Source organism: Nomascus leucogenys, unplaced genomic scaffold (assembly GCF_006542625.1).
Source record: "Nomascus leucogenys isolate Asia unplaced genomic scaffold, Asia_NLE_v1 000711F_103125_qpd_obj, whole genome shotgun sequence".
Lineage (NCBI taxonomy): Eukaryota > Metazoa > Chordata > Mammalia > Primates > Hylobatidae > Nomascus > Nomascus leucogenys.
In genome coordinates this window covers 1-101878 of record NW_022096293.1, presented here as the reverse complement: position 1 = coordinate 101878, position 101878 = coordinate 1, and the positions used below count along the sequence as shown (strand labels likewise).

The window sequence follows — 101878 nt, the reverse complement described above, 5'->3', positions numbered from 1 at the left end:
TATCTCTGTAACTGCAGTGTCTTCAAGACTACAGCATTCCAGATAAAATGTTCTCGCAAGAATACATGCCTAGCAATGGCTGTCTCCACCAATAAGCTAACACCAACTCCTGCAGTCAGCTTCTGTGACCACTAAACTTTGTTTTAAACTAGTTTCTGTGGACTTCTTTTTGCCTTTAAAAGTTTCCCCTTACCCAACCTCTCAGGATGCACCAACGACTTGTTATACCTGGTGCATTCTTGTTTGCAATCCTTCGTTTAAATAAACTCATTATCTTTTGAGAGCTAATCTCTGCTGTTTTTTGAGGTTGCCATAATAAGTCTAGTTCAATAGATAACATGTAAATTAACTCAACTCTGAGCAACTACTTCTGATCTCTTTTTTTCTCCTACTAGTGAACATGGTTTGGTGCCACTACCAAGGATTGTGAAAACTGTTTCGCTTGTTTCTCCTTGAAAACATCATTAGGTTTATCACCTGATGTTCTCAATGTTCATACCAATGAACATTTTAAACTTAATAAAATTTTCACTATGAAAGATCCCTTTTCTTCCGTGTAATTCATAAGGTTTAAACAAAAGCATGTCGCTTAGTGGCTTGAAATCCATCCCCCAAACAGAAATAAGAATATACTTTTAATTTACATTTTTTATTTCATTTAATTTGATGACCTATTATTTGAGCAGATAATTCCAAATTTTACAATAACGTGTAGTTCATTATCCAACTTGGATTGTACCTATTAAAGTCAGCATTAGTAAAAAAGATACAATCTGTGTGTAAAAACATTTATGTGTTCAAACATGTGATATCATACTCTTATTAAAGAAGAACAACATTGAAGTTAATATACCACACTCCGTTGGTCTCAACTAACTCAAAAAATTTAAAAATTAAAAAATAAACACCCAAATTGAGAAAAGGAAGTTTGTTGAAAAGGTGCTTATCTATACAATGTTATTTATCTACTGAATACCCTTAAACAAATCATTTTTCCAGCAGTCCATTATCGGCTCGGTGTGCTCATCTGGAAAATGCAGTCATGGTGGGATAGCTTCCTTGTAGAATGGTATAAGCATTAAATTAGTTATCCTATGTAATGCACCTAGAACAATGCCAAGCAGTTTTCAGTGCTTTTAAAACTGTCCGTCCTTCTCATTTCCCATAAAATAGTTTCTTGGTGATAGTCTCTTTCCAAGCGATATGTACAAAAGTAATACAAACAGCACTCAGTGGAAGGTCTTTGCAGATGCTTCTCACAAGAAATCTGGACTAAAGTCCCGTGCCTAAGTTCTTACTGAGGAAGGGGACAAAGCCAGCCCAGATCTTCAGTAGAAGCAGACGGTGTGAAGAAAGCTTTTTCCTGCCTTCTCCTCCATTTGCAACAGCAGCTCCTCCAGATTGTCTTCCATGTCGTCTGACTGCTGCAGGCACTGGCAAATCTCACAGATGAGGAAAGCTCCCAGGGTGGCATCTTCCAGGGTATCTTCGATGTCCATGTTGATCACGTGCACAGGCTGAAAGGTCTGCTGTTCTCTGGAACACAGATCTTCCACCACTGTGTCATAGACACTCTCCTCACAGGTGAAGATGACATCAAAGAAATCCGTGCACTCCTGAAATCTTTCTGGACCGGGCTTGATTCTCTCATTTCTTCCCAAGATGTGTAAGATTCCGTTGTGGGTGTAGCATTCTCTATCTTTCCTGAGGAGGTCATTGTACATCTCCTTATATGTTGTTGCAAAATCATAAACTACAGGACGATTGGGTCTTGGTCCCGGTAGCCTCACATGAGATTCAGTTCCGAAAGACCGGACACTTAGCCCTTTTCTGCTGAGGATGCTGTGGGCCTCCATGCTCCTGTTGACGTTGCTCACGCACACCACAGCCACCCTGAGTGGGGAGGAGAGCATGATGGCGGCCACCGGCAACCAGAGAGACACAGGCACCTCAGCTGCTGCAGGGACTCTGAGCCGAGGAGACAACCGCCTATACCCAGGTCTTCCAAATGAGCGAATGTGGAGGCACAGGAGTCAGGTTTATATTGAGTCGCCTTAATTAGTGGGTGGAGACTTCATGACTTCTGGATTGATTAGGTTGTGATAATGGTCTCCTAAGTCATCACAAGAACAATCAAGATGATCAAATTACCTAAACCAGTAACTCTCAACAAAGGTGGCACCACCCAGTCCGGATTCATTTAAAATCTGGAGTCTGCTCTGGTGGTTCTCCTAATGACTGGGGGCTGCTATTGACAATGGCCAGGACAGTTAAGCTACCCGCAAGCATGTCATAGGACTCTCCAGTGACCTTCAGACACGAAATCGGATGATAAACATGTTGACAATTTCCAAGGCTGTACCCTATTTAATTATAAATTACGAGTGTTGTTGCTTGTTTTAATTTTCATAACGTTCGAGAAATGCAACTGCATAAATCACGGGACCATTGTGTATAGTTCTGTCCAGAAATTCACAAAACTTTACACCAATACAAAAAAATCCCATTCTCAACAACATATCTGCCTATGGTATTTTAAGAGTTATGCAACACAACATTTTCTGCATTTGATATTATTGAAATCATAATGATTCTTCAGGGAATGCCGGAATTGATGCAATCCTCTGCCTCCAAGTACAGCTGAGTTCGAGCTTTTCTATAATTAAATGCAATGTTTAGAATTTTTTTAGTAGTTGTATAATTTATCAAGAAAATAGAAGAGATTTTAAAATTATGAGTGGGGTTTCAAAAAATAAGATAATCATGTCACTTTTGGATTGATTAGATTACGATAGTGGACTGCTAAGTAATGGCAAGAACAATCAAAACGATTAAATCCCTAATTCAGTAACGCTCCACAAAGGTGGCCCCACCCAGTCACGACTGGTTTATAGGTGAGCTCTGTTTGCTGTCGCTCACTGATTTACCAAATATTGGGTAAATAATAATCTTTTTTTTTTGAGGAGTCTCGCTCTGTCACCTAGGCTGGAGTGCCATGGCACAATATCGACTCACTGCAACCTCTACCTCCGAGGTTCAAGGGATTCACCTGGCTCAGCCTCTCAAGTAGCTGAAGACTACAGGCACGCGTCACCACACCCGGTTAATGTTTGTATTTTTAGTAGAGATGGGGTTTCACCACGTTGGTCAGGCTGGTTTTGTACTTCTGACCTCAGGTGATCTGCCCGCCTCAGCCTCCCAAGGTGCTGAGATTACTGGCATGAGCCACCTCACCCGGCCCAATTTTACTTGTTTTTATTAATCTTTCTTAAATGTATGTATAGCTCACATTTATTTCAATATAAATCAGACCAGAGACATCAGTTTTGTCCTTGATGCAGGGATAAAATCCATCTATAAAGCAACATATTTAATCTTTCTATGTCCCTCTTAAGGTGATTCTTACATGGCAAATACAGCAGGTTCTCAAATAACATCTTTTTTTTTTTTTTTTTTTTTTTTCTTTTTTGAGACGCAGTTTTGCTCTGTCACCCTGGCTGGAGTGCAGTGCTACCATCATGGCTCACTGCAGCCTCAAACTCCTGGGCCCAATCATTCCTCTCATCTCAGCCTCCTGAGTAGCTTGGACTACAGGTGTTTACCACCATGCCTGAATAACTTCTGTATTTTTTGTAGAGGATGGAATTTTACCATGTTACCCAGGCTGGTCTCAAAAGCCCAGGGGCTCAAGTGATCCACCCGCTTCAGCCTCCCAAAGTGCTGGGATTACAGGCATGAGCCACTGTGCCCAGCCTGAAATAATATGATTTATTATAACATTAATTTAAAAAATGGACTTCTGGCAGGCCAATGTCTGCGTGGGGTTTGCATACTCTCCCCATGTCTGTGTGAGTTTTCTCTGGGTACTCTTGTTTCCTCCCACATCCCAAAGAAGTGCACATTAGATGAACTGACATCTCTATGGTCCCAGTATGGGGGTGTGCCCTGAGCCCTGGATGGGGTCCTGTGGAGCGTTGGTTCCTGCCTCACACCTTGAGCTGCCGAGGTAGGTTCCAGCCACCTGCCACTCTGAACTGGAATCAGCGGGTTGGAAAATGAATGAATACAAATTATTGAAAGGTAAAAATTCACAAAACATGTGGTAATCATACAAATGCAAGACAATAACGACGAGAGTACAAAATAGATCAGCCTGCCGTGTCTGTCATTATTGATTTTTTAACGGTGTAGTAGTAGCAGGAGGTGCTCCTTACAATTTTTTCTTTGCAAACATTTATTCCTTGATTTAACTTACCACAACTACGACCGCCATCACTCACTGATTCACCAAAAATTGGGTGAATAATAATCTTACTAGGTTTTATTAGGCTTTCTTAATTGTATGTACAGCTCGCATTTATTTCTATGTTTAATATTCTGTGTTGAATCTTTATTTAGAAGTTTGGCGATGTCTTTGTGACTCTTGTTCATATGAATTAGCCTATGATAAAATTAATTTTATTATACAGCATTTCACTTGAAGTCATCGTTTTGGGCGCGGTGGCTCATGCCTGTAATCCCAGCACTTTGGGAGGCTGAGGCGGGTGGATCACCTGAGGTCCAGAGTTCGAGACCAGCCTGGCCAACACGGTGAAACCTTGTCTCTACTAAAGAAATACAAAAAATGTGCCAGGCATGGCTTCAGGTGCCCGTAATTCCGGCTACTCCGGTGACTGAGGCAGGAGAATTGCTTGAACCCGGGAGGTGGAGGTTGCAGTGAGCAGAGATCATGCCATTGCACTTCAGCCTGGGCGAGAAGAGTGAAACTCTGTCTCAAAACAAACAAACAAAGAAACAAACGAACAAACTAGTAAACACCTTAAAGTTTCTCAAAGTATGTTCTCAGACTAGCAGCATTAGCATTAATTGGGAACTTGTAAAAAATGAAAATTTAGATCTCAAACCACTGAATCACAAACTCCAGTGGTGAAGCCCAGAGATTTGTGTTCTTTCCTTCACATTCCCATCAATCGTTGTTCAGGTTCACATGAGAGAAAATGTTTGGAACGTCTTCTCTCAAGTAGGTTTCTCTGTTGGGGGACACAGGAGACAAACTGTCTGAATTGCCGTGCATCTTTCCTACACCCTGGCAGAGGGGCCACATCCCGGCTGGGTACAGGATTGTTGGGCTGTAGTCCTGTCTCTCAGTAGTCCTTAACTGCTGGGCCACTGTCCGTTCCAGCATTGGAGATAAAAAGTCTAATCCCAGCATCTTTCTTCTTCTGTAGATAATATGTTCTCTCTCTCTATATATTTGTTATACTTTAAGTTCCAGGGTACAACGTGCAGGTTTCTTACACATGTATACGTGTGCCATGTTGGTGTGCTGCACCAGTTAACTCATCATTTACATTAGGTATATCACCTAATGCTATCCCTCCCCCCTCCCCCAACCCCACGACAGGCCCCGGTGTGTGATGTTCCCCTTCCTGTGTCCAAGTGTTCTCATTGTCCAATTCCCACCTGTGAGTGGGAACATGTGGTGTTTGGTTTTCTGTTCTTGCGATAGTTCGCATGACAGAACTAGAAATACTATTTGACCCAGCCATCCCATTACTGGGTATATACCCAAAGGCTTATAAATCATGCTGCTGTAAAGGCATATGCACATGTATGTTTACTGTGGCACTATTCACAATAGCAAAGACTTTGAACCAACCCAAATGTCCATCAGTTTTAGACTGGATTAAGAAAATGTGGCGCATATACACCAGGGAATACTACGCAGCCACAAAAAAGGATGAGTTCCTGTCCTTTGTAGGGACATTGATAAAGCTGGAAATATGTTCTTTTTAACTGGATGTTTGTAAGATTTTTCTCTTTCTCCTTAGAGTTCAAAATTTTTACCAGCAGATGCCTCAGTGTTTCTTATTTCTCTTCACTCTAGTCCAGTATTTCTCCATTTTTTTCATCAATCCCCACTTATTGAGCCTTTTAAGACACTTTTTCCTAATCGCCGTCTCATAAAATTTTTTTTTTTTTTAGTTTTTTTTTTATTATACTTTAGGTTTTAGGATACCTGTGCACAATGTGCAAGTTTTTTTCATATGTATCTGTGTGCCATGTTGAATTCCTGCACCCATTAACTCGTCATTTAGCATTAAGTATATCTCCTAATGCTGTCCCTCCCCCCTCCCCCAACCCCACAACAGTCCTCAGAGTGTGATGTTCCCCTTCTTGTGTCCATGAGTTCTCATTGTTCAATTCCCACCTGTGAGTGAGAACATGTGGTGTTTGGTTTTTTTTTTTTTTTAAGCAATAGAAATTTATTTTCTAAGTGTCCTGAAGGCTAAAATGCAAGATCAGGGTGCCAGAATGGCCTGATTCTGATGAGAGGTTTCATCCTGGCTTGCAGATGGCTGCATTCTCACTGCATCTTCACGTTGCAGAGAGAGTCAGCAAGAGAGGCAGAGAAAGGGATCTCTTATAAGGGCACTAATCTCATGATGGAAGTCCCATCCTTATGACCTCATCTAATCCTAATTACCTCCCAAAGATCCCACCTCCAAATATGAATACATTGAGGTTCAGGGCTTCAACATATAAACTTTGGGAGGTCACAAACACTCAGTCCATGACCTAAGCCATCCAGGTAGTGGTAATTGTTATGAGAAAAATAAAGCAGAGCAACTGGCAGAGTATGACAAGGCGCAATCAATGGAACCTTTTTAGGAAGTGATACCTGAATTGTTTTCACATGTCAGTCCCTTAAATCTCACCACTGTTTTCAGGGTTTCATGTCTTCTTTTGTGGCACCTCACTCTATACACTTGGATTGGATCTTAGGGGTGAGCAAGTCCCTGTTTTACAGTGTGTCACTAAAAGTGATTCAAAAGATGGCATCTGGGGTTGGGGTGCAAAACCCAGTTCCAAAGTCCAGCTGACAGTTATCCTAAGGGTCCAAGCAGAAAAGCAGAATTCAGGGATAAGGCAACAGTTCAGAATCCAGGGTCATCTACTGTAATATGAACGGTGCTCCTGACAGATGTGCAACATAGTGGCCCTGAAACATCCTAGAAGCTGGAGCAGAGTTACAGGTTCACAGCAGACACTGGGAAGTAAGGCCTGAGAAAGTCCCTGAACCACCTGCAAAAACTCTCCAGCAACCAAACTCTCTTACTGCCCCTGTGGCTCCTCCCTCTCTTGTCTACAGATGAGGCCCACAGGTAAAGCCTCTTTACTATTAACTGCAAATATCGAGGGTTTGGATGTAATTCAGGTTGACCCTCCCCTGTTCACAACCTGTGACTTGGGCTTGGGTAATCACGTTTCACACTTCACAGCTGTGGGCTCAGCGTATCCTGCAGCTCCCCGTGGAGCCCCTCTTACTGAGAAGGGCCTCTCCACATTGCCTTCTGGAGACCATGGTTCTGGAAGCTCCTGTTTCTCCTGGTTCCCTGGAGTATGGGGAACAGTGGGCATGGTGTCCTGGTGCCCGACCCTCCCCTCCAGGTGGGCCAACAAGCATTTCTGTCCAGTTCACAAAGACAGGGCCTGATATTCTCCCACTTCATGGCTAACACCTTCTGGTGGTGGCTGTGCAGCAGCTGATAGTAATGATGATGTTTAGTATTAACCTATGCACAGGTGCTGCCTGTAGCACACTGTAAAGTGCTGTCTTTAAATGGAGACCTAATCTTTCAAACCAGGCGCAGTGCTCAAAACCAGCTCTGGCGGCGAACAGGAAGGGCATTGTGGTACAGAGCAGGTAAGGAGAGGATCCCCATTCTTTCTGTCCATTTTCTCCGTCCTCTTGAAGGCATGTTCAGCATCTTTCGCCTTAGAATTCTCAGAGGCTCCACCTGCTCGCTCCCCAGGTTGGCCTCAGCAGCTGTCCGAGGGGGTAGGTGGGCACAAAGCCCTCGGGATGGAGAGTCTGCTGACCATTCACTGATATATATATATATATATATTTTTTTTTTAGTTTTTTTTTGTTATACTTTAGGTTTTAGGCTACATGTGCACAATGTGCACGTTTGTTACATATGTATCCATGTGCCATGTTGATTTCCTGCACCCATTAACTCGTCATTTAGCATTAGGTATATCTCCTAATGCTGTCCCTCCCCCCCTCCCCCAACCCCACAACAGTCCTTGGAGTGTGATGTTCCCCTTCCTGTGTCCATGAGTTCTCATTGTTCAATTCCCACCTATGAGTGAGAACATGTGGTGTTTGGTTTTTTGTCCTTGCGATAGTTTACTGAGAATGATGGTTTCCAGTTTCATCCATGTCCCTACAAAGGACATGAACTCATCATTTTTTATGGCTGCATAGTATTCCATGATGTATATGTGCCACATTTTCTTAATCCAGTCTATCGTTGGACATTTGGGTTGGTTCCAACTCTTTGCTATTGTGAATAGTGCCGCAATAAACATACGTGTGCATGTGTCTTTATAGCAGCATGATTTATAGTCCTTTTGGGTATATACCCAGTAATGGGATGGCTGGGTCAAATGGTATTTCTAGCTCTAGATCCCTGAGGAATCGCCACACTGACTTCCACAATGGTTGAACTAGTTTACAGTCCCACCAACAGTGTAAAAGTGTTCCTATTTCTCCACATCCTCTCCAGCACCTGTTGTTTCCTGATTTTTTAATGATCGCCATTCTAACTGGTGTGAGATGGTATCTCACTGTGGTTTTGATTTGCATTTCTCTGATGGCCAGTGATGATGAGCATTTCTTCATGTGTTTTTTGGCTGCATATATGTCTTCTTTTCAGAAGTGTCTGTTCATGTCCTTTGCCCACTTTTTGATGGGGTTGTTTGTTTTTTTCTTGTAAATTTGTTTGAGTTCATTGTAGATTCTGGACATTAGCCCTTTGTCAGATGAGTAGGTTGCAAAAATTTTCTCCCATTGTGTAGGTTGCCTGTTCACTCTGATGGTAGTTTCTTTTGCTGTGCAGAAGCTCTTTAGTTTAATTAGATCCCATTTGTCAATTTTGGCTTTTGTTGCCATTGCTTTTGGTGTTTTAGACATGAAGTCCTTGCCCACACCTATGTCCTGAATGGTATTGCCTAGGTTTTCTTGTAGGGTTTTAATAGTTTTAGGTCTAACATTTAAGTCTTTAATCCATCTTGAGTTAATTTTTGTATAAGGTGTAAGGAAGGGATCCAGTTTCAGCTTTCTACATATGGCTAGCCAGTTTTCCCAGCACCATTTATTAAATAGGGAATCCTTTCCCCATTGCTTGTTTTTGTCAGGTTTGTCAAAGATCAGATAGGTGTAGATATGCAGCATCATTTCTGAGGGCTCTGTTCTGTTCTGTTGATCTATGTCTCTGTTTTGGTACCAGTACCATGCTGTTCTGGTTACTGTAGCCTTGTAGTATAGGTTGAAGTCAGGTAGCGTGATGCCTCCAGCTTTGTTCTTTTGGCTTAGGATTGACTTGGCGATGCGGGCTCTTTTTTGGTTCCATGTGAACTTTAAAGTAGTTTTTTCCAATTCTGTGAAGAAAGTCATTGTTAGCTTGATGGGGATTGCTTTGAATCTATAAATTACCTTGGGCAGTATGGCCATTTTCACGATATTGATTCTTCCAACCCATGAGCATGGAATGTTCTTCCATTTGTTTGTATCCTCTTTTATTTCATTGAGCAGTGGTTTGTAGTTCTCCTTGAAGAGGTCCTTCACATCCCTCGTAAGTTGGATTCCTAGGTATTTTATTCTCTTTGAAGCAATTGTGAATGGGAGTTCACTCATGATTTGGCTCTCTGTTTGTCTGTGATTGGTGTACAAGAATGCTTGTGATTTTTGTACATTGATTTTGTGTCCTGAGACTTTGCTGAAGTTGCTAATCAGCTTAAGGAGATTTTGGACTGAGACAATGGGGTTTTCTAGATATACAATCATGTCATCTGCAAACAGGGACAATTTGACTTCCTCTTTTCCTAATTGAATACCCTTTATTTCCTTCTCCTGCCTGATTTCCCTGGCCAGAACTTCCAGCACTATGTTGAATAGGAGCAGTGAGAGAGGGAATCCCTGTCTTGTGCCAGTTTTCAGAGGGAATGCTTCCAGTTTTTGCCCATTCAGTATGATATTGGCTGTGGGTTTGTCGTAGATAGCTCTTATTATTTTGAGATACGTCCCATCAATACCTAATTTATTGAGAGGTTTTAGCATGAAGCGTTGTTGAATTTTGTCAAAGGCCTTTTCTGCATCTATTGAGATAATCATGTGGTTTTTGTCTTTGGTTCTGTTTATATGCTGGATTACATTTATTGATTTGCATATGTTGAACCAGCCTTGCACCCCAGGGATGAAGCCCACTAGATTATGGTGGATAAGCTTTTTGATGTGCTGCTGGATTCGGTTTGCCAGTATTTTATTGAGGATTTTTACATCAATGTTCATCAAGGATATTGGTCTGAAATTCTCTTTTTTGGTTATGTCTCTGCCAGGCTTTGGTATCAGGATGATGCTGACTTCATAAAATGTGTTAGGGAGGATTCCCTCTTTTTCTATTGATTGGAATAGTTTCGGAAGGAATGGTACCAGTTCCTCCTTGTACCTCTGGTAGAATTCAGCTGTGAATCCATCAGGTCCTGGACTCTTTTTGGTTGGTAAGCTATTGATTATTGCCACCATTTCAGAACCTGTTATTGGTCTATTCAGAGATTCAACTTCTTCCTGATTTAGTCTTGGGAGGGTGTATTTGTCGAGGAATTTATCCATTTCTTCTAGATTTTCTAGTTTATTTGCACAGAGGTGTTTGTAGTATTCTCTGATGGTAGATTGTATTTCTGTGGGATCGGTGGTGATATCCCCTTTTTCATTTTTTATTGTATCTATTTGATTCTTCTCTCTTTTCTTCTTTATTAGTCTTGCTAGTGGTCTATCAATTTTGTTGATCTTTTCAAAAAACCAGCTCCTGGATTCATTAATTTTTTGAAGGGTTTTTTGTGTCTCTATTTCCTTCAGTTCTGCTCTGATTTTAGTTATTTCTAGCCTTCTGCTAGCTTTTGAATGTGTTTGCTCTTGCTTTTCTAGTTCTTTTAATTGTGATGTTAGGGTGTCAATTTTGGATCTTTCCTGCTTTCTCTTGTGGGCATTTAGTGCTATAAATTTCCCTCGACACACTGCTTTGAACGTGTCCCAGATATTCTGGTATGTTGTGTCTTTGTTCTCATTGGTTTCAAAGAACATCTTTATTTCTGCCTTCATTTCATCATGTACCCAATAGTCATTCAGGAGCAGGTTGTTCAGTTTCCATGTAGTTGAGCGGTTTTGAGTGAGTTTCTTAATCCTGATTTCTAGTTTGATTGCACTGTGGTCTGAGAGACAGTTTGTTATAATTTCTGTTCTTTTCCATTTGCTGAGGAGAGCTTTACTTCCAACTATGTGGTCAATTTTGGAATAGGTGTGGTGTGGTCCTGAAAAAAATGTATATTCTGTTGATTTGGGGTGGAGAGTTCTGTAGATGTCTGTTAGGTCCACTTTATGTAGAGCTGAGTTCAATTCCTGGATATCCTTATTAACTTTCTGTCTCGTTGATCTGTCTAATGTTGACAGTGGGGTGTTAAAATCTCCCATTATTATTGTGTGGGAGTTTAAGTCCCTTTGTAGGTCACTCAGGACTTGCTTTACGAATCTGGGTGCTCCTGTGTTGGGTGCATATATATTTAGGATAGTTAGCTCTTCTTGTTGAATTGATCCCTTTACCATTATGTAATGGCCTTCTTTGTCTCTTTTGATCTTTGTTGGTTTAAAGTCTATTTTATCAGAGACTAGGATTGCAACCCCTGCCTTTTTTTGTTTTCCATTTGCTTGATAGATCTTCCTCCATCCCTTTATTTTGAGTCTATGTGTGTCTCTGCATGTGAGATGGGTTTCCTGAATACAGCACACTGATGGGTCCTGACTCCTTATCCAGTTTGCCAGTCTGTCTTTTAATTGGAGCATTTAGCCCATTTACATTTAACATTAATATTGTTATGTATGAATCTGTTCCTGTCATTATGATGTTAGTTGGTTATTTTGCTCGTTAGTTGCTGCAGTTTCTTCCTAGGCTCGATGGTCTTTACAATTTGGCGTGTTTTTGCAGTGGCTGGTATCGGTTGTTCCTTTCCATGTTTAGTGCTTCCTTCAGGATCTCTTTTAGGGCAGGCCTGATGGTGACAAAATCACTCAGCATTTGCTTGTCTGTAAAGTATTTTATTTCTCCTTCACTTATGAAGCTTAGTTTGGCTGGATATGAAATTCTGGGTTGAAAATTCTTTTCTTTAAGAATGTTGAATATTGGCCCCCACTCTCTTCTGGCTTGTAGAGTTTCTGTTGAGAGATCAGCTTTTAGTCTGATGGGCTTCCCTTTGTGGGTAACCCGACCTTTCTCTCTGGCCGCTCTTAACATTTTTTCCTTCATTTCAACTTTGGTGAATCTGACAATTATGTGTCTTGGAGTTGCTCTTCTCGAGGAGTATCTTTGTGGCGTTCTCTGTATTTCCTGAATCTGAATGTTGGCCTGCCTTGCTAGATTGGGGAAGTTCTCCTGGATAATATCTTGCAGAGTGTTTTCCAACTTGGTTCCATTCTCCCCGTCATTTTCAGGTACACCAATCAGACATAGGTTTGGTCTTTTCACATAGTCCCAAATTTCTTTGAGGTTTTGTTCATTTCTTTTTATTCTCTTTTCTCTAAACTTCCCTTCTTGCTTCATTTCATTCATTTCATCTTCCATCAGTGATACTGTTTCTTCCAGTTGATCACATCTGCTACTGAGGCTTCTGCAATCTTCAGGTAGTTCTCGAAACTTGGCTTTCAGCTCCATCAGCTCCTTTAAGCCCTTCTCTCCATTGGTTATTCTAGTTATCCATTCTTCTAATTTTTTTTCAAAGTTTTTAACTTCTTTGCTGTTGTTTTGAATTTCCTCCCATAGCTCAGAGTAGTTTGATCGTCTGAAGCCTTCTTCTCTCAACTCATCAAAGTCATCCTCCATCGAGCTTTGTTCCGTTGCTGGTGAGGAACTGCATTCCTTTGGAGGAGGAGAGGTGCTCTGCTTTTTAGAGTTTCCGGTTTTTCTGCTCTGTTTTTTCCCCATCTTTGTGGTTTTGTCTACTTTTGGTCTTTGATGATGGTGATGTACAGATGGGTTTTTGGTGTGGATGTCCTTTCTGTTTGTTAGTTTTCCTTCTACCAGACAGGACCCTCAGCTGCAGGTCTGTTGGAGTTTACTAGAGGTCCACTCCAGACCCTGTTTGGCTGGGTGTCAGCAGCGGTGGCTGCAGAACAGTGGATTTTCATGAGACCACAAATTCAGCTGTGTGATAGTTCCTCTGGAAGTTTTGTCTCAGAGGATTACCCGGCCGAGTGAGGTGTCAGTCTGTCCCTACTGGGGAGGTGCCTCCCAGTTAGGCTGTTCAGGGGTGAGGGACCCACTTTAGGAGGCATTCTGTCCGTTCTCAGATCTCCAGCTGCGTGCTGGGAGAACCACTACTCTCTTCAAAGCTGTCAGTCAGACAGGGACATTTAAGTCTGTGGAGGTTCCTGCTGACTTTTTGTTTGTCTGTGCCCTGCCCCCAGAGGTGGAGCCTACAGAGGCAGGCAGGCCTCCTTGATCTGTGGTGGGCTCCACCCAGTTCGAGCTTCCTGGCTGCTTTGTTTACCTAAGCAAGCCTGGGCAATGGCTGGCGCCCCTCCCCCAGCCTCGCTGCCGCCTTGCAGTTTGATCTCAGACTGCTGTGCTAGCAATCAGTGAGACTCTGTGGGCATAGGATCCTCTGAGTCAGTGCAGGACAGAATCTCCTAGTGTGCCGTTTTCCAGGCCCATTGGAAAAGCGCAGTATTAGGATGGGACTGACCCGATTTTCCAGGTGCTGTCTGTTACCCCTTTCTTTGACTAGGAAAGGGAACTCCCTGACCCCTTGCACTTCCCGAGTGAGGCAACGCCTCACCCTGCTTCGGCTCGCGCACAGTGCGCTTCACTGACTGTCCTGCACCCACTGTTTGGCACTCCCTAGTGAGATGAAACCGGTACCTCAAACAGAAATGCAGAAATCACCCGTCTTCTGTGTTGCTCAGGCTGGGAGCTGTAGACCGGAGCTGTTCCTATTCGGCCATCTTGGCTCCCATAAAATTTTAATAGTAATCCCAGCTACTTTGGAGGCTGATGCATGAGAATCGCTTCAGCCTGGGGGGTGGAGTTTGCAGTGCGTCAAGATCATGCCACTGCACTCCAGCCTGGATGACAGAGGCAGACTGTGTCTCAAAAATAAATAATAAAAAGGTCTATTAGATCCATTTGATCCAATATTGAGTTTAGGTCCTGAATACCGTTGCTATCTTTTTGCCTCGATGATCTGTCTAATACTGTCAGTGGAATGTTGAAGTCTCCCACTATTTTCGTGTGGGATTCTAAGTCTCTTTGTAGGTCTCTAGGAACTTGCATTATGAATCTGGGTGCTCCTGTGTTGAGTGCATATATATTTATGATAGTTAGGTCTTCATGCTGAATTGAACCCTTTCCGATTATGTAATGCCCTTCTCCGTTCTCAGGAGATGAGCGTGGTGCAGAAGTTCGGGGATCTAGGAAATAATGCAGTATAATAGATAAACAACTTTTAGCATGTCTGTATTTATTCAGTGCCTGACTGAGAATCTAGCACATAGTAAGTCCACATGATCATTCTTTCCCTGCCTCTCAGGTTCCATTCTCCCCATCTCTAAATTCAGTTTCCAGAGTAGGAAGATTTACTCCTATTTTTGTTCCTGCAGTACCGTCTAAGTAACGGCTGAAGCGGTTTCAGAAATAAAATTACGTGACAAGAGCCCAGTAGAGGCTCCTTAGGATGTGCCTGCTGTGGACAGCAACTACCACCAGGTCAGCCTGTGATCACACAAGCACTATGAAAACATATAATACCCCGAAGAAATTTGCCCTTCTGAAGGAGGTGGAATAAACCAAAACAGACATGGAAAATGCCACTGGAGGTTGACGGCCAAGTGTGTGCACCACTGTGCTGACAAAGTAACAGCCCGAAAAGAAGATCAAATGAAGCAATGTAAATCTTAAGTAGAAAAGAGAAGCCTGAAGAGGACCTGTTAAGCTAAGGGTGGCCATTTGGTACTTTGAGAGTAAAGAGGATTTTGCTTCTGGGAGGCAAAGAAGGGAGGTTAAAGAGCTCAATGACTGGGGGCCTGGTCTACGGGTGAAATTGTGGGTACCTGAGTAGTTGCTTATCTACTCAACCCAATCTAGACAACTTCTCACATGCCTCATGAATGTTCTCCCGTCTCCGTCCAGGTATCTTCAGCATCTCAGAGAATTAACTGCCATTGTCCTTCTTTGTGTTCCTGAGAGAGTTACCCTTATTCAGGGTATTTTAAAATATCATCTCTTCGGCCGGGCGCCGTGGCTCACGCCTGTAATCCCGGCACTTTAGGAGGCCGAGGCGGGCGGATCACGAGGTCAGGGGATCCAGACCATCCTTGGTAACACGGTGAAACCCCATCTCTACTAAAAATACAAAAAATTAGCTGGGCGTGGTGGTGGGCGCCTGTAGTCCCAGCTACTCAGGAGGGAGGCTGAGGCAGAAGAATGGCGTGAACCCGGGAGGTGTAGCTTGCAGTGAGCCGAGATTGTGCCAATGCACTCCAGCCTGGGCGACAGAACGAGGCTCCGTCCAAAAAAAAAAAAAAAATCATCTCTTCAATGTGTCAGCAATGTGCCTCTGAGAACGCTCACCTCATAAATCATTTCTTCTCTCTGATTTCACAAAAAGTCTAATTATCAGAGGATCTATCTCAGGAATAGGAGCATGTTAGATTACCTGGCAATGTTTCCCCTAACTGATTTAAGACTTTCTGAGGTGTGAGAATTATATTTTTTCTTTGTGTTTTTCCAGATTTCAGTACATGACAGCACAGTGCAACTCCTGAAAGTGTTTAACAAAACAACCAAATGACAAAATATTGGATGAGTGTGAAGTATCAGGGCAGGGTAGTCGTAAATAAGTCCCTTTTATACCTTGGATATTTACAGTAGTCAAGATTGGAGCCAATGTAGAACCTTCTTTGGAGGCGCTCCGGGCTCAGAGCTCTTTGGCACATTGAGAGGTAAGAAGGGTCCCCATGCCCAGAGTCTCCTCATTCTGCCATCCCAGACAGCATTTTCCATTCTACTGGCATAGCCCATATTTATGACTGTGGTTTGGTGGTGTGCTGGTAACCCAGCTAAAATACACACACAAAGATCAGTCAATCAATTAAAGCCCTGCATTGCAGTGTTTGCCAGTTTCAGCAGTGTATGTACTCCCACCAAGGTCGTTTTCAAGGTATCAACATGACATCACTGAATGTGAAGTTTGCAAGGAATATGCACAGATGAGCCAGTACAAGTGGCTCCACCCCACACTGCTTTAGTCTCTCCAACTCTGTCTACCCAACTCCAGACAATAGTACTAATATTTTCAGCCACCTGCTTTAGTTCCCATGACATCTAGTCTAGATAGGGCCTTTCCTATCTAGACTAAAATTTTGCTCACAGCAATAAAAAAATCACTTACCTGCTTTAAATGGAGTTCTCTTGGGCTAGAATGGGATGAGTGACAATGAGGCTGTCAGAATGATGGGTGAAGAAAACTGAGATTTTATGTGTTGGCTTGAAAGCCTGAGGGGCTGCTATTATCCCAGGGAGCCCAAATATAGAACAGTCTTTTCAACATCTCCTCAATTCCGTACATGATGGCCAAGTCATTATGGCCCTCCAAGCCTGCCTAGTCCACCTTTTCCTCTAAACTTCCATCCCTTCTTAAGTATGCTCATGTACTTATTCCTAACAAAAGAGTGTTAGCATTGCTACACCAATTATTCCTGTTTCCATTTTATGCGATCTGGAAAACATTAATCCCATTTTCTTTTTTAAAATTTTACATATTTTAATTTTTTTTTGTAGAGATGGGGTCTCCCTATGTTGCCCAGGCTAGTCTTGATTTCCTGACCTCAAGTGATCCTCTCATCTTGGCTTTCCAAAATACTGGGATTACAGGCATGAGCCACCATGCCCAGCCTGAAAATCATATTAATTATTTAAAAAACACTTTCTATCAAAAGTGTTCCTTTGGAACTTGAATTAAATTTATAACATTTTCAAAAAAGCCATTCAAACTTTGGTATTTGTAATATTTTAAATTTTTACATGGGAATACCTAAATATCACTTAAAAATAAATTTTCCCTACTTCTGTAAGTCAAGGTCAACCATGAAAAACATTCTGTACCCCCTTTTTCTTTGGCCACCAAATAATCCACATTTAATTTTCAGTTATCTTATTCACTAAAGCTCTTCCTGCTGATAAACTTATCTCTTTATGTATTCTTTTCATATCTTTTTATTTAATTAGTCCAAGTAAGTGTATATATACATATTTGTAAAGGAGAAACAGTTTTATGTTTAAGAAATATCTTTTTGTTTGTCACAGGGTATTTCTCAGTTCCAGGGACATGTTTAGTGGTAATAATAGTTATTGGGTGTTCATGATTTGGCTTGTGGGGCCTCTGACCATCTCTGGTCTTGTTGAACTGCAAGCAGAGGCTAGAAAACTGTTTACTGTGAATACTTTTTAGAGGCCTTCTGTTGGATTTTTAATTTGACCCACCAAGTGAGTTTAGTTGAGGGCTAAATAGAAGGATGGTCTTTCTTGGAACTGAACAGTTTTTCTAAACATTCTGCTAGTACTGCATGACCCATTGGCATGACTGTTAAAGTGCCCCACATCTGCTTAGCACCCTCCAAGATCCTTTGGGTGTGTTCCACAAGATCCTTTGGCTCTTGTAAATAATTAATTAGCACTCCCAAGAGTGCCCTGTGGGACCCTCAGGTTTTTTGCCATTCCAGAACTGCATTGTTTTCAACTGACCAACTTGCTTGCTGGGCATGTCTCTTTCTCTGATCACATTCAAATGTTAAGCTCCACTAAAATTTAGGTTTTTTTTTGAGACAGGGTCTCGCTCTGTCACCCAGGCTAGAGTGCAGTGGCATGATCTCAGCTCTTGGCTCACTGCAACCTCCACCACTGCCCCTGCCACCCCTCCTGCTTTCAAGTGATCCTCCCACCTCAGCCTCCAGAGTAGCTGGGACTGCAGGCATGTACCACCATGCCCAGCCAAGTATTTTTGTATTTTTAGTAGAGACAGGGCTCACCATGTTGCCCAGGCTGGTCTTGAACTCCTGAGTGCAAGCCATCTGCCCGCCTTGGCCTCCCAAAGTGCTGGGATAGCACACGAGAGTCATTGTGCCCAGCCATAAAATTTAGATATTTTATGCTTTGTTTTAGTGTTATAATAAAAAAAATTGTTTGTAATTGTATTTTAAATTATTTGCTGGTTTTATATAAAGTATAATTTATTTTTGTATTTTAAACTTGGTGTCCCTGACCTTGCTAAATCCATTTATTAATCCCAAGTGTTGTGTAGATTCTTAGGATTTTTTTTTACATACACAGCCATGTTATCTCTTAATAAATACAGGTTTACATCCTCCTTTCTGACCTGAGTATCTTTTATTTAGGTGTTATTATTTGATTTTTGCTTTTTTTTTTTACAATTTACTTGCACATACACTGACTGAAGGACATCTTGATTGCCAGTTTTGGCAATTATGAATAAAGCTGCTATAAATATCTGTGTGCAGGTTTTTGTGTGGATATACATTTTTAACTCATTTGGGTAAATACCCAGGAGCATGATTGCTGGATTGTATGGTAAGAGTATGCTTGGTTTTGTAAGAAACTGCCAAGCTGCGTTCTTAAGTGGCTGTACCATTTAGCATTCCCATCAGCAGTGAATGAGAGCTCCTGTTGTTCCACATCCTCGCCAGCATTTACTGTTGTCAGTGTTTTGCATTTTCACCATTCTAATAGGTATGTAGTGGTATCTCATGTTGTGTAAATTTGTAATTCTCCAATGACATGATGTTCGGTACCTTTTCATATGCTTCTTTGCATTCTGTGTATCTTCTTTGATGAGATGTCTGTCCAGATCTTTTTGCCTTCTTTATTTTTTTGAGACAGTCTCTGTCGCCCAGGCTGGAGTGCAGTGCCCATAGAGAGAACTGCCACAGAGGCAGAGTCACACAGAGAGGGTAATGCCTAGTGGAGCCATAGTAGTGGAGCCACCTCACAGTTCCACTTGGGTAATGCCCAAAAGAACTGTAGTGCTGGGCTGCTCCCAACGCTCCAGACCTGTAGAATCACCAACGTGCAACTCTAGCTCGAGAGAGCCACAGGCACTGAACTCCAACCTATGAGAGGTACAGCATGGGCTGCATCCAGCAAAGACATGGAGGTCGGGTCCCCAGTGTGTCTGGAAGGCAGGGCATGGAGTCAAAAACTGTTCTCAAGCTTAAAGTTTTAATGTTATTTACCTTGTTTGGATTTGGGCTTGCTTGGGACCCATTACCCCCCTTTTTTCTTGGCTATTTCTCCCTTTTGGAATGAAAGTGTCTGTTCTATGCTTGTCTCACCATCATATTTTGGAAACACATAACTTATTTGATTTCACAGGCTCACAGCTGGAGAGAAATTTGCCTCAGGATGAATTGTACTTTGGGTCTCACTTATATCTGATTTAGATGAGACTCTAGACCTTAGAATTTTGAATTGGTACTGGAATGAGTTATAACTTTTTGGGGCTATTAAGATGGAATGAATGTATTTTTTGTGTGAGAAGGAAATGAATTTGGTGGGCTAAGGATGGAAAGTTATGGTCTGAATATATTCCCCAAAATTCATATGTTAAAACTCAACCACCAATGTGATAATATTAAGAGGCAAGGCTTTTAGGTGGTGATTAAGTCCTGAGGGCAGAGCCTTCCTAAATGGAATTAATGAACTTATCAAAGGGTTAGAGGGAACTAGCCTAGGCCCTTTTTGTTCTTCTGTTTCTTTTGTCTTGTGAAGATACAGTGCTCAAGGTGGCATATTGGAAGAACAGACTAGGCCCTCACTAGATGCCAAACATGCAAGCACCTTGATTTTGCAATTTCCAGGCTCAAAAACTGTGAAGAATAAGTTTATATTATTTATAAATTGTCTAGTCTCAGGCATTTTGTTATAGCAGTAGAAATAGACTAAGAGAGTAACACTAGAGGCCATTAAACATGTGGTTTATTCAGGATCCTTATAACAACAACAGAGCCTAAACCATCTCAACTCCTGACTACATTGATCAATACCCATGCTGAAGGCCTAGCAAAAGACAAGGTCTTCTTCTTCTTTTTTTTTTTTATTACACTTTAAGTTTTAGGGTACATGTGCACAACATGCAGGTTAGTTACATATGTATACATGTGCCATGTTGGTGTGCTGCACCCAGTAACTCATCATTTAACATTAGGTATATCTCCTAATGCTATCCTCCCCCCTCCCCCAACCTCACAACATGCTCCAGTGTGTGATGTTCCCCTTCCTGTGTCCGTGTATTCTCATTGTTCAATTCTCATCTCTGAGTGAGAACATGCAGTGTTTGGTTTTTTGTCCTTGCAACAGTTTGCTGAGAATGATGGTTTCCAGCTTCATCCATGTCCCTACAAAGGACGTGAGCTCATCATTTTTTAAGGCTGCATAGTATTCCATGGTGTATATGTGCCACATTTTCTTAATCCAGTCTATCATTGTTGGACATTTGGCTTGGTTCCAAGTCTTTGCTATTGTGAATAGTGCTGCAATAAACATACGTGTGCATGTGTCTCTATAGCAGCATGATTTATAATCCTTTGGGTATGTACCCAGTAATGGGATTGCTGGGTCAAATGGTATTTCTAGTTCTAGATCCCTAAGGAATTGCCACACTGACTTCCACATGGCTGAACTAGTTTACAGTCCCACCAACAGTGTAAAAGTGTTCCTATTTCTCCACATTCTCTCCAGCACCTGTTGTTTCCTGACTTTTTAATGATCGCCATTCTAACTGGTGTGAGATGGTATCTCATTATGGTTTTGATTTGCATTTCTCTGATGGTCAGTGATGATGAGCATTTTTTCATGTGTCTTTTGGCTGCATAAAGGTCTTCTTTTGAGAAGTGTCTGTTCATATCCTTTGCCCACTTTGTGATGGGGTTGTTTGTTTTTTTCTTGTAAATTTGTTTGAGTTCATTGTAGATTCTGGATATTAGCCCTTTGTCAGATGAGTAGATTGCAAAAATTTTCTCCCATTCTGTAGGTTGCCTGTTCACTCTGATGGTGGTTGCTTTTGCTGTGAAGAAGCTCTTTAGTTTAATTAGATCCCATTTGTCAATTTTGGCTTTTGTTGCCATTGCTTTTGGTGTTTTAGACATGAAGTCCTTGCCCATGCCTATGTCCTGAATAGTATTGCCTAGGTTTTTTTCTAGGGTTTTATGGTTTTAAGTCAAACATTTAAGTCTTTAATCCATCTTGAATTAATTTTTGTATAAGGTGTAAGGAAGGGATCCAGTTTCAGCTTTCTACATATGGCTAGCCAGTTTTCCCAGCACCATTTATTAAATAGGGAATCCTTTCCCCATTTCTTGTTTTTGTCAGGTTTGTCAAAGATCAGATGGTTGTAGATATGTGGCATTATTTCTGAGGGCTCTGTTCTGTTCCATTGGTCTATGTCTCTGTTTTGGTACCAGTACCATGCTATTTTGGTTACTGTAGCCTTGTAGTATAGTTTGAAGTCAGGTAGCATGATGCCTCCAGCTTTGTTCTTTTGGCTTAGGATTGAATTGGCAATGCGGGCTCTTTTCTGGTTCCATATGAACTTTAAAGTAGTTTTTTCCAATTCTGTGAAGAAAGTCATTGATAGCTTGATAAGGATGGCATTGAATCTATAAATTACCTTGGGCAGTATGGCCATTTTCACAATGTTGATTCTTCCTACCCACGAGCATGGAATGTTCTTCCATTTGTTTATGTCCTCTTTTATTTCATCGAGCAGTGGTTTGTAGTTCTCCTTGAAGAGATCCTTCACATCCCTTGTAAATTGGATTCCTAGGTATGTTATTCTCTTTGAAGGAATTGTGAATGGGAGGTCCCTCATGATTTGGCTCTCTGTTTGTCTGTTATTTGTGTATAAGAATGCTTGTGATTTTTGCACATTGATTTGTATCCTGAGACTTTGCTGAAGTTGCCTATCAGCTTAAGGAGATTTTGGGCTGAGATGATGGTGTTTTCTAGATATACAATCATGTCATCTGTAAACAGGGACAATTTGACTTCCTCTTTTCCTAATTGAATACCCTTTATTTCCTTCTGCTGCTTGATTGCCCAGGCCAGAACTTCCAACACTATGTTGAATAGGAGTGGTGAGAGAGGGCATCCCTGTCTTGTGCCAGTTTTCAAAGGGAATGCTTCCAGTTTTTGCCCATTCAGTATGACATTGGCTGTGGGTTTGTCATAAATAGCTCTTATTATTTTGAGATATGTCCCATCAATCCCGAATTTATTGAGAGTTTTTAGCATGAAGCGTTGTTGATTTTTTTCAGAGGCCTTTTCTGCATCTGTTGAGATAATCATGTGGTTTTTGTCATTGGTTCTGTTTATATGCTGGATTACGTTTATTGATTTGCATATGTTGAACCAGCCTTGCATCCCAGGGATGAAGCCCACTTGATCATGGTGGATAAGCTTTTTGATGTGCTGCTGGATTCAGTTTGCCTGTATTTTTTTGAGGATTTTTGCATCAATGTTCATCAGGGATATTGGTCTAAATTTCTCTTTTTTTGTTGTGTCTCCACCAGGCTTTGGTATCAGGATGATGCTGGCCTCATCAGATGAGTTAGGGAGGATTCCCTGTTTTTCTATTCATTGGAATAGTTTCAGAAGGAATGGTACCAGCTCCTCCTTGTACGTCTGGTAGAATTCGGCTGTGAATCCATCTGGTCTTGGACTTTTTTTGGTTGGTAAGCTATTAATTATTGCCTCAATTTCGTAGCCTGTTATTGGTCTATTCAGAGATTCAGCTTCTTCCTGGTTTAGTCTTGGGAGGGTGTATGTGTCGAGGAATTTATCCATTTCTTCTAGATTTTCTAATTTATTTGCGTAGAGGTTTTTATAGTATTCTCTGATGGTAGTTTGTATTTCTGTGGAATCAGTGGTGATATCCCCTTTATCATTTTTTATTGCATCTATTTGATTCTTCTCCATTTTCGTCTTTATTAGTCTTGCTAGTGATCTATCAATTTTGTTGATCTTTTCAGAAAACCAGCTCCTGGATTCATTGATTTTTTGAAGGGTTTTTTTTGGGTCTCTATTCCCTTCAGTTCTGCTCTGATCTTAGTTATTTCTTGCCTTCTGCTAGCTTTTGAATGTGTTTGCTCTTGCTTCTCTAGTTCTTTTGATTGTGATGTTAGGGTGTCAATTTTAGATCTTTCCTGCTTTCTCTTGTGGGCATTTAGTGCTATAAATTTCCCTCTACACACTGCTTTGAATGTGTCGCAGAGATTCTGGTATGTTGTGTCTTTGTTCTCGTTGGTTTCAAAGAACATCTTTATTTCTGCCTTCATTTTGTTATGTACCCAGTAGTCATTCAGGAGCAGGTTGTTCAGTTTCCATGTAGTTGAGCAGTTTTGAATGAGTTTCTTAATCCTGAGTTCTAGTTTGACTAAACTGTAGTCTGAGAGACAGTTTGTTATAATTTCTGTTCTTTTACATTTGCCGAGGAGTGCTTTACTTCCAACTATGTGGTCAATTTTGGAATAAGTGAGGTGTGGTGCTGAGAAGAATGTATATTCTGTTGATTTGGGGTGGAGAGTTCTGTAGATGTCTATTAGGCCTGCTTGGTGCAGAGCTGAGTTCAATTCCTGGATATCCTTGTTAACTTTCTATGTCATTGATCTGTCTAATGTTGACAGTGGGGTGTTAAAGTCTGCCATTATTATTCTGTGGGAGTCTAAGTCTCTTTGTAGGTCTCCAAGGACTTGCTTTATGAATCTGGGTGCTCCTGTATTGGGTGCATATATATTTAGGATAGTTAGCTCTTCTTGTTGAATTGATCCCTTTACCATTATGTAATGGCCTTCTTTGTCTCTTTTGATCTTTGTTTGTTTAAAGTCTGTTTTATCAGAGACTAAGATTGCAATCCCTGCCTTTTTTTGTTTTCCATTTGCTTGGTAGATCTTCCTCCATCCCTTTATTTTGAGCCTATGTGTGTCTCTGCACATGAGATGGGTTTCCTGAATACAGCACACTGATGGGTCCTGACTCTTTATCCAGTTTGCCAGTCTGTGTCTTTTAATTGGAGCATTTAGCCCATTTTTTTTTAAAGCTAATATTGTTAGGCATGAATTTGATCCTGTCATTATGATGTTAGCTGGTTATTTTGCTCATTAGTTGACGCAGTTTCTTCCTAGCCTTGATGATCTTTACAATTTGGCATGTTTTTGCAGTGGCTGGTACCATTTGTTCCTTCCCATGTTTAGTGCTTCCTTCAGGAGCTCTTTTAGGGCAGGCCTGGTGGTGACAAAATCTCTCAGCATTTGCTTGTCTGCATTTTATTTCTCCTTCACTTATGAAGCTTAGTTTGGCTGGATATGAAATTCTGGGTTGAAAATTCTTTTCTTTAAGAATGTTGAATATTGGCCCCCACTCTCTTCTGGCTTGTAGAGTTTCTGCGGAGAGATCAGCTGTTAGTCTGATGGGCTTCCCTTTGTGGGTAACCCAACCTTTCTCTCTGGCCGCCCTTAACATTTTTTCCTTCATTTCAACTTTGGTGAATCTGACAATTATGTGTCTTGGAGTTGCTCTTCTCGAGGAGTATCTTTGTGGCAGTCTCTGTATTTCCTGAATTTGAATGTTGACCTGCCTTGCTAGATTGGGGAAGTTCTCCTGGATAATATCTTGCAGAATGTTTTCCAACTTGGTTCCATTCTCCCTGTCACTTTCAGGTTCACCAATCAGACGTAGATTTGGTCTTTTCACATAGTCCCATATTTTTTGGAGGCTTTGTTCATTTCTTTTTATTTTTTCTCTAAACTTCTCTTCTCGCTTCATTTCATTCATTTGATCTTCCATCACTGATACCTTTTCTTCCAGTTGATTGAATCAGCTGCTGAGGCTTGTGCATTCATCACGTAGTTCTCTTGCCTTGGTTTTCAGCTCCATCAGGTCCTTTAAGGCCTTCTCTGCATTGGTTATTCTGACCTAAAACCATAAAAACCCTAGAAGAAAACCTAGGCAATACCATTCAGGACATAGGCATGGGCAACGACTTCATGTCTAAAACACCAAAAGCAATGGCAACAAAATCCAAAATTGACAAATGGGTTTAATGAAACTAAAGAGCTAATTGTGATGAAGTTGAGCTTTGCTAGTTTGAAGTATCTAATAAAGTTTAACACTTTTTAAAAGAAAAAAAAAAAAAGAAACTAAAGAGCTTCTGCACAGCAAAAGAAACTACCATAAGAGTGAACAGGCAACCTACAGAATGGGAGAAAATTTTTGCAATCTACTCATCTGGCTAATATCCAGAATCTATAATGAACTCAAACAAATTTACAAGAAAATAACAGACAATATGAGCAGACACTTCTCAAAAGAAGACCTTTATGCAGCCAACAGACACATGGAAAAATGCTCATCATCACTGGCCATCAGAGAAATGCAAATCAAAATCACAATGAGATACCATCTCACACCAGTTAGAATGGCGATCATTAAAAAGTCAGGAAACAACAGGTGCTGGAGAGAATGTGGAGAAATAAGAACACTTTTACACTGTTGGTGGGACTGTAAACTAGTTCAACCGTTGTGGAAGTCAGTGTGGCAATTCCTCAGGGATCTAGAACTAGAAATACCATTTGACCCAGCAATGCCATTACTGGTTATATACCCAAAGGATTATAAATCATGCTGCTATAGAGACACATGCACACGTATGTTTATTGCGGTACTATTCACAATAGCAAAGACTTGGAACTAAGCCAAATGTCCAACAATGTTAGACTGAATTAAGGAAATGTGGCACATATACACCATGGAATACTATGCAGCCTTAAAAAATGATGAGTTCATGTCCTTTGTAGGGACATGGATGAAGCTGGAAACCATCATTCTCAGCAAACTATCACAAGGACAAAAAACCAAACACTGCATGTTCTCACTCAGAGGTGGGAATTGAACAATGAGAACACATGGACACAGGAAGGGGAGCATCACACACCGGGGCCTGTTGTGGGGTGGAGGTAGCGGAGAGGGGGGAGGGATAGCATTTGGAGATATACCTAATGTTAAGTGATGAGTTACTGGGTGCAGCACACCAATATGCCACATGTATACATATGTAACTAACCTGTACATTGTGCACATGTACCCTAAAACTTAAAGCATAATAAAAAATGTGTATTTGCCTAATTTTTATTTCCTTCTCCTGCCTGATTTCCCTGGCCAGAACTTCCAACACTATGTTGAATAGGAGTGGTGAGAGAGGGCATCCCTGTCTTGTGCCAGTTTTCAAAGGGAATGCTTCCAGTTTTTGCCCATTCAGTATGATATTGGCTGTGGGTTTGTCATAGATAGCTCTTATTATTTTGAGATATGTCCCATCAATACCTAATTGATTGAGAGGTTTTAGCATGAAGCGTTGTTGAATTTTGTCAAAGGTCTTTTCTGCATCTATTGAGATAAGCATATGGTTTTTGTCTTTGGTTCTGTTTATATGCTTGATTACATTTACTGATTTGCATATGTTGAACCAGCCTGACATCAATAAGCCATGACTTATTCATCTTTATCTATAACATAGCTCCTGGCATCCTGTGAATTGAGTGGGATCAGGTAGATGCCAAAAGTGCTGGTGATATCAAAGAAAATATTTGAGTTTAATCTGCATTTTCTGTCTCTATACATAGATGGTGGATTCGTAGGTTGTCTTGCCAGACACAGCTGCCTTAAATCATCCTGGTGTTAGCTACACAATCTTCCACTTGCTAGGCATCCCAGGCCTAGAGGACCAGCACGTATAGCTTTCCATCCCCATTGTTATTTCTTATGTCATTGCTCTGCTTGGAAACAGCCTGCTCATCTTCATTATCCTCACAAAACGCAGCCTCCCTAAACCCATGTACCTCTTCCTCTGCTTGTTGGCTGGAGCAGACATTGTTCTTTTCCACTGCCACAGTACTACAAGCGTCGGCCATCTTCTGGTTCCATGCTGAGGAAATCTCCCTTGATATTTGCATTGCTCAGGTCTTCTTCCTCTCTTCTACTTTCACGTATGAGTCAAGGATCTTGCTGGTGATGGCGCTTGATCGCTATATATTGCCATTTGCTACCCACTGAGATACACCACTATTCTTACATGTGCCCTTATTGGGAAAATTCGTGTGATTATATTTCTGAGAAGTTATGGTATAATTTTCCCCATAATATATGTTCTGAAAAGCCTGACTTTCTGCAAAAATAACATCCTCCCAAACACTGCTTGTAGGCATGTGGTCTTGGCCTGTGTTTCCTGTGATGACATCCAAGTGAACATCTGGTATGGTTTTTTGTCCTAATTTCAACAGTGGTCTTAGATTTTGTGCTAATCTTTATTTCTTATGTACTGATTCTCTGTACTGTCTTCGGCATCCCTTCCCAGGATGCCCGTCACAAAGCTCTCAACACATATGGCTCCCATGTCTGTGTCATTGTCCTCTTTTATGCACCTGGCATCTTCTGAGTCCTCACTCAGAGATTTGGACATCACGTTTCACCCCATATCCATGTGCTGCTGGCCAATATCTACATTCTGGCTCCACCTATGCTGAATCCCATCATTTATGGGATCAAGACCAAACAGATCTGGGAACAGGTGGTTAATGTGTTCTTTCCAAGGCAGAAATGAATGTGATAATGGAAACTAACATTGTGCTTTTCTTAATAATTCTTTCCATGCATGAAGTGAACTTTAGCATTGGGATATGGGAAGCTACAGTGGTGAAACTAGTTAAATGACTTCATCTATTGGTATCTTTAGAGCAACTGTATCAGGGCAATTTTTGTTCATGTTTCTTCTAAAACCTCTAATCAGTCATTAGATGTCAGTGTCTTTAGGTGCTTAGTTTTTTCATTCACAGAGTTGAGAACTAGATCAGTTTACTTCTTTAAGTCACTTATACCTTTATAATCTTAGACTGGATATTGGAATAATATGAACTGAACAGAGTAATTATAATTGCTGAAATACTATTTTCTGATGTGTTTTAAGCTTTGAATAGCTGTACTTATTTTATTTCCGTCATGAACATTCCTTCTGCCATTCTCCCTAACGTACTCTGTATATTCAAATTTTGCCTTTCACACAAATTATTTCAAAAAGCCATCTGTATCTTATATTTTGGAATGAATTGATATATGCATGTGTATATATTTTGCATCTCTTTCAGAGCACAAAGCGTAGCGAGAGTTTATTATTTCTTATGTCTATGACATTTTTACTTAGCCTACTAATTGCTTGGAAATTATTTCTTATGTACTGATTCTCTTGGCATGTATCCTTTCTGGGATTTTTTTAAAAAAAATTTACAGTAGCCCAGTGCTGCCTAAAATACAATATGCACATAATAAGCAATTATTGAACAAAAATTTGGTGAAGTATCAGAAACAAGTTTTTGGTCTTTTTTAAGAGATGGGGTCTTCTCTATGCTGCTCAGGCTGGTCTTGAACTGCTAGCCTCAAGTGATCCTCTCTCCTTAGCCTCCCAAAACTCTGGGATTACAGATGTGAACCACTGCACCTGGCTAGAAACAAGTTCTAAAGAGTAACACTTGCAAAATTAGTGATAGCACACATATAATGTAAAATATAATAGAGCAGTGAGAAATAATAACATGGGCTTATGCCCTTGGTGATGGAACTATGTTCTCAATGTTTATAGGAGAGAGAAGCACATTCCAGATCAAAAAGTTAAATATGAGCCATTAAAATATACTTTCTGATAAATATATGCATCAATATAATAAAATTATATTAATGGTGAATATAAATAAATCATAAGATGGGGTAATTTTTGTAATAATTTTAGTCTAAATTACTTAACATTTATTCAGGGAACATGATTTACACACAAAAGAATAAGTAAAACATTTCTAAAAAGGAGGTATGGTCAAACACCATTGACTAATATTTCCTTTAATGTAAGAATGCAAGAGACAAATTGTCTCAGGTTTTACTTATCTGAAAATATTTTAACTTTGATAAAAATATAATTTTTGGGTATAGAATTTTCAGTTGGCAAGGATTTTCCCAGAATTTAAAAAATGTCCTATTGCTATATTTCTCCAATCTTTTGAGAATTCACCTGAAACTTTGATTTTTGCTACTTTAAATGTATTGTGCCTTTATGTCTGGATGCTTTTAAGGGGTTTTCTTTTGTCTTTTTTGTTTATTATCTTATATCCATGTGTGGTGTACTTGGCATGTATCCTACTTGGGATTTTTTTCTTTTTGAGACAGAATCTCACTCTGTCACCCAGGCTGGAGTGCAGTGGCGCGATCTTGGTTCACTGCAACTTCTGCCTCCCGGGTTCAAGCGATTCTCCTGCCTCAGGCTCCCAAGTAGCTGGGACTACAGGTGCCCGCTACCACACATGGCTATTTTTGTTTGTATTTGTAATAGAGACGGGGTTTCACTATGTTGGCCAGGCTAGTCTCGAGCTCCGGACTTCGTGATCTGCCTGCCTTGGCCTCCCAAAGTGCTGGGATTACAGGTGTGAGCCACCATGACTGGCCCCTTCTTGGGATTTTCTAAGCTTCTTAAATATGTGAGTTTACACTTTTCTTTAGTTTTGGAAAAATTTCAGCCATTATCTCTTTGAACATTATTTCCACCCCATTTTCTCTCTCCTCTTCCAGCATAATTATATTAGATATTTTGAGTGTGTCTATTACGTTTCTATGCTCATTTATTATTTTTGTCATTATTTTCCTTCTTTCTCACATTCATTTCTGTTATATTTATCAATCTATTTTCCAGCTCCCTAATTCTGTTCTGCTCTTTAAAATCTTCTGTGTAACTCATCCATTGAAGGCTTATTATCACATAATCATGTTTTTTGTGTTCTATAACATTCAGTTTTAAATTTTTTCCAGATCCTAATTCTCTGTATAAATTCTTCATACTTTCAAGCATATTCAGCATATTTTGTTCTTTTAAAGTACATATTCCTTAAAACTCTATAACCCTTGTCTGATAACTCCAATTATGGAGTCATCTGCTATTCTGCTGTTCTTTTCAGTTTTGTCCTGATTACTGGTCATAGAGATTTTTCTTTTTATGTTTATTAGTTTTTTATTTTATGCTTTATATTATGATAAGAAAACTATAGAGACTACAGATAATGTTATTTTATCGGAAATATTTTCCCTATTTTATGTTATCCAGATAAGGCGAGCAGCTAATCACCTCTCTCCAATTTGGACTTGGGCTGAGTCAAGGCCAATTTCAGTTTAATCAAATAAGTCTTTGTTTTAGACACTCTTATTCCTGGGAAAAAACCCTTCAGAAATTTTGATTAAGACTCTGAAAAGCCCTTTTCTCCTCTGTTTTAAAAATCACTATGAAAGATTCAATTCTTCCTTTCAGAAGTCTTTTAACTTGGTATTTAGACTCTATTCCATGAAGCTTCAACATTTGAAAACTTATAGAAAGGAGAGGATAGAATACAGTTTAGGCATGCCCCCTGACCCAGGTAGGTCTGTCTTTCATAGGAATCACAAGAAATTTCATATTAGATTCTAGAATCTCTTGACTTAGTTCCCCAGCATCTAGTGTGCCCACAGTACTCAGCAAATGTCTCACAGGGAAAAATAGCTCTGCATTTGAGAACTTCATGTTTCAAAATTTTTACTACAGTCCTGTATGGCCACTAAAATCTCTGCTGGTTTTTCTTTCCACCAGTAGAAACCTTCTTTTTGGGCAAAGAGTGATCCTTAGCATATGTCCAGAATCAGCAAATAGTCCTGGGGCAGGGGAAAAGTGGTTGGCAATTGTCAACTTGCTTTTGAATAGTTCTCCAGTCTCTTGAATTTTTGTTCATCTAGTCCTTATTGCTTCTTAGCTCTCTGATGGCTTAATATGTAATTAAATGTTTGCAATTTATTTGTCTTTTTCTGGTTGTCATAATGGAAACATTATCATGTCATGTCCTATTATGTTATATCCAAAGCAAAGGATTTCAAACTGGTTAATGTTTGCCTCGACGATATAAAAGTAACAAATGAATAATATTTAGCCTGAAGAGAGCAAATATTTATGCTTTTGGGCCAATAAGATATATTATTTCTACTTTTTCCATCTAAATACAAAAAATGATTGTAGATTTTTTCACTTATACTTTGAGATTCACTTAATTCTGGATTTTAAGTATTCGCTAACTTTAGCATTTAATATTAGAATTTATATTAGCATTTGTATAATGGAAAATGAGTATGGAAAATGAGATGCTTTAGTCTTACCTGAATTGAAAATAGACACACAGCAAATGTACCAACTTACAGTAGCATTTAAAAATAAACATTATGTTCCTGGACTAAATTTTGACTCATTATACTTCTGGACATAAAATAAAAGATTATACTCTTGGACATAAATTTTGACTGAACATTTTATTTCTCTCTTGTTGTACATTATTTTTATTATATCTAAAAGACAGAAGCATTAATTAGTATCTTAACTATCTTATGTAGTGTGCTTCTTACAGTTACATATTTTTCTCCCAAAATGCTAATGATTTTAAAGAAGATCAGAAATTTCCAGACTTTTTTATTTCTATCAATCCTGTTAGAGTGAATTTAGTCATTTCTATGATTTTTAACAGCCTACAATTTCAACCAACAATTTTGTTGTTTCTCCTGAAGAGAGTATAGTGGTATGTGTTGTATTTTATGTCATAGAGCTTTTTTTACATGGGAAATAATAGTGCAATTTGTGGTTTTACATCATCAGTGATCATTTTTCTCTCCTCCTCTTTTAACCTCTCAGGAGCATTTAAAGATACTTTACTGTTCTGTCCTTGAATTATCTTCTCAGCTTTTATAGTATCAGCTTGCTCCTATACCTCCCCAACAATTTTCCAAGATTCAATCAGAAAAAAATCTATAAATCATATCTTCAAATCTTAACATTTGCATACTTGACTCTATATGATTAGATTTCTATTCCCCTCATCTACTTTATCTTCTGCTTCACCTCCACAAATAATCTGCTACAACCATTTCTATTCTTTGAACTCCTTGATCTAATTTTAGAAGTCGGCTTTTTGAAATTTCTTTTTCCTGTGCCCCAAATACTCTCACTGCCTATTTTTCTATGGCTTACTGTTTATTAGATAAGTTTCAGTCCACATATCCTGTTCTCAGTGAAAAGTTCTCTGACCAGCCAATTTTGATTGTGTATACCCAAATAGGGAATGAAAGATTTTCAAGCAAAAATTCATAAAAGAACTACATCACAGGTCAACCTTTGATGAATGGGGAAGTTTAGCCACCCATTCTCAGATCAGGCAGCTGGGTTCTAAAACAAGATTCGAGTATTTATGTTATCTCTTTAGAGATACCCCTGCTTTATTTTAACCTTATTAAAATGTTGATTATTTTGCCTAAAACTAATCTGTACCCTAAATCCTATAATAACGAAATCTTTTCATTTGTTTGGTGAGACACCCCATTGTTCCTCTGGTCTCCCTCTTTGCAATTAGTTAAAAAACAAAAACAAAAACCAAAACCAAGACAGCCCTGAATTTGTTGGATGACAAGCTTCTGTCTAAAGTCATGGATTGATTGGGCTGGGATAGTGTCATTGTTATCTAACCTTCTACTCCATTCAGGATTCTACTCATGCTGAATTTTTTTTTGAAAGCTAAACAGTGCCATGGGTACTTTGATCATGTACTTCTAGCTCTTGGAAGAAGGCCATCATTTTTACAGAAATAACACTTCATTAAGAAATTTCTCCGTTAAGAAATTATAATTTTCATTATATAAAAATTTATGATTTAAATTATAACTCGCACTGGCATCTTTAATTTGACAAATTTTTTATTTAATTATTTTTAGTATAGTTGACAAGCACAAATGATCCTAGTTTTCATAACATGTATTAACAATTTGTATGTGTTCTACCTGGCCAAGAGCATGTCAAATGTAAATAAGAAAACTTTAAGAATCTATCCCATATAAAAAAGTAACATAGAGCACGTACAAAAATTTATGAATAATCATGTTTATGACAAGTTTATTGATACTGGCAAATCATCTGAAATAAATATTCAATAAGAATCTATAGGTTGGCTAAAATGATATATTTTGTAATATATTATTTATGTGAAAATCTGTTAGGCAGTATTAAATGAAGTTAAATAAATATGTGAAGTTCATTTTGTACCAAAGGAAATTCTTGTCATGTAACATTAAGTAAAAATATACTAATCATTACACAATATAGAAATACATGAAAATATGATTAAATAACAAAATGTTTTCAATATTAATAATTATTTTTATGAGTGTAATTGTTGGTAATTATAATGTTATTACATTATATTTTTAAATAACTGTTGAAATATTACATATATCAATTTAAAATCTAAAATAAATGGAATAAAGAAGAGTGAATAATAGACTTATATTAGAATCAGAACAATCCCTGAAGTTAAAAAGAGAAGGGAAACACCCAGGGAAAATGTTTGGTGACTTGACTACATAAATTGTAGGTCCTCCTATATAACCAGAATTAAAGAACAGATAAAATAAGGAAATTCTTGTAAAAAAGAATTGTCAAATGTGAAATACAGTAGATGTTAAATATGAAAAAGTTACATTGGTAACTAATTATGATAAACTCTTAAATTGTTGTAGTTTGCAGCTAGTTAAAAATATGTTTCAAGTATGATAAATACTTGTTAGAAATATGTCTAAAATAATAGGGTATAAATTATTGAAATAAAAATGTTTGATTTCCAAATGCATTTAAAAGTTCAAGTAAGAGGTAAACAGAATTGTACCATAAACACGAGTCAAAAAGGAAATTCTTTGTGCATTTAAATATTTTCCAAATAGTCTACAATGAGAATTTCATACTTTTGCTTTTTAAAATGAAAAATTATTTTCTTGATTTAGTAACTATTATGTTAGTAATGATAGTAGATGCAATAGATACTAGGGAAACAAAAAACATTCACACACACAAATGCTCATACACACGAAAAACATATAACAATATATATTAAAATTTATTAACAATGGATATCTAAGAACATCAAGAATTGTTTACCTTTATAATCATTTTATTTCCATTATTCTGTATTGGCTATTCTTAAAGAGTGACCATGATTTATTCAAGTAAATAAATAAATTTTATTTTATTATAAAAAGGTTCAAATATACAGAAAATTAAAAAAAATTAAGATGACCAATTATATGTCAACCACCAAAATTCTTTCATTAAATTTGACCTCTACTTGCTTTATCATATGGATGTTCCTTGATGTATGATGAGGTTACGTCCCAATAAAGTAATCATAAGTTGAAGATATTTAAAGTAAAAACATACTTAATATACATAATCAATGTCATATTAAATCCAAGTAAGACTACCCTAATACGAATTATAATCACACTATCAAAGTTTAAAAATGAAGATTCTGAAAGTGGCAGGGGAAAGAAACAAATAACTGATGAAAGAAATTGAAGAGAATACTGAAAAAAATGGAAAGATATTCCATGTTCATGGATTGGAAGAGCCAATATTGTTAAAATGTCCATACTACCCAAAGCAACCTACAGATTCAATGCAATCACTGTCAAAATATCAATGGCATTCTTCACACAAGTAAAAAAATCCTAAAATATATACAGAACGATAAAAGACCCAGAATAGCCAAAGCTATCCTAAGAAAATGAACAAAACTGGGAGAGCCAAATTACCTGACTTCAAATTATACTACAGAGCTATCATAACCCAAACAGCATGATGTTGGCATGAAAACAGACACATAGACCAATGGAACAGAATGAAGAACACAGAAACAAATCCACACACCTACACTAAACTCATTTTTGACAAAGGTGCCAGGAACATACACTGGGGAAAAGACAGTCTCTTTAACACATGGTGCTAGGGAAATTAGATATCCACATGCAAAAAAAAAAAAAAAGAAAACAAAGAAAGAAACTAGGCTGTATCACTGAATCTCTCACCATATACAAAAATCAAATCAAAATGGACTAAAGCCTTAAATCTAATATTTCAAGCTAAGAAAGTACTACAAGAAAACATTGAGGAAGCTCTCCCAGGCAATGGTGTGGGCAAAAGTTTCTTGAGCAATACCCCACAAGCACAGGCAACCACAGCCAAAATGGACAAATAGGATCACATCAAGTTAAAAAACTTCTGCACAGCAAAAGAAACATTCAACTAAGTGAAGAGACAACCCACAGAATTGTAGAAAATATTTACAAGCTACCTATCTGAAAAGGGGTTCATAGCCAGAGTATACAAGGGGTTCAGACAACGCTATAGGAAAAAAGTCTAAAAATCTGATTAAAAAATAGGCAAAAGATTTGAATAGACATTTCTCAAAAGAAGACATACAAATGGCAAATGGGCTTATGAAAAGGTGCCTCCTATGAAAGCAATAGCATTGCTCATCAGAGAAATGCAAATTAAAACTACAATGAGATACCACCTCACCCCAGTTAAAATGGCTTTTATCCAAGAGACAGGCAATAACAAATGCTGGTGAGGATGTGAAGAGAAGCAATCTCTTGTACACTGTTGGTGGGAATGCAAACTAGTATAACCACTATGGAGAACAGTTTGGAGGTTCCTCAAAATACTAAAAAGAGAGCTACCATGGGATCCAGCAATCCCACTGCTGGGTATACACCCAAAAGAAAGGAAACCAGCATACAGAAGAGATATCTGCACTCCCATGTTTATTGCAGCACTATTCACAATAGCCAAGATTTGGAAGCAACCTAAGTGTCCATCAACAGATGAATGAATAAAGAAAATCTGGTAATATACACAATGGATTACTATTATTCTAATATTCAGTACTAATATTCAGCCATGAAAAGAATGAGATCCTGTTGTTTGTGACAACATGAATATAACTGGAGATCACTATGTTAACTGAAATAAATCTTGCAAAGAAAGACAAACATTGCATATTCTCATTTATGCTGGATCTAAAAATCAAAACAACTGAGCTCATGGACATAAAGAGTAGAAGGATGGTTACCAGAGGCTGAGAAGTGTAGTGGGGGTTGGGGAGGAGGTGGGGATGGTTAATGGATACAAAAAGTAGAATGAATAAGACCTACTCTTTGATAGCACAAAAGGGTGATTATAGTCGATAATAATTTCTTTTTTTTATTATACTTTACATATTAGGGTACATGTGCACAATGTGCAGGTTTGTTACATATGTATCCATGTGCCATGTTGATTTCCTGCACCCATTAACTCATCATTTAGCATTAGGTATATCTCCTAATGCTGTCCCTCCCCCTCCCCCAACCCCACAACAGTCCTCGGAGTGTGATGTTCCCCTTCCTGTGTCCATGAGTTCTCATTGTTCAATTCCCACCTATGAGTGATAACATGCGGTGTTTGGTTTTTTGTCCTTGCGATAGTTTACTGAGAATGATGGTTTCCAGTTTCATCCATGTCCCTACAAAGGACATGAACTCATCATTTTTTATGGCTGCATAGTATTCCATGGTGTATATGTGCCACATTTTCTGAATCCAGTCTATCGTTGTTGGACATTTGGGTTGGCTCCAAGTCTTTGCTATTGTGAATAGTGCCGCAATAAACATACGTGTGCATGTGTCTTTATAGCAGCATGATTTATAGTCCTTTTGGGTATATACCCAGTAATGGGATGGCTGGGTCAAATGGTATTTCTAGTTCTAGATCCCTGAGGAATCGCCACACTGACTTCCACAATGGTTGAACTAGTTTACAGTCCCACCAACAGTGTAAAAGTGTTCCTATTTCTCCACATCCTCTCCAGCACCTGTTGTTTCCTGATTTTTTAATGATGGCCATTCTAACTGGTGTGAGATGGTATCTCACTGTGGTTTTGATTTGCATTTCTCTGATGGCCAGTGATGATGAGCATTTCTTCATGTGTTTTTTGGCTGCATAAATGTCTTCTTTTGAGAAGTGTCTGTTCATGTCCTTCGCCCACTTTTTGATGGTGTTGTTTGTTTTTTTCTTGTAAATTTGTTTGAGTTCATTGTAGATTCTGGATATTAGCCCTTTGTCAGATGAGTAGGTTGCAAAAATTTTCTCCCATTGTGTAGGTTGCCTGTTCACTCTGATGGTAGTTTCTTTTGCTGTGCAGAAGCTCTTTAGTTTCATTAGATCCCATTTGTCAATTTTGGCTTTTGTTGCCATTGCTTTTGGTGTTTTAGACATGAAGTCCTTGCCCACGCCTATGTCCTGAATGGTATTGCCTAGATTTTCTTGTAGGGTTTTAATGGTTTTAGGTCTAACATTTAAGTCTTTAATCCATCTTGAGTTAATTTTTGTATAAGGTGTAAGGAAGGGATCCAGTTTCAGCTTTCTACGTATGGCTAGCCAGTTTTCCCAGCACCAGTTATTAAATAGGGAATCCTTTCCCCATTGCTTGTTTTTGTCAGGTTTGTCAAATATCAGATAGTTGTAGATATACGGCATCATTTCTGAGGGCTCTGTTCTGTTCTGTTGATCTATGTCTCTGTTTTGGTACCAGTACCATGCTGTTTTGGTTACTGTAGCCTTGTAGTATAGTTTGAAGTCAGGTAGCATGATGCCTCCAGCTTTGTTCTTTTGGCTTAGGATTGACTTGGCGATGCGGGCTCTTTTCTGGTTCCATATGAACTTTAAAGTAGTTTTTTCCAATTCTGTGAAGAAAGTCATTGGCAGCTTGATGGGGATGGCATTGAATCTATAAATTACCTTGGGCAGTATGGCCATTTTCATGATATTGATTCTTCCAACCCATGAGCATGGAACGTTCTTCCATTTGTTTGTATCCTCTTTTATTTCATTGAGCAGTGGTTTGTAGTTCTCCTTGAAGAGGTCCTTCACATCCCTTGTAAGTTGGATTCCTAAGTATTTTATTCTCTTTGAAGCAATTGTGAATGGGAGTTCAATCATGATTTGGCTCTCTGTTTGTCTGTGATTGGTGTACAAGAATGCTTGTGATTTTTGTACATTGATTTTGTATCCTGAGACTTCGCTGAAGTTGCTAATCAGCTTAAGGAGATTTTGGACTGAGACAATGGGGTTTTCTAGATATACAATCATGTCATCTGCAAACAGGGACAATTTGACTCCCTCTTTTCCTAATTGAATACCCTTTATTTCCTTCTCCTGCCTGATTGCTCTGGCCAGAACTTCCAGCACTATGTTGAATAGGAGCAGTGAGAGAGGGCATCCCTGTCTTGTGCCAGTTTTCAGAGGGAATGCTTCCAGTTTTTGCCCATTCAGTATGATATTGGCTGTGGGTTTGTCGTAGATAGCTCTTATTATTTTGAGATACGTCCCATCAATACCTAATTTATTGAGAGTTTTTAGCATGAAGCGTTGTTGAATTTTGTCAAAGGCCTTTTCTGCATCTATTGAGATAATCATGTGGTTTTTGTCTTTGGTTCTGTTTATATGCTGGATTACATTTATTGATTTGCATATGTCAAACCAGCCTTGCATCCCAAGGATGAAGCCCACTTGATTATGGTGGATAAGCTTTTTATGTGCTGCTGGATTTGGCTTGCCAGTATTTTATTGAGGATTTTTGCATCAATGTTCATTAAGGATATTGGTCTGAAATTCTGTTTTTTGGTTATGTCTCTGCCAGGCTTTGGTATCAGGACAATGCTGGCTTCATAAAATGTGTTAGGGAGGATTCCCTCTTTTTCTATTGATGGGAATAGTTTCAGAAGGAATGGTACCAGTTCCTCCTTGTACCACTGGTAGAATTCGGCTGTGAATCCATCAGGTCCTGGACTCTTTTTGGTTGGTAAGCTATTGATTATTGCCACCATTTCAGAACCTGTTATTGGTCTATTCAGAGATTCAACCTCTTCCTGATTTAGTCTTGGGAGGGTGTATTTGTCGAGGAATTTATCCATTTCTTCTAGATTTTCTAGTTTATTTGCATAGAGGTGTTTGTAGTATTCTCGGATGGTAGATTGTATTTCTGTATGATCGGTGGTGATATCCCCTTTTTCATTTTTTATTGCATCTATTTGATTCTTCTCTCTTTTCTTCTTTATTAGTCTTGCTAGCAGTCTATCAATTTTGTTGATCTTTTCCAAAAACCAGCTCCTGGATTCATTAATTTTTTGAAGGGTTTTTTGTGTCTCTATTTCCTTCAGTTCTGCTCTGATTTTAGTTATTTCTAGCCTTCTGCTAGCTTTTGAATGTGTTTGCTCTTGCTTTTCTAGTTCTTTTAATTGTGATGTTAGGGTGTCAATTTTGGATCTTTCCTGCTTTCTCTTGTGGGCATTTAGTGCTATAAATTTCCCTCTACACACTGCTTTGAACGTGTCCCAGATATTCTGGTATGTTGTGTCTTTGTTCTCGTTGGTTTCAAAGAACATCTTTATTTCTGCCTTCCTTTCATTATGTACCCAATAGTCATTCAGGAGCAGGTTGTTCAGTTTCCATGTAGTTGAGCGGTTTTGAGTGAGTTTCTTAATCCTGATTTCTAGTTTGATTGCACTGTGGTCTGAGAGACAGTTTGTTATAATTTCTGTTCTTTTCCATTTGCTGAGGAGAGCTTTACTTCCAACTATGTGGTCAATTTTGGAATAGGTGTGGTGTGGTGCTGAAAAAAATGTATATTCTGTTGATTTGGGGTGGAGAGTTCTGTAGATGTCTATTAGGTCCACTTTGTGTAGAGCCGAGTTCAATTCCTGGATATCCTTGTTAACTTTCTGTCTCATTGATCTGTCTAATGTTGACAGTGGGGTGTTAAAATCTCCCATTATTATTGTGTGGGAGTTTAAATCCCTTTGTAGGTCACTCAGGACTTGCTTTATGAATCTGGGTGCTCCTGTGTTGGGTGCATATATATTTAGGATAGTTAGCTCTTCTTGTTGAATTGATCCCTTTACCATTATGTAATGGCCTTCTTTGTCTCTTTTGATCTTTGTTTGTTTAAAGTCTATTTTATCAGAGACTAGGATTGCAACCCCTGCCTTTTTTTGTTTTCCATTTGCTTGATAGATCTTCCTCCATCCCTTTATTTTGAGTCTATGTGTGTCTCTGCATGTGAGATGGGTTTCCTGAATACAGCACACTGATGGGTCCTGACTCCTTATCCAGTTTGCCAGTCTGTGTCTTTTAATTGGAGCATTTAGCCCATTTACATTTAACGTTAATATTGTTACGTGTGAATCTGATCCTGTCATTATGATGTTAGTTGGTTATTTTGCTCGTTAGTTGATGCAGTTTCTTCCTAGCCTCGATGGTCTTTACAATTTGGCATGTTTTTGCAGTGGCTGGTACCAGTTGTTCTTTTCCATGTTTAGTGCTTCCTTCAGGAGCTCTTTTAGGGCAGGCCTGGTGGTGACAAAATCACTCAGCATTTGCTTGTCTGAAAAGTATTTTATTTCTCCTTCACTTATGAAGCTTAGTTTGGCTGGATATGAAATTCTGGGTTGAAAATTCTTTTCTTTAAGAATGTTGAATATTGGCCCCCACTCTCTTCTGGCTTGTAGAGTTTCTGCTGAGAGATCAGCTGTTAGTCTGATGGGCTTCCCTTTGTGGGTAACCCGACCTTTCTCTCTGGCTGCCCGTAACATTTTTTCCTTCATTTCAACTTTGGTGAATCTGACAATTATGTGTCTTGGAGTTGCTCTTCTCGAGGAGTATCTTTGTGGCGTTCTCTGTATTTCCTGAATCTGAGAATGTTGGCCTGCCTTGCTAGATTGGGGAAGTTCTCCTGGATAATATCTTGCAGAATGTTTTCCAGCTTGGTTCCATTCTCCCTGTTATTTTCAGGTACACCAATCAGACGTAGGTTTGGTCTTTTCACATAGCCCCAAATTTCTTGGAGGCTTTGTTCATTTCTTTTTATTCTTTTTTCTCTAAACTTCCCTTCTCGCTTCATTTCATTCATTTCATCTTCCGTCAGCGATACCCTTTCTTCCAGTTTATTGCATCTGCTACTGAGGCTTCTGCAATCTTCAGCTAGTTCTCGAAACTTGGCTTTCAGCTCCATCAGCTCCTTTAAGCCCTTCTCTCCATTGGTTATTCTAGTTATCCATTCTTCTAATTTTTTTCAAAGTTTTTAACTTGTTTGCTATTGTTTTGAATTTCCTCCCGTAGCTCAGAGTAGTTTGATCGTCTGAAGCCTTCTTCTCTCAACTTGTCAAAGTCATCCTCCATCCAGTTTTGTTCCGTTGCTGGTGAGGAACTGCGTTCCTTTGGAGGAGGAGAGGTGCTCTGCTTTTTAGAGTTTCCAGTTTTTCTGCTCTGTTTTTTCCCCATCTTTGTGGTTTTATCTACTTTTGGTCTTTGATGATGGTGATGTACAGATGGGTTTTTGGTGTGGATGTCCTTTCTGTTTGTTAATTTTCCTTCTACCAGACAGGACCCTCAGCTGCAGGTCTGTTGGAGTTTACTAGAGGTCCACTCCAGACCCTGTTTGGTTGGGTGTCAGCAGCGGTGGCTGCAGAACAGTGGATTTTCATGAGACCACAAATTCAGCTGTGTGATAGTTCCTCTGGAAGTTTTGTCTCAGAGGAGTACCCGGCCGAGTGAGGTGTCAGTCTGTCCCTACTGGGGGGGTGCCTCCCAGTTAGGCTGTTCAGGGGTGAGGGACCCACTTTAGGAGGCAGTCTGTCTGTTCTCAGATCTCCAGCTGCGTGCTGGGAGAACCACTACTCTCTTCAAAGCTGTCAGTCAGACAGCGACATTTAAGTCTGAGAAGGTTCCTGCTGACTTTTTGTTTGTCTGTGCCCTGCCCCCAGAGGTGGAGCCTACAGAGGCAGGCAGGCCTCCTTGAGCTGTGGTGGGCTCCACCCAGTTCGAGCTTCCTGGCTGCTTTGTTTACCTAAGCAAGCCTGGGCAATGGCTGGCGCCCCTCCCCCAGCCTCGCTGCCGCCTTGCAGTTTGATCTCAGACTGCTGTGCTAGCAATCAGTGAGACTCCGTGGGCATAGGACCCTCTGAGCCAGGTGCGGGACACAATCTCCTAGTGTGCTGTTTTCCAGGCCCATTGGAAAAGCGCAGTATTAGGGTGGGACTGACCCGATATTCCAGGTGCCATCTGTTACCCCTTTCTTTGACTAGGAAAGGGAACTCCCTGACCCCTTGTGCTTCCCGAGTGAGGCAATGCCTCGCCCTTCTTTGGCTCGCACACAGTGCACTTCACCGACTGTCCTGCACCCACTGTTTGTCACTCCCTAGTGAGATGAAACCGGTACCTCAAGCAGAAATGCAGAAATCACCCGTCTTCTGTGTCACTCAGGCCGGGAGCTGGAGACCGGAGCTGTTCCTATTCGGCCATCTTCAGAGCTTTGTTTTTAACCCGCTTGATGTTTGCTTAGCTTTTTGAATCTGTAAATATATGATTTTTATCTAATTTGGAAAATCTTAGTAATTATTTCTTAAAATTTTTTGTTCCATTCTCTCTCACATTTCACTTTGGGACCCAAAGCAAACTTTTTTTAGACCTTTTGATATTGTTTCACCAGTACGTGTGGCCTATTCATTAATTTTTCTATTCTTTTTTCCTACTTCTTTAGTTGGGTAATTCTACTGATGCATCTCATATTTAATTATTTGGAAAGGGCTACTTGGTCAAAGGTAAATGCATTTGTAGATTTGTTAGATATTAAAGATATAACACCATCAGGGTTGTACCAGTTTTTCATTGCCACCAACAATTCATGAGTGTGTCTTTTCCCTCCTGACCTTGCCAGCAGAGTATGTTGTCAAGCTTTTGAATATTTGTCAATCTGATAGTTTGGTTGAAGTGTGGTTGAGCATCCACAAAAATGGCCACTAACAATTCCTCCCTCTGCTGAACACATGTACCATTCCTCTATCGTGACATGTTGTTTATTACTCATCTCTTGGAATCTAGGATAGCTTTATGACTTGCTTTGACTAATAGAATAAGGTCAAAGTTATGCATATGAATTCTGGAGCTTATGCTTTCAGAGGTCTTGCAACTTCCATTCTGCCCTCTTGGAGGCCACCAGCCATTTAAATAGCTTATGATAGACAAATAAATAAGAGACCATATGGTGAGAGATGCCATTGAGGGCAACTAAGGTACAGCAGTTGACAACCATAAAGGCAAGGATTTTGCTTTGTTTACTTATTTGCATTGTAGACTTCAATTCTGCTTGGCATACTATAGGAACACAATAAATATTTATTGACTGAAAATATTATTGAATAAATAAACTGATACTATGAATGATAGAATTATGTGACATCAGTTGCTGGATGTAAATTTTAAGGTGCTTAGGTACCATAAAGGCTGGAGATTCTCCAGCTAGAGACACCTGGTAGAGTTTTGGAATGTTTGAATGGTGTAGGACGATGCCAGGAGATACTATTTGGGGCCTATCTCATTGTTCAGTTGCAGAAAAGCCTTTCTTAAGAATTTCTGGCTGGGCTCGGTGGCTTACACCTGTAATACCAGCACTTTGGGAGGCCGAGCGGGCAGATCACCTGAAGTCAGGAGTTCGAGACCAGCCTGACCAATATGATGAAACTTGTTTCTACTAAAAATACAAAAATTAGCTGGGCGTGGTGGCATGCATCTGTGATCCTGGCTACTCGGGAGGCTGAGACAGGAGAATCACTTGAACCTGGGAGGCAGAGGTTACAGTGAGCTGAGATGGTGCCATTGCACTCCAGCCTGGGCAACAAGAGCAAAACTCCATCTGAAAAAAATTTTTTTTTTCACCTTTGGGTGGTAACTAAGGCTGTTAGGCATTTTGCTGTAGGTGACCTTTCCAGCAATATTTCCCATTTCATGTTTCACAACTGTTCCTCAAATACAGAACATAATTCATCATTTACCCTCCTTTTGTCATTCTCTGCTCTTCTACCTCTGAGTCCTTATTCTTGATTTTTCTGCCAGGAATATCCTCCTTCTTTGACTGATTGGTGAATGTGTACTTAGATCTCAAGAATCATCTGACGTCTTTGCTCATTCATAGAGCATGTTGTAACCATCCTTATACTAGGTAGTTTATGCTAATTTTTTTTTCTAATCAATTTTTTTCTAATTAATTTTTCTAATTAATTTTTTTCTAATTAATTTTTAAAATTGACAAGTAGTTTTATACAATATGATGCCTTGATATACATATACATTGTGGAATGACTGAATTAAGCTATTAATATATGCATTAGCTTACATAAATTTTTTTGCACTGAGAACACTTGAAATCTACTCTATTCCCATTTTTCAAATATATAATATATTGTAATTATTGTACACCATGGTGTACACTAGATCTCTTGTACTTATTATTTCTAACTAAATTTGTGTCTTTTGACCAACATCTCTCCAGTCTTTCCCACCCCACAGTCTCTAGTAACTACCATTACACTCTTTGCTTTTATGAGTTCAACATTTTTAGATTCTATATGTAAATGAGATCATGCTGTATTTGACTTTTGGTGCCTGCCTTATTTCACTTAACATAATGGCCTCCGGGTTCATCCATGTTTTTGCCAATGACAGGATTTCCTTCCTTTATAAGGCCAAATAGTATTCCATTGTGTACATATCCCACATTTTCACTATCCTTTCATATGTTGATGGTCACCTACAGTGATTTGATATCTTGGCTACTATGAATAATGCTGCAATAAACACTGGCATACAAATAGATTTTTGAAATATCAGTTTTCTATCCTTTGAATATACACCCAGTGGTGAGATTATTGGATCATATGGTAGCTCTATTTTAAAATTTTCAGAAACCTCTATATTGTTTTCCATAATAGCTGTACTGTAATAATTTATATTTTGCCTACATTTATTTGTGAGGGAATCTGGAAGACAGACAGACAACATTAGGAGTAGGAGAAGGCAAGTAACATGAGTTTCAAAGGAGTAGTAGCTTCTAAAAGAAAGTGAATGAGCATTAGTCTAGAACAAAGCCTGGAAAATGTTTTGAATTTGCAGTAAAAATGCTCCCCAAATGGGCATAAATCTTTAAAATATTAAGGGCTCCCATAGGTTCTAAATGAATGGCACCAAAATGCTAATAGAGAAAAATACTTAATGAGGGGGCTTTGCTTTTTCATTTTTATTTATTTTTTTCACTCTGTACTGTAAATTCCACAATGGCACCTGTCTTCACTCCTTTATATCAGTGTGCCTGGCACAGGGTAGGTTTCAAGTTGACAAAATTTTGATTTCTCTGCAAAAAAGATTTAGAAATAATTATTAAAATATAAAAAATTTCCATCAATAATACCATACACAACGTAAAATGAAAACGTTGCCATAACAATTTTCTTCTTGTGAATATCAAATATTTAATTAGAATAACCCAGAACACCTACAAAAGTTCATATATAAGTATATTCATGACAGAATATTTTTAATAGAGAATAATGGAAGCTATATAAATGTTCAACGATAAGGGAAGGATGTAAACATATTGTGGTGTGTCACCAGTGTGAAATACTTAGTCACCCATTTTATCTCAAGAAATATGTATAGAGTACTATGTATGTGGCATTGTGCTACACTGGAGACAGATGCAGCTGTGTTAATGGAGCTGTGTAGTGATAAAAGTGTACTGTATTTGAGATTTCTGCTAAACAAGTAGATTTTAGCTACTCTTGCCACAAAAACTAGCAAAAATCAGTAACTATGTAAGCTAATAAATATGTTAATTTGCTTCACTTTAGTAACCATTTTACTATCTATACTTATTCCATAACGTCACATTGTGTACCTTAGACATACACAATAAAATTTATTTCAAAAAGCAAGAACAATTTCTTGAACTGGGAAAGAATAAAGGAGCTATGTGGGTCATAGAACATTTATTTCTATGAAAAATTTCTATATTATGAAATTAAATAAAAGAGCATGCTAAATATAAGACAACATAAAAATCAATAAATGGCCAGGCGCGGTGGCTCACGCTTGTAATCCCAGCACTTTGGGAGGCCGAGGTGGGCGGATCATGAGGTCAGGAGATCGAGACCATGGTGAAACCCCGTCTCTACTAAAAATACAAAAAATTAGCCAGGCGTGGTGGCAGGCGCCTGTAGTCCCAGCTACTCGGGAGGCTGAGGCAGGAGAATGGCGTGAACCCGGGAGGCGGATCTTGCAGTGAGCCGAGATTGCACCACTGCACTCCAGCCTGGGTGACAGAGCGAGACTCCGTCTCAAAAAACAAAAAAAATCAATAAATGGGGGGGAAGCTTAGAAGGCTATCAGTGAAAATGTTCTATGTATTATAGAATCAAAGCATTAGTTCCATAGACAAAATGATATAAATACATTTTAGATAGGCTTGATTTTGTTTAGCATTCTACTATGGTGCTGTCAATATAGTTAGCACTTAACCCATATTTGTCGAATTGATGGAGAATGAGTAAATGAATGCTTGAGAAAATCTCTAGAATTTCAGCTCCTAAAGTGTTTCTGTGCCTTCTGGAAGTCAGGGTTGAAGTGGATGGTATGGAACAAGCTTTGGGGCCTTGCTGAAGGTCTCTAATCACATTCCCACTCTCTGCCCTGACCTTCTTCCTCTGAAACCACTCTCTCACCAAATCCTCTCTCTTGGACTCATGGAGCCTCTCAAGCATGCTTTTCATGGTGGGCTCCCAGCATCCATGCAGTGAAAGAGTTAAGAGATTTACAGTGATGTCACTGGAAGTAGAGGAGCTCCTAGGGGAGAAGGAAGTCACGTAGATAAGACCATGTTCCCTGAAGATGCTGAGAGAAAGAATAGTTTGTCCTGCGGTTCCTCCTCCAGCTTGGTCCGCTGGTCACTGCACACAGTCTATGGTGTGGGGACACTCTGGGATCAAGACAGGGGCATGGCTCCAGTTGGCAACTCCTGATGACTGAGATGGGCTCTTTGGGGGTGAGGAGAGGTATAAGGTGGCACTGACAGCATAGCCTAGTGCTTCTGTGGGCCCTACCCATGGGCATGAACCGTGGGGTTTGACTGAGTGTGGGGATAAAGGAGGTGAGAGAAATATTGAGTTTATTGATGAGAAACAATGATGAATTGCCTTCATCATTTGGCCACTCTATAGAGGTCATATTTGGAATTCTCTATCCCCTGAGAACAGAGTCAGAGACAGTGGACCAACATGTTACTACAGAAGATTTGTGGCCTCCTGGAAATACTATTGAAATGAGAGGCAAGAGGCTTGCTTCTACACTTCCTTAACTCATTTCCTCTCAGTATGTAAATCTTCATTAAAATTTGTGAGAGTGAATATGTGGGATGTTGACTGTATGAATCAACATGTGTGAAATATGCACCTGAATGGAAGAGTGAGTGTGTGAGAGTGTGTGTGTGTGTGTGTGTGTGTGTGTGTATATATATTTTCAGCTGGCAGAGCTGGAATTTGACCCAGGTAGGTCTGACTTGAAAGCTCTTATTTTTCCAATGTTCACTGTCTTACATGTTTTAGAAGTTGTGGCATAAATAGGAGAGTTGGAACAGAGTGGGGTGGAAGCCCAAGAATGGCGGTCTAGGTAATCAATATAACGAAATGGAAGTTTTAAATACTGATGGAAGCTTTGCTAGCTACTAACAAGTTGTTTGACTTAGGACAAATTATCTGTTGGTTTTTTTGTGAATAAACTATTGATAATTTCAATTTCATAGGTTTGATGTGAAGATTAGAAATAATAATTATATATGATATGCAGTAGGTATTTAATGGTTGCTATTATAAAGCTAAGAAGTATTAGTAACAGAAATTGGAGATTATGAATGATAAGAAATGAAAAGTGACATTAGATTGGGCAATCGTAATGTGACAGATCATTTTAGAGAAGGAAACTTTTGTGGCATGTTAGGGCTATCGGTTTCATGGCAGTGGGTGAAGATCAAGAGGGAGGTGAGAGGATTACTGAAGAGAGAGATATCCTTCCTTTTGTGACACTGAGGTGAAGGGGAGACAAGACACCCAAACATATTTACTCAGTAAGAACGATGAAGGAACAGAGAGGGAGAGGTTAAAATTACTGGAGAGTGACTGACTAATGGGGAGAGGTACTCAGAAAAAACGAAGGGTTGGGCACCAGTACACAGATGGAGGGCTTAGCCTCCAGCAGGAGGAAGAGGAAAAGGACAACTTGAGTACAAATAAATTTGTAGGTGGCAGAGTAAAGGCGGTGGAGTTTAAGGGAATTTATAACTGATGACTTTGTTTTTCTCCTTGAACCAGCAGTCAGGAAATCACCAACACACGATGAATGGGATCGAGTGGCATAGGGCAGACATGAAGTGATTAAAACCTGGTCTGGAAAGCCAAATTCCAGCTCCATCATTTGCTAGCCCAGCGACCTTTGGTAGGGGTGCTACTTAAATTCTCAGAGCTCTACGTGCTCCCCTATCAGCAAAACGGGGGAAATGACAACAGTTACCTCAGGCTGTGGTGACTGTAATAATGCACATAAAGCCTGCAGCACAGCACTCCTCCTAAATGATCCCTGTCTCATTCTCCAGTCTCCTCCGTGCCCCATCCATCTTACACAATACTGCAGGAGAGAAAACTACCTAAAATGTAAATTTACCATGCCATTCTCTCACTACAGATCCTTCAGTGACTCTCACTACTTTAACATCAATCTAAAGCCCTTAGAGTAGGACTCAAATCTCTCAATGATTTGGCCCCTACCTCACTCCCCTGCATTATTTTCTACAATTTTATTATCCCTCTCATGTCCTCTTTGTGGTAACCCTGCATCATTATAATTTTCCTCCAAACTCTATGTCTTTTCAGATCTCTATGACTTCATTCAAGTTCTTCCCTCATCACGTTTCTTTACTTGGTGAACTCTTATTTATTCTTCAAGGCAGCACTCTAGAAAGCCTTTTCCAAACCCCTAGGGAGTTCTTCCTCTTTCCACAGCTCCCTGTGCTTAGCTTTTCTTCTACAGTGTGCATATTAGATAGGTAGACATGTTGCTTGATTGTCTGACTATCCCAAGTAGGTCTTCAAGAAACCGTGCCTGGCATGTACTCAGTAAGTCTTGTTAAATTGATAGGTAACTCAGTTGCCACTTTCCTTTTGAGATGCACGTCACATTCTGGTGTTCAAAGTGGAAACTGAAGTGCTTGTTATTCACAGCTCCTAACCATTTATAACAACCTGAGACTGAGATCTTTGGAATTCTAGAGCCAAAAAGTCCTCTTTTACGAATAATGTAATCCATTCTGTCCTTAACTTTAGTTTTAAGGTGATAAAAGAGACATCCAGAACAGGGAAGTAATTTTATTGAGATCACATAGTTCATGAATAGAATGGCAAAGAATTTTAGACCACACCCCCTGACTTGTTGAACAGGACCCTTTTCACTACTCCATCCAGTGAAAAATAATCTGTTCCCTCCTTCCCTACTCCAACCCCATTCAGCTTCTTGGGAAGACAGAATAGGTGACTGCCAAATCCTACATACCAACGCTCAGGTGACCTTCCCTGGGCATGGCAACCCACAACTCCACTGGTAGCAGTCACTCACTCTTCATTCTGCTGGGCATTCCTGGCTTAGAAGACCAGCACACATGGATCTCTCTCCCCTTCTTTATTTCCTACCTTGTTGCTTTCCTTGGGAACAGCCTCATCATCTTCATCATCATCACTGAACGCAGCCTCCACGAACCCATGTACCTTTTCCTCTGCATGCTGGCTGTGGCTGACCTCATCCTGTCTACTGCCACTGTGCCCAAGGCCCTAGCCATATTCTGGTTCTATGCTGGAGCAATATCCCTTGATGGCTGTGTTACCCAAATCTTCTTTATCCATGCTACCTTCATTGAGGAATCAGGAATTCTGTTGGCGATGGCACTTGACCGGTGTGTGGCCATCTGTGATCCACTGCACTATACCACAGTGCTCAGTCGTGCAACAGTCATAAAGATTGGCTTGGCTGTGGTCCTGAGAAGCTTCTGTGTGATAATCCCAGATGTGTTTCTGGTAAAGTGGCTGCCTTTCTGCCGTAGCAATCTGCTGCCACATACCTACTGTGAGCACATGGCTGTTGCCAAGTTTGCTTGTGCTGATATTCGCGTCAATGTTTGGTATGGCTTGTCTGTCCTTCTCTCTACTGTAGTGCTAGATGCCTTGCTTATCTTAGTGTCCTATAGCTTCATCCTCTATACAGTCTTCCACCTCCCCTCCCAAGGAGCTTGGCAAAAGGCTCTGGGCACATGTGGCTCCCACCTCGGAGTCATTTCCCTGTTCTACTTGCCTGGTATTTTTACCATAATTACCCAGTGGTTTGGGCACCATGTTCCTCTCCATACACACATTCTGCTGGCTAATGTCTGCATGTTGGCTCCTCCCATGCTGAACCCCATCATTTATGGGATCAAGACCAGGCAGATTCAAGAGCGTGTGCTCAGTCTTTTGCCCTCAAAGAGGAAATGATGCTAGACTTGACTAATCTGATGGTATGTTTATCACTATAGGGCTTTGTTTTTTTTTTTTTTTGCCTACTTTGTAGAGAACTACGAATTAAGATTCCACTGACTATAGATAAAGTGACTGATCATGACTTTGAAAATCAGATTATCATGTGACCTTGAAAAGTGTAGTGTTTAGGGAAGAACATAAGCTTTGGATCAGGATTAGGTTTGAATCCTGGCTTCCTTGATAACAGTGTGTTCGACCTTGGGTAAGTTACTTATTCTCTCAGAGAATCTTCCTGGCACATCCTTAGGGTGCCAGAAAAAGGACTATCAAAACAGTAATAACCAAATTAAACCATAAGAAAACTTTACGTACTAGGGCATTACAGTTAGAACACTTAGATAGACTCTATCTTAATGTAATCATATACATATATTTGATATCATTTGAAATACATTTTATTTTAAATTAGATACGGGAGGATGTCATAATCATTGCATTTCTTGATTGTCTTCATTGTACCTTTATCATAGGCCTATGATAAAAATAAATATAATAAAGTATGAACAGGACCTTGAATATACATGAGACAAAATAAGCAGTGGATACATTTTAAATTTTCTTTCTTTTCTGCTTTACTGACTTTATCTTTAAAATTGTAGTATAATATCTGTTTTTCCTAATTCAAAAGGAAGTTGTAGAATCAAAAGAGATTAGAAAATTCAACTAGTTTGTTTGAATTTTAAAGGGCAATATTAATGAGAATTAGAATTAGTGCTGATAGAGTCTTTCCTCATTTCTCAGGAGAACTTTTATGTGACACACAAGGGTATACCTGGATTACTTGTTAGTGACTATTGGTGGCGGTAAAAGTTGAGATTCTGTGAAATCTCTACGACTTGATTTATTTTGGTGGAGACCAAGGGAGGTATATCATCTGTGTAATGTGTATCTCCAAGTATAAAGGTAACCTGATATCCCAAGGTATTCAGATTTTGAGAACTGAGATTATTTAGGTTGATATCATTATGACAGTCTCCTCTCATCAGTATATCAGTGAAAGGGTGCAAATCATCATTTATACTGGTCAGCTCTAAGGCAGAAACATAGAGAAGCAGAAAAGCTGATTTTATAATCTGCCCTTCTTTTTCTTCATATTTCTCCATGAACCTAGCAAATACAAGCCCACCATTCCCCAGTACATCCTCATTTGCATAAACATGAATTCTCTCCCATATTCCTGCTCCAGTTTATTACCCAAGGAACTGGTCGACTTTGTCATTTATCTTGATTTAGTTGTCATCTGAGGATTTAGGACCTGGGTCTTTTCCGTTCTTTTTATCTTTTCTTCATAGGATTCTTTTCTGTCCTATGTTAAAAGACAGACCATTACTCATCCTTAGAAACAACTCTTTGATCAATAAAGTCTTTTGAAAGTCACTGACTTCTTTGTACAGTATCTAAATTTTTCATGAAATATTTAGTAGAAATGGTGCTGAGGGCAACCTGAGATTCTATTTTAGATAAGGAATCAGAGTTCCTGGAATGCTAGGGCTCTCTCACAGTCTACTGTGATTCAAGTTTAGAGCTTTATTGTTCCAACCTTAAAAACTTAAACTAAAGTATGCTGTCACCAGGTGATGCTGTTACCTCACTCCTGGCTTTCATATCAATCAGGGTTCAACTGGAGAAGCAGAAAGAGTAGTAGATGTGTATTAAGAGATTTATTGCAAGGAATTCACTTGCACAACTGTGGGGGCTGGGAAAGCAAGTCCTATATCCATAGGGCAGGCAGTAGGAAGGCAGGTTGGAACTCTCAGGCATGAGTTAAAGCTGTTATTCATAGGTGGAATATGATCTTCAGGGAAGCTTCAGTTCTGCTTTTAAGGCCCGATTGAATTAGACCCACCCAGATTACATAGGATAATCTCCTTTACTTAAAGTCAAATAATTATGCACTTCAATCATATCTACAAAATACCTTCACAGCAACATCTAGGTTAGTTTGAATAACTAGGGGCTTATAGCTAGCCACCAAGTTGGCATATCAAAAGACCACCACACTATTTAGATTGATATTTCCAACCCCATGTTTTCTTCTAGGAGTTGTGTGGTTTCAGGTCTTAGATTTAAGTCTCAACTAATTTTGAGCAAAAATTCTTTAAGAAATTTTAACTCTCTTGTGCACACTATCTCAGGCAAGGTGTCTCCCAAGTTTACTCCATACATTTTTACTAAGCATCTGCTAAATTCAGATGAGTCTCCAACAAATAATTGAATACTATGGTAGTTAATATAATCTATTTAAATATTAATATATAAATCCCACAACATTAAGGTAGTTGCAAACATCTCTAAACTCCCTCACCGCTGCTTCTAATTCCATATGATTATGTCCTCTTTGGAAAGAATAAGGGGATGGCCTTTCCTTCACCTTTAGGGATACAAGGAGAATGTTGATGAATATCATGTGGCAAGTATGGGGGATGTTGAGTGAAAACACATGGATGAGAAGAAGAAGATATAAGGGTCAAGTAACCAGTGAGATCTTCCATAGACTTTGGATTAAAATATAGTTGCAATCTGAGCTGTAAGACTTAGTTCATCTCTGCTTGGGAAGTGTTAGTTTAGTTAGGAACTTAAAGAGGAAGGTACAAGATGGGGCTCCTGGGGAAAGGAAGTAAGAACAGACTGTTGGGCCAACAGGAAAACTTCCCAAAGTAGGGGAGAAGACTGGGGTGTAGGGCCTTCCACAATCTACCACAAATGCATATGGAGCTGACATCTCCCATGTCATTATCTCTTGGGTACCTAAGGTTGGGTGTGGTGGCTGTCAGCACAGCACAGACTCCTAAACAGTGAGGAATTATAGAAATGACACCCACATTTTATCAGAATTCAGGCCCCTCCCATAATCCTAATCTTGTGGCCTTTCTTTAGGTTTTGGTCCCTGAGCAAGGAGGGGATTAGTTTTAAGGAAGGACTATTATCATCCTTGCTTCCAAATTAAACTATAAACTAAATTCCTCCCATGTTTAGCTTGGCCTATGCCCAGGAATGAATGAAGACAGCCATCCTGTGAGGCTAGAAGCAAGATGGAGTTAGCCACATTAGATTTCTCTGTCATAATCTTTACAAAGGCGAGTTTTCTCTTTTCAACTTTTTAGATTTGGGGGTATATGTGCAAGTTTGTTACCTGGGTATACTGCATGATGTTGAGGGTTGGGTATGAATGATCCTGTCACCCCGGTACTGAGCATAGTACCCAGCAGTTAGTTTTTCAACTTTTGCTCTCCTCCCTTCCTCCCTTGTCTAGTAGACCCCACTTTGTTGGCATCTTTATGTCCATGAGTATCCTGTGTTTGGCTCCCACTTAGAAGAGAGAACATGTGGTATTTGGTTTTCTGTTCCTGCATTAGTTTGCTAGGACAAAGGTGATTTCAAAAATTTATTTGCATTTTGTTTTAACATAGTTATGACCCACCTTCTGAAATTATACAATTTGGTATCACTGTCTTCACTGAATATATTATGGGCATCTCCCCCATGTTATTAATAATTTTATTTTGAAATGGCTGTGTAGTCTTCCGTTGACTAGATGGACAGTAGTGCTAATTGTTGATCACTAATGCTATAACCAATTTTCACTGTTATTCATTGAAGAATATCTTTATGCATAGGGCTATTTCCCAATGTCAAGTTATTTCCTTAGGATAGATTCCCAGAGGTGGGATTATTGAATGAAATAATACGAAAATCTCTGAGGCCTTTATTACATATTGACAAAATGATTCCAGAAATGTTTGTATCCATTTACATCACAACCAGCAAGGATAAATGTGACCATCTTGCCAGTATTGAGTATTATCATCTGACTAAATATTTGCTAATGTGATAATGAAAAAGTAGCATTGTTTTAGTTTGCATTTATTTGATGTCTAGCACAGTCGAACATCTTTTCATGTTAAGTGGTTATAGTTCCTCTTTTGTGGATTGTTAATGTCCTTTGTTCTATCTGTTGAGGTCTATTTAATACATAACAAGGTCATACAAATTTAAGACATTAACCTGGAAAAAAAACCACCAAAAATAATATAGTCATTTCTTTTTTATTTTATCTCAAAAGAAAACTCATTCAAAAGCATAATAAACCAAAACAATTATACTCCTAGATATCTGTCTCCCAAAATATACATGTAGAACACTCACACACCCATATGCAAACATATATGTCTATTCACCAAAAGATATATAAGAATATTCATATTTATTGCATACAGTACAAAAATGATATCAAGACTGTCAGGTAGTATTGCTTCCTTGGGAACACATTTTACAAGATTTTACAGACGCTCTGACAATGTTCACCATGATCTTAGAGGTGGTATAATAGCTACCTCTATATATTATTTATATTTTTATAAGTATATGTATTTGTGAAACAAATATTACTTATATTTCATTTTATTTATTTTATTATTTTTTTAAGTTTTTATTTATTTATTTTTATTATACTTTAAGGTTTAGGGTACATGTGCACAACGTGCAGGTTAGTCACATATGTATACATGTGCCATGTTGGTGTGCTGCACCCAGTAGCTCGTCATTTAACATTAGGCATATCTCCAAATGCTATCCCTCCACCCTCCCCCCCACCCCACAACAGGCCCCAGTGTGTGATGTTTCCCTTCCTGTGTCCATGTGTTCTCATTGTTCAATTCCCACCTATGAGTGAGAACATGCAGTGTTTGGTTTTTTGTCCTTGCGATAGTTTGCTGAGAATGATGGTTTCCAGTTTCATCCATGTCCCTACAAAGGACATGAACTCATAATTTTTTATGGCTGCATAGTATTCCATGGTGTATATGTGCCACATTTTCTTAATCCAGTCTATCATTGTTGGACATTTGGGTTGGTTCCAAGTCTTTGCTATTGTGAATAGTGCCGCAATAAACATACATGTGCATGTGTCTTTATAGCAGCATGATTTATAATCCTTTGGGTGTATGTCTAGTAATGGGATTGCTGGGTCAAATGGTATTTCCAGTTCTAGATCCCTGAGGATTCGCCACACTGACTTCCACAATGGTTGAACTAGTTTACAGTCCCACCAACAGTGTAAAAGTGTTCCTATTTCTCCACATCCTCTCCAGCACCTGTTGTTTCCTGACTTTTTAATGATTGCCATTCTAACTGGTGTGAGATAGTATCTCATTGTGGTTTTGATTTGCATTTCTCTGATGGCCAGTGATGATGAGCATTTTTTCATGAGTCTTTTGGCTGCATAAATGTCTTCTTTTGAGAAGTGTCTGTTCATATCCTTCGCCCATTTGTTGATGGGGTTGTTTTTTTCTTGTAAATTTGTTTGAGTTCATTGTAGATTGTGGATATTAGCCCTTTGTCAGGTGAGTAGGTTGCAAAAATTTTCTCCCATTCTGTAGGTTGCCTGTTCACTCTGATGGTAGTTTCTTTTGCTGTGCAGAAGCTCTTTAGTTTCATTAGATCCCATTTATCAATTTTGGCTTTTGTTGCCATTGCTTTTGGTGTTTTAGACATGAAGCCCTTGCCCATGCCTGTGTCCTGAATGGTATTGCCTAGGTTTTGTTCTAGGGTTTTAATGGTTTTAGGTCTAACATTTAAGTCTTTAATCCATCTTGAATTAATTTTTGTATAAGGTCTAAGGAAGGAATCCAGTTTCAGCTTTCTACATATGGCTAGCCAGTTTTCCCAGCATCATTTATTAAATAGGGAATCGTTTCCCCATTTCTTGTTTTTGTCAGATTTGTCAAAGATCAGATGGTTGTAGATATGCAGCATTATCTCTGTTCTGTTCCATTGGTCTATATCTCTGTTTGGGTACCAGTACCATGCTGTTTTGGTTACTGTAGCCTTGTAGTATAGTTTGAAGTCAGGTAGTGTGATGCCTCCAGCTTTGTTCTTTTGGCTTAGGATTGACTTGGCAATGTGGGCTCTTTTTTGGTTCCATATGAACTTTAAAGTAGTTTTTTCCAATTCTGTGAAGAAAGTCATTGGTAGCTTGCTGGGGATGGCATTGAATCTATAAATTACCTTGGGCAGTATGGCCATTTTCACGATATTGATTCTTCCTACCCATGAGCATGGAATGTTCTTCCATTTGTTTGTTCCTCTTTTATTTCATTGAGCAGTGGTTTGTAGTTCTCCTTGAAGAGGTCCTTCATGTCCCTTGTAAGTTGGATTCCTAGGTATTTTATTCTCTTTGAAGCAATTGTGAATGGGAGTTCACTCATGATTTGGCTCTCTGTTTGTCTATTATTGGTGTATAAGAATGCTTGTGATTTTTGCACATTGATTTTGTATCCTGAGACTTTGCTGAATTTGCCTATCAGCTTAAGGAGATTTTGGGCTGGGACGATGGGGTTTTCTAGACATACAATCATGTCATCTGCAAACAGGGACAATTTGACTTCCTCTTTTCCTGCTTGAATACCCTTTATTTCCTTCACCTGCCTGATTGCCCTGGCCAGAACTTCCAACACTATGTTGAATAGGATTGGTGAGAGAGGGCATCCCTGTCTTGTGCCAGTTTTCAAAGGGAATGCTTCCCGTTTGTGTCCGTTCAGTATGATATTGGCTGTGGGTTTGTCATAGATAACTCTTATTATTTTGAGATACATCCCATCAATACCTAATTTATTGAGAGTTTTTAGCATGAAGGTTGTTGAATTTTGTCAAAGGCCTTTTCTGCATCTATTGAGATAATCATATGGTTTTTGTTGTTGATTCTGTTTATATGCTGGATTACGTTTATTGATTTGCATATGTTGAACCAGCCTTGCATCCCAGGGATGAAGCCAACCTGGTCACGGTGGATAATCTTTTTGATGTGCTGCTGGATTCAGTTTGCCAGTATTTTACTGAGGATTTTTGCATCAATGTTCATCAGGTATATTGGTCTAAAATTCTCTTTTTTTGTTGTGTCTCTGCCAGGCTTTGGTATCAGGATGATGCTGGCCTCATCAAATGAGTTAGGGAGGATTCCCTCTTTTTCTATTCATTGGAATAGTTTAAGAAGGAATGGTACCAGCTCCTCCTTGTACCTCTGGTAGAATTCGGCTGTGAATCCATCTGGTCCTGGACTTTTTTTGGTTGGTAAGCTATTAATTATTGCCTCAACTTCAGAGCCTGTTATTGGTCTATTCAGAGATTCAACTTCTTCTTGGTTTAGTCTTGGGAGGGTGTATGTGTCCACGAATTTATCCATTTCTTCTAGATTTTGTAGTTTATTTGTGTAGAGGTGTTTATAGTATTCTCTGATGGTAGTTTGTATTTCTGTGGGATCGGTGGTGATATCCCCTTTTTCATTTTTTATTGCATCTGTTTGATTCTTCTCTCTCTTCTTCTTTATTAGTCTTGCTAGTGGTCTATCAATTTTGTTGATCTTTTCAAAAAACCGGCTCCTGGATTCATTGATTTTTTGAAGGGTGTTTTGTATCTCTATTTCCTTCAGTTCTGCTCTGATCTTACTATTTCTTGCCTTTTGCTAGCTTTTGAATGGTTTTCTCTTGCTTCTCTAGTTCTTTTAATTGTGATGTTAGGGTGTCAATTTTAGATCTCTCCTGGTTTCTCTTGTGGGTATTTAGTGCTATAAATTTCCCTCTACACACTGCTCTGAATGTGTCCCAGAGATTCTGGTAGGTTGTGTCTTTGCTCTCTTTGGTTTCAAAGAACATCTTTATTTCTGCCTTCATTTCATTATGTACCCAGTAGTCATTCAGAAGCAAGTTGTTCAGTTTCCATATAGTTGAGCAGTTTTGCGTGAGTTTCTTAATCCTGATTTCTAGTTTGATTGTACTGTGGTCTGAGAGACAGTTTGTTATGATTTCTGTTCTTTTACATTTGCTGAGGAGTGCTTTACTTCCAACTATGTGGTCAATTTTGGAAAAAGTGCAGTGTGGTGCTGAGAAGAATGTATATTCTGTTGATTTGGGGTGGAGAGTTCTGTAGATGTCTATTAGGTCCTCTTGTTTCAGAGCTGAGTTCAATTCCTGGATATCTTTGTTAACTTTCTGTCTCATCGATCTGTCTAATATTGACAGTGGAGTGTTAAAATCTTCCATTATTGTTGTGTGAGAGTCTAAGTCTCTTTGTAGGTCTCTAAGGACTTGCTTTATGAATCTGGGTGCTCCTGTGTTGGGTGCATATATATTTAGGATAGTTAGCTCTTCTTGTTGAATTGATCCCTTTACCATTATGTAATGGCCTTGTTTGTCTCTTTTGATCTTTGTTTGTTTAAAGTCTGTTTTATCAGAGACTAGGACTGCAACCCCTGCCTTTTTTGTTTTCCATTTGCTTGGTAGATCTTCCTCCATCCCTTTATTTTGAGCCTATGTGTGTCTCTGCATGTGAGATGGGTTTCCTGAATACAGCGCACTGATGGGTCTTGAGTCTTTATCCAATTTGCCAGTCTGTGTCTTTTGATTGGAGCATTTAGCCCATTGACATTTAAGGTTAATATTGTTATGTGTGAATTTGATCCTGTCATTATGACGTTAGCTGGTTATTTTGCTCGTTAGTTGATGCAGTTTCTTCCTAGCCTTGATGGTTTTTACAATTTGGCATGTTTTTGCAGTGGCTGGTACCGGTTGTTCTTTCCATGTTTAGTGCTTCCTTCAGGAGCCCCTTTAGGGCAGGCCTGGTGGTGACAAAATCACTCAGCATTTGCTTGTCTGTAAAGGATTTTATTTCTCCTCACTTATGAAGCTTAGTTTGGCTGGATATTAAATTCTGGGTTGAAAATTCTTTTCTTTAAGAATGTTGAATATTGGCCCCCACTCTCTTCTGGCTTCTAGAGATTCTGCCGAGAGATCAGCTGTTAGTCTGATGGGTTTCCCTTTGTGGGTAACCCAACCTTTCTCTCTGGCTGCCCTTAACATTTTTTCCTTCATTCCAACTTCGGTGAATCTGATAATTATGTGTCTTGGAGTTACTCTTCTCGAGGAGTATCTTTGTGGCTTCTCTGTATTTCCTGAATCTGAATGTTGGCCTGCCTTGCTAGATTGGGGAAGTTCTCCTGTATAATATCCTGCAGAGTGTTTTCCAACTTGGTTCCATTCTCTCCGTCACTTTCAGGTACACCAATCAGATGATGTAGATTTGGTCTTTTCACATAGTCCCATATTTCTTGGAGGCTTTGTTCATTTCTTTTTATTCTTTTTTCTCTAAACTTCTCTTCTCACTTCATTTCATTCATTTGATCTTCCATCACTGATACCCTTTCTTCCAGTTGATTGAATCGGCTGCTGAGGCTTGTGCATTCATCACGTAGTTCTTGTGCCTTGGTTTTCAGCTCTATCAAGTCCTTTAAGGACTTCTCTGCATTGGTTATTCTAGTTAGCCATTTGTCTAATTTTTTTCAAGGTTTTTAACTTCTTTGCCATGGGTTCGAACTTCCTCCTTTAGCTCGGTGTAGTTTGATCTTCTGAAGACTTCTCTCAACTCGTGAAAGTCAGTCTCCATTCAGCTTTTTTCCGTTGCTGGTGAGGAGCTGCGTTCCTTTGGAGGAGGAGAGGCACTCTGATTTTTAGAGTTTCCAGTTTTTCTGCTCTGTTTTTCCCCATCTTTGTGGTTTTGTCTACCTTTGGTCTTTGGTGATGGTGATATACAGATGGGGTTTTGGTGTGGATGTCCTTACTGTTTGTTAGTTTTCCTTGAAACAGTCAGGACCCTCAGCTGCCTGTCTGTTGGAGTTTGCTGGAGGTCCACTCCAGACCCTGTTTGCCTGGGTATCAGCAGCGGAGGCTGCAGAGCAGCAGATATTGGTGAACAGGAAATGTTGCTGTATGATTGTTCCTCTGGAAGTTTTGTCTCAGAGGAGTACCCAGTGGTGTGAGGTGTCAGTCTGCCCCTACTGGGGGGTGCCTCCCAGTTAGGCTACTTGGGGGTCAGGGACTCACTTGAGGTGGCAGTCTGTCCATTCTCAGATCTCCAGCTGCATGCTGGGAGAACCACTTCTCTCTTCAAAGCTGTGAGACAGGGACATTTAAGTCTGCAGAGGATTCTGTTGCCTTTTGTTTGTCTATGCCCTGCCCCCAGAGGTGGAGCCTACAGAGGCAGGAAGGCCTCCTTGAGCTATGGTGGGCTCCACCCAGTTCGAGCTTCCTGGCTGCTTTGTTTACCTACTCAAGCCTGGGCAATGGCGGGCGCCCCTCCCCCAGCCTCGCTGCTGCCTTGCAGTTTGATCTCAGACTGCTGTGCTAGCAGTGAGTGAGGCTTCATGGGCGTAGGACCCTCTGAGTCAGGCACGGGATATAATCTCCTGGTGTGCTGTTTGCTAAGACCATTGGAAAAGCGCAGTATTAGGGTGGGAGTGACCTGATATTCCAGGTGCTGTCTGTCACCCCTTTCTTTGACTAGGAAAGGGAATTCCCTGACCCCTTGCACTTCCTGGGTGAGGCAATGCCTCACCCTGCTTTGGCTCATGCTCAGTGTGCTGCACCCACTGTCCTGCACCCACTTTCCGACACTTGCCAGTGAGATGAACCTGGTACCTCAGTTGGAAATGCAGAAATCACCCATCTTCTGTGTCGCTCACCCTGGGAGCTATAGACTAGAGCTGTTCCTATTCGGCCATCTTGGCTCCACCTACTTATATTTTAATAGCCTCAAACTGGAAATTACCTAAATGTCATTAACAATAGAATGGATAAATAAGTTGTAGTATGTCTATGCAATAAAATATAAAACAGCAATGGTATGAATGGATTGCAATTACAAGAAATAATAAGGATGAATCTTATAATGTTAAGTCACAAACATGAAACTAAAATGAAGCTAGACTTCAAGATGGCCAAATAGGAAGAGCTCTGGTCTGCAGCTCCCAGCGTGATTGATGCAGAACACGGGTGATTTCTGCATTTGCAGCTGAGGTACCTGGTTCATCTCAGTGGAACTGGTTGGAGAGTGGGTGCAATCCATGGAGGGTGAGCTAAAGCAGGGTGGGGCATCACCTCACCTGGGAAGCACAAGGGGTCAGGGGAATTTCCATTTCCTAGCCAAGGGAAGCCATGACAGACTGTACCTGGAAAAATGGGACACTGAATCCCAAATACTGCGCTTTTCCCAGGTCTTAGCAACTGGCAGACAAGGAAATTCTCTCCTGTGCCTGGGTCGGCAGGCCCCATGCCCATGGAGCCTTGCTCATTGCTAGTGCAGCAGTCTGAGATTGAACTCAGAGGCAGCAGTCTGGCTGGGGGAGGGGCATCCACCATTGCTGAGGCTTGAGTAGGTAAACAAAGGGGCCAGGAAGCTAGAACTGCACGGAGCCCACCACAGCTCAACAAGGCCTATGGCCTCTATAGACTCCACCTCTGTGAGCAGGGCATAGCTGAACAAAAGGCGGCAGACCACTTCTGCAGACTTAAACGTCCCTGTCTGACAGCTCTGAATAGAGCAGTGGTTCTCCCTGCATGGTGTTTGAGCTCTGAGAACAGACAAAGTGCCTCCTCAAGTGGGTCCCTGACCCCCATGTAGCCTAACTGGGAGACACCTCCCAGCAGGGGCTGACAGACACCTCATATGGGCAGGTGCCCCTCTGGGATGAGGGTTCCAGAAGAAGGATCAGGAAGCAATATTTTCTGTTCTGCAGGCTGCGCTGGTGATACCTAGGCAAACAGGTCTGCAGTGGACCTCCAGCAAACTCAAACAGACCTGCAGCTGAGGAACCTGATGATTAAAAGAAAAACTAACAAACAGAAAGGAATAGCATCAACATTAAAAAAAAGGACATCTATGCCAAAACCCCATCTGTAGGTCACCAACATCAAAGACCAAAGGTAGACAAAAAGAACAAAAATGGGGGGAAACCAGAACAGAAAAGCTGAAAATTCTAAAAACCAAAGCAACTCTTCTCCTCCAAAGGATCACAGCTCCTTGCCAGCAACGGAACAAAGCTGGATGGAAAATGACTTTGATAAGTTGACAGAAATAGGCTTCAGAAGGTTGGTGATAAACTTCTCCAAGCTAAAGGAACATGTGCAAACCCATCGCAAGGAAGCTAAAAACCTTGAAAATAGGTTAGACAAATGGCTAACTATAATAAACAGTGTAGAGAAGACCTTAAATGACCAGATGGAGCTGAAAACCATGGCACGAGAACTTCATGATGCATGCACAAGCTTCAATAGCCAATTCGATTAAGTGGAAGAAAGGGTATCAGTGATTGAAGATCAAATTAATGAAATAAGGTGAGAAGAAAAGGTTAGAGAAAAAAGAGTAAAAAGCCTCCAAGAAATATGGGACTATGTGAAAAGACCAAATCTACGTCTGATTGGTGTACCTGAAAGTGATGGGGAGAATGGAACCAAGTTGGAAAACACTCTTCGGGATATTACCTAGGAGAACTTCCCCAACCTAGCACGGCAGGCCAACATTCAAATTCAGGAAATACAGAGAACACCACAAAGATACTCCTTGAGAAGAGCAACCCCAAGACACATAATTGTCAGATTCAACAAGGTTGAAATGAAAGAAAAAATGTTAAGGGCAGCCAGAGAGAAAGGTTGGGTTACCCACAAAGGGAAACCCATCAGACTAACAGCTGATCTCTCAGCAGAAACCCTACAAGCCAGAAGAGAGTGGGGGCCAATATTCAACATTCCTAAAGAAAAGAATTTTCAACCCGGAATTCATATCCAGCCAAACTAAGCTTCATAAGTGAGGAGAAATAAAATCATTTACAGACAAGCAAATGCTGAGAGATTTTGTCACCACCAGGCCTGCCTTATAAGAGCTCCTGAAGGAAGCATTAAACATGGAAAGAAACAAGTGGTACCAGCCACTGCAAAAATATGCCAAATTGTAAAGATCATCGATGCTATGAAGAAACTGCATCAACTAACGAGCAAAATAACCAGCTAACATCATAATGACAGGATCAAATTCACACATAACAATATTAACCTTAAATGTAAATGGGCTAAATGCCCCAGTTAAAAGACACAGACTGGCAAATTGGATAGAGTCAAGATCCATCAGTGTGCTGTATTCAGGAGACCCATCTCACGTGTAAAGACACATACAGGCTCAAAATAAAGGGATGGAGGAAGATTTACCAAGCAAATGGAAAGCAAAAAAAAAAAAGTAGGGGTTGCAATCCTAGTCTCTGATAAAACAGACTTTAAACAAACAAAGATCAAAAGAGACAAGGCCACTACATAATGGTAAAGGGATCAATTCAACAAGAAGAGCTAACCATCCTAAATATATATGCACCCAATACAGGAACACCCAGATTCATAAAGCAAGTTCTTAGAGACCTACAAAGAGACTTAGATTCCCACACAATAATAATGGGAGACTTTAACACCCCACTGTCAATATTAGACAGATCAACGAGACAGAAGGTTAACAAGGATATCCAGGACTTGAACTCAGCTCTGCACCAAGCAGACCTAATAGACATTTATAGAGCTCTCCACCCCAAATTGACAGAATATACATTCTTCTCAGCACCACATCACACTTATTCTAAAATTGACCACATAGTTGGAAGTAAAGCACTCCTCAGCAAATGTAAAAGAACAGAAATCACAGCAAACTGGCTCTCAGACCACAGTGCAATCAAATTAGAACTCAAGATTAAGAAACTCACTCAAAACTGCACAACTAAGTGGAAACTGAACAACCTGCTCCTGAATGACTACTGGGTAAATAACGAAATGAAGGCAGAAATAAAGATGTTCTTTGAAACCAATGGAACAAAGACACAACATACCAGAATCTCTGGGACACAGCTAAAGCAGTGTGTAGAGGGTAATTTATAGCACTAAATTGCCCACAAAAGAAAGCAGAAAAGATCTAAAATTGACACTCTAACATCACAATTAAAAGAACTAGAGAAGCAAGACCAAAAAAATTCAAAAGCTAACAGAGGGCAAGAAATAGCTAAGATCAGAGCAGAACTGAAGGAGATAGAGACACAAAAAAAAACCCTTCAAAAAATCAGTGAATCCAGGAGCTGGTTTTTTTGAAAAGATCAACAAAATTGATAGACTGCTAGCAAGAATAATAAAGAAGAAAAGAGAGAAGAATCAAATAGATGCAATAAAAAAGATAATAAAGGGGATATCACCACTGATTCCACAGAAATACAAACTACTATTAGAGAATACTATAAACACCTCTACACAAATGAACTAGAAAATCTAGAAGAAATGGATCAATTCCTGGACACATACACCCTCCCAAAGACTAAACCAGGGAGAAGTTGAATCTCTGAATAGACCAATAACAGGCTCTGAAATTGAGGCAATAATTAATAGCTTACCAACCAAAAAAAGTCCAGGACCAGATGGATTCACAGCCAAATTCTACCAGAGGTACACAGAGGAGCTGGTACCATTCATTCTGAAACTATTCCAATGAATAGAAAAAGAGGGAATCCTCCCTAACTCATTTGATGAGGCCAGCATCATCCTGATACCAAAGCCTGGCAGAGACACAAAAAAAGAGAATTTTAGACCAATATCCCTGATGAACATTGATGCAAAAATCCTCAATAAAATACTGGCAAACTGAATCCAGCAGCACATCAAAAAGCTTATCCACCGTGATCAAGTTGGCTTCATCCCTGGGATGCAAGGCTGGTTCAACATACGTAAATCAATAAATGTAATCCATCACATAAACAGAACCAATGACAAAAACCACATGATTATCTCAATAGATGTGATAAAGGCCTTCAACAAAATTCAACAGCCCTTCATGCTAAAAACTCTCAATCAATTAGGTATTGATGGGATGTATCTCAAAATAATAAGAGTTATCTATGACAAACCCACAGCCAATATTATACTGAATGGGCAAAAACTGGAAGCATTCCCTTTGAAAACTGGCACAAGACAAGGATACCCTCTCTCACCAATCCTATTCAACATAGTGTTGGAAGTTATGGCCAGGGCAATCAGGCCGGAGAAAGAAATAAAGGGTATTCAATAAGGAAAAGAGGAAGTCAAATTGTCCCTGTTTGCTGATAACATGATTGTATATTTAGAAAACCCTACTGTCTCAGCCCAAAATATCAAGGTAATAAGCAATTTCAGCAAAGCCTCAGGATACAAATCAACGTGCAAAAACACAAGCATTCCTATACACCAATAACAGACAGAGAGCCAAATCATGAGTGAACTCCCATTCACAATTGCTGCAAAGAGAATAAAATACCTAGGAATCCAACTTACAAGGGATGTGAAGGACCTCTTCAAGGAGAATTACAAGCCACTGCTCAATGAAATAAAAGAGGACACAAAGGGAAGAACATTCCATGCTCATGGATAGGAAGAATCAATATAATGGCCATACTGCCCAAGGTAATTTATAGATTCAATGCTATCCCTGTCAAGCTACAATGACTTTCTTCATAGAATTGGAAAAAACTACTTTAAAATTCATATGGAACCAAAAAAGAGCCCACATTGCCAAGACAATCCTAAGCAAAAAGAACAAAGCTGGAGGCATCATGGTACCTGACTTCAAACTATACTACAAGGCTATAGTAACCAAAACAGCATGTAGTGGTACCAAAAGAGATATCTAGACCAATGGAACAGAACAGAGGCCTCAGAACATAACACCACACATCTACAGCCATCTGATCTTTCACAAACCTGATAAAAACAAGCAATGGGGACAGGATTCCCTATTTAATAAATGGTGCTGGGAAAACTGGCTAGCCATATGTAGCAAGCTGAAACTGGATCCCTTCCTTACACCTTATACAAACATTAATTCAAGATGGATTAAAGACTTAAATGTTAGACCTAAAACCATAAAAACCCTAGAAGATAACCTAGGCAATACCATTCAGGACATAGGCATGGGCAAGGACTTCATGACTAAAACACAAAGAGCAATGGCAACAAAAGCCCCAATTGACAAATGGGATCTAACTAAACTAAAGACCTTCTGCATGGCAAAAGAAACTACCATCAGAGTGAACAGGCAACCTACAGAATGGGAGAAATTTTTGCAATCTACCCATCTGACAAAGGGCTAATATCTAGAATCTACAAAGAACTCCAACAAATTTACAAGAAAAAAACAACTCCATTAAAAATTGGGCAAAGGATATGAACAGACACTTCTCAAAAGAAGACATTTATGCAGCCAAAAGACACATGAAAAAATGCTCATCATCACTGGTCATCAGAGAAATGCAAATCAAAACCACCATGAGATACCATCTCACACCAGTTAGAACGGCGATCATTAAAAAGTCAGGAAACAACAGATGCTGGAGAGGATGTGGAGAGATAGGAACACTTTTACATCGTTGGTGGAGGTGTAAGTTAGTTCAACCATTGTGGAAGACAGTGTGGCAATTCCTTAAGGATCTAGAACTAGAAATACCATTTGACCCAGCAATCCCATTACTAGATACATACCGAAAGGATTATAAATCATGCTGCTATAAAGACACATGCACACGTGTGTTACAATAGCAAATACTTGGAACCAACCCAAATGTTGTCCATCAGTGATAGACTGGATAAAGAAAATGTGGCACATATACACCATGGAATACTATGCAGCCATAAAAAAGGATGAATTCATGTCCTTTGTAGGGACATGGATGAAGCTGGTAACCATCATTCCCAACAAACTGTCACAAGGACAGAAAACCAAACACCTGCATGTTCTCACTCATAGGTGGCAATTGAACAATGAGAACACTTGGACACAGGGCAGGGATCATCACACACCAGGGCCTTTCAGGGGGTGGCGGGCTGGGGGAGGGATAGCATTAGGAGAAATACATAATGTAGAAGACGGGTTGATGGGTGCAGCAAACTACCACTGCACTTGTATACCTGTGTAGCAATCCTGCACATTCTGCATGTGTACCCTAGAACTTAAAGTATAAGAGAATAAAAAAATAAAATGAAGTTAGGCATAAAAGAATGGGTACTGTAGTTACATAGATTCAAAATATCAAAACAAATAGAGTTGTATATCTGAGGATAGTGATTACCTTCATGGGCTGTGACTTGAAGGGAGCTCATTTGGATCTGCTGGGGTGGTGAGAATGTTCTGGTTCTGTATGGATTCTATTACAGGTTTCTATTCAACTTTTTACAAAAAGAATCACTGATGTGAATGCTATGTGCACTTTTCTGAATGCACATTTATGTCAATAAAAAATGTAAAAAACTACACATCCCTGATCGTCAAGAACAGGAGCTCCAACCCCCTGGCCATAGACTGGTACAGGTCCATGGCCTGTTAGGAACTGGGCCACACAACAGGAAGTGAGTAGCAGGTGAGCATTACTGCCTGAATTCCACCTCCTGTCAGATCAGTGGCAGCATTAGATTCTCATAAGAACATGAACTCTATTGTGAACTGCACATGTGAGGGACCTAGGTTGCGTGCTCCTTATGAGAATCTAATGCCTGGTATAATCTGAGGTGGAACAGTTTCATCCCAAAACCAACCCCCCTAATCCATGGAAAAAGTATCTTCCATGAAACAGGCCCCTGGTACCAAAATGGTTGGGGACCACTGATCGAGAAAACCAGTCTGGCACTACTGGGGCTTCCTCTTGGAGCTCCTACTTCCCTCTTGAATTTCCAAAGAAGCTTGAGGACTTTTAAACTTCAAAAGTAGGGGGAAAGAGGGAGAACAATGCATTTTGTAACTACAGTGGGAAATGCCTTTTTGACCATTCTATTGTATCAATCACTTCCCCTGGAAGTGGAGTCTGTGTAAATATTTAGTCTTATACAGATAAGATACTCTCGCAACATCGGTCCAAGTGAAATTTCAGCTGGACTTCTGAGATGCATTCCAATAGCTATTTTCTGAAATCTGCTTTGTCCCTAGCACTGTGTTAGGCACAGGGGGTGCAATGGTCAAGCTCTGACATCCACACCCTTCTCAGACAACATCACCACAGGACTTAGGGTCCCTTCTCTCCATAGGGCAGAACTAGCTTTACATGTACTGCTGCTCCCTGTTGTTGGAGCTGTCCCTACAGACAAAGAGGCTTGGAGAAGGCTATGGGTTCTTCCTCTAGGGCCTGCACAGAACAGGTACTGAAAACCTCTCTGTTGAAACAGTTCCCAAGGCAGAATCACAAGGGGGCTAGGAGAGGGCACATTCTATGTCTCTAAGCAAGTGTCCCTCACATTAAGAAAGGCCTGTGGTATCTGAAATGCTCTGCCTTTTTTTTTTCTTTTTCTGAAACGCTTTTTAAATCAACTTCATTATAATCAGGATGTGCATGGCTGGGAGAATTTCAGCCCCAATCCCTTGGTTTTAGGAACTAAAAACCAGGAGGAAATTTCATCAACAAAGCAGCAGTCAGTCACGTGGTGCAGTGACCCACACCCCCCTGGGCATGCACTAACTCCCTCTAGCTCCTTCCACACCTTAACCTCCCCACCTGCGGTCCCTCACCAGGCTCGGACAATTCCTGCAAGAGACTTAGGGAGACCAGCTCCACAGGCTTCTATGCTTTGACCTTTACCCCCATGGTGGGACCTTGACAGGATCTACTGGTAGCCCTCTGAGATCTAGGTCAAAGTTGAGGCCAAGAACAAGGTGGGTTGAGAGCCAGGGATGTGTCATGTGTGCATGCACATGTCTGTGTGTGTGTTGGGGAGTAGTTCAAAGGAAGAGGGGTTAGGGCAGGTGGAATGAAGCAGAATCATCCAGGGCTGAGAAGTCTAAAACTGGAAGGAAAGGGATGGGAACAGGGAGAATGGCTTTTTGTCAGAGAGAGCTGAGGGGGGAAGTGGCAACAATGAGAGATGCTCTGGGTTTGAAAGAAGGTAGGAGAAGGAAGTTGCCATGACCCACTTATGGGAACACTCTAGAGGGAGTCTATGTCTCATCCTTTACTTTGACACCAGAGACCACCCCCACACTCCTGGATCTGTCTGCAGAAGCTGTCAGATGCTGGGCCCTTCCCTTCCCAGAGATGCATCTTTGACCTTGCTACAGCCCCTGCTCCTCTTCTCTCTGTCATCCCATCCCAAAGCCCCAGCCCTGGGGCACAGGCCTGAGCTGCACATGCTAGAGAGGGCTTGTTAGTGGCTGTGTCCAGGAACTTAGCTCCTTCGTTTGGCTTTCTTTCCATATCCTTTCAACCTCTTCTTTCCTCATCCAAACCATTCAAGTAGGAGGCATGGGGCTGGGGGCAGGAGTTTTAGGGGTGTTAGCCTGGTCATAGAGACAGGAAGAAGATGAAGCCATGCTTCACTATTACTCTTTGCTGCTGTGTTCTCTTCTCACCTCCACACAGTCTCTCCTCACCTTGCCTGAAAGGATACCTCATCCTCTGCAGTGGAAGCTTCTGGAAGACAAGATGGTCCCTTTCTTCCTAATACTCATGGCCTCACCTGCCGAATGTGAGCACATGCTGACACAGACACACATTTCTTCAGGCTCCAAATCCCTTCCTCATGATTGGGGATGTGGTCACACCCACAGCACACACCCCCTTTTTCTTTATCCCTTAGCGGATGCAACATTTACTCTTCTGGAAAAGTCAGAAAACTTTGCCCAAGAAAGGCGCATTCCAGAGAGAAATAACATTAAAATTGGATATTCCAAGGGGCACAGGAGTTGGCCAGTTGTCTAGAACACTGAAAGCATGGGGCAGCCCCAGAGAGCTCCAAGAACTTTGATGTTGTCACTCATCACTTACTGAGAACATGGACCGAAGGTGCTTCAGGTCTGTGAGGGTCAGAGATGCAGAGGTCACAGAGCTACCCCAGCCCCAGGAGAACTTTGTATTTCAAAAGCAGGTGTTCCCTCATGGTATGGAGTTAATATCCCCTCGGACAGCGATCAGAGCCCAAATGGCCTTCTATCACCACAGCAGCTATGACAGGGAAGGTGATGATGGGGAAGTACAGAAGACTTGACCTGGGTCTTCAGTCCAAGTTCAAACATTTCAAATGGAGAAGAGGGGACAGTCTAGACATGAAAAGCATGTGCAATGTTAAAGACACATCACTATTAATCATATTCAGAGTTCTCAAGTATTTCAGGATTAAGGAACAAAGACTGAATGGGATAGACTGAGGCACAGTTTTTTAAATTTTATTTTTTATTTTTAGGAAGCCCTTTTGCAAACCATACAAGATATAATAGAGATCTCACCAAAGATGACACCCTAGAGATGGAGGGAGAAAACAAAACTTAAGTCCCATAAAGAAGGCAGAAACATGTTTTTGGTTTATCAAGATGAGTTTGGGCCAAATATAAGGAGGCTGCTTCACTGGAGGGAATCACAAGGCCATCTGGGGCAGGAATGTTGATGGTGAAGTGACTTCCCTGCTAAAGCTCGCTTGCTGGGATCCGGATGCCTCTGCAGAGACAAAGGTGGTTCAGAGTTCATGGGGAAAAGGGGCAGGGTTTGTGGCTGAGAAGTGGTGCCAATGGGGAGAGTGGCAGTGTTCAGAGAAAGGCATCAATAGTCAGTGGATCCTTGTGATCCAATATTCAGTGGACAGAGGGTTAGAGGGGCTGTGTTTCTTCCTCCATCATTGAAACCAGGACTGAAGAAGGGCCGCAGAGGTCCTGTAAAGGCACATTCAGAGAAGGAGTAGATGAGGGAGCCATGGTCAGTGATGTTGTAGAAGGAGACCATGCCGGCCTCATAGTCCAGGAAAATCCCAACTTGGCATGGAGGCACCTGAAGGTGGAGGGGAGTCTGGGGGTAGGTGCCAGCCTCATATTTTTGTTTGTTCCACAACCAAATTGTCCAGAAGCCACTCTTAGAACTAAGCAAAAAGTGCCCCTTCCTGCGCACAGAGTCTCTGCAGACACCCAGGTCCCAGGCCTCCTTTCCTGTCACATCTACCTCCCAGTAATGTTTTCCAGAGTGGAAGTGCTGGGCACCCAGGACCATAGGATAACTATCAAATCTCTCTTCATTTCCAGGTATGCTCTGCTGGGTGTCTCCAAGCCTCACTTGTCTCCGATCTTCTGAAAGTATGAGCCACGGATTGGCTGTGTCTGGATCCAGAGTGATGTGGACTGCAGAGAGAGGACCACAGTCAGGCCTTGCATGGGGGGAGTCACTAACTCTGTGCCTGTGGTGGGGGGATTTTGTGTAAACTCCAGGGTAAGCATGAGGGGTGAACCTCCTTGTGTGGGGAAATGACCATTCAGCCAGTTCTGGCCTTGGTCCTGACCTTTGAAGAAACCATCTTTCTTACCTCCATCTCTGTTCCCCCTGCTCTGACCTGCCATCTCTCCTCCAAGTTGCCATCCAGGCTCCCTGACCCTGGGATCTACTCTGCACCCCATTATCCCCCACAAAACTAGAACTTGCCTCACCTGCACATGTCCTCAGCATCTTCTTCAGCCCTGGCACATGGCACACACTCCTGAGTTCTGGAGAGGCAATATCCAGGTCCTTCAGGTTCCAGGATTCACTCCTGGGGGAAAGAGAGTTTGAGACTCCTGTCTCCTACTCCTATCCTAAACCCTAACACTATAACCTCCATTGTGGAGGACTCTGATAATTTAATTCAACTCAAATTTACAAACACCTCTGGTGTTCAAGTCTCCAGGGGTGGGTGTGAGAGGCAAACAATGCAGAATTTAGTTTCTACCCAGGAATTCCTGGTTATAGGAGGCTCTGCAGCATGTGGACAGTCTGTCTCTCCTGTCTAAGCCTGAGGTCACCTGGCAAATTCATTCAATTTCATTTTATAGGCAAGCCATCTGAGACAGGCTGAATCACTTCTGCAAGGAACCTCAAGAAGTCTTGCCCACACTGTGGGTCTTACTCATGGCTCTTTTTGGGAGGTAACTGGTTAGATTCCACTGAGAAAAGGAGTCCCAGCAAGCCATGTCCCAGTAGTCTGAATTCTGGGAAGACCCAGAACTTCCCAGGATTTCCCTGTTTGGCAGGGCTTTACTTTCTGAGACCAGAAAATATTTTATAGAGAATGAAGTTTTTGAGAATAGGAAGCCAGATGGGGAAAACTTCAGTGCATGTACTTCTAATTCAATAACCTTTGTCATAGGCATACATGCTTTCTGCTGGCCCCTCTTCTAACAAAGAAAACTCCTCCTTACCTTTCCAGGACAATTATCACCTCCTGAGGAGAAAAGAGACAGAAAGTAAGTTCTGGATTGCTGGATCGCCACTGAGACATCAGCCCTGTGGGTGATGTGATCCATCTTTGGTCCCTGGGGCACTGTTCCTCGCCTTCCTCTAGTCCAAGGCCCCAAAGATGATTCTGACCAGCTTGAAGCAGAAAGGATGTGTGGCTGCTTGTGAGGTAACCAGAAGCCCAGCATGGATGTGACCTACAGCTAGGGAAGGGTTATCAGTTTCAGGACTCTGACTCAAAGACCAGTTTTTTTTTTTTTTCCCCAGGGGAGAAAGAAATGAGGGCAGAGAGGACATACAGCCCAGCTTGGCTTAAGCCCAGAAACAATCACAGGCAGAGAATGGCCAAGTTCAGGTGTCTAGAAACTGCTCTATTCCACTTGTGGGCTAGCATTGCTTGGGAAGGAAAGGTTGGTTAGTTAAAGCTCCCTTGGGTACTTAATGTTGCCTCTTCCTGTATGTGAAAGCAAATCATGGAGAATATTTTTGTTGCAGGGATTGGGAGCCATTACATGGGAGCTAGCAGGCTCCTAGACTCAGTCAAAAGTGTGTTAGAAAGCCTGGTTCACGGCCAGGTGTGGTGGCTCACGCCTGTAATCCCAGCACTTTGGGAGGCTGAGGTGGGCAGATCACCTAAGGTTGGGAGCTGGAAACCAGCCTGACCAACATGGAGAAATCTCATCTCTACTAGGGATGCAAAATTAGCCAGGCGTGGTGATGTGAGGCTGAGGCAGGAGAATCGCTTGAACCCGGGAGGCGGAGGTTGCAGTGAGCCAAGATCGTGCCATTGCACTCCAGCCTGGGCAACAAGAGTGAAACTCCATTTCAAAAATAAATAAATAAATAAATAAAAAGCCTGGTTCAATGTTGGGCAGAAGAGAGCCTGTCAAGTCAACCCAATACAATTAGGTTTTCTGCACAAACCAGAAAGCAATGGCTCATGACCACTCTGAGTGACAGTGAACAGGTGTAGGGAAAGAACTGTAGAATGTTAGAACAGAAGGGACTTGTGAGACCATCTAGTCCATAGCTTCCTACAGTGAGGCAAACGTATCACTGGTGGATGCAAAATGATTCTAAGTGCAACATACATTGATTTTTAAAAAGGTCCTGTACTTATTTTCATCTTTACTTTGTGTCTTGAACGCAAACCATTCATGGGTTTGAATTCTACTTCATTTAAGAACATTCCAGGGACCAGGTGTCCATTTATTTGAATGGCAGTTCCAGATAGCTCTGGTCTTTTTCAGTTATTCCCTGAATCGTAGAAGGGAACCCCTCCCTGTCTCACCTGCAGCAGTTCCAGTGCTGAGCCGTGGCACCTTCGATCTAGCTCTGAGATGAGCTCCTGCAGGGCCTGGCCCTGCTGGGCCAGCTTGGCCTCTTTCTCCCCCAGGATTCTCAGCTGCTCCCTCTCATCCTTCTCCAGCTCCTGCAGCTGCCTCTGTTCTTCTTCAACCAGGAAGTTTTTTTGCTGCACAAATTCTGCGTGAATCCTAGATTTTTGTGTTTCCACTGTTTTCTTTAGTGTCAAGGGAAAGAGAGGTGGTTTTTATGAAAATCTCCCAAGCTTTGGGAATGGAGGTATTGGTACCTCTTCCTATTCCCCAGAGACTCCACTCTGGTGCTGTCTGGGAAAACACACGCGCACATGCACACATGCACGCACACACACACACAATTTTGCTTGGGAGGTAGGTGGTTGAGGTTTCCGGGACAGTGAGGGGAATGCACTTAGTGAGGGCACACTGTAGCTGGCCTACACAACCACAGCTACACGAATATACGGCATTGGGGACTTTTTCCAACCTCTCTTCCAAACCCAGTCACCACTCAAATGTGCTCCTGTGTCTTCCTGTCTCAGTGAGTTACTGAGAAAAAAACACCTGTTCCCACCTCCAACAACCTCACAAAGCCAGGCTCACACCACCACTTCTAAGTCCTGGGAAAGGGGGCTTGGGGACATTCTTTGCTTTTCCTCTCCTGTTAGTAACTGGAAGGTCACTCGATGACACATGAGGGTCTGTTTTGTCACCACAACCCAACTCACGCCCTACCTCAATCCCAAATGTTCCTCTTCTGGGATCTACTGGGGATGGGCTCCTTATTCTCCCCTCTCATCCCCGACATGCCCCAACTTTCCTAGGAAATCATCAGTGCAGAACAAACATTGATTCTTCATTATATTTTGGACCAGAGATCTGGTCACGGTCAAGTAACCACCTGGTCAGATGGTTTCCTTAAGTTTATTCCTCACAGCCCTTGTCATTTCCTGAAAGGCTTAGCTAGCAGTTGGGTTTCTCCTAGGATATTTGTCTCAGACATCCAGGTGCTGATGCCGTCACACCTCTGAGACTAGACTCAGAGGATCTCGAAACTTTAGGGTATAGCTAGATCCTCTCAGCACTTTCTTCCAGGATTCTTTATCTTTAGGCCTGATGGGGAGCTCCCCTTTGAACCTGCATCATTTTTATTCCCCTCCATCTGGAAACCTAGAGAGCAGCTGGTTTCTGGAGAGTGAGACGGACCAACTCTATCACTGCTCAGACAGGCACAGCTACAGTTAAGGCTGTGAGTTGAGGACCCTGGACCCTGCCCAGCCTTCCAGCCTAAGATCCCCTTCAGGATGTCATTCTTGCCTTCCAGTCTGCTCTCTTCATTGCAATTTCCACTTCCAACTTCTCAGCCAACTCCTGCTTTCTTCTCAGCTCCCCTAATGCCACCTGGAGCTTCTCCTGCAGGGAAAGACAGCTTATTAGTCCCCATGCAAACCAAGTAATAGGGTAGGGTAATCCTTGCAGCATTTTCTCATGCGTATCTCCTATGCCTGGGGAATGAGGTTGGGTTTAACTTATAATTCTCCTCCTACATTAGACATGGAGAGAGGTAAACCCCTCCTTTCTCTAACCCCTCCAATCCAGAGGTGGTCCTCTCCCATTCCCTGCTCTGAAAACAAAGCACTCACCAGGGCCCATCTTCTTTCTTCCTGTTTGTGTCTCTAAGGCCTCACCTGGTACTCCTGTGCAGCCTCCTCAAGAGGGACCATGGTGTGGTCACGGTGTTTCCGAGATTGGGCACACACCCAGCAAAGGGCCTTCCCATCTTTCTCACAGAACAGTTGAAGTCTCTCTCCATGCACTGCACACTGTTCCCCCTGTGTGCCCTCTCTGGCCTCCTGGCTGATTTCTCTAAGGTTGTTCACCATGTTGGCTAGCTGTCGATTGGGCCGGAGATTCTTGAGCAGAAAGCGCTGCCGGCACACAGGACAGACGCTGCCCACACCTTTCCCAACCTGAGAGATGCATTCCTGGCAGAAGCTGTGGCCACACTCGATGCTCACAGGCTCCACGAAGGGGTCCAGGCAGACAGGGCATGTGACCTCCTCCCACATCATTGTCAAGCGTGCTGCTGAAGCCATTGTCAAGTGTGCTGTTCAACAGCAGTGTGGAGACCTTCAGGGGGATTGGCTGGGAGAGAAGAAGAAAGGGAAAAGAGAATACGAGAACATCTGTGTAAGAAAAACAGAAGGTCAACATAATCCCTACCAAAATACCAATGACATTCTTCACAAAAATAGGAAAAAACAATCCTAAAATTTATATGGAATCACGAAAGACTCAGAATAGCCAAAACTATCCTGAGCAAAAAGAACAAAACTGGAGGAATCACATCACCTGACGTCAAATTATTCTGTAGAGCTAAAGTAACCCAAATAGCATGGTACTAGCATAAAAACAGACACATAGACCAGTAGAATACAGAACCCAGAAACAAATCCATACATCCACAGTGAGCACATTTTCAACAAAGGTACCAAGAACATACAGTGAGGAAAGGACAGTCTCTTCAATAAATGCTGCTGGGAAAACTGGATATCCACATGCAGAAGAATGAAACTGCACTCCTATCTCTCACCATATACAGAAATCAAATCAAAATGGATTAAAGACTTAAATCTAAGGCCTCAAACTACGAAACTATTACAAGAAAACATTGGGAAAACTCTCCAGGACATTGGACTAGGCAAAGATTTCTTTCAAATATCCCACAAGCACAGGCAGCCAAAGCAAACTTGGACAAATGGGATCACATCATGTTGAAAAGGTGCTGCACAGCAAAGGAAACAATCCACAAAGTGAAGAGACAGCACACAGAATTGGAGTAAATATTTGCAAACTATCCATCTGACAAGGGATGAATAACCAGAATATATAAGGAGCTCAAACAACTCTATAGGAAAAAAATAATAATCTGACTCAAAAATGGACAAAATATCTGAATAGACATTTCTCAAAAGAAGTCATACAAATGACAAACAGGTATATGAACAGTTGCTCAACATCATTGATTATCAGAAAAATGCAAATCAAAGCTACAATGAGATATAATCTCATCTCAGTTAAAATGTCTTTTATCCAAAAGACAGGCTATAACAAATGCTGGTGAGGGTGTGGAGAAAAGGGTACACTCATATGCTGTTGGTGGGAAGGTAAATTAGTACAATCACTGCAGAGAACAGTTTGGAGGTTCTTCAAAAAACTGAAGATAGAGCTACCATGTGATTCATCAATCCCACTGCTAGTATATACCCCAAAGAAAGGAAATCAGTATATTAAAGAGATATCTACACTTCCATGTTTACTGCAGCATGTTTCACAGTAGCCAAGATTTGGAAGCAATCTAAGTGTCCATCAACAGATACATGGATAAAGAAAATGTGGTACGTATACACAAGGAGTACTATTCAGTCATAAAATATAATGAGATCCTGTCATTCACAACAACATGAATGGAACTGGAGGTCACTATGTTAAGTGAAATAAGCCAGGCACAGAAAGACAAACATTGTATGGTCTCACTCATTTGTAGAAGCTAAAAATTAAAACAGTTGAACTCATGGAGTTAGAGAATAGAAAGATGGTTACCACAGGCTGGGAAGAGTAGTAGGGAGGGTCTGTGTGTGGGGGAGAAGGTGGGATGGTTAATGGGTACAAAAATGGAGTGAATTAGATCTAGTATTTGATAGTACAACAGGGTGACTATAGTCAATAATTTAATTGTACACTGAAAAATAAGAGTATAATTGCGTAGTTAGTATCACAGATGATCAATGCTTGAGGTGATAGATGCCCCACTTACCCTGATGTGATTATTATACATTGTATACCTGTATCAAAATATTCCATATATCCCATAAATATACCTACTATATGCCCACAAAAATTAAAAATATACTAAAAAAAGAAGAAAAAATGATGCAAAGGAAAATAAAAAATAAAAATAATGGGTCAGGCACGGTGGCTCACACCTGTAATCCCAGCACTTTGGGAGGCCAAGGTGGGTGGATCACTTTAGGTCAGGAGTTCAAGACCAGCCTGACCAATATGGTAAAACCCTGTCTCTACTAAAAATACAAAAATTAGCTGGGAGTGGTGGTGGGCGCCTGTAATCCCAGCTACTTGGGAGGCTGAGGCAGGAGAATTGCTTGAACCTGGGAGGCAGAGGTTGTAGTGAGCCAAGATTGTGCCATTGCACTCCAGCCTGGGGGACACAGCGAGACTCCCTCTCAAAAAAACCAAAAACAAAAAACAAAAAACAAGGCATAAAATTAATGGCAAAACAATTAATGTCAAAAACAGTAATTACTTTTGCACTGATCAAACAGTTTGTTGAATAAGTTTATTCTTGTTCTGAATAACAAGAAATCCTCCATTGTTTGGTCCATTGATCCAGTGAGACAGAAGGAGAAACTGAGTCCCTAAAAGAGGGAATGAAAATTGGCAAGAACCTCATAAAGCTGTTGACAGTTCTACTCTCATCATGTCCATTCCTGCTTAAACTCTCAGTGCTCATCCATCTCCTGTCTGGTACCAACAGGCCTCCATGTTGCTGAGAAATTATAGCTACTTTTTACCATGTACCTTCCATGTGCCAGAGATACTTCGTGCTTTGAATATATCTTCATTAATCCTTCCTATAACGGCGGAAGTCAGGTGCATATATGTATGTAGGTGTATATGTATGTATACACACAGAGCAACAGGAACTGTGGCCAGCACTCCCTCGGTTCTTTTCTCAGCTGCTCCAAACTTAGTTTAGTTTCTGACAACACTTATTCTAGGGCAAAGAATAATTTTGAAGGCCTATACATTTCTGGTTGAACATCCTAAACAGCCTGCCCCTCTCACCTCTGGAGGACTTTTGGACCTGGGAGTCTCCAGAATTGCAGACCTCCCCGACACTGCACTCCTTACCCTCCTGGGTAGGCTGTAGTCCTGGCTATCCCAGCCGCACCCAGCCCTCATCCCAGGTCAGGTGCCAGCATGGGGGCAGCCGGGCCCCTTCCCCTTCTGGGTAACTCCACAGTCACGTCCACAACCCAGCCTCCTCCCAGGTAGGGGGCAGCCGGGCCCCTTCCCCTTCTGGGTAACTCGGCAGTCAGGTCCACACCCCAGCCTCCTCCCGGGTAGGGGGCCAGCACCGGAAGCATAGCTGGTCTTGCGTTGAGGGATCCCTGGTGGGAGAAGGGGCAAATGGGACCAGCTCAAGGATGGAGACTGGTTGGAAGGGGCTCTGCAACCCTGGGGCAGGGGAGAGAGGTCCCCTAGGAGGGCAGGGGTCCCTTGATCTAGTGGGGTTCACTCACCTTTACAGGGGACTCAACGCTGGTAGCCAGCTCCCTATTTCACTTTCAGTTTCCGCTCAGAGGCAAGTCTGAGAGGAAAGGGGAGGGACGAGGAGGAGCCGTGGGAGGAGTGAGGGAGGAACAGTGGGAGGAGCAGAGCCTTCAAAGGGTGTGTGGAGAAATGCGGCTGAGAAGGAAGAGAAGTCAGAGTTGGGCTGGGGGAAGCTTCTCTGAGACTGGGAAGGAGTGGAAACTCAGTAGCCCGTGGTCCTGGGTGCGCGCTCCCTCCCATGTCTTCATTATCTGATTTGGTAAAATATCTACAAGATGGGGGAGTCCGGGCTGCTTTCTTTGACACTGGTCATCACCCCACACCTAGATGCTGTGTCCATGTCTGGAAGCTGCTTTTAAGGAAGTTTTGATGCAGAGAAGAGTGGCTGGTGCTCTTCCTCGCGTGCCACCATCTGCTTACTTCCAGAAGCTAATTATTTTCATGTGACTGATGTGACTAATATTTTTTAACACCTGCAGGTGAGTGATTTATTTCGCATGACCCCAAGGTAAGTGTCCCACCAGTGAGTGGTGAGGAGGAAATTGACATTTGACAACAAACTGTGTTCTTGTCACTGAGCTGGGGACATTCTCAGATTATATTATTTTTATCTTTAATCGTAAAACATATAGAACATAAAATTTGCCAAAGTAATTTTTTTAATTTTCAATTTTATGTGTCTATAGTAGGTGTATATATTTGTGGGGTACATGAGATATTTTGATACAGGTAGAGCATACAATCCATAATAATCACATCAGGGTAAGTGGGGTGTCTATCCATCACCTCAAGCATTTATCATTTGTGTTATATATAATCCAATTATATGCTTTTAGTTATTTTAAAATGATAAATTATCATTGACTGTATTCACCTTGTTATGCTATAAAATACTAGATCTTATTCATTCTATCTCATGTATCTTTGAACCCATTAATTATCCCCCGCACCCTTTCCCCACTACCCTTCCCAGCCTTTGATAATTATCATCCTCTCTATCTTCATGAGTTCAATTGTTTTAATTTTTAGCTCCCACAAATAAGTGAGAATGTAATAATTTGTTTGTTTGCCTGCGTTTGGTTTGTTTTACTTAATAATCCCCAATTCCATCCATCTTGTAGCAAATGAAAGGTTCTCCTTCTTTTTATGGCTGAATAGTACTCCACTGTGTATGTGTACCACACTTTCCTTATCCATTTATCTGTTGGTGGACACTTAGGTTGCTTCCAAATCTTGGGTATTGTGAATAGTGCTGCAATAAATATGGGAGTGCAGATATCTCTTTGATATACTGATTTCCTTTCTCTTGGGTATATACGTAACAGTATTTCTGCTGGATATATACCTAGCAGTATCCAGTAGGATTGCTAGATCATATGGTAGCTCTATTTTTAGTTTTTTTTTTTGAGGAACCTTCAAACTGTTCGCCATAGTGTTTGTACTAATTTCCATTCCCATTGACAGTGTATGAGGGTTCCTTTTTCTACATATCCTTGTCAGCATTTGTTATTGCCTTTCTTTTGGATAAAAGACATTTTAACTGAGGTGAGATAATATCTCATAGTTTTGATTTGCATTTCTCTGATGATCAGTGGTGTTGAGCACATTTTCATATATCCATTTGCCACTTGTATGTCTTCTTCTGAGGAATGTCTATTCAGATCTTTTGTCCATTTTTGATTCAGATTATTACATTTTTTTCCTATAGAGTTGTTTGAGTTCTTTGTATATTCTGGTTATTAATCCCTTGGCAGATGGATAGTTTGCAAATATTTACTCCAATTCTGTGGGTTATCTCTATACTTCATTGTTTCCTTTGATGTGCAGAAGCTTTTTAACTTGATGTGATCTCATTTGTCCAGTTTTGCTTTAGTTGCCTGTGCTTATGGAATATTTGAAAGAGATCTTTGCCCAGTCCAATGTCCTGGAGAGTTTCCCCAATATTTTCTTGTAGTAGTTTCATAGTTTGAGGCCTTAGATTTTTTTTTTTAATTATACTTTAAGTTCTAGGGTACATGTGCACAACATGCAGGTTTGTTACATATGTATACATGTGCCGTGTTGGTGTGCTGCACCCATTAACTTGTCATTTACATTAGGTATATCTCCTAATGCTATCCCTCCCCCTACCCCACAACAGGCCCCGGTGTGTGATGTTCCCCTTCCCGTGTCCAAGTGTTCTCATTGTTCAATTCCCACCTATAAGTGAGAACATGCGGTGTTTGGTTTTTTTGTCCTTGTGATAGTTTGCTGAGAATGATGGTTTCCAGCTTCATCCATGTCCCTGCAAAGACATGAACTCATTCTTTTTTATGGCTGCATAGTATTCCATGGTGTATATGTGCCACATTTTCTTTATTCAGTCTATCATTGTTGGACATTTGGGTTGGTTCCAAGTCTTCGCTATTGTGAATAGTGCCACAATAAACATGTGTGCATGTGTCTTTATATCAGTATGATTATAATCCTTTGGGTATATACCCAGTAATGGGATTGCTGGGTCAAATGGTATTTCTAGTTCTAGATCCTTGAGAAATCGCCACGCTATCTTCCACAATGGATGAACTAGTTTACAGTCCCACCAGCAGTGTAAAAGTGCTCCTATTTCTCCACATCCTCTCTGTCACCCGTTGTTTCTTGAATTTTTAATGATCGCCATTCTAACTGCTGTGAGATGGTATCTCATTGTGGTTTTGATTTGCATTTCTATGATGGCCAGTGATGATGAGCATTTTTTCATGTGTCTGTTGGCTGCATAAATGTCTTTTTAAAAAAATTTTTTATTATTGTACTTTAAGTTTTAAGGTACATGTGCACAATGTGCAGGTTTGTTACATATGTATCCATGTGCCATGTTGGTATGCTGCACCCATTAACTCGTCATTTAGCATTAGGTGTATCTCCTAATGCTATCCCTCCTCCCTCCCCCCACCCCACAACAGTCCCCGGAGTGTGATGTTCCCCTTTCTGTGTCCATGTGTTCTCATTGTTCAATTCCCACCTATGAGTGAGAACATGCGGTGTTTGGATTTTTGTCCTTGCGATAGTTTACTGAGAATGATGATTTCCAGTTTCATCCATGTCCCTACAAAGGACATGAACTCATCATTTTTTATGGCTGCATAGTATTCCATGGTGTATATGTGCCCATTTTCTTAATCCAGTCTATTGTTGTTGGACATTTGGGTTGGTCCTGAGGAATTCACCACACTGACTTCTACAATGGTTGAACTAGTTTACAGTCCCACCAACAGTGTAAAAGTGTTCCTATTTCTCCACATCCTCTCCAGCACCTGTTGTTTCCTGACTTTTTAATGATGGCCATTCTAACTGGTGTGAGATGGTATCCCATTGTGGTTTTGATTTGCATTTCTCTGATGGCTAGTGATGATGAGCATTTTTTCATGTGTCTGTTGGCTGCATAAATGTCTTCTTTTGAGAAGTGTCTATTCATATCCTTCGCCCACTTTTTGATGGGGTTGTTTTTTCTTGTAAATTTGAGTTCATCGTAGATTCTGGATATTAGCCCTTTGTCAGATGAGTAGGTTACAAAAATTTTCTCCCATTTTGTAGGTTGCCTGTTCACTCTGATGGTAGTTTCTTTTGCTGTGCAGAAGCTCTTTAGTTTAATTAGATCCCATTTGTCAATTTTGGCTTTTGTTGCCATTGCTTTTGGTGTTTTAGACATGTAGTCCTTGCCCATGCCTATGTCCTGAATGGTATTGCCTAGGTTTTCTTCTAGGGTTTTTATGGTTTTAGGTCAGAATAACCAATGCAGATGAGTCCTTAAAGGACCTGATGTAATGGTGCTATCCAGCCCAGATACTATGCTTTTCCCATGGTCTATGCAACCCACAGACCAGGAGATTCCCTCCTGGTGCCTATACCACCAGGACCCTGGGTTTAAAGCACAAAACTGGATGGCTGTTTGGGCAGACTCTGAGCTAGCTGCAGGATTTTTCATGCCCCAGTGGCGTCTGGAACACCAGTGAGACAGAACTGTTCACTCCTCTGGAAAGGGGGCTGAAGTGAGGGAGCCAAGTGGTCTAGCTCAGTGGATCCCACCCCCCTGGGGCCCAGCAAGCTAAGATCCATGGGCTTGAAATTCTTTTTTTTTTTTTTCTCAAAGTTTTTTTTTTAATTAATTTTTTTTGCACACAAAAACAATAAACATTTTCTAAAAATACATACAAAAAGATGCATATCAAACATATTAGGAAGGATGCACATGGGAAGACGGGGAATAGAAATGGGGAGTGGGAATCAAAATAAATGAGAGAGGGACTTTATACGGATCAGTGATAATAACTCAATCCTCTATTTGACGAAGAAGGAGAAGGAAGAGGAAGAAAAAGAAAGTGGGATAAAGGATCAGAAAGGGAGGAAAACAGAAAAAATTAGAGTATGACTCCAGGATAGACCTGTTTTGTTGTCACTGAGCTGGTTGGTTGGTTTGTCTGTTGCATTTTTCATATGTTTCGCCCTGTTGGCCAGACTGGTCTCGAACTCCTAGCCTGAAGTGATCAACCCGCCTCGGCCCCCAGAGTGCTGGGTCCACAGGCGTGAGCCACCACGTCCAGCCCCCAGATTGCTTCTGGCCTCCGTGGTATACCTCCCAGACGGGGCGGTCGGGCAGAGGCGCTCCCCACATCCCAGACGGGGTGGCTGGGCAGAGGCGCTCCTCACTTCCCAGACGGGGCGGCCGGGGAGAGGCGCTCCTCACTTCCCAGATGGGGTGGCCGGGGAGAGGCGCTCCTCACTTCTTCCCGGACGGGGCGGCCGGGCAGAGGCGCTCCTCACTTCTTCCCGGAAGGGGCGGCCGGGCAGAGGCACTTCTCACTTCTTCCCGGACGGGGCAGCCGGGCAGAGGCGCTCCTCACTTCTTCCCGGACGGGGAGGCCGGGCAGAGGTGCTCCTTACTTCCCAGACGATGGGTGGCCAGGCAGAGGCGCTCCTCACTTCCCAAACGATGGATGGCCGGGCAGAGGCGCTCCTCACTTCCCAGACGATGGGTGGCCGGGCAGAGGCGCCCCTCACTTCCCAGACGACGGGTGGCCGGGCAGAGGTGCCTCTCACTTCCCAGACGATGGGTGGCCGGGCAGAGGCGCCCCTCACTTCCCAGATGATGGGTGGCCGGGCAGAGGCGCTCCTCACTTCCCAGACGGGGTGGCCGGGCAGAGGGGCTCCTCACTTCTCAGATGGGGTGGCCGGGAAGAGGCGCTCCTCACTTCCCAAACGATGGGTGGCCGGGCAGAGGTGCTCCTCACTTCACAGACGGGGCGGCCGGGCAGAGGCGCTCCTCACTTCCCAGACGATGGGTGGCCGAGCAGAGGAGCTCCTCACTTCCCAGACGATGGGTGGCTGGGCAGAGGCGCTCCTCACTTCCCAGATGATGGGTGGCTGGGCAGAGGCGCCCCTCACTTCCCAGACGATGGGTGGCCGGGCAGAGGCGCTTCTCACTTCCCAGATGGGGCGGCCGGGCAGAGGCGCTCCCCACTTCCCAGATGGGGCGGCCGGGCAGAGGCGCTCCCCACTTCCCAGACGGGGCGGCCGGGCAGAGATGCTCCTCACTTCCCAGACGATGGGTGGCCGGGCAGAGGCGCTCCTCACTTCCCAGATGGGGTGGCCGGGCAGAGGTGCTCCTCACTTCCCAGACGATGGGTGGCCGGGCAGAGGCGCTCCTCACTTCCCAGATGATGGGGGGCCTGGCAGAGGCGCTCCTCACTTCCCAGACGAGGTGGCCGGGCAGAGGCGCTCCTCACTTCTTCCCAGACGGGGCGGCCGGGCAGAGGTGCTCCTCACTTCTTCCCGGATGGGGCGGCCGGGTAGAGTCGCTCCTCACCTCCCAGACGGGGTGGCCGGGCAGAGGCGATCCTCACTTCTTCCCAGACAGGGCAGCCAGGCAGAGGCGCTCCTCACTTCCCAGACGAGGGGTGGCCCGGCAGAGGCACTCCTCACCTCCCAGACGATGGGTGGCCGGGAAGAGGCGCTCCTCACTTCTTCCCAGATGGGGTGGACGGGCAGAGGCGCTCCTCACTTCCCAGACGGGGCGGCAGGGCAGAGGCGCTCCTCACTTCTTCCCGGACGAGGTGGCCGGGCAGAGGCGCTCCTCACTTCCTCCGGACGGGGCGGACGGGCAGAGGCACTCCTCACTTCCCAGATGGGGCGGCCGGGCAGAGGTGCTCCTCACTTCTTCCCGGACGGGGCGGCCGGGCAGAGGCACTCCTCACTTCTTCCCGGACGGGGCGGCCAGGCAGAGGCGCTCCTCACTTCCCAGACGGGGCGGCCGGGCAGAGGCGCTCCTCACTTCTTCCCGGACGGGGCGGCCAGGCAGAGGCGCTCCTCACTTCTTCTCGGACGGGGCGGCCGGGCGGAGGCGCTCCTCACTTCTTCACGGACGGGGCGGCCGGGCGGAGGTGCTCCTCACTTCCCAGATGATGGGTGGCCGGGCAGAGTCGCTCCTCACTTCCCAGACTATGGGTGGCCGGGCAGAGGCGCTCCTCACTTTCCAGACGATGGGTGGCTGGGCAGAGGCGCTCCTCACTTCCCAGACAATGGGTGGCCGGGCAGAGGCGCCCCTCAATTCCCAGATGATGGGTGGCCGGGCAGAGGCGCTTCTCACTTCCCGGACGGGGCAGCCAGGCAGAGGCGCTCCCCACTTCCCAGACGGGGCGGCCGGGCAGAGGTGCTCCTCACTTCCAAGACGATGGGTAGCTGGGCAGAGGCGCTCATTTCCCAGACGGGGCGGCTGGGCAGAGGCGCTCCTCACTTCCCAGACGATGGGTGGCTGGGCAGAGGCGCTCCTCACTTCCCAGACGATGGGTGGCCGGGCAGAGGTGCTCCTCACTTCTTCCCAGACAGGGCAGCCAGGCAGAGGCTCTCCTCACTTCTTCTCGGATGGGGCGGACGGGCACAGGCGCTCCTCACTTCTTCCTGGACGGGGCGGCCGGGCAGAGGTGCTCCACACTTCTTCCCGGACGGGGCGGCCGGGCAGAGGCGCTCCTCAATTCCCAGATGATGGGTGGCCGGGCAGAGGCGCTTCTCACTTCCCGGACGGGGCAGCCAGGCAGAGGTGCTCCCCACTTCCCAGACGGGGCGGCCGGGCAGAGGTGCTCCTCACTTCCAAGACGATGGGTAGCTGGGCAGAGGCGCTCATTTCCCAGACGGGGCGGCTGGGCAGAGGCGCTCCTCACTTCCCAGACGATGGGTGGCCGGGCAGAGGCGCTCCTCACTTCCCAGACGATGGGTGGCCGGGCAGAGGTGCTCCTCACTTCTTCCCAGACAGGGCAGCCAGGCAGAGGCTCTCCTCACTTCTTCTCGGATGGGGCGGATGGGCACAGGTGCTCCTCACTTCTTCCTGGACGGGGTGGCCGGGCAGAGGTGCTCCACACTTCTTCCCGGACGGGGCGGCCGGGCACAGGCTCTCCTCACTTCTTCCCGGACGGGGCGGCCGCGCAGCGGTGCTCCACACTTCTTCCCGGACGGGGCGGCCGGGCAGAGGCGCTCCTCACTTCTTCCTGGATGGGGCGGCTGGGCAGAGGCGCTCCTCACTTCCCAGACGATGGGTGACTGGGCAGAGGTGCTCCTCACTTCCCAGATGGCGCGGCCAGGCAGAGGCCCTCCCCACTTCCCAGACGATGGGTGGCCGGGCAGAGGCGCTCCTCACTTCCCAGACGATGGGTGGCCAGGCAGAGGCGCCCCTCACTTCCCAGACGATGGGTGGCCGGGCAGAGGCGCCCCTCGCTTCCCAGACGATGGGTGGCCGGGCAGAGGCGCCTCTCACTTCCCAGACGATGGGTGGCCGGGCAGAGGCGCTTCTCACTTCCCAGACGGGGTGGCCGGGCAGATGCGCTCCCCACTTAACAGACGGGGCGGCCGGGCAGAGGTGCTCCTCACTACCCAGGTGATGGGTGGCCGGGCAGAGGTGCTCCTCACTTCCCAGACGGGGCGGCCGGGCAGAGGCGCTCCTCACTTCCCAGACGATGGGTGGCCGGGCAGAGGTGCTCCCCACTTCCCAGACGGGGCGGCCGGGCAGAGGGGCTCCTCACTTCCCAGATGATGGGTGGCCTGGCAGAGGCGCTCCTCACTTCTTCCCAGATGGGGCGGCCGGGCAGAGGCGCTCCTCACTTCCCAGATGATGGGTGGCCGGGCAGAGGTGCTCCTCACTTCTTCCCGGACGGGGCAGCCGGGCAGAGGCGCTCCTCACTTGTTCTCGGAAGGGGAGGCCGGGCACAGGCGCTCCTCACTTCTTCCCGGACGGGCGGCCGGGCAGAGGCGCTCCTCACTTCCCAGACGATGGGTGGCCGGGCAGAGGCGCTCCTCACTTCCCAGACGGGGCAGCCAGGCAGAGGCGCTCCCCACTTCCCAGACGGGGCGGCCGGGCAGAGGTGCTCCTCACTTCCCAGACGATGGGTGGCCGGGCAGAGGCCTTCCTCACTTCCCAGACGGGGCGGCCGGGAAGAGGCGCTCCTCACTGCCCAGACGATGGGTGGCCGGGCAGATGCGCTCCTGAATTCCCAGATGATGGGTGGCCTGGCAGAGGCGCTCCTCACTTTCCAGACGAGGTGGCCGGGCAGAGGCGCTACTCACTTCTTCCCAGACAGGGCGGCCAGGCAGAGGCGCTCCCACTTCTTCCCAGACAGGGCGGCCGGGCAGAGTCCTCCTCACCTCCCAGACAGGTTGGCCGGGCAGAGGCGCTCCTCACTTCTTCCCAGACAGGGCGGCCAGGCAGAGGCGCTCCTCACTTCTTCCTGGACGGGGCGGCGGGCAGAAGTGCTCCTCACTTCTTCCCAGACGGGGCGGCCGGGCGGAGGCGCTCCTCACTTCTTCCTGGATGGGGCGGACGGGCAGAGGCGCTCCTCACTTCCCAGACGATGGGTGGCCGGGCAGAGGCGCTTCGCAATTCCCGGCCGGGGCGGCCGGGCAGAGGTGCTCCTCACTTCCCAGATGATGGGTGGCCTGGCAGAGGCGCTCCTCACTTCTTCCCAGACGGGGAGGCCGGGCAGAGGCGCTCCTCACTTCCCAGACGATGGGTGGCCAGGCAGAGGTGCTCCTCACTTCTTCCCGGACGGGGCAGCCGGGCAGAGGCGCTCCTCACTTCTTCTCGGATGGGGCGGCCGGGCACAGGCGCTCCTCACTTCTTCCCGGATGGGGCGCCTACGCAGAGGTGCTCCACACTTCTTCCCAGACAGGGCGGCCGGGCAGAGGTGCTCCTCACTTCCCAGACGATGGGTGGCCGGGCAGAGGTGCTCCTCGCTTACCGGCTGGGCAGAGGCGCTCCTCACTTCTTCCCGGACGGGGCGGCCGAGCAGAGGCGCTCCACACTTCTTCCCGGACGGGGTGGCCGGGCAGAGGCGCTCCTCACTTCTTCCCGGACGGGGCGGCCGGGCAGAGGCGCTCCTCACTTCCCAGACGATGGGTGACTGGGCAGAGGTGCTCCTCACTTCCCAGATGGGCGGCCAGGCAGAGGCGCTCCCCACTTCCCAGACGATGGGTGGCCGGGCAGAGGCGCCCCTCACTTCCCAGACGATGGGTGGCCGGGCAGAGGTGCCCCTCGCTTCCCAGATGATGGGTGGCCGGGCAGAGGTGCCCCTCAATTCCCAGACGATGGGTGGCCGGGCAGAGGCGCTTCTCACTTCCCGGATGGGGCAGCCAGGCAGAGGCGCTCCCCACTTCCCAGATGGGGCGGCCGGGCAGAGGTGCTCCTCACTTCCAAGACGATGGGTAGCCAGGCAGAGGCGCTCCTCATTTCCCAGACGGGGCAGCTGGGCAGAGGCGCTCCTCACTTCCCAGACGATGGGTGGCCGGGCAGAGGCGCTCCTCACTTCTTCCCGGATGGGGTGGCCGCACAGCGGTGCTCCACACTTCTTCCCGGACGGGGTGGCCGGGCAGAGGTGCTCCTCACTTCTTCCCGGACGGGGCGGCCGTGCAGAGGCGCTCCTCACTTCCCAGACGATGGGTGGCCGGGCAGAGGTGCTCCTCACTTCCTAGACGGGGCGGCCAGGCAGAGGCGCTCCCCACTTCCCAGACGATGAGTGGCGGGCAGAGGCGCTCCTCACTTCCCAGACGATGGGTGGCCAGGCAGAGGTGCTCCTCACTTCTTCCCGGATGGGGCAGCCGGGCAGAGGGCTCCTCACTTCTTCCGGATGGGGCGGCCGGGCACAGGCGCTCCTCACTTCTTCCCGGATGGGGCGCCTACGCAGAGGTGCTCCCACTTCTTCCCGGACAGGGCGGCCGGGCAGAGGCGCTCCTCACTTCCCAGACGGGGCGGCCGGGCAGAGGCGCTCCTCACTTCCCAGACGATGGTGGCCGGGCAGAGGCGCTCCTCACTTCCCAGACGTGGGTGGCCGGGCAGAGGCGCTCCTCACTTCCCAGACGGGGGCCGGGCAGAGGCGCTCCTCACTTCCCAGACGGGGCGGCCAGGCAGAGGCGCTCCCACTTCCCAGACGATGGGTGGCCGGGCAGAGGCGCTCCTCACTTCCCAGACGAGGGTGGCCGGGCAGAGGCGCTCCTCACTTCCCAGAGATGGGTGGCCGGGCAGAGGCGCTCCTCACTTCCCAGACGGAGGTGGCCGGGCAGAGGCGCTCCTCACTTTTCCCGGAGGGCGGCCGGCAGAGGCGCTTCCCCAGGTTCTTTCCCAGACGGGGGGCCGGGCAGAGGCCTCCTCACTTCCCAGACGGGGCGGCCGGGCAGAGGCGCTCCTACTTCCAGACGATGGGGGCCTGGCAGAGGCGCTCCTCACCTTCCAGACGAGGGTGGCCGGGCAGAGGCACTCCTCACTTCTCCGACGGGGGCGGGCAGAGGCGCTCCTCACTTCCCAGACGGGCGCCGGCAGAGGCGCTCCTCACTTCCCAGACGGGGCGGCCGGGCAGAGGCGCTCCTCACTTCCCAGACGGGGGCCGGGCAGAGGCGCTCCTCACTTTTCCCAGACGGGGGGCGGGCAGAGGCGCTCCTCACTTCCCGAGAGGGGAGGCCGGGCAGAGGCGCTCCTCACTTCCCAGATGGGGCGCCGGGCAGAGGCGCTCCTCACTTCCCAGACGATGGGTGGCCGGGCAGAGGCGCTCCTCACTTCCCAGACGGGGCGGCCAGGCAGAAGGCGCTCCCCACTTCCCAGACGGGGCGGCCGGGCAGAGGCGCTCCTCACTTCCCAGACGATGGGTGGCCGGGCAGAGGCGCTTCCTCACTTCCCAGACGGGCGGCCGGGCAGAGGCGCTCCTCACTCCCAGACGAGGGCGGCCGGGCAGAGGCGCTCCTCACTTCCCAGAGATGGGTGGCCGGGCAGAGGCGCTCCTCACTTCCCAGACGGGGGGCCGGGCAGAGGCGCTCCTCACTTCCCAGACGGGCGGCCGGGCAGAGGCGCTCCTCACTTCTTCCCAGACGGGGCGGCCGGGCAGAGGCCTCCTCACTTCCCAGACAGGGTGGCCGGGCAGAGGGCTCCTCACTTCTTCCCAGACGGGGTGGCCCGGCAGAGGCGCTCCTCACTCCCAGACGGGGGGCCGGGCAGAGGCGCTCCTCACCTCCCAGAGATGGGTGGCCGGGCAGAGGCGCTCCTCACTTCCCAGACGTGGGGGCCGGGCAGAGGCGCTCCTCACTTCCCAGACGGGGTGGCCGGGCAGAGGCGCTCCCACTTCCCAGACGATGGTGGCCGGCAGAGGCGCTCCTCACTTCCCAGACGATGGGTGCCGGGCAGAGGCGCTCCTCACTTCCCAGAGATGGGGGCCGGCAGAGGCGCTCCTCACTTCCCAGACGGGTGGCCGGGCAGAGGCGCTCCTCACTTCCCGATGGGGGCCGGGCAGAGGCGCTCCTCACTTCCCAGATGGGGCGGCCGGCAGAGCGCTCCTCACTTCCCAGACGGGGGGCCGGGCAGAGGCGCTCCTCACTTCCCAGACGGGGCGGCCGGGCAGAGGCGCTCCTCACTTCCCAGACGGGGGCCGGGCAGAGGCGCTCCTCACTCCCAGACGGGGGGCCGGGCAGAGGCGCTCCTCACTTCCCAGACGATGGGTGGCCGGGCAGAGGCGCTCCTCACTTCCCCAGACGGGGAGCCGGGCAGAGGCGCTCCTCACTTCTTCCGGACGGGGCGGCCGGGCAGAGGCGCTCCACACTTCTTCCCAGACGGGGCGGCCGGGCAGAGGCACTCCTCACTTCTCCCGACGGGGCGGCGGGCAGAGGCGCTCCTCACTTCCCAGAGGGGGCCGGCAGGGCTCCCACTCCCGATGGGCGCCGGCAGAGGCGCTCCTCACTTCCCAGACGATGGGTGGCCGGGCAGAGGCGCTCCTCACTTCCCAGACGGGGCGGCCGGCAGAGGCGCTCCCACTTCCCAGACGGGCGGCCGGCAGAGGGCTCCTCACTTCCCAGACGGGGTGGCCGGGCAGAGGCCTCCTCACTTCCCAGACGGGGCGGCCGGGAGAGGCGCTCCTCACTCCCAGACATGGGGGCCGGGCAGAGGCGCTCCTATTCCCAGATGTGGGGCGGCAGAGGCGCTCCTCACTTCCCAGACGAGGTGGCCGGGCAGAGGCGCTCCTCACTCTTCCCAGACGGGCGGCCGGGCAGAGGCGCCCTCACTTCCCAGACGGGGCGGCCGGGCAGAGTCCTCCTCACTCCCAGACAGGGGGCCGGGCAGAGGCCTTCCTCACTTCTCCAGACAGGGTGGCCCGGCAGAGGCGCTCCTCACTCCCAGACGATGGGTGGCCGGGCAGAGGCGCTCCTCACCTCCAGAGGGGGGCCGGCAGAGGCGCTCCTCACTTCCCAGACGATGGGGGCGGGCAGAGGCGCTCCTCACTTCCAGACGGGGCGGCCGGCAGAGGCGCTCCCACTTCCCAGACGATGGTGGCTGGGCAGAGGCGCTCCTCACTTCCCAGACGATGGGTGGCCGGCAGAGGCGCTCCTCACTTCCCAGATGATGGGTGGCCTGGCAGAGGCGCTCCTCACTTCCCAGATGAGGTGCCGGGCAGCGGCGCTCCTCACTTCCCGGATGGGGGCCGGGCAGAGGCGTTCCCCAGTTTTCCCAGAGGGCGGCCAGGCAGAGCACTCCTCACCTCCCAGACGGGGTGGCCGGGCAGAGGCGCTCCTCACTTCTTCCCAGACAGTGCGGCCAGGCAGAGGCGCTCCTTACTTCCCAGACGATGGTGGCCTGGCAGAGGCGCTCCTCACCTCCCAGACGATGGGTGGCCGGGCAGAGGCCTCCTCACCTTCCCGACTGGGTGGCGGGCAGAGGCGCTCCTCACTTCCCAGACGGGGCAGCTCGGCAGAGGCGCTCCTCACTTCTTCTCGGACGGGGCGGCCGGGCAGAGGCGCTCCACACTTCCCAGACGGGGCGGCCGGGCAGAGGCGCTCCTCACTTCTTCCCGGACGGGGCGGCGGGCAGAGGCGCTCCTCACTTTCCCGGAAGGGGGGCCGGGCAGAGGCGCTCCTCACTTCTTCCGGATGGGGCGCCGGGCAGAGGCGCTCCTCACTTCCCAGACGATGGGGGCCGGGCAGAGGCGCTCCTCACTTCCCAGGGGCCGGCAGAGCGCTCCTCACTCCCGACGGGGCGGCCGGGCAGAGGGCTCCTCACTTCCCGACGGGGGGCCGGGCAGAGGCGCTTCCTCACTTCCCAGACGGGGGCCGGGCAGAGGCGCTCCTCACTTCCCACGGGGGCCGGCAGAGGCCTCCTCACTTCCCAGACGGGGGGCCGGGCAGAGGCGCTCCTCACTTCCCAGACGTGGGTGGCCGGGCAGAGGCGCTCCTCACTTCCCAGACGGGGCGGCCGGGCAGAGGCGCTCCTCACTTCCCAGACGAGGGTGGCCGGGCAGAGCGCTCCTCACTTCCCAGACGGGGCGGCCGGGCAGAGGCGCTCCTCACTTCCCAGACGGGGCGGCCGGCAGAGGCGCTCCTCACCTTCCCAGACGAGGGCGGCCGGGCAGAGGCGCTCCTCACTTCCCAGACGATGGGTGGCCGGGCAGAGGCGCTCCTCACTTCCCAGACGAGGGTGGCCGGGCAGAGGCGCTCCTCACTTCCCAGATGGGGCGGCGGGCAGAGGCGCTCCTCACTTCCAGACGATGGTGGCCGGGCAGAGGCGCTCCTCACTTCCCAGAGGGGGCCGGGCGTCTCCTTCCCAGACGGGGGGCCGGGCAGAGGCGCTCCTCACTTCCCAGACGGGGGCCGGCAGAGGCGCTCTCACTTCCCAGACGGGGGCCGGAAGGCGCTCCTCACTTCCCAGACGGGCGGCGGGCAGAGGCGCTCCTCACTTCCCAGAGGGGCGGCCGGGCAGAGGCGCTCCTCACTTCCCAGACGATGGGTGGCCGGGCAGAGGCGCTCCTCACTTCCCAGACGGTGGCGGCCGGGCAGAGGCGCTCCTCACTTCCCAGACGAGGGGGCCGGGCAGAGGCGCTCCTCACTTCCCAGACGGGGTGGCCGGGCAGAGGCGCTCCTCACTTCCCAGACGGGGGCCGGGCAGAGGCGCTCCTCACTTCCCAGACGGGGGGCCGGGCAGAGGCGCTCCTCACTTCCCAGACGTGGGTGGCCGGGCAGAGGCGCTCCTCACTTCCCAGACGGGGTGGCCGGGCAGAGGCGCTCCTCACTTCCCAGACGGGCGGCCGGCAGAGGCGCTCCTCACTCCCAGATGGGGTGGCCGGGCAGAGGCGCTCCTCACTTCCCAGACGGGGCGGCCGGGCAGAGGCACTCCTCACTTCCCAGACGATGGGTGGCCGGGCAGAGGCGCTCCTGACTTCCCAGATGATGGGTGGCCTGGCAGAGGCGCTCCTCACTTCCCAGATGAGGTGGCCGGGCAGAGGCGCTACTCACTTCTTCCCAGACGGGGCGGCCGGGCAGAGGCGCTCCCCACTTCTCCCAGACGGGGCAGCCGGGCAGAGTCACTCCTCACCTCCCAGACGGGGTGGCCGGGCAGAGGCGCTCCTCACTTCTTCCCAGACAGGGCGGCAAGGCAGAGGCGCTCCCCACTTCCCAGACGGGGCGGCCAGGCAGAGGGCTCCCACTTCCCAGACGATGGGTGGCCGGGGAGAGGCTCTCCTCACTTCCCATACGATAGTTGGCCGGGAGAGGCGCTCCTCACTTCCCAGACGATGGGTGGCCGGGCAGAGGCGCTCCTCACTTCCCAGACGATGGGTGGCCGGGCAGAGGTGCCCTCACTTCCCAGACGATGGGTGGCCGGGCAGAGGCGCTTCTCACTTCCCAGACGGGGCGGCCAGGCAGAGGCGCTCCCCACTTCCCAGACGGGGCGGCTGGGCAGAGGTGCTCGTCACTTCCCAGACGATGGGTGGCCGGGCAGAGGCGCTCCTCACTTCCCAGATGATGGGTGGCCTGGCAGAGGCGCTCCTCACTTCTTCCCAGATGGGGCGGCCAGGCAGAGGTGCTCCTCACTTCTTCCCGGACGGGGCAGCCGAGCAGAGGCATTCCTCACTTCTCGGAAGTTGCGGCCGTTCACAGGCGCTCCTCACTTCTTCCAGGACGGGGCGGCCAGGCAGAGGCGCTTCTCACTTCCCAGACGATGGGTGGCCGGGCAGAGGCGCTCCTCACTTCCCAGACGATGGGTGGCCGGGCAGAGGCGCTCCTCAACTCCCAGTTGATGGGTGGCCTGGCAGTGGCGCTCCTCACTTCTTCCCGGACGGGGCGGCCGGGCAGAGGCTCTCCTCACTTCTTCCCAGACGGGGTGACTGGGCAGAGGCGCTCCTCACTTCTTCTCGGACGGGGCGGCCGGGCAGAGGCGCTCCTCACTTCTTCCTGGATGGGGCGGCCGGGCAGAGGTGCTCCCCACTTCCGAGACGGGGCGGCCGGGCAGAGGTGCTCCTCACTTCCCAGACGATGGGTGGCCGGGCAGAGGTGCTCCTCACTTCCCAGACGGGCGGCCGGGCAGAGGCGCTCCTCCCTTCCCAGACGATGGGTGGCCAGGCAGAGGCGGTCCTCACTTCCTAGATGATGGGTGGCCTGGCAGAGGCGCTCCTCACTTCCCAGACGAGGTGGCCGGGCAGAGGCGCTCCTCACTTCTTCCCAGACAGGGCGGCCAGGCAGAGGCGCTCCTCACTTCCCAGGTGATGGGTGGCCCGGCAGAGGCGCTCCTCACCTCCCAGACGATGGGTGGCCGGGCAGAGGCGCTCCTCACCTCCCAGATGATGGGTGGCCGGGCAGAGGCGCTCCTCACTTCCCAGATGGGCGGCAGGGCAGAGGCGCTCCTCACTTCTTTTCGGACGGGTGGCCGGGCAGAGGCGCTCCTCACTTCTCCCAGATGGGGCGGCCAGGCAGAGGCGCTCCTCACTTCTTCTCGGATGGGGCGGCCGGGCAGAGGTGCTCCTCACTTCCCAGACGAGGTGGCCGGGCAGAGGCGCTCCTCACTTCTTCCCAGACGGGGCGGTCGGGCAGAGGCGCTCCACACTTCTTCCCGGACGGGGCGGCCGGGCAGAGGCTCTCCTCACTTCTTCCCAGATGTGGCGCCGGGCAGAGGCGCTCCTCACTTCCCAGACCAGGCGGCCGGGCAGAGGCGCTCCTCACTTCTTCCTGGACGGGGCGTCCGGGCAGAGGCGCTCCTCACTTCTTCCCGGACGGGGCGGCCGGGCAGAGGCGCTCCTCACTTCTTCCCGACGGGGCGGCCGGGCAGAGGGCTCCTCACTTCTTCCCGGACGGGGCGCCGGGCAGAGGCGCTCCTCACTTCTTCCCGGACGGGGCGCCGTGCAGAGGCGCTCCTCACTTCCCAGACGATGGGTGGCCGGGCAGAGGTGCTCCTCACTTCCTAGACGGGGCGGCCAGGCAGAGGCGCTCCCCACTTCCCAGACGATGAGTGGCTGGGCAGAGGCGCTCCTCACTTCCCAGACGATGGGTGGCCGGGCAGAGGCTCTCCTCTCTTCCCAGACGATGGGTGGCCGGGCAGAGGCGCTCCTTACTTCCCAGACGATGGGTGGCCGGGCAGAGGCGCTCCTCACTTCCCAGATGATGGGTGGCCTGGCAGAGGCGCTCCTCACTTCCCAGACGAGGTGGCCGGGCAGCGGCGCTCCTCACTTTTTCCCGGATGGGGCGGCCGGGCAGAGGCGTTCCCCAGTTTTTCCCAGATGGGGCGGCCAGGCAGAGTCACTCCTCACCTCCCAGACGGGGTGGCCGGGCAGAGGCGCTCCTCACTTCTTCCCAGACAGTGCGGCCAGGCAGAGGCGCTCCTTACTTCCCAGACGATGGGTGGCCTGGCAGAGGCGCTCCTCACCTCCCAGACGATGGGTGGCCGGGCAGAGGCGCTCCTCACCTCCCAGACGATGGGTGGCCGGGCAGAGGCGCTCCTCACTTCCCAGATGGGCGGCAGGGCAGAGGCGCTCCTCACTTCTTTTCGGACGGGGTGGCCGGGCAGAGGCGCTCCTCACTTCTTCCCAGACGGGGCGGCCAGGCAGAGGCGCTCCTCACTTCTTCTCGGATGGGGCGGCCGGGCAGAGGTGCTCCTCACTTCCCAGACGAGGTGGCCGGGCAGAGGCGCTCCTCACTTCTTCCCAGACGGGGCGGTCGGGCAGAGGCGCTCCACACTTCTTCCCGGACGGGGCGGCCGGGCAGAGGCTCTCCTCACTTCTTCCCAGATGTGGCAGCGGGCAGAGGCGCTCCTCACTTCCCAGACCGGGCGGCCGGGCAGAGGCGCTCCTCACTTCTTCCGGACGGGGCGCCGGGCAGAGGCGCTCCTCACTTCTCCCGACGGGGGGCCGGGCAGAGGCGCTCCTCACTCTTCCCGGACGGGGCGGCCGGGCAGAGGTGCTCCTCACTTCTTCCCGGACGGGGCCGCCGGGCAGAGGCGCTCCTCACTTCTTCCCGGACGGGGCAGCCGTGCAGAGGCGCTCCTCACTTCCCAGACGATGGGTGGCCGGGCAGAGGTGCTCCTCACTTCCTAGACGGGGCGGCCAGGCAGAGGCGCTCCCACTTCCCAGACGATGAGTGGCTGGGCAGAGGCGCTCCTCACTTCCCAGACGATGGGTGGCCGGGCAGAGGCTCTCCTCTCTTCCCAGACGATGGGTGGCCGGGCAGAGGCGCTCCTTACTTCCCAGACGATGGGTGGCCGGGCAGAGGCGCTCCTCACTTCCCAGATGATGGGTGGCCTGGCAGAGGCGCTCCTCACTTCCCAGACGAGGTGGCCGGGCAGCGGCGCTCCTCACTTTTTCCCGGATGGGGCGGCCGGGCAGAGGCGTTCCCCAGTTTTTCCCAGATGGGGCGGCCAGGCAGAGTCACTCCTCACCTCCCAGACGGGGTGGCCGGGCAGAGGCGCTCCTCACTTCTTCCCAGACAGTGCGGCCAGGCAGAGGCGCTCCTTACTTCCCAGACGATGGGTGGCCTGGCAGAGGCGCTCCTCACCTCCCAGACGATGGGTGGCGGCAGAGGCGCTCCTCACCTCCCAGACGATGGGTGGCCGGGCAGAGGCGCTCCTCACCTCCCAGATGATGGGTGGCCAGGCAGAGGCGCTCCTCACTTCTTCCCGGACTGGGTGGCCGGGCAGAGGCACTCCTCACTTCTTCCCAGACGGGGCGGCTCGGCAGAGGCGCTCCTCACTTCTTCTCGGACGGGGCGGCCGGGCAGAGGCGCTCCACACTTCTTCCCAGACGGGGCGGCCGGGCAGAGGCGCTCCTCACTTCTTCCCGGACGGGGCGGCTGGGCAGAGGCGCTCCTCACTTCTCAGACGGGGCGGCCAGGCAGAGGCGCTCCTCACTTCTTCCTGGATGCGGCGGCCGGGCAGAGGCGCTCCTCACTTCTTCTCAGACGCGGCGGCCGGGCAGAGGCGCTCCTCACTTCTTCCCGGACCGGGCGGCCGGGCAGAGGTGCTCCTCACTTCTTCCCGGACGTGGCAGCCGGGCAGAGGCACTCCTCACTTCCCAGATGATGGGTGGCCGGGCAGAGTTGCTACTCACTTCCCAGACGGGGCGGCCTGGCAGAGGCGCTCCCCACTTCCCAGACGATGGGTGGCCGGGCAGAGGCGCTTCTCACTTCCCAGACGATGGTGGCCGGGCAGAGGCGCTCCTCACTTCCCAGATGATGGATGGCCGGGCAGAGGCGCTCCTCACTTCCCAGACGATGGCTGGCCGGGCAGAAGCGCCCCTTACTTCCCAGACGATGGGGGCCGGGCAGAGGCGCTTCTCACTTCCCGGACGGGGCGGCCGGGCAGAGGCGCTCCCCACTTAACAGACGGGGCAGCCGGGCAGAGTTGCTCCTGACTTCCCAGACGATGGGTGGCCGGGCAGAGGCGCTCCTCACTTCCCATACGGGGCGGCCCGGCAGAGGTGCTCCTCACTTCCCAGACGATGGGTGGCCGGGCAGAGGCGCTCCTGACTTCCCAGATGATGGGTGGCCTGGCAGAGGCGCTCCTCACTTCCCAGATGAGGTGGCGGGGCAGAAGCACTCCTCACTTCTTCCGAGACTGGGCGGCCGGGAAGAGGCGCTCCTCACTTCTTCCCGGATGGGGCGGCCGGGCAGAGGCGCTCCCCACTTCTTCCCAGACGGGGCGGCCGGGCAGAGTCGCTCCTCACCTCCCAGACGGGTTGGCCGGGCAGAGGCACTCCTCACTTCTTCCCAGACAGGGCGGCCAGGCAGAGGTGCTCCTCACTTCCGAGACGATGGGTGGCCTGGCAGAGGCGCTCCTCACCTCCCAGACGATGGGTGGCCGGGCAGAGGCGCTCCTCTCCTCCCAGATGATGGGTGCCCGGGCAGCGGCGCTCCTCACCTCCCATCTGGGGCGGCGGCCAGGCAGGGGCTGCAATCCCAGCAACCTGGTAGGCCAAGGCAGGCGGCTTGGAGGCGGAGGCTGCCGCGAGCCAAGACCACACCACCGCACTCCAGCCAGGGCCACAGGGAGCACCGAGTGAGCGAGACTCCGCCTGCAGTCCCAGCACTTTGGGAGGCCAAGGCGGGCAGAGCACTCGGGGTCAGGAGCCGGAGAGCAGTGTGTCCAACATGGCGAAACCGCGCCTGCAGCCTATGGAGGAAAAGCAGGCTGGCGAGCGCTGGCAGTCCCAGGCAGTCTGCGGTGCGGGGCAGCAGTGAGCCGAGTAGATTACATGCGGCCTGGGCCACGGACGGAAAAAAAGAAAGGAAGGAAGGAAGGAAGGAAGGAAGGAAGGAAGGAAGGAAGGAAGGAAGGAAGGAAGGGTATTCTGGATTGTTTCTGGTGTGCTGGTAGGTTTCTGTTTTTGTTTTTTTGGCTGTTGCTTTGTGTTATACAAGAGTTTCTCCTTTTTGGTCTTTGTTGTTTTACTCTTTTTGCATGAACCTTGAGAAGGTACGTGGGGATATTGCTGAAATCCACTGGCAACTTCAAAAGGAAACGAGCTGAAAATTCACCAGTCCAGTTGTTTTTTTTCCCAGCATAAATTTCCATGTTCTCTCCATACTGTGGCTCTTCCAGTAATGTCTGGTATTCAAACATGAGGCGGGAGCTCTCCCAGAGGCAGCTACATTGGAATTGGTGATATTGTTGCACAAGTTCCTTCACCACAAGTAAGAGACATTCAGGATTTGAAGGATTCCAGGAGGCAAGATTCTGCAAAGCTGAGGGGTCTGGCAGGAATTCAGCATCTTCCCCAAAGATAAAATCGGGAGGCAGTTCTGGGTATTGGGCATTGAAAATGATATCCCCTCTACTAATCAGGTTGATAATACATGACCCAGAAATCCTGGCCATATAACTTGATCACAAGTGGTCACTTGGCCCAAGCTGCCAATCAGATCCTCTCTCCCAGGAATTTAAACTCAATGACAACCTCTCTGGTGGCCTTGAATTGAGTCCTCCTGCAGGGGCTCAGGATGTCATTTCAACATTTTAATGTCTCTCCAGCATATGGTATGTGCAGTTTAAATCGGTCACAGTTGGGCCCAGGAGTCAATGATGTGCAGCCAGATTTCAAGTCAGTTATCCTCAAACAGTTTGTAGCATCCAGTCCCACTTTTCCATTCCGGACCACACTATATATGAAAGGGGAGAGCATTGGAGATATTCGGTTCAAGGCCACTTCTGGGGACATTTTAACTTCACTTGTAAATCACCACTATATTACAGAATTGTTCTTCTGTGTTTTTTCCCCACAGTACCTATTATTACTTTATCTCGTTTCTGGAACTTAGTCCGATCGGTAACCGGCGACTACGTGGGGTACAGGTACCCGCCATGGGCTTGAAATTCTTGCTGCCAGGGCAGCAATCTGAAATTGACCTGGGATGCTTGAGCTTGGTGGGGGGAGGGGCGTCTGCCATTACTGAGGCTTGAGTAGGCAGTTTTCCCCTCACAGTGTAAACAAAGCTGCTGGGAAGTTCGAATTGGGCGGAGCCCATCATAGCTCTGCAAACCCGCTGTAGCCGGACTGCCTCTCTAGATTCCTCCTCTTGGGGCATGACATCTTGAAAGAAAGGCAGCAGCCCCAGTCAGGGGCTTATAGCTAAAACTTCCATCTCCCTGGAAGAGAGCACCTGGGGGAAGGGGCGGCTGTGAGCACAGCTTCAACAGCCTTAAATGTTCTTGCCTGCCAGCTCTGAAGAGAGCAGCAGATCTCCCAGGACAGTGCTTGAACTCAGATAAGGCACAAACTGCCTCGTCAAGTGGGTCCCTGACCCCTGTGCCTCTAGACTGGGAGACACTTCCCAGGAGGGGTCAACAGACACCTCATACAGAGCTCTGGTTAGCATCTGGCGGGTGCCCCTCTGGGACAAAGCTTCCAGAGGAAGGAACAGGCAGCAATCTTTGCTGTTCTGCAGCCTCTAATGGTGATACTCAGGCAAACAGGGTCTAGAGTGGACCTCCAGCAGACCTGCAGCAGAGGGGCCTGTTAGAAGGAAAACTAACAAACAGAAAGCAATAGTGTCAATATCAACAAAAATGATGTCCACACAAAAACCCCACCCAAAGGTCACCAACATCAAAGACAAAGGTAGATAAATCCACGAAGATGAGGAAAAACCAGTGCAAAAAGGCTGAAAATTCCAAAAAACAGCACGCCTCTTCTCCTGCAAGAATCACAACTCCTCACCAGCAAAGGAACAAAACTGGATGGAGAATGAGTTTGATGAATTGACAGAAGTAGGCTTCAGAAGGTGGGTAATAACAAACTCCTCTGTGCTAAAGGAGCATGTTCTAATCCAATGCAAGGAAGCTAAGAAACTTGAAAAAAGGTTAGAGGAATTGCTAACTAGAATAACCAGTTTAGAGAAGAACATAAATGACCTGATGGAAGTGAAAAACGCAGCATGAGAACTTTATGAAGCATACACAAGTATCAATAGCCAAATTGATCAAGAGGAAGAAAGGATATCGGAGATTGAAGATCAACTTAATGAAGTAAAGCATCAAGACAAGGTTAGAGAAAAAAGAATGAAAAGGAACGAGCAAAGCCTCCAAGAAATATGGACTATGTGAAAAGACCAAACCTCCATTTGATTGGTTTACCTGAAAGTGATAGGGAGAATGGAACCAAGTTGGAAAACACTCTTCATGATACTATCCAGGAGAACTTCCCCAACCTAGCAAGACAGGCCAACATTCAAATTCAGGAAATACAGAAACACCACAAAGATACTCATCAAGAAGAGCAACCTTAAGACACAATCATCAGATTCGCCAAGGTTGAAATGAAGGA

The 101878-nt window shown here is 45.2% G+C and overlaps 3 protein-coding genes and 2 pseudogenes across 4 annotated transcripts; 2 read left to right on the top strand and 3 right to left on the bottom strand.

The window, feature by feature from the left end:
- Positions 1-1328: 1328 nt before the first annotated feature.
- LOC100590288 lies at positions 1329-1913 on the bottom strand (annotated as a pseudogene).
- A 1-nt stretch (position 1914) lies between these two features.
- LOC100590626 lies at positions 1915-27780 on the top strand (annotated as a pseudogene).
- A 21815-nt stretch (positions 27781-49595) lies between these two features.
- On the top strand, positions 49596-50540 carry LOC100599972 (olfactory receptor 52B4-like). Its single transcript, XM_003254514.1, has one exon. It carries the CDS (start codon positions 49596-49598, stop codon positions 50538-50540), a length of 945 nt encoding a protein of 314 aa, XP_003254562.1.
- A 20051-nt stretch (positions 50541-70591) lies between these two features.
- On the bottom strand, positions 70592-79349 carry LOC100601201 (E3 ubiquitin-protein ligase TRIM21). 2 transcript variants are annotated; one of them, XM_003254801.2, is made up of 7 exons: positions 79280-79349; positions 75644-76100; positions 75273-75368; positions 73925-74155; positions 72597-72619; positions 71850-71950; positions 70592-71546 (listed from the first exon to the last, which is right to left on the bottom strand). In XM_003254801.2, the coding sequence occupies exons 2-7, from the start codon at positions 76049-76051 to the stop codon at positions 70978-70980; spliced, it is 1428 nt and encodes a 475-aa protein (XP_003254849.2). In that variant the 5' UTR covers positions 76052-76100; positions 79280-79349; the 3' UTR covers positions 70592-70977. The 2 variants fall into 2 exon arrangements, with proteins under 2 accessions (XP_003254849.2, XP_012359625.2); XM_012504171.2 differs by lacking the exon at positions 79280-79349 and having other exon boundaries at positions 75644-76220.
- On the bottom strand, positions 78935-100414 carry LOC100600309 (BRISC and BRCA1-A complex member 2-like). Its single transcript, XM_030808692.1, has 3 exons — positions 100069-100414; positions 99508-99887; positions 78935-79147 (listed from the first exon to the last, which is right to left on the bottom strand). The coding sequence occupies exons 1-3, from the start codon at positions 100271-100273 to the stop codon at positions 78935-78937; spliced, it is 798 nt and encodes a 265-aa protein (XP_030664552.1). The 5' UTR covers positions 100274-100414.
- Positions 100415-101878: the final 1464 nt, after the last annotated feature.

Bases quoted from the DNA above. Each gene is read 5' to 3' on its own strand.
- LOC100601201 (XM_003254801.2), bottom strand. From the start codon at position 76,051: ATGGCTTCAGCAGCACGCTTGACAATGATGTGGGAGGAGGTCACATGC. The intron at 72,620-73,924 runs GTGAGACAGGGA...TTTTCTCCTCAG, and splicing joins CAGCACTGGAACTGCTGCAG to GAGGTGATAATTGTCCTGGA. The intron at 71,547-71,849 runs GTGAGGCAAGTT...CTCTCTCTGCAG, and splicing joins GATGCTGAGGACATGTGCAG to TCCACATCACTCTGGATCCA.
- LOC100600309 (XM_030808692.1), bottom strand. From the start codon at position 100,273: ATGTCCCCAGAAGTGGCCTTGAACCGAATATCTCCAATGCTCTCCCCT. The intron at 99,888-100,068 runs GTTGAAATGACA...TGATTAGTAGAG, and splicing joins TGCTGGAGAGACATTAAAAT to GGGATATCATTTTCAATGCC. The intron at 79,148-99,507 runs GTAAAACAACAA...TTCTCCCACCAG, and splicing joins TCAAGGTTCATGCAAAAAGA to GGATCCCTCAACGCAAGACC.
- LOC100599972 (XM_003254514.1), top strand. From the start codon at position 49,596: ATGGCAACCCACAACTCCACTGGTAGCAGTCACTCACTCTTCATTCTG.